General features: G+C 38.0%; 3 protein-coding genes across 3 annotated transcripts; all 3 read right to left on the minus strand.

Annotated features, from left to right (window-relative positions):
- Positions 1-426: 426 nt before the first annotated feature.
- On the minus strand, positions 427-19,289 carry LOC113065995 (glutamate decarboxylase 2-like). Its single transcript, XM_026237543.1, has 16 exons — positions 18,409-19,289; positions 18,080-18,142; positions 17,611-17,754; positions 16,981-17,214; positions 16,140-16,230; positions 15,330-15,442; positions 14,764-14,879; positions 14,152-14,231; positions 13,994-14,048; positions 13,755-13,871; positions 12,448-12,512; positions 11,777-11,858; positions 10,353-10,502; positions 9,811-9,918; positions 8,315-8,404; positions 427-4,277 (listed from the first exon to the last, which is right to left on the minus strand). Exons 1-16 carry the CDS (start codon positions 18,479-18,481, stop codon positions 4,104-4,106), a joined length of 1,755 nt encoding a protein of 584 aa, XP_026093328.1. The 5' UTR covers positions 18,482-19,289; the 3' UTR covers positions 427-4,103.
- A 1,916-nt stretch (positions 19,290-21,205) lies between these two features.
- LOC113065996 (myosin-IIIa-like) lies at positions 21,206-82,530 on the minus strand. The gene is made up of 37 exons (XM_026237544.1): positions 82,447-82,530; positions 77,988-78,171; positions 77,011-77,145; positions 59,634-59,738; positions 59,431-59,530; positions 54,054-54,130; positions 52,575-52,720; positions 50,064-50,129; positions 49,715-49,870; positions 48,378-48,416; positions 47,079-47,178; positions 46,290-46,406; positions 43,981-44,085; positions 43,733-43,816; positions 43,413-43,615; positions 42,697-42,795; positions 42,482-42,596; positions 40,021-40,147; positions 39,273-39,483; positions 38,872-39,019; positions 37,849-38,002; positions 37,211-37,299; positions 36,519-36,648; positions 35,262-35,347; positions 32,605-32,646; positions 30,940-31,011; positions 30,682-30,762; positions 30,383-30,588; positions 29,832-29,943; positions 29,576-29,738; positions 29,239-29,362; positions 27,455-28,511; positions 27,183-27,327; positions 25,074-25,165; positions 24,942-24,982; positions 21,899-22,066; positions 21,206-21,675 (listed from the first exon to the last, which is right to left on the minus strand). Coding segments are annotated over exons 1-37 (5,205 nt in total). The 5' UTR covers positions 82,449-82,530; the 3' UTR covers positions 21,206-21,551.
- Positions 82,531-134,331: 51,801 nt separating this feature from the next.
- LOC113065997 (annexin A13-like) lies at positions 134,332-144,129 on the minus strand. The gene is made up of 11 exons (XM_026237545.1): positions 144,020-144,129; positions 141,614-141,689; positions 141,362-141,456; positions 141,099-141,269; positions 140,957-140,990; positions 137,153-137,232; positions 136,825-136,893; positions 136,088-136,189; positions 135,523-135,598; positions 134,950-135,062; positions 134,332-134,633 (listed from the first exon to the last, which is right to left on the minus strand). Exons 1-11 carry the CDS (start codon positions 144,032-144,034, stop codon positions 134,514-134,516), a joined length of 951 nt encoding a protein of 316 aa, XP_026093330.1. The 5' UTR covers positions 144,035-144,129; the 3' UTR covers positions 134,332-134,513.
- Between the last annotated feature and the right edge of the window lie 50 nt (positions 144,130-144,179).

Genomic DNA, 144,179 nt, shown 5'->3' on the forward strand with positions numbered 1-144,179 from the left:
TGGTCCTCTGATCCACCCTGGTGGGCTTCTGTCTCATCTGCTCAGCTGTGCTGGTCCTCTGCTCCACCCTAGTGGTCTTCTATCCCATCTACTGAGCTGAGGGGGCTCCTTGCTCCACCCTGGTGGGCCCCAGCTCTTCCTGTTCCCCATGTTAGGCCCAGGAAGGGCTCCTGTTCCCCCATGTTAGGCCCAGGAAGGGCTCTTGTAACAGTTTTAAAATATAAATCTAAACAATAATATGCAATTGAGTATTTGAAAATGTACTCTTAAGTACAATATATTTTAATAAATATTAAAACAATCATAAATTATGTATTATGTTACAATAAAAGAGAACAAATAAGGGCATTGTTAGATGGTTTCTATGCCATTCTGGGAGGACCCTTAGTCAGAAGAGCCAAACAAACAAATTGACAAACTTGTTCGGTAGTAACTTTTATTGGGTGTTTCCCAAGAAAGTAAAACACAATGAATTTGTTTTATTTGCCACTCTTTATATCATTTCAACACACTAATTGTTTGTATCTCATCTGAACGTCATTTGCTCAGACAATCACTGTACTTTCAAACAATGTTGGGTGAGAAAAAAAACAAAAAAAGAATTCACTGAGTTCATGACAACACACGAGTTCCTCATACGACAAACTGATGGACATGATGGGTAGCCATGAAACAGCAGGGAAAACACTGCTCTTAAAGGTCAGAGAGCTGCTACATGGCAAAGCAAGGGAAAGAGAGAAACATGAAGAAGAGAGTGCGATAGATAGACATAAAGACTTTATAGATACATGCCAAGGAACTATACATGCTAATATTAAAGCGGCGGAAATCAACCAAAGCGAAAGACAGAGCGAAAGATCGAGATTCGGTCACAAAAGCATACAACTTCTAGCCACACTGAACATGCTTTCTTAGCAGATAAATATGTCAGATAATGCTAACAAGGAGTGAGCAAGCTAGCGACAGTGTATTATATATTTGAAGCTAATCTATCCATATTGCCACTAAAACTATCACCAGTTTGCATTAAACATACATACACACACACACACACACACACACACACACACTGTATCTGGGATTTTGTTTCACAAGTTCAGAAGGCAAGGCGTTCATGCACGTGCAAAGAGAGCAGGTTTGTAGCAGCAGGGGAAAGACGGCACAGTTGGCGTTCCAAGACTACCATAGTGAGGATGTTGTCATGATTACATGAGCTTAAGATGTACCAGCTATGTGACACAGCTTGCTGATTCTAAAAAAAAAAGGGACAGAAAGAACACTCATATCGCGAAAATGATGAAACTTCGTATTCCTTATATGCTGAAAAAAAAAACAGCTTTATCATTATGAAAATTAACCATGGCTTTACATGCAGATAAAAAAACAACAACAACAAAAAAACAAAACACAAAAAACAATGGTAGTTAAATCATGGTTACCACAAATTAACCATGGTTTTGCTACACCAACCATGGTAACTGCAGTAAAACTGTGGTTATACAATTGGTAATCAATCTACCAAAAAACATGGTCACTACACTTTCACTATAATAAAACCATGGTTAATTATCTTAAGTGGATCTTCCTGTCTGACCAGGGGTGTTTCTCGTACAATGACATAACTCATTGCTTAACCACCTTTGGATGATGCAATCATTGTAGAAACTAGTCATGACCTTTTCCCAAAAACTTAAGACAAGTCTTTCTAACCACAAAGTAACTGTCATAAATAATGTCAGGTAGGTGGTGGAGTGATAATTTCTGGCAGTTAATCAGATTGAGATCAAATTAATTTCATTAATCCTGTAAATAATGCACATAGCATCTGAGGACTGCTCCATTGTTTTCTGTTCTGTTATTTCGCAGTTTCTCTTCATGGTACAAGAGCAGGTATGCACATTCTTCAAAAATGGTGCTCTATTTCTCTAAACAAACATTTCATATTGAATGAAATTTGTATAAGTTTGGAATGAAAGATATAGATTGTAGCATTTGTTAGCTTGCAGATTTTTCTCAATTACATGATCCAAGTCCTTGTGTCAAACTAACGAGAAACTATGCTTCTAACCACAGGTCGAGAGCTGTAGTTCCACCACACAATTTTGTGATGCCGTTTGTGAATGTTTGCTTGAACTATAGATTTGGGAAACACTAAAATGTTGATACCGACAAACTATGTTCTAACTAAGATGCTTTTGGGAAACACATCCCAGGCTGGGAGACCAACTAAGACAAGAAACAGCTGGGACTATTACGTTCTGTAAGGATACAGGTAGTAATGTGGCATTATCAAGTCTACAAAGGATTTCAGCTTTAAAGCAACTCTCATCTCAAATGCATGTCCAAGCTGGGACAAATTCAGACAACTCTCTGTTTCTTAAAACATCACACTTAGAGCATCCATTGGACAGATCATCATACATATAAGCTAAAGTGCACAGGCTTCTCTTTAGGAGAACTAGACAATACTGCCAATTAATACTAAGTCAATACAGATACAAACACACTAAAATACAAGCTGGCACAAGTTTATCACTTGGGCACAAATACAACCAGCATTGGTTCATAAATGACTCCAACAACCACCAAACATTTGCGCAATAATAATCATTTGGAGTTAAAATGCAGTGGCTTCAAGTAGATTTAAAGCCTAGTCTTTCATCTTTGCAGTTACATAAGTCATCACATTCAACACAATCTGACACACGCACGCACAAGCAAAATGTATCTACCATTTAAAATTAAATATTTGTTGAATAGAGAAAATAATATTATTTACCACACAAATAGACTCTGCCTTATTTACAATACAGTTATGTATTCACATAGACATGTACTTGGTCAAGAACATCTAAAAAGACTATTTACATACTATCATAGGGCAGAACCCTAATTATGCTTATGTTTTCTTCTTTTTGGAATCTATATATAACATTAAATCTAGCTCTTTAATACCCTGAAATACCTATACTTTTACACGAATGGGTCAGTAAATTAAGAAATATATTGCTATTATGTAATAACTGTTTTACTACAAAGCCTATATAGGGTACATTTGTCATACAAATACAGTAGGTAATATAATACATATATGTAAGTGCTATTGTTTGTTTGCAGGGGACATTGTTGAAAGGAGGAATATTTATTTTTATTTTTCTTGCTTAAATGGGAACATCTACCAAAAGTTTCCAAAATCAACTGCCATTCAATTGCTCGATTGCACTTTTCCAAATATTAAGTTCCCAGTAAAGAAATAAAGAATATTGCACATTATTAGAGGGAAGGAAATTTCCCTTTTTACAGAGCTTTTTATTCTGCGAACAAGATTAGCCAAGAATATTTTCATTTTATCCTAAGATTATTTTTCATTTAATTTTGTTTGTATTTATTATTATAATTAAAATGTTGTCAAATTTTAGAACTAGAGTAGCATATAATATGCTACTGTATAGACATGTTTATATAACATTATTGTTCATTATAAATGCTGGCAGCCTCCTTTTAATATCATTTAAAAGTGCACCATAATATTTGTGCTTGTTGTTGCACATAATGTTAATTAGTTCCAACTACAAACTTCATGTCCACACTCAATACAGCGGGTCAAAACTGTTTTAAAAACTCACCTATGGTTCTGTATCTTGTTTAATCGATAAAAGTCACACATTCGCTGTGAATGCAAAGCTTTAGGTCTGATTAAGTGGTTTTGTCTCTACTAATATAGTCTGTAATCTGGCACTTTAAATAACGGTCCAAATAGAAACTTAAATCCTGCACTGAATAGAAGCAAATAACTCCTTATATTCTCCATAAAAAAAAAAACTAAAAAACAAACAAAGTCATGTCAAAAATCGCTAAGATAGACAGTAAAAGCAGACATTAACACTTTTACAGGGCTTTAGAGCATGAAGCTCACAACAATGCTACAATATTAAAGTCTAGATATTTTCAAATTGTCTTTTTTAAATTATTATTTTTTTTTCATATCATACTACCTTTATATGACTTTGGAAAAGAGGAATCAAAGTTTTACCGTTACATTCACAACAAATATCCGTTCCATCCAAGGACACAAGAATAAGAGGTTTTGGCATGTAAAGTTTTTAAAGGTCCTGTCCCAGTCGCTCAATCTCTTCAAGGAGGAAGTCAATGTCTGCAAAGGTAGCAGCTGGGTTGGAGATGACCATACGAAAGAAGTTGACCTTGTCTCCCTGGGGCTGATAGCTCACCATGGTCGTTCCATACTCCATCATTCTGGCTTTAATTACAGGGGCAACCTGTAAGAGAAAATGATATAATGATAGTCAAAAGGGTCTCAAAACAACACCAGAATGTGTTTTGCTTTCATTGTATAGACAAAATCGTATCTTGGGTTACAAAAAAGAAAGAGAATCAAGTTTGGAACAACATAAGCATGAGCAAACTTTTTAATTGTGAAATATTTTAATAATACAAAGCACTTGATAATTTTGCGTTTATTTGGATTGTACATTTAATAATAAAAGTTATATTAATAGAAGAGTTTAATATTGTATAAAGACTCAAATTATCTTCATAACAAAGCAGAGTCTGTACATTAATAAGCTCCAGCTGAATTCATTGCAGCACTTTAGTCCTTTAGACTAAAGTCTAATCAGAATGTCAACCAGTAATATATTACTCCAGTGCTTCCTTATAAGCATACTTCCTATGGAGCCAGAAGAGTCTCAATAAAGATAAATGCACACACTACATTCACATATGCACACACAGGATTCATACATGCACACACATAATTCATAAATACACACACAAGATGCACAAATGCGCACAAAATTCACAAATGCACACACAAAATTTAAAAAGCACAGAAGATTCACAAATGCATACAAAATTCAGAAATGCACACAAAAATCAGAAATACACACACAATTCAGAAATGCAAACAACATTTACAAATGCACTCAAGATTCACAAATGCACAGGACAAGATTCACAAATGTATTTCTGATGCACACACACATATATCTTGATTCACAAACTGCTTGCGGTCTGTGAACTTCACTGCATTTGTGTGTGAATTTTGAGACTCCCCTGACTTGGCTCGACACACAAATGCTTTTTTTTAAACAGGGAATGATCAGCAACCAATCAGATATCTCCCTTCTTTTAGCCAATCACAAGAATGCACCCCATGTGGGGGGATTGTTTACTTATAAGCCAATCACATGAACGTGTTCACACAGCAATTGTATTAAATTGTATGAAAATACAGATGTTTAGATTACAATTCAGGTTTAATTTTTATTATTTTTTACAAAATATAAATTTAAAAATGTCTCAATACATATAGCCCAGTGACTGCAGAAAATAAGTTAACCATGGATTCATAAATTTGCAATAGGCAATTATTTAATTTTATTGAAATATTATAATGAAAGTAAAATAAAAATTTTTTTAAACCTTTTTGAATATTTAAATATATCTAAATATTATTTTGGATGCAATATAGAAGTCACTTTTATTATAATATTCAGTCCCTACATGAAGAGAGAGTCAGTGGTCCGCTGCGTGTCAGGGTCTGGGGACAGGAGGAACTCAAGTGCAGACAGGGATTCTCAACACAAAGGGTTTATTACAAAAAGGGGAAAACAAAACCCACGAGGGGGAAAACAACAGCTAGGGCAGAAACTAAACAACTTAACAGGACAGGATTGATATGACAAACAAACTCTTAAACACTAACTACAAACAAACACTCACGTTAATACAAAGACTTCTCAAAGGGGGTTACAAGGGTAAACTTCTCACAAGACTGACCAGAAGGAATACAAATGTGAAACACATAAGTAGTACAATGAACCGACGCAAGACAGAGCACACTAGGAGATCTAAATAGGGGAACTAATCAAGACACGGCAGGTGTTACAGATAGGACAATCACGACACGACTAGGATGACAAGGGGGGCGGGGCAAGGGAACAAGACAACACAAGCACATGGCCCAAAGACAAGGCCATGCGCTTGTACACAAAACAAGGGTCTGTCATGATCCTGCCTCAAGACTAGGAAAAATCAAGGACACAAGGGCAGAATCATGACACTGCGAGAGGAAAGTGGCTGAGTCAGTGGTCCGCTGCAAGAGGAAAGTGAGTCGTTCGCTGCGTGACTCGTGAGGAAAGTGAATCGTTCGCTGAGGAAAGTGAGTCGCTCGCTGGGTGAGCTAAGTGAGTCGTTCGCTGCGTGACTCGTGAGGAAAGTGAGTCGTTCGCTGCGTGACTCGTGAGGAAAGTGAATCGTTCGCTGAGGAAAGTGAGTCGCTCGCTGGGTGAGCTAAGTGAGTCGTTCGCTGCGTGACTCGTGAGGAAAGTGAGTCGTTCGCTGCGCAAAGTGGGTCGCTGGCTGTGTGAGGTAAGTGAGTCGTTCGCTGAGGAAAGTGAGTCGTTCGCTGCGTGAGGAAAGTGAGTCGTTCGCTGATTGGCTTATAAGAAAACAATCCCCCACGTGGGGTGCATTCTTGTGATTGGCTAATACAAGGGAGATATCTGATTGGTTGCAGATCATTCCCTGTTTAAAAAAAGGCATTTGTGTGTTGAGCCAAGTCAAGGGAGTCTCAAAATTCACACACAAATGCAGTGAAGTTCACAGACCGCAAGCAGTTTGTAAATCAAGATGTATGTGTGTGTGCATCAGTAATACATTTCTGAATTTTGTTCTGTGCATTTGTGAATCATGAGTGCATTTGTAAATGTTGTTTGCATTTCTAAATTGTGTGTGTATTTCTGAATTTTGTGTGCATTTCTGAATTTTGTATGCATTTGTGAATCTTCTGTGCTTTTTAAATTTTGTGTGTGCATATGTGAATTTTGTGTGCATTTGTGTATCCTGTGTGTGTATTTATGAATTATGTGTGTGCATGTATGAATCCTATGTGTGCATATGTGAATGTAGTGTGTGCATTTATCTTTATTGAGACTCTTCTGGCTCCATATACTTCCTGGTGTTCTGTTCTTGACTTAGCTTGAGCAGAACAAGCTTGATTAGATCAGTAGCTTTGTACAGTATGTGGGACTGTAATCTGAATAAACGCACACAACTGCTCATCGCCACATAATTACACTCACCTCCTCATAAAACCTTTCCAGGTGCCCAGCTACTGTATTATCAACAGCAGGACTTATAATCCTTTCCATCTCTATGAAACAAGCCATGATATACTGGAACCTGTCCGGTGTCTTTACTTATATGTCTTTAAATAAATAAATAATAAAATACTGCATTGTAGCGTTCCTACACCATAAAATCACTCACTTATGTGACTATCATGCTACTCAAGAGTTTCATGTAAAAGTCAAAGCATAAGCATTCTAGTTTCAGGTAGATGAGGAGGGGTTTGTGGGTAGGGTTTGATAGAGACCCTCTTTGAATTACTAGCATGAACACCATCTGTTCAGCCTAATAGCTGATTAGAGCTTTGTTGGCATGGGAGTGACTGAAGAGCAGCCAGCCAATAAAAGGACACCTGATGAGCAGCCCCTCCCCCTCCAATGACATCACTGCAGGGATGTCATCTTAGTTTTTTTTTTCTGGTTCAAAATTGATAGAACCAAAGACTTAAACTACTCCAGTCTGTGTGCATTGAATTTATTTAATACACAAGTTGAGTTGAATTACTGAAATAAACTTTTCGACGACAGTCTAATTTATTGAGATGCACACACACACACACACACACACACACACACACACACACACACACACACATATACATATATATATATATATATATATATATATATATATATATATATATATATATATATATATATATATATATGATTTACTTTGAAACTGATTTCTCTCAGTGAAACTACATTTGAAATAATGCAAATTATACAAATAATTACAAAGTAAGAACAATTGACTCGTGTAAAATTTTAAAGTAGAAAGAATGATTTGACATTTTCTTATAAAACTTTGTCCATTAATCTTCAAAAAGATGATTAAAACATAATTATTAAAAATTTACTTTGAATGAACATTTCAATTAACAAGCACACTACAAGTGCGCATTTAACACGTTTTTATCATAACGGACACTAATCTGGCCTAAACAAAATCAACACATATAATAGAAGAATAAAATGGATAAATGTAACACTTGTATCACAGCACACTTATGTACCTATTTAGAGTTTCTTTAGAAATTTATAATATTTCAAGTTTATTTTCTTTTGTTACTCTTTCATTGTACCCCTGCTGCAAACGCAATATGCGATCCTCTGAAATGTCAAAGCTCAGTTCGCATCAACTGATCGAATCCAATTTTTCTCACCTTGTGCAGACGCTTCATTTTCTCCACTTTGTCCTCCAGGTAGCGTACGCCCGGTGGAAGGTACCAGAAACACACATTGGTATGCTGAGGCTGCAAGGACATGAGAACACCAGATAGCATCAGCTTACATTCACACAATACACACACCTATCACTCGATTTCACATACAACACACGCTTGCATAAATAGAGCACTCTGGGGAGTCCATTAAAGATCCGTGACAGAATATGTGATTTCAGCCTGTCTGGGGCCATAATGGGAATTTTTGTTGCCATCAGTTTGGAAGCAGCCATGTAATCTGTTCAATCAAAAGGCTTTGCTGTGAGGACGTTTAGCGGTTGAGCAGGTAGCTCATAGACAGACACTACAGTCCATTAGAGGCCCTCATCCTCATTGTGAGGCTCCAGGGGCCACAGTAGAGAAGAATGCCTCTATGCACCAGTGAAAAGGACTCATTTGCAATTCAGATGGTGGGACGCGGAGACAAAACACAGATTGAGCCATACCTCAGCTTGCTGAAACCAAAAAGAGCTTGCTAAACATGAAATTGAAAGCTGAACTGTTTTGTTAAATGCCATTCGATCATACTGCAACACTGCAACCCTCCTCGCCCTGCACTGCCCTGACTTCAGCAAGGAGCCTCCAGCCAAATCATTTTGTTATACCAGGCACAATTTACATTGAAATGAGTCCCGAACGACTGCTCAGTCATTTTAAGGGTGAAACATCTCATGATAGATGAATTAGTGCACACAATCAGTTCCGCATTTGACAAAATTATTAGAAATACAGGACCTGCATTTAAAATCAGTGGGGATCTTTGTTTAATATAATAATTTATGAATAAATGGAATTGATGAAATGAACTGCTTTAATTTGAATAGTTTTTTAACATTCCGAATACATTTAAATAATTCTGAAATAAACCACATTAAATTTTACGTATAAAAAAAAAAAAAAAATTCCAGAACACATACACTACTGTTCAGTTTTGGGTAAGATTTGATTGATTTATTGTTTGATTTTCATTTTTAGTTCAACCCATTCACTTTTGACCATCAGCATGAAGTCTAATCAACATTGCAGCATATTTAAACAAGAGCCCACTTTAATATATGCCATACAGGGGTGGGTTATATTATATTGAGATAATATCGCAGTACCTCACTGTTAAAAACAAAACAAAACAGAAAATGTCAGAATTTCGGTCTGTCCATTATTATGGCTATATTGTGACATCATTATTGCCATTATTATGGGTAATATGCTGAGGGTACTCAATGCACAGACTATAACACTAGGTACATTTATGTGCCCTCTTTATGTGCCCTTCTGTTCGCTCAAACTAAACAACAGCAGAAAAGGCCTGTTTACTTCTTTAAATATTCACCAAATTTCCTTTACTTTCTAATCTCTCAGTCTCTACCACATAAAAAGTACTGATGACAAGATGCAGCACAATGCCAAAAGAATTAAATATATCTAATAAGACTTACTTTTCCATCAAACACCATCTCGTATCCTTCCCTGTCCTTGATCTTGTTGTAGAGATACTCTGAAAGCTCCAGACATTTGTCAATCTGAGCCTCAAAACCAATAGTGCCCTTCAGAAGAGGAGAAAAAGGATGACCATTCTGATAACACAATAAACCTCAATAGCAATCAAACAATAAGGATGAACTTCTGTCCCAAATGCCTTATAGCAGTTGTTTAAGGCAGGCTAGCAGCCCAGTAAATGTGCTGATAGTAAATGTTCACTTTTTATGAGGATAGGATATTGGTTTACTACTTTAATTCGGGAAATGACATCCAGTTATCTTGGTTATTTTATTCCTGTGCACAGTGCACATGCTGAAGCAGCAATAATAAAAATAATATTCATATTAGCATACTGCTTAATACAGCAGCACAATATCATATTACACAAAATTAAAATTGCTAACTCTGAATACTACTAGAAACTTTATAATAATTATTAATAACTTGCCCATGTTATATTTTGCAGCTGTAAAACACAAAACATGAATCTCTACAATACCTTAGCTCTCCACATTAGCCATAGTTTGAAGATGTCCACATGGCGGCCGCACTGTAGGGCCTTGTCACCTGTGTCGTAGGACAGATCATAGTGCTTGTCCTGCTGGAACAGATAACAGGCCTGCATCTGATTGCAGCCCTGCATCAGACCCTGGAACACATAACATGAAAAGGTCAGAAAAAAAAAAAAAAATGAAATGGCTTAACCTTAGTCATTTAAAAGTCATTAAAAAGGTTGTTTAGGAAAGTGACTTTAAGTCCCCCAGCAGCATTTGCTGGCAGATGTCACTTGTTCAGTGTTTAGAAATCAGCGCAGCGCAGTACGTGTCAAACTATGGTATGTTGACAATATTGTGGTTCAACAATGATATTATGTTATGGACATTTTAAGACTCATAATAAATTATGTTTGCAATGGATACAGGCCTATTTATGAAGTTGACTTTGTGTGGTATCAGAACTAATATGGTGGTAATTAGCCTAGGCTTTTTCGTAATGTAATTGAAGCGAATTGGCAATCACTTTTGATAATTAAAATTCAAATTGGCTCTAAATGGCTAAGATCTATAATTGGGTAAGCATGGTGGTGTCCAGTTCCAACGTGTCCTTGTATTGAATCAAAGACGGAGCCGGATGCGGAGCCATTAAGTCCATGTCAATTTTTTTATTCTGCAAAACTTAAGCCCTTTTGACATTTTGCCTGACGTGGCTATATTAAAAAATATATATATATAGCCATGCCGGGGATTACATCCTGGTGATGGCACACACTCTCATCCCTATCGCCAATCCATCAGTGATTGATCAGGCGTACATATCGCGAAAGGGATACGCGGCCATGCGGGAGTGATCACCGACCTGGTGGCAAGGTCCAGCAAAACTTCAAGTTCCTCTGACGAGAAGCTTGGAGCCCTTTTTTATATTGCTTCCCCACCATATTCTGTATCTAACTCTCTCTCTCTGTTCATTGTAGATAGGTTGCTTTATTTAAAACATTAACCAATGGCAATCAATACCGCATTAAATAGAAGTAACTGCAGCTGCTTGCCAATCAATTCTGATTGTAAAGTACCTTACCATTAATATAAAAGTGTATTACATAATTTTTAGAAGGCGTTAAACCCATGTCAAGATGCGGTACAAGTGGCACAATGGGATTAGGAGGGTGGATGATTAGCAAGGGATACCCGGTTAGTCTAACCGTCACAACATATCGTGTGAACATATTACTGACCATTTGATAATTTAATTTATAGTCTATATTCTACTGATAATTTAAACTATGTTAAAATAAATGTTACTGTAATAATTTGAGGAATGTTTCATTTGCATAGAACGTGTTGTCTTTTTTAACGCTGTATTGCACCTTCGCGTGAAGTGGAAAATCGATTACTGAGCAATCGATGCCAACTAACCTAACTCAGCACCTTCACTTTGGACAGCGCTCTTGTAATGTCGGACGTAAGAGGCAATCATTTTATGAGGGTTCCAGGTCATAGAATTAGCCCTAAAATTGTCAGGTTCGGTTTAGACAGGAAATAATTAAAATACCAAGACATTGTCCTTGAAATAAATGAATAGCTATATAATCACTTATTTTGATTCAGCTAAGATCTCTCCCTGAGACACTGTGCTGTGCAGTGAAACAAGTCAAAAGAAACCCACTGGTGGACTAATATTTCAGCCATGAATACATACATTTCACAAGCATTTATTGATAAGAATTGAGGTGTGTTTGGTCTTGACTGACTAGATATGCTACATTGCTGAGCAAGTACAAATGCTTGCTCTGTTGAACCTGCTTAGACATAAAGATATCAGGAATTATTTTGCGGCAAACTTTAAAGTAAAAAAACAAAAACAAAAAACATAGCAGCTCTAGACAGGTGGTGCTGGGGAGGAGGAGGGCTAAAAAGGAGGATTCCTAGAGACCGTGTATGGCTAGTTAAATAAGAATACTGAAGAGTTATGTAGATGAAGAAGTGCAGATGATAGGCTGCTGCAACAGTCCAGAGAGAACCAATCAGTGCATGGATAGTGTTTCATGACTGAGCAAGACATTTATTTAATCCATATAAACTGCAGAATGTACTGACCTCTCGACTCCATTCAGCTTCCACCGATGTTTCCGGGACATTAGCAAACTTCCGCCCCATGCTCCCTGTATAAACACAGAGACATTGTTCAATTTTTTTATTAAACAGAAACATGTAGGTATTTCTCATGGTTAAAAAGGTTTAATCTTGAGATACTATATACAGATATATGAGGTCTGACCCAAAGTATAATACTGATCTTTATTATATTTCCAAAAGTAGATATTACTGTACATTCGTTTTCAGTACATTCAGCTATATATATATATATGTGTGTGTGTGTGTGTGTGTGTGTGTGTGTGTTTGTACATTATATTCTCAGCCCATTTGAGACTGTAGAGCTGCAGCCTTTAGGTCAGATTAATGATGCTGAGTGGAGTCAAAAGCAATGCATGTGTTTGAGCTTCAACATGCCGCCATAATATGCCAGAGGTGACAGCATCACCAGAGAATGAATAATAATGAGGAATAGGATAACGCTATTAATCTTGTCAGCCCCATTAGAATGAATACACACATGTACAGACTCACACAGACTAATTGAATGTAATTCCTCTAATAGGAAATAGTTAGATGATGCTACACATCTAAAGGAGGCCATTTAATACATGCTTGCTAAATTCACCTGCCATGCCACCTTTCATTATTTTTGTGCAAAATATGCTGCAACCAAAAATTATGGGTGGTGGGAGGGCATTGCAAAGTGTTTCCTTGCTAACTGAGGTGTTCTGGGTATGTTACTAGGACATATCTATACAGCTTATATGCTGTTCAGATTGGTTGTTAGGAAACTCGAGTTTTTAAGATGTTCAAGCTGATTTTTAGGATTCAATTTACTTTTTCAAAGTCCATTCTAAAAGAAGATATTTTCTTTAACAGAAAACACTTTTCAAGAATTAAAACAAATGGCTTTCTCGGACTACAGTGTGTTCTTGTGAAGTCGTAATGTTACTAATTTAAATAATTCCTGCTAATGGAATACACAAAAAGGGATAAGAGGTCTGGAGTCCATATACTCTTTAAAAAAACTGTGAAATGTCATGTTAAATTCATGTTTGCAAAGGTTCAAGAGTGAAAACCTATTCTAGTACCAAAAACCAAATCAAGACTTTGTAAAAGGGCATAATAGAACCCCTTTAAGAGCTCTAATGGAGTAAAGTTGAGAAGGTCCTCAGTTCTGTCCCAATAGAACAATAATTAGGCTGTGCCAAAACTGAGATCACTCTTGGATCCCTGTCCACTGTCTGTATTTCACAGGTGAAGTATTCAGGAAGTTCATGTAAGTTCAGGGAAGCAGATCTACTCACATCCACATGCATCCAGATATCATGCTTCTTACAGATGTCCGCTATAGCAATCAGGGGATCAAAGGCACCATAAACCGTGGTGCCAGCTGTGGCGCTGACAAAGAACGGCACGAATCCCTGTGAGAAAGAAATCAGTGCATTATTCAAGGGTCCATTTTGCCAAAGGACCACGAAGATTATTTAAACTGACCCAAAAGAGACACATGAGGGGGTCATGGAGACACTCTCATTTAAATTACCTTCTGCTTGGCTTCAATAACTCTCCTCTCAAGATCGGAAGGAATCATTTTACCCCTAGAAGAAATGAGAGAAGTAAAGAAGTCATATGGTTTAGCGATTATGATGTTAAGACTTGCATTTCTCAATTGTGCATCAAGTAGTGGTAATTCAGATTAACCTTTCATCAGCTTTAATACAGATGACACTTTCTGTACCAATTCCAAGTGCGGCTGCTCCTTTCTTGATTGAGAAATGGCTCTGAAAGGCATAATTCAATCATCAATGCACTAAACTGCACATAAACATAAATCTCTGTCACGATATATATATATACACTCACACACACATACACACACACACGTTTGTTTTTGTGAAAAGTGGGGACATCCCATAGGCGTAATGGTTTTTATACCATACAAACTGTATATTCTATCGCCCTTCACCAACCCTAACCCTAACCCTAACCCTCACAGGAAACCCTCACGTTTTTACTTTCTCAAAAAAAAAATAAAAAAAATAATAATAATTCTGTATGATTTATAAGCGTTTTGAAAAATGGGGACATGGGTTATGTCCTCAGAAGTCACCCTCTTCTTGTAAACCCTGTGTCATACTCATGTCATTATACAGAATTGTGTCCTGATATGTCACAAAAACAATAGCGCACACACACACACACACACACACACAGTATAATGGGCAAATGACATCCCATGCAATTTTGCTGTCTTTAAAGAAAAAATATATATACTAGTATAAAATGATAAAAAAAAAAATAAGACGGACATACATGTTCAGATGTGAAGGCCACCAGTCTTGGTACGGATGACATTCCTTTATCCTTGACCTCAGGGAACATTTTATAGCGAGCCAGCAGCATGGCATACATGTTGGAAATGGCGCCACCTAGAGGACAATAAAGTAAACTTCTCATTCCATCACAGGTAAAGCTTGACCTCAGTCAGTTTTTACTCAGGCCCTGATTTACTCTGGTGTAACTGCCCACACTATATATATATATATATATATATATATATATATATATATATATATATATATATATATATATATATATATATATATATATATATATATATATATATATTTTTTTTTTATATATTTTTATATTTTTATTTTTATTTTTTTACTGGTGTGGCTGGAATCATATTCACTGTTGAATAATAATTTTACAACCCAAAAACACAAATAATTGATATTGCCTTTCTTTTTTTTTTAAGATCATCAAAGATTAATGGAGACATTTTCTTCTAATAACTTCACACCTTTAGTCAATTCCTGTGCTTGCACTCACAGAGCGCATATTAAGGCAGGTCATGCAGATTGACAGCTGCTTACCTGGGGAGAATATTCCATCACCGCGGCCATCCTGCCAGCCAATGATCTCCCTCATCTTCTTTAGCGTGACGTATTCCAGCAGCACAAAGACTGGAGCCACCTCATAGGTAAACCTTTTTGCACAGAGATCACGTGACCCAGTTACACAAGCCAGAAAAAAATGTCAGGATGAGCAAACATCACAACAACCTGTTTTGCCTCTGATGTTTGAGGGGATTCTGCAACAGTCTGCAGGTTATACAGCAGGGTGTCACTGTCAGCTTAAAACAATGGTGGAAATTTAACTATTTCTGAAGTGAATTAAAAAAAAAAGAAAAAAAAAATATATATATAGATAGATAGATAGATAGATAGATAGATAGATAGATAGATAGATAGATAGATAGATAGATAGATAGATAGATAGATAGACAGATAGATACTTTTCCTCCCATAAAATGATATACTGTATATAACATTTGATTTTTAATATTCCCAATTTAACAAAGCTGAATCAAACCCCCACAAAAGCTGTTACATTGTTATTACAATGTTATCACATTTTTTTAAGCATCTGCTAAATCTAACATTTAATTCCTTAGATTAAATCTAATCTCATTTTCTTTCTATGAATGGCACAAGATGACAAAAGTGGAGTTTATATTTGCTGGTCTTAATTCATTAGCCAAAATAATGCGAATGGAAATTTTATCCACTACAATGCACAGGCAGGGTCTATTTTTTAACCATTTTTTTCAGTATACAGACACAATCAATAAATATGTAAAAATATTGCTCTTTGTATTTTAATGGATGGAGACACACACTCACATATTGGTGTTGGCAGTGGAGGTTAGCCAATCTGCAGCCAACCCAACCATGTCCAACCCAGTGGAGAGCTGATTGAAATATCTGGGGTGTGCTGAAGGTATAGATAACATAGTGAAAAAATGTAAAATTAATACATTTTACATAGAAGAATATTCATGCATTCATGCAATCTATAATCTATTTATGGCTCACTATTAATAGTCACTTGTGGCTTGATGTGAACCACTTCAGAAGGAGCTCAAATGAATCTCTGACCGGCGCAGACAGCAAGGAAATCAACCAGTCTTTCTGAGCATTCATAGTTATTCCCAAAAAGACTTTTCAAAATAATGCCCCCCAGTCATAATGCCATCAGAGACAAATAAAATCGACCCTAGACGCATACATTTAATATCACGTCATGTTCTGGTCTGATTCGTTTCGCCTTCAGGCACAGACATATATATATATATATATATATATATATATATATATATATATATATATACAAATAGCCTATATATTTTGCGAGACAATAGAGAAGCAGAATTTATGTAATGTATGTTTGCTTATACCTAAAGATATGTAATGAAGATGAATAATGCAATACACAATAACATATATCCTAGTATTAAAACCATTTCTACGCTGGGGTGATATGGTAACATCTGTATTAATTGGTTTGAATTTCAGTTAAAAATATAGCTTAACATCTCTGAAATAACATAAATACATTGATTTGTACCAGCACAACGCATTTTACAGGTTTGATACAATATAAATAACTATTTTAAGGTAACATTCGCAGGATGCCACTTTTTACGATGTATATTGCTTACAAATCACAGATGACATTTTTTACCAGTTTTTATTGCGTATTTTAGCGTGGCTCGACAGCTGATCAGAATCTCATCTAGAGTCTCGGGATCGTCCGAAAGCTCCCAATTATTCCTTTGGAGCAATTCGTTTGGATAGTGAAAATCGATCACTTTCGTTGACCTGTCAAAAGATTCCGCTATATAAGCCAGCATTATATCCACAACCTCCTGCAGGAAATTCATAGTCTTCGCGTCCCCATTCAGTGCAGGTAAAAGATCTGTAAACAACAACGCAGTTGTATTAGAATAACTGAATCAAGTGTAAAACAGCTTCATTTAACATTGAAAAAGAAACCAAGGACAACATTTCCGAAATGCATCGTTAGTTTACATTTTTACATTATAACAATGTTATCCACTACAATGCACAGGCAGGGTCTATAAAAAAAAATAAAAAAAAATAAAAAGACGACGTGCACAATCAATAGATATGTAAAAATGTTGGCTTATATATTACAATGCTTTTAAACGAATAATAAAGTCTGACATACTACAAAACAAAAATAACTAGAAATATAATAATAAATAAGTGGAAAAACATAACCAATATAACCAACCACGAAACCAAAATTTGGCCCGTTTTTCAGTTGTGATAGCGACGTGATATAGTTTACCTGTTGAATAGAGATCAGAGAAACACACGGTGTCTTTGGAGCAGTTACAGGGTTTATTACAGCCGCAGCTCTCGGATGTTGACCCATCCTCTGGTTTAACTGGAGCCTGAGCTGTTTTTTCAGCCTCCCCGACATTTAACAGAGCTACAGAATAAACGATTACTCTATTAATTAAAAAAAGTCACACTTTTTTTCTTTTCTTTCTTTCCTTCTTTCTTTCTTTCTCTCTCTCTTTTTTTAACTGCACCTAATTTGTTTCGGGCCTTTCAGAGTCTAGATTTTTAAATAAAGAAATAAATAACAAATATGAAAAAAAAAAAAAAAAAACAAGCTTTAAATGTTCACTTTAGAACCATGAAAACATGAAATGTTCCAATCTCGGGCTGTTTACAACCATATCACCTTTTGGGAAAGTAGGTCAGATACAAATACATATTTTACATTTGGACCACGTTAAAAATAAACCTACCACATAATTTGGAGCCGATGCCTCCGGAGAATTTCTGGGCCGCCGCCTGACACCATGCTCTGGCTGAAACGATCAAGCGCGTGTGATTTGAACACCATATCCCTCGTAAAACTTCCATTAAGAACACCAGTAATCCATGGCGTGGAACTGGCCTTAAAATACCAAGCTAAATTCTGTTGTTCATTATCATACGGCAAAACTGACATTTCAAGGTTTTAAATTAACATTGACAAAACAATGTCGCATTTCTTTGTCTCACAGCCACTAATACATGAAACACAATCATGCTGCACATGTTCAAGCTTCTGTTTGAACGTCATGTCACTTACGAGTGTTCGGGCTTTGACTGCCGTTTCCAGACGCGTTTTCAGCACCCATCAACCAAAACCCGTGAGATGCCATCGCGAACAGAGTGGATCAGAGCAACGACAGAGAAACCCGGGCAGCAGCCATCCAGACGTGTGTCACGGGGGAACGGGAGCTGTCCGCAGCCGTGGTGCTGAATCCTGCCCAACGCGTCGGAAATCCAGTTGCGTGCACGATGTATTTACACTCACACCTGTCCAAATGCGTCAAATAATGTGCTTTAATTGCTAAGTAGCTCTTAAAAGATATCCAAATCCCTCAGACGGAAAACAGCCGAAACAGAGCCTCTTTATTCAGGTGGTGTGCCGTGCGCAGTGATTTTGAGCAGCCAGAGTCCGTCACTGGACGCTCGGAGAAACGCTTGCACTGATGGAGATACAGGCATCCAATTGTTCTCATTCTCTTTCACATACCTCAGGTGCAAATGCAAGTTGAAGGTACACAAAACACTTCTTGCAAAACCTTGCGCGTGCTCTCCAACATGCAAACTTGCAACTTTAGTGGTATTACAAGCTTCTTGTGGCATAAAGATAATCCGCTTCACGTCACCAGTGAAATTCCGAGGCGATTTAGGTCATGACGAAATATTTTGCGTAGTAAATCGTGACCACACACACTAGTCTATGCCTCTCCTGGCGCACCACCCGCATCTGTGCTGAAAGCACAACAGTTTTTTTTTTTTTACTCCAGCCAGACTTCATCAGAAGCAGGATGAGCAGCCGGGCTGCTCAATGGACCATGACATTCAGATCTGCGATCCACATGCCATGACCGTTTTTTTTTAATTTTTATAATCAAACCATTTATAATTAAAAAGGAAACTGGAGATCCATTTTCAGACCTGAACCGGAAAACCTATGATTAATAAATACCGTGAATGTATTTACTCTCAATACCATTCTCAATTGTGTGTGGCGATGGTTCAAATCATCTATTTCGTTTGCATATAATAAAATAAAACCCTAAATAAAGCATTAATAAATTAATAAAAGTGCGGGTTGCATGGACCTCACTGCTGAGAGACACTCATCCTCATAGCCAGGCTACAGGATACACGTCCCACTGCCACATCAACACGATTACCAATATTTGCTTTTAAAGACATTTAGTAAGTGTCTTCATTGTTATGTATTTTCAAGCTGATGGCTCCAGGGGGTTAATGTTTAAGCTCTTGTATGTTCAATTAATTTGGGAGCAAGAACCCCCATAAGGAACCATACCGCCAAAGATAAATTGTTTTTAATACACTCAAATAACTTGCCAAAGTGGTCCTGTCTGAAATTATATTATAGGATGTAGAAAATAACAGGTAATAATATTAAAAATAGAAAATAATAGTTTTTTTCCCACTTATGTTATATCACGAAGAGCAGGTCAAGAAAGTTGCACCGAAAAAATAAAATAAAATGCGTTGCTCAGTGGCAATCAATAGACACTCTAGTCTATAAAATCAGCATCACACTAAAATAGACACAAACATAAATTGATTCAGTCGACCAGTCATAAAATTAAATTCAGAATTTATGTTAGGAAGCTGCTTTTAATATAACAATCTACATCCCGAAACCATATTTTCATTTCATCATTGTTACCTAAACATGAACATTTTAATATCATATAATGTATTTTACATCAAAAAGGGCACATAAATGGAATGAGCTGAGAAGGGCTTAAGAAAATGAAACTGGTCTACTAATAATCACATTTTATTGTAACTTTAATCTGAACTGGGTTTAACATCATCATTATGTACAATTTAAGAATTTTATCATTTAATTATACTAATTACATAATTAAATATTTAGAAAAACATATTTACATATGTGACATTTCAGGAATACACATCCATACATATACATATTAAATAAAAAGTATATATTAAGATACAATTTAGATGTGCAGATACAAGTGCAGATACAAGAAAATATTATGATGCATCTGTTATTGTTTATGCAGAAATTATGCAGCTAGTCTGACTCACTAAAGAATCCTGAACAGACATTAATTCCAATATAACCTAACTGGCATATCTTTGAAGACAAATCTTCAGAAAGACTTGCACAGAATGCATCAACATCCAGAAAACATCAACTGCTAAACCAGAGTTAAAAATCAAGCAAGGGCAGCACACAAGTCCTGTCACCATCAGCTCTTCAGCTCCATCCGTTATTTATGTAACTATATAAACTAAAGACAGCGCTTTCTGAAATAGTGCTGAGATTCTTTGGGAAACCAAACCAAAATGGACTGAAAACATAATGTATAACTTAAAGTAACAGGACATCCCTCCAGTAAGCTGTACCGGATCACAGAGTTGAACCAGATCAGTCCGATTTGTGAACAATCTTCTCAACTGATTCAGATCTGACTCAAACGAACGATTCTTTGAGGAATCAAATATTACTTTGTGCTCTTTTTGAAGATTGAGAGCCTAGGATTATCCAACCTGTCCTCCAACCAATACGCTCGTATAGATCATTTGTCAAAATCCCTGAAATACGACCCATCAGAGCGTATACTACAATTGGGCTCCTATCGGCAAAAGGTCGTTATCATATTAATGTTTTGTACTCTTTTATGTGCACTCTGATTTGCGTTTCATGTAGGCCAATTGGTAGATCATTGCATTATACCTCGATATTTAATCATGCTAACATGGGTTCGAACCCAGAGAACGGATGTGCACGTAAAATGTATATGCTCAATAAATCATAATTTAGCATGATTTCTGTGAGGGTTAGGTTTAGGGGTGGGGTTAGGTTAGGTGTGGTCATTCGAACGAATAAGCCACCTAGTAAAATATGTACATATTACTGTGAGATCGGTGTAAAAAGTCCACACATTGCATTTAAATAAACGTGCGTTTTGATTGGTAATGACATTATACGTCATTTCGACGCAATGCGATACTGTCATTATTTTTACGACCACTAGAGGCTTCTTAACTTTAAAACGTAAATATAGGTCATAATAAGATGCTTGCACAAACTACCTATATGGTCGTTTTTTGTTGGAGGACAGGCTCTAATGGCGAGACAAATTATGCCAGGAAATGCAGTTTTTGGGTGAACCCGTCCTTTAAGGAAAAAGTTTTTCGCTGACCTCCTCAGTCACTGACAGGCTGTGTTATAAGCCTTCGTCTCTGGGAGGTTTTCCTCAGTATCTTTCTGTAGTCATAAGGGTTGTCCTCACTTTGACTCTCTGTAGAGGGCATTCTAGAGAACGAGTGCCTGTGGACAGAAAAGGGCAGATAAAGCATGACTTCACAAGGAAATAAAGACACAAGTGAGAAAGGGAAAGAAAGCGCGGAGGTTTTTACATTTTGATATCTGTATCTTCTGCTCAAACACATTTATCATATCTACTCTATTGTGTACTGCACTGAGGTCAAAGGTTTGAAGATGCTATTTGTTAAACTCACAGAATGATGCAAATGTGTAATGTTTTTTTCACCTCTTCTCCGTCGGGTCCATAGGGAGATCAGATTTAGGGACATCAGACAGTGGTCTCTCGGAAGAGGATCTGCGTTTGCTCAAGCGCCGTCTGTCACTGGGCAGGCTTGTGGACTTAGTGCTGGACAAGCCCTGGTAGTACTGGTCATCATTGTCCAGCCTCTTGGGGCTGGTGGGTAAAGAGAAAAAGATGATTTTATAACTTTAAACTTCTTGTGAGGAACCACACACACACACACACTCTCTCTCTCCTTTTACCTTGCCAAAGTTTACTGCTATTGAACATAAATAAAACCTATTGCTCATAGCAGGTATTAAAGCGTGGCCATTATGCCGTATTGACTGTATTTCATGGCTGTTCTGCAGTATGTAAGAGAAGGCCTTCAGACAGGCTCTGATTCATCACTGGCATTTCGGCAGTGATGGACTCAAATGGAAATGTTCTTTCAGTGGACTTTACTCACTGTCTCAGGGCTTATCAGAAACATTTTGTAATGATAACAGCCATCTATGAAACCAGTGAAGATAAGAGCCTAGGGCCTGCCACCCAGAACGCTGATGCAATTATATCAGTCAGCCCCACTGGTCTAGTGATGCACTTCCAAACAAACAGTGACGAATACATACATACATAAATAAATAAATACATTTTATTAATGCCAAAATGAAACAATCCTTATTTTCTCCGGTCAGAATACAATTTATTTTTACTTTATTTAGATTTTGAGGTAAAATGTGACTTGGGCATTGTTCTGAGGAGATTCCTTCAAGTGGCAAATTCACAGTCCTGGGATCTGTTTGCTCTATCTCTCTAGTTCGGCACATTTGTACTGCAGTACACCTTCATTAACATGTGCTCAGCTTGCCCCTTTTTTTTCTCCCAGGATACCTTATTGGTAGCCCATCTTTCTCTGCTTTCTCTCTTTCTGCAGCCAATCTCTTCCTCTATTTCTCTCAGACAGAACATCAGCTATCAGACAGCACTAGAGATTTGTCTGTGCAACTGACCATCCCACTCTTAAACTCAACATGAAATTGTCAAGCATCATTTGGCATATAGTATTTACAGGGGAAACAGGATATTCGGTGATAAAAAAAAAATATATATACATGTTCTGATCTATCATTCACATCAAGACTAGAAGAATTTACATCATGAAAGTGTATTTCATGAATACTGAAATGATGTAAGCTGCTGCTCATCTCTGACTTGCAACACTACTGCTGGACCTTAATGATAAGTGTCTCTTCTATCTGTCTGTCAGAGCTGCTGTCACTCAGCTGGTCTGTCAAATCTCCTGTTAGCGGCGCTCATGGAGGTTCAGATTCATGTTCACACACACAATATTTCACGCATTCTGTGACACTGTGGATATGTCCCGCTAACTGACAGTCAAATGCTTCAAAAACAAGTAAAAAAATGCAAATTATTAGCATCAACACAATTAATATGGTTTTCTATATTTACATTTTTATTGATTTTATGCAAAAATACTTGCTTTACCTACGTTACATATGACATAAGACAAATATAACTACATTATGCATGAGTTATACAGACTAGATTCCAGAGTGTATTTTAACAGCAATTAAGATATGAACCTATTAAAAGCTGGACTGGAGACAACACTTATAAAAAATAATAATTCATATGTGTGTTAGATCTGTTAAAGTATTTTCAGGCTGCATTAATTAGGTAAACCAGAACCGGAAACACTTCCCACAACACCTGATGTACTTGCTACATCATTAGAAGAATGGCATCTACGCTAATATTAGTCTGTTTCTCTCTTGTTCCGAGGTCACCATATCCACCAGATCCAGTCTGTATCCAGATCAAAGGGTCACTGCAGTCACCCAGATCCAGTACGTATCCAGCCCAGATGGTGGAACAGCACTTAGAAACCCAAATACAGATCCCCTATAAAGACCTTGTCTAAGACGGCCACCAGGACAAGACCACAGGAAACAGATGATTCTTCTGCACAATCTGACTTTGCTGCAGCCTGGAATTGAACTACTGGTTTTCGTCTGGTCAGAGTAGAACTGGCCCCCCAACTGAGCCTGGTTTCTCCCAAGGTTTTTTTCTCCATTCTATCACCGATGGAGTTTCGATTCCTTGACGCAGTTGCCTCTGGCTTGCTTAGTTGGGGTCACTTCATATACAGCGATATCGTTGACTTGATTGCAAATCATTGCACAGATACTATTTAAAGTGCATTGTGTTAGCAATCACAAGGCTGTGGGTTTGTTAAATGCATTTATGCATCTGTTAAATGCATAAATGTAAATTAAATTAAATTAAATTTAAATTAGGAAAAGCATTCTATAATACCACCTGCATTATTTCTTAAGTTTTAATATTGTGCAAGTATGTTCATACGCAATGAAGACATGTTACAGTTGCATTTCTACTTTGTGCACAACATATAATCGATTTTCACACTATACATGGTTTGATAAGACCTGTGCATGATTAAACTGATGATCAGTTTACACTTGTCAGTTTACACCTTGCTAAATAAGTATATATATATATATATATATATATATATATATATATATATATATATATATATATATATATATATATATATATATATATATATATTAAGCTGAACAACTGTTACTATAAAAAAATGTTTCTTGAGTATATAAAAATAATCATGTGACACTGAAGACTGGATTAATGATGATGAAAATTAAACTTTGCCATCAAAAGAATACATTACTTTTTTAAATATATTACAATAGAAAACAGTTATTTTAAGTTTTATTAATATTTTGGAATGCAGCCTTAGCAAGCATATGAAAATTCAAATGTAAGTTTGAACAATTATATTTTTGAGACAACAAAAACCTGTCTAATAAATAGAGTAAGATTTCATCGCAAACCACATACTGTTTTCAAATACTAGTGTGTCATATGCAGTATGTGGGACATTAGCAGTCCATTCCAAACAGTTTTTGTCATTCTGTCTGCAAAGCTGCTACGAGAGAGGGCACATTGTTGTTAAGTATAACATTTTTGCTAATTGATTTACCTTTGTTTTCTTGACCTCCTTTTATTGTCCTGGACAGACCTCTGGAAAAGACCCGGCATTAGAAAGATCATTAAAGCTGAAGCCCAGATAATCCTTAGATAAAGTGAGTGTCATTGTGTGTTGCTGACTCACATGAATGAGTGTGTAGTATGTGGAGTCCTCTGGTGTGTTCAGGGTCTTTGGTTGTTGTGTGCGGCGAGATGTTCGTGACTGCATTGTGTCGGCTGTGGATCAGAAAAATAAAATGTGAAAAACAACAGGAAAATCCAATCAACACATGCATTTTTTGCATTGTGATATTGTACATTGTGATATTTGACCTTGAGTCCAATACTTTTAAACCCATTCAGGATTGTTCTTACGCAAAGAGAATATAAAAAATAGAAGAATAGAAGAAAGCCCCATTGAAGAATAGGATCAGCACACAACATACAACTGACCTTTGACCCCTTTGCTTTTATCAAACAAACCATATGGCATGGTTTAACCCTTGGGCCTTGCTATTTGTAATTATCCACTAACAATCAATCAGAAATGCCCTACTAGTCAAAGCGTGTTCCTATACTGACAGAGACATGAAAACGTAAGAATGAGAATGAAGTTCTAAACCCTAGCAGGGGCGCCACTATGGTTTCTGGGCCCCCAAAACAGCAAATCCCCTCAGTAAAAATTGAGTTCCGGGTCCATGGAATAATCCTAACCTCCCCAACACTGAACCTCATACATTCCTGAATTGAAATGCTCAATGTGGGCCTAACTTGAACTGCATAGGAAATACATTTATAATTTATCTCATTCCTCTTCCTTTGTCTACCATCCACTCAAAAAAAAAAAAAAAAAAAGATTTTAAGTTGTATGTAGTTGCATATAAAATTTCCATCCATATGGATTACAGTTTCAAAATAAACAAACTAATAAACTTGATGAGATGCATATTTTTCAGTCATATGTGGTAAAATGTATGTTGTTTTATTAACCCTTTGCATCTATTTGATTTGAATTAAATCATAATTCATAAATAATATTTTCAGAATGCATTAAATCAAATTACTTTTTTGATGAGGTTAAAATATGGATAAGCGAATCCTTAAAATACATAAAATTTAGGCAGAAATATATTTAAATATGGCACGAAATACAGCAACAAATAGCACAATTTTAATCCTGGGTCATGTGCACGTACTTATTATAGTAATTACAATAACTGGGTAATATTAAGTAGGAACTAACCCTGAATCTAACACTAAAACTAACCTTAACCTGAAGTTACCTTATGTTACCAGTATTTTCTTAGTAAGTACACTTTAAATACAAGCATTTCTTTTAAGTGCAACCTCAAAAAAGTATAAACGCTCAAAAAAAAGAATGTTACACTGGAATGCCTTTGTTACAGAATACTTCCTCATAAAATAGGTTTTTTCTTAGTGATCAACACCAAAAGGTACACAAATGACCTTTGGTTTATTTGAATAATATCTTCTAACTCAAGCACTGTTTATCATGTAGAAATTTCCAGTGTAAAGAAAATTAATCAATGTCCACCAGGACCAGTGCGTATGGCTGGAGAGTGTGTTATATTTATTGAAAGTGTCCTTTGAAAGGTCATCAGCAATTCTTGATTGCTCAGAGGTATAAAGCCAATTTGCAGCTCTTATATTAATGCTTTCTGTAATTGCTGGGGCACTTTTGCATACAATGTGATTAGCATTTAAAGACCTTTCATGTACATGGAAATGTGACTGAAATTCAAAGGCCACTTCTATGTGGAAACAATAATAATTGTTTCCACACAGAAAAACTTTATTTATTATGACTGTGGAGCTTCCAAATACATTTTACAATGACAATAAATCATTAATAAACATGTGAAAGATGGCCATAGTATTTACGAAGCAAATATAATCCCTTTAGCAAGATTTTTGTAGAAGTTCACAGCTTTCACAGATGAGATTAAGACTATTTGACAGAAGAAAACAGCTCAGGAGGTCATTTCTGTCAACCCTGAATCCATAATCACTTCTGACAGAATAATCTGGTTTCATTTAGACACAAGGTGCAGATCAGGAATAATCGAATCTGCAAAAATTATCACCCCAAAGGTTATAAGAAATATAAATTTGCTCAGATGGGGGAAATTCTATGATGAACATCTTGTTTAGCCCAATTTGCATTAAGATCAGTCACTGTCGGAGAAAAGGAAATTTCAGATATGAATGGAAATAATTCATGAAGGACATTTACCTGGTGGCTGGTAACAGCCCATGTAGCCATTCATAGGTTTTCCTTTCACAAACATTCCATTTTCACTGGGGTTGAGCTGATGGGCAAGGATGATTTCATTTAACTTCTTCTGCAGTGATAAGTAATCTTCAGAGGCACTGGTTACCTGAGCAAGTTACAAAGAATCTCATCAACTGAATATAAAATTTAATCCAGTTGATTAAATGATGACAGATTTGTAATTTGTGGATAAACCTACATAAACACACACACAACAAAACCTGTTAAATAACCTGTTTGAAGAGTGACTCAGCTTCCTCATCCTGTTTATGTGATGTAGCTTTCAGGTTCTTTCTGTCTTTGTAACCTCTAAAATTGCTCTGGATTTTAATGGCTGCCTGCTCCTCATCATATTGGCCGTCCTCTGCCTGAGTGTTCTCCTCTTCTTCTACCCCCCTCCGTTCCAGCTGAACATCTGTGATGTCCAGAACTTCGTCATTCACCTGCTCCTCCACCTCTAGTGCCATTTCTTGTTCAGTCCGACTGAAATCTAGCTCTTGGTCTTGCTCAAATTCTAATGGAGGTGGTGGAAGTTCTTCAAGAGAAATGTCTAGTTCTGAAGTGTCTGGGTTAGCCATTTCTACATTTGTCTTTTTCTTGGGGATTTTGCCTTCCTCTTGGAGTCTTTTACGCTCTTTGTGGCCACGGAAGTTGCTCTGAAGAACCACAGCGGCTTTGGCTTCTTCATCTTCTCCTGGTGGCTGAGCTGGAGTCTCATCTTCCTGTTCCATGTCCTCAGTGAATTCCAGCAGTTCTTCTGGGGGTGGTGGATCTGGAATAGGAAACTCCTCATCAACTGGAGGGCTCTCTGTCTCCTTCTTCCCTCTAACTGGCATCTTCCCCTCCTCTTGGAGTCTTTTACGTTCTTTATGACCTCTGAAGTTGCTCTGGATAACAGTGGCTGCCTTGGCTTCTTGTTCATTGTTCTCATCTTCTCCACTTGCAGCCTCTTCCTCAGCCTCCCTCCCTTCCTTCTCCATATTCTCCTGTAGTACCTCTTGAATAGAATCCAAATCTTCTCCCGAAGTGACTTCTTCATGGGTAGATGAAGAAATGGCCAGCTCATCCCCGGTCAAGGTCTTATTCCGTTCCTGATGCTCCTTGTATTTCTTCCTTTCTCTGTAACCTCGGTAGTTGCTCTGGAGTACCACAGCGGCCTTTTCATCAGCATTATCCGTTACTGCCTCATCTCCTTCCCGTGGAGGTTCCTCGGAGACTGGACCATCTGCTTCTGATGGGGCCTCCTCCACTTCTTCGGTCTTCTCAGCTTTTTCCTTCTGCATGGCTTCCCTGTGTAAAATAAATCAGTTTATACAACCATAGCACTATTGAATTCTTGATTCTACCTTGCTCTGAACGGTCATTCGCAGCATTAAGCAGTCTAAGATTCCAGTATATTCATCCATCTTCCAAACCACTTGTCAAATAAAGGGTTGCTGGGATGCTAGAGCCCATCCCAGGGAAACACCATGGATGGGAGGCTAGTCCACTACAAGCAGACAGATAGACCTTCACATCTATGGACAAATTAGTGTCACCAATTCACCTATCCCGAACATATTGCATGTATTCTCAGGGAAACCAGAGCATTCTTAGGATGCAGGGCAGAAAGTGAAAGCTACACTAACTAAACCAGGACTTAAACCAATGACCTTCATGACCCTTCAAAGTTGTTCATGTCAATATACCAGTGTCCTGTTGCCTCTTGTATCACTTCACACCTTCTCCCTTTTCAGACCAACACAAGTTGGAATAGCTGTTGCAAGTGACACTATCTTGCAAATTTGGTAAAATTGCTTCGCAGGACTTCAGTATTAATGCTATGGTTAGAATTTTGTCAGATAGCTAGATTTAAGCTAATAAAATGAAGACAACACTTGGAAGAAGGAATCAGTAGGACAAAGCTTGATAAGAGGTAATTTAACTGATGGACCTTTGATTGAAAATGATGTAGATTAGCTTAGAAATAAAATCCAACTAAGAGGATAAAATCATCTAGAAGAAGAACCGGGCTTACTTTTTCCTCTTGAAGCTTTTCCTCTCTTTGTGTCCTCTGTAATGGGCCTGGATTTTTGCAGCAGCTTTGTTCTTCTCCTCTTGTAACTCCTTGTATTTCTGCCTTGCTAGATATCCTCTGCACACTGTATGAAGAGATCATGATTTAGTATAAGTCTTTGCCTTCAAAACTCACTTATTCCAGTGTCCTCAATACTTGTATTTTTTTTTTTTTTTGTCTTACTTGCTTGTAATTGTGTGATAACAGCTTCTAAATTTGCTTTGCTTTTCAGAAGATTTTAGAGCTGGTTAAGCAGAATATCCAGCTTTTTAACATCTAGTCAACAACATGAGCTTACCTGACTGCAAAAGCACAGCACTTTGTTTTCTCTTTTCAAGCATCAAACGGTATCGTCTGAAAGCCAGCCAGCCTCGTACATGTGCTTGGACTAGAACAATCCGGTCTGTGGTCTGTCTCACCATCAGATTTAGTTGCTCTGCATGATAGTACTTAAGAAAGACCTGGACACATAACCATCAGACTTATGAAGTTTGCTAAACAACAACAGCAGCTGAACATTAACAGCTGAACATTAACACCTTTCATTCACAAACCTTTGTTTTGCCCAGAACCCAGTTCTCTAGTTTGACCTTTTCCAAAATAGCAACACATGTCTCTGGATTCATTGGTGGCTCCTCATTGGCTCTAAATGCTAATATCGAGTACCTGAAATAGACCAATGGTTAGTAAAAGGCAACACTGAACATAACAACTGAGAAATTATAGAGTAAGGAGGCATTCTTTTCCACCAGCAATGTGCTAGTGCTGGTATCTGAAGTGGTGGTCCATTCTATGCATTTCCACAGACAAACATGTGGTTTTTGCCAGTTTTTGCAAAAACTACATTGGATGTTAAAATAAGTTTTCAAAACTAAGACCAAAGATCTTGATGAGGTATAATGAGTTCCATGATGGCTTTGTTTGTAGGTGGGGTTATGTAGACAAATAATATCATTGTTCATTTCTCAAATAATTTGAAAAAACAGGCCAGTTATGAGAGAGGGCCCTTGGTAGAGTATTGGCTCCAGCACTAACATAGAAATCATTTAGGTGGAAAAGGGGTTCATGCACATGGATTTATAGTAATACGTAGTATCTGTTCAACCTCTCAATGAAGTTATCGAAGAGAATGCGATGAGAGTAGCCCTGTCTGCGTATCTTAGCTGTCTCTAGAATACCAGTGTAGCGTAGTTGAATCAAAACCTTCTCCCTGTCGAACTTGTGGGCTTGACGATCATTGTTGGGTTTTATGCAACGTACAAAGTGAGGCTGGCCTGCCACCATCTTTGATAACAGATCCATTAGAGAATACTGCAAAGTATAGTTAAAAAAAAGCAAGACTGTGAACACGAATGTGATGGTTTATATTCGTTCTTTTCATTATTAGGTCTTCAAAAGACTTACTCTGAAGTAAGAGGCTACAGTCTGAGTCTTCATGTTGGTGGTCTCTCTGGGGTGATGTATGGTGTCTCCCGTGCTCTCCGCCTTTGCAAACACAAAATATTCAGCATGCTGAAAACTTGTAGTCATGAAAATTTACAGGAGGGATATTGGGGTATTTTTTATAAACATAAAATTGTCTGTTATAATAAATCCATGCATGTTGCTTCTTGGTGAAAAGTTTTACGGCAGAGCCAAAGGTCAGGGTAAACACACAATCACCATTTGTACAGTGTCAACTGGCAAGGGAAGCATTGTTTTGTCATTGGTGGGAGTTAATTTCCGGGAGGAAGACTGAAAAAGAAATACATACAGATTGTGATAAGACAGTAAGATTTGATTAATACTATTTATTTTTAATTTGTAAAGGAATAATATAGATACAATTAACTGCAGGATTCATTAGCAAAGCAATCTAAAAAAGCATTTATTTATGTGGAACTTTTGCCAGTCAATAATGGGGCCAAAATCCTTCTTTAAAAGTTATGAATATTTGACCAGGTTATATTATCAAGGTGTTTCAACATTGAACACAAAGCAGAATCCAACACTGACACAGGTGCTTTTGTTTTATGTGGGCCAAAATGGATGGAATATTTCATGTTAAATGTTCTAAAGACAGTATGCTTAGATATGCAAAAAAAAAAAAGTAATGTATGCAGGTCTTCATCAAAGACGTATTTTTAATATGTTGAAAAACCCCATTCATTTCGGAGTGCAAACTGAATGTGAGCTTTAAGTCGCGTATGTGTTCCCTTAATAATTCCATAATAAGGATAATAAACTAACTACACAAAAAAAAAAAACAGGGACACACAATTCTAACATGTACTATATTAACTAATCAAGCTGTAAATCAATCAGTCTACACATTAATTAGCCATTAGACATCTGGTAGGGTCACATGAGAAGATCTGGTCTTTTATTCTCACAGACATGGGTCATTTTCAGGAAATGGTGCCAAGCGTGTCTGTCCATGATTACTGATGCAATTAACAAACCTTAGTTGCATTATTTAATAGATCTAACTGACTGAACTAAACAAAATTTTACTTGATAATTGTCTGATTTTCATGAAATAAGTCTTTAGCATGTTACCACTTTTTTATCAGTACATTTGAAGATAGAAAGCAGAATAGTCGAATTGTTGAATAGTTTGATAGTTAGGTAGATTAGTATATTAACATTATATCACTTATAATATAGTGAAATAATTAACATTATATCCCTATATTAGATCACAATATATGTTTAAAACTTGTATTATATATAGGTACATATATGCCATCCTATAAGAAACATAGTAACCACATTATTTCCCATGAATTTCTGGCAACCATAGCTGACATTTTTGACCATATTGGGATAAATAATGTAATATTTGGAGAGGGGAAAATGTAGACTACCAATATGAATATCGAAAGTATAGATCCGCCAATGTTGATCAGCCAAAATCTAAGTAGTCTGGTCCTTATACTTTGGGCTTGAGGTTTTTTTTTTTCTTGAAAGTTCAGAGGTAACTTTTTCACAAAAAATAAATAAAAAAATAAACACCTTTTTCTAAGAAAGACCCACATATAGACAAACAAACACTTAAAATGTGAGCACAGTGTTGACTTGCAAAAGCTGCCTATACTCTATGTCAGGGATAGACACCTCCGGTCCTGGAGGGCCACTATCCTGCAGAGTTTGGCTCCAACCCTAATTAAACACACCTGAACAAGGCAATCAGTGTTTTCGGGATTACTAGACAGATACATGCAGGTGAGTTTTTATGAGGGCTGAAGCTAAACTCTGCAGGATAGTGGCCCTCCAGGACCGGAGTTGCCTATCCCTGCTCTATGTGCACATCTCTAATGTACAATACAAATACTACAGGATCATTACCTCACTGAATGATACAGTACTGAACAACATAAGACCTTCCAACTTTAGACAGAAGACATTATAGGAAGGAGGAATGGATAAGTCATTGAGGGGTATGGAGTGTGGAGAGATGGAGAGATAAAACAGAGGTGGAAAGAAAATTAGTTCATTCAAAAAAGTGAAACTACTGACACACCTATCAAAGAAAAAAATCATTAACTTAAGAATGCCTACATTTATACATCAACACCAAGCAACTTCAGCAACTTCTTGTTGCTCATTTTATATACAGTGAGGTAAGCCAATCATAACAGAAGTAATTTACATTTGGAAGTCTTAAATGTAAAGTAACATTAACAGAAAAATTCATAGTCGCTAAGAGGACATGGTGATGAAAAAAAAAAGAGTTGGGAGGAAAAACTGTATTTCAATGCATTGCATTCTCTTGTCAAAGTATTGTGTTTCCCTGAGAAATTGTTTGCTCCAAGACATTTGCATTCTCTAAAGGTAGACAGTGAAGACTAGCTGGCAGCCACACAAATATCACTAGTAGAAACTCTGCTGGATCAAGCCCAGGAGGAGGCCATTACCCTAGTGGAAGGGGATGGGTCATGATGTGACACACACCAGTCAGAAAAGACTGACAATTTAAGGGCATAGAGGCATCTTGTAGATGGGACTCTAGCCTCCAGAATGGGTTTAGTTACCCTCAATGCAAGCTGTAAAGACTCCTATTAAGGGGGCAAATGTGAAGGCTGCCAATAGTATCTGGATCATCTCGGGGAAGCACGTCTAATTCCTCCAGAGTGTGGCCACCAGGAGGGCCGAGCCCCTGACTTCCCTGACCTGTCTGATTACCCGAGGGAGCAATCGAAAGGAAGGCATACAAGTAAGAGTTGAACCATTCGTGGGTCAGAGCATTCGACTCCCTCAAGAAATATGTTGGGCAGTGAAAGTTGTCTTCTGATGCAAATAGGTCTACCTCTGCCTGCCTAAAGGCAGACCAAATAGTTTGAACCACTTGGGGATGTAGTCTCCATTCTCCTGGAGCCTCATTGTCCAAGGAAAGCATGTCCACTCCATGGTTCAGTCTGCCCGGCACGTGAACTTTCCTCAATGAGAGTGCATTGCGCTGTGCCCATAGGATCTCTAGGCAGTTGTCGTATAGGTATTGCAAGCATTCTTGTTTACCGTGGTAACATGCAAACACTGCTATGTATGGAAGTATAAGTGGTGTCTGCAGAATAGCATAGGTTTCATTGACAATTGGTAAAAATTTGGGAGGCACACTTGACATGTTGAAAAGAAATGGTCTTAATCCTTACAGGGGCAATTACACTTTTCTTTCTAGAAATATGGCACATAGTCTTAGAGTTGGTACTTGACTAGCTGGGCTCAAGGCCAGAAAGCAGACAGACTGGCTAAGCCGACCGTCTGCTAACTGCCTCATGTCACAGAAGACACAGTTAATGCTCAGAGACTCCTTCACCTAGATATCATACTAAATACACTGTATCTGTTCCTCGAAAAAAAAATGCTTTTATGACAAAAAGAAGAATAAGGTAAACATTCTGACATCATGGTATAACAAGCACACTCATTACCTAAAGAGAGCAGTCTGGAAAATGGAGGGCAGCTGGAAAAAAGGTATATTGTATTGCATGGAAGGAAAGTACTTCCTCATGCTAGATCTGCTTACTTTTCGTCTCTTTTAGCAGAAAACAAATATAACCCCCGGTATTCAGTACAGATGCTAACTTAAGGAAATATAAAGCATCAGCAGCACAGCAGTAATTACTTTTTTGAACTTTACTTCCAAGATCTATACTATTAGAGATAAAAATATAACTTTGCAGCTATCGCATCAGATGAAGTATCAACTATATGCACAATAATATAGGTCATATTAGGAAGAATTCCACTAATTCTCTGCTATAGAAGAGGAAGAATGTATAAAGTTGTTAAATCTTCTAACCGACAGCATCTATTTTACTGTAGACCCAATACCATTTAAGCTGCTAAAAGAGTTGCTTCCAGAAATCATAGACCCTCTTCTGAATTATTCATTTGTCACTGCCATTGGGATATGCCCCCGAAACCTTAAAACTGGCTTCTATTAAGGTCTCTCATTATAAAAAAAAATATCTCGATCCTAGACAATTAGTTGATTACAGACAGATCTGAAAAATCCCTTTTCTGTCAAAGATACTAGAAAAGGCAGTATCCTTACAACTTTGTTCAGATACCCCAAAAAATGGTATCTTTGAGGATTTCCAGTCAGGTTTTAAACCATATCATGGTGCTGAGACTGCATTGCATTGCAACTGTTGCATTTCCCTGAAAAACTTTTTCTCATAAAACATTTACATTTTCTTGCAAAACTATTGGTTTACCAGATAGATGTCGCGTGCGTTCTCTTGCAAAATAATTGCATTGCCTGAGGAACTTTGCATTCACTCACAAAACTGAATATTGTGAATTTTTATTTCATTTTTCCTTACACCTCATAGTATTTCCATATGACGTTTATCAGGAGAATGCAATGGTTTGTGAACAAAGATAAAAGTTTTACAAGCAAATGCAAAAACATTGAAATATGTTCTTCTCTCATTTTTTATCACCATGTCACCCTTAGGAGCTCTGTAGTACAGAGAGAAGAAGTGGGCAAAACAACATACCTTGGCAAAGTTAATGGTGGGCTGTGATTGTTGTGTGGACATACGAGCAGAGCTAGCAGCCTTGCCCTTAGTGTGAGCCAGGTTACCTGCACAAAGAGAGAGATCAGGGGAAATATCTGCTCTCAATGCGATAACCACACACATTAGAAATCTGTTTTTGATACTTCATTAGTTTAGATGTTCTTCAAAGATAATCTACCATTTACTGCAAGGTTAACCATTTCAAGGGCACTGAGAATTTAAACATTTATTTAGAGGTCAGTGCTGACAGATAAACAAGCTTCACAACGGTCAAGTAGATAACAAAAGACTAACAAATGAAGCCTAGGTTTGAAATCCCAGCAGACTTCCTGGAAACAATTCCCAGTGAATCTCACTGGACATAATGGACTGTGTCAGTCAGACGACCTACATTCATCACATCAAATCACATGGGAGTGAGCACGTTTTCTTTTCTAGAGAGAGTGCTACATACATTTGCTCTGACAAATAAATAAAAATTCATTTTTAACATTTAAGACAGGAAGGTCATTTCCATTCTGTGAGATTGAGGTATGGGATATAATGCAGTCTAATCGAATAGAATATGACTTTACTGATCATTTGGCTGCTCATGAAATTTATGCTTAGTCAGACAACAGTAATATTGCTTTCACTAGTGGGTCACGTAGAGGAGCACCAGCTAGAAGAATATTTAGGTTTAAATACAACTTAAGATCTATCAACAGCATATGTGTCATACTGTTAGGAACCTTCGTCACCTGCCCCTTAGTCTAAAGGATGAATGTTTGTGTTTGTAATGATAGTCTATGGCGCATGCTGACTAGAGGGTTTAAAAGCAGCAATGTACAATTTGTAATTTTGTTTGTTTTTATTTGTTTGTTTTATCAACATTGTGGATTTATTTTTTCAAATAAATATTCATGGATGTATTGCCTATCCTAATCTAGGGGTCATGTGTTTCAGGCTTCAGTTAGTTTCTTGCTTTGCCAATGAAAAGTAACTGGTGGATGTACTCAAAGCAACAAAATGTTCTTCAAAAGGTTTGGACAAAAATGAGTAATTGATTGGGGTAATTACACAATGATTGGGTTGACTGACCCATTGTTAGAGGTCACCGTTAAGAAATTCGGACTGATAAAGAGAGGGCTAATGAGATATACACGCCTAAAGCTTTATAAGTGCATGTCTGGATAAATGGCGTGGATTTTTAAATTCCTTAGCAACATAAATATTTGTACAGAGTAAAAAGCAAACCTGTTTTGGTGAGTGGGTGAGTAACCAGTTTACGGACCAGTTCATTCTCTGAAGACCTCAACAAGAGAACAATATCAGCGGGCAGAGCATCTCTGTTCTTAGCCAGAAAACCACTGGCATTATAGATCACCTAACCACATGAGAAACAAGACTCATTTACATTCAATAGGCTATTATCCTTACAGATGAACTTGACTTAAAGGTTTAGGTCAACCAAAAATAAAAATTATATCATCATTCAATCCACTTACATAAAAGAATGGATATTTTAAGAAACATGTTTCTTTTTCTATACAATGAACAAAAAAACTGTTTGGTTACTAACATCTGAGAAGAAAGAAGAAAATCATACAGTAAACATTCACAGAACCTTTCCATGGCAGAAAAAAAAAAAGTTATTTATAGTGGAAAAACGTTCTTCAAATTATTAAACATTTTCTTTACACTAATAAAAATAATAATAATAATAATAAAATCATTCTTGTGAGAACTGTTCAATAGAATGTTCTTTGGGGGACCCAAAATTGTTGTTTAATGGCATTGCTGTGAAAACTCTGTTTGGGTCCTTTATTTGTGTGAATGATGTCAGAAAAATCCTTTTTTTGGGTAAACAATTCCTTTAATTCTCTTTCATATCTTTGTTTTTGTAATGTGTTTGATGCATTAATAAATATTGAAAAAAATATTTCTACCTTGCCTGCGTAGTGATGTATTCCAAAGCCAAGATCAACCCTCTTTGGTCTCCAGAAGTTTTTGGATTTTAAGTTGTCCTCAAATTTCTCTGAATGAACAAAAGACAACTGATTGTTAATTGCAATGAATTTCATTAAAGTTCATTATTCCAATAATTAATCTGCTCATTTTACTTAGTTTTTACATTTAATCATTCATCATTTACGTCAGTTCATTCATTCATTTGCTCATTTGTTCATAAATTTGTTAATTTGCTGACCCAACCCTTATTAATGAATTTAGCCATTCTTGGTAACATGAGATACACCTGAATTAATTCATCAACCCATTTCATTCAGTATAAAGCAATAAGGGTAAGTCATGGAAAAACAGCTAGGTGTCTAGTCTTGGCATGTTGAATTATTCAGCTGTCAGCCGAAAGACTTAATTGAGAGCATCCTCTGGAGAAAGCAGATGAAAACTTAGAATGCCAGTAAATGTTTGATGATAGCTTCCCCCTTGTTCTTGTGGGTCTGAGTGTACGTCTGTGTGCATTATTGTGAGAGACAGTGTAAGTATCCCGGGTCAGGTGAACAATACTGAAGCTAAAAGCTCTATGATGTTTCAGGAAGAAGGTCAGATGTTGAGAGGAACTTGCCGACGAGGGTCTGGTCAGTAGCCTGAGGGAAGCGACTCTCCTCATCCAGTAGTGCTAACATGCCCATGGGCTTCTGGAGGAAGAGGTCCAGCAGCGGCCGGTTGTCTTCATATTCAATCACTCGAGCGTCCACATCTTCGTTCAGATACTCATCCTGCAGAGAAACCAAATGGTTTGATGAACTTTCATGAGGTTATTGGGATCAAATCTCTGAATGATTTATACACTACCATTCAAAAGTTTGGGCTTACTTTTTTATTTTTATTTTTTTAAAGAATTGAAACAGAAGTGGCTGAGGACTGAGGAGAATGAAGAAATTCACAAGATCCAAATAAAAATAAAGTCTCTTAAAGGAGCTTGGAGAGGAAATGGGAAAGGGAGGCTAGGTGGGACCAGAGAATCAGACAGAATAATAGATTTAGGCAGGTTTAGGAGAAGCAAAGTCTCTTTGGGAATTTATGAGAATCATCACTTAGAAAAAAATAAAAATAAATAAATAAATAACTTAATTAAATTAATAATAATAATAATAATAATAATAACTGGATAAACATGTACACAAAGTGTGAGTTATGATTACCATTGCAAAGCACTATACTTTAATTATTAGTAAAATTATTATATCAATGCCTAGCAGCCACATAGCAATGCCCTTGCACCCTCATAGAACACCCTAGGAACTGCATAGCAAACTGACATAACCCTTGTTTCAGATGATTTATGAAGACACTAATGTGGGTTTGTCACAAACGTTTAGAGGCACCAAATCACTTCCCCCCTCAAGGCTACAGTTAGCCTCATCAATCTGGGGAATTGCCATGCTTGTCTGCATAAAATGAAAACTGCATATTCAAAACCATTTTTGACAACACTGTAATACAATAAATGATGAAGTGTTACCACCATTAAGATGGAAATAAGGTTGTGCTGAGGAAGAAAAATAAAAATGCTCCCAAAAGGCATAGAACAGCTCCCAAACCATTGCAGATTAGATACAATGACTTTATCAGAGTCATGATGTACCTGTTCCCAGGCGAAGATGTGCTGGTTGAAGTAGAACTGGATCTGCTCATTGGCGATGTTGATGCACAGCTGCTCAAAAGAGTTCCTCTTAAAGTTTTCAAAGCCAAAGATGTCCAGAATACCAATGTTCAGACCTTTGTCTTCCTCCCTGGAGAGAAATTCAAGTATAAAATTAAGAAACAAAAATACAAATAATTTTGGTTTTGTTACACATTAATACACTGGATGGAACTATTTCCTTCAAGTTTCTGGTCAATTAGGATATGTTCTAAAGTTTTATCTCTCTTGGATGGTGGTCTTGAAATAATTTGATGCATAATGTTCACATTGAGACATTTGATTGCAACTTTGAAATATTGTCAAATCTAAACACAGTTTGAGAAGACTCTCTTCTCGCTTACCCTGACAGGCTATCTAGTTTCAGGAGAGAGTTGATGCGGTTGACGATCCAGCTGAACAGGCGTCCGTAGAGGGCTTTGCCCATGGCGTCCCGAACCTCAATGGCCTTCTCCACTGTGTTTGACCTGACGATGGTTTCGCCCCGTGTGACCACACAGTGAGAAGTCAGCGCTTCCTGGAGCTCATCGGCACGGATACACAGCAGCGATGCAGCTGAACATACAAACACATAGAAACTTAACAATGTGCTTCTTTAGGTATACAGGAATGCATGCCACTTCTACTGAATACATACAGTATGTGCTGCACTGCTCATTTAAAAAGTACACTTTTAGTACATGTAACAAATCAGAATTCTATATAGCACATGCCTGGGGCTGCATACCAATTTTCATATGTGCACTTATCAGTAATTGTGCATGTCACTAGTACATTTAAAATCTCCTGCCGCACAATATTTTTTATATCCTGCAACAGAAATGTCTATGGTGAAAGTATTGCAACCTCCGCTCCCCAAGGGGTTGTTAGCTATATTAGCCAAGACACTTTATGAAATCATCACAGTATAATTTAATATGCACTAAAACCCTAAAAAGGCATACTATTTAAAATCAACCAGTACCATGCTAACTGTGTAAAAAGAATCAACATAAACACAACACTCATGATTGATTATACAACTGTGCTCAGGCTCAGATCAAAAAGATTGAAATGTCAGCCTCGAAAACGTATACAGTATAAAATACTTACCACTCTCTAGTACTGCCATGTTGGAAATATTGCTTTTGTCCGTCTGATGTTCCGAAGCCACTGATGTGAACTCGACATCACCTGCATTTAGGATCCCGGCTAAGGTACTGTAAACGCTTCCAAGCTCCTAATGAATTTATGACATAAAAATGTCATATCAATGGATAAAAAAAAAATGCATTCAAATGAACAACCCACAGAAGAGCTTCCAGGCATAAATATAATAATTTATTACATCACAACTAATAACATCTATGTTTAAGCATCCCCCCTTCATATTTCTGCAAATGTAGCAAAGCGGCTAATATCTAGTGACACACTGCCACATCTGTCTATTCCATTAGATTAATTCCCTAAAGAGTAAAGTGTTCCATAATGTCAAAGTCATGTCACTCACATTAGTCCTGTCTCCCTCGAGAAATCGGAAACTAAACTGACATGAGTAAGTTCTCTAAAAAGATTTAGATGTTGGCCTGGTGGTAGTTTAGTGGTATAATTCAGAACAATGAGTGACCACTTCTTGAGTGGTTTCTCAGTACATCTTAGCATTCATCAAGGAATATTTATGAGGAAAAGAATATAGTTTTAAATGTAACATAAAAATAGTGATGAAAGTGTACTCACTTTAAAAACACTTGAGTGGCTTTTTATTTCATTCATTTTATATAGTCGACAAGTACAGGCTTTTGTAAGATTGAAAGATGAAAATTTGCTAAAAACTTGGCCATTCAAGATATAGATGAGTTTGTTTCTTCATTGGAACAGATTTGGAGAAATGTAGCATTCCATCACTTGCTCACCAAAAGATCCTCTGTAGTGAATGGGTGCCGTCAGAATGAGTGTAAACAGCTGATAAAGCATCACAATAATCCACAAGCTTCTGGCTAAAATACAAGCCTTCTATCCGTTATTTAGCTTTCTTCAGTGAAAAAGCTGTCTGAATCAATAGAGAGTTTGACACAGATGAAGCACTATTTACACACAGGTGAAAACAGTCCAAAACCTAAGTTGAAACAGATATGAAACAGATAACAGATATAAACAAATATGTTGGCATATTTTGATGTGAGAGGACAATAGGATCGACTCTTTGTGAAGGAGAAAGCCGTATTATGAATTATAGACTCTTGTTTTGCCTTAATGATGCATTTGTTTTTCAGAAACACACATCTTTTCACCTTACAAGATATTAGTTGATGGAATTGGAGTTGTGTGGATTACTTGTGGATTATTGTGATGTTTTTAGCAGCTGTTTGTACTCTCATTCTGACAGAACCCATTCACTGCAGATATATATATATATATATATATATATATATATATATATATATATATATATATATATATATATATATATATATATATATATATATATATATATATTTACACATTTGAAAATTTATGGTAGTGGACAATTACGGCTGTGCTTTTGCAGTGAATTCTGTTTTCATGCCAACAGCAACTTCTCAGATTGGTTGATCTCTCGCCAAAATTATTGACTGTTAAACTTAATTTCTTATTTGTAGCTTCTACAGATTATGTTTTTAACTTAAACACATTATTCATGGTGCATCTACACTAAAGGGTTAAACATCACTTTCTCTATAAGAGCTCTAAAACATCTTTTTAGCTGTGCTTTTATTGAATGAGCAATGACTGTGCAATGTCCGAACTGATTGCACTATATTTTCACTGTTTTATTTTATTTATTTTTTTTAATGTAAAATCATTTTCTGTTTTTAAATGTTTTAATCATTTTAAAAGTTTTAAAATTGCTTGTTTTATTTTTGTTATTATTTTTCTTCATGATTATTTTACTTTCTTTTATGTAAAGCACTTTGAATTACCATTGGGTACGAAATGTGCTATATAAATTAACTTGCCTTGCCTTGCCTTATAAAGACAATTAATTAAGTTACTTCCAGAACCAGACGTTGCGCTCAGAATCTAGGTATATCTAATATATTATTTTACTGATAAGCTTTGATGCGGCCATCCAGACAAAATGGGCACTGGTAATGTATTCTAACAAGCATCATTGATTCGCCTGATGCTAATTGTAAAGACTGATGGCATTAGAGCACTGGTTCACAGCTTCTACACCACCCTTCACACAGGCCATCAGCAGCATTCAGAGCACTGGATCTGAATGCACAGGCAGGCTATTCTCACGGTCACTGCACCACAGCATGCTTCTTGTCTAGTGCACTTAATTATATAGAAATTAAAAGGCATTTTAGCCCCTTATCCAAAAGAAACAACATTTGCATTTTAGTATAATGACAGTCTATAACCAATCTCCAATTAAAAAACTCTAATTATGTCAAATTAAAGTAACATACCAAATGTCACTAATTATTAAAAAGGTAATTCTACTTTGAAGTGAGTACAAAGTAAAAGTTATTTGCAGATGAAAAATATATTTTAATGACTGTAAGAACTATTGTAATGTTTTGTGTACCTCTAGTGTGAAGCCAATGACTTTGAAGCACTGCTCCACTGTCTCAAACTGCTCCTTATAGAAGGCATTGCCCACAATGTCAGGCACTAATTTAACATTCTCATTGTGGAGATACCTGGAAGTGAGAAAAACAAAGAGTACGAAATAGAAATAAGCCCGTTTGATGTGGATCCAGATAAAAACAGCAGGCTGTTATCAGGAGCTCAAGAACTTACTTCGGTGTTTTGCTGTCTGACAGCTTATAGTGGCCAAGTTTCTTCCTCTCTGCCAGACCGGCATAGATGTAATAGAAGATGTGGAAATTACGTTCCCCTCTGAAAAAAAGAAAGATGTTTGTTATAAAAGGGATTTTGGTATCTAAGCAATTCAGAAAAAGTGCTAGTGAAAAATAATGGCAAGTAAACACAATTAAAAGAAAAGCTTATACTTCTATACAACAATACAATTTGCCATAAAAGTAGCACTGTAAAAAAAAAAAAAAAAAAAAAAAAAAACTATATATATATATATATATATATATATATATATATATATAAAGTTATAAGTAAAACACATTATTTCAGTATGATTTGCCAAAAAAACTGCTTCAATCTTTTTTACAGCATCTAATTTTTACTACAATGCGTAATCTGCCATTTATTTATAGATAATTTTGACATTGATTTGCAATTTCTGAAAATTATAACAATTGTACAATTTTTCGCAATGTTTCTTTTCCATTATGCTTGGTCTATTGTTTTTTTTTTTTTTTTTCAGCAAATTATTTGTACCCTACTGGGCTAATTGATAAAACAGGATAACTATCAAACATAAAAATGTGTTTGGTCATTTCAGTCACTCCTAATCATTTGATGTTCAATTCAGTATGGGTTCAGCTGGATTTAGCTGCAGCTTCATGGTCAATGCCATTGGTAGAGAGATGGTCTCTTACACGGCCCGGTGTATGACCCGGGATTTCTCCAGGAGGTATTCAGAGATCTGAGCTCCCACAACTGTGCCTCCACATGTGAACTTCATCTCCAGATACTTCCCAAAGCGACTGGAGTTATCATTGATCACAGTACAGGCATTTCCAAAGGCCTCCACCAGACTGTTGACCAGCAAAATCTTCTCTTGGAGGGTCTGATTGTTTGCCTGAAGAGAGAGAGAGAGAGAGAAATAATTGTATTATGTGAGAAGAATAAAGCATTAGGGTGATATGACAAAAACATATCTTAACGTAAGATTGAGAACATAAAGCTGCCTCCGAACCTTTCCGAGGACGGTCAGCTGTTGGACTAATAGGTGGGCGCTTTCTGTTTTCCCAGCACCACTCTCTCCACTGATGACAATACACTGCTCACAGAAACAAACGCAGTTCAGAACATGATTGATATACTCAGACATTAGAAAAAAAGTAACACTTTAGTATACGGTAGAAATATCTCTTTAAAGGAACAGTTGCAGTTTAGCACTTTTCCAGTATACAGTTCAGAAGTTCATAGAGGAACATACTCTACCTGATCAGTATTATAGGAGACCATGGACTGATATGCAATGTCTGCAACTGCATATATATGAGGAGGGTTGGATGTTCTTTTGGCTTCAACGTAAATCTTAGAATGCTGTCAGAGAGACAAGAGTACTGTGTTTGACTAATTCATCATTCATCATTTCCATTTTATGAAACAAAAGTGGTGCTTGTCCATACAAAACATGCAATCCCTATGATCCTAGAATAGGTGGTTAACAGGGAATTCCTATGTGGTTTCTAGGATGTCATAAATTGCATTTGTATGCAGTTTCTTAAAGGGATAGTTCTCCCAAAAATTACATTTCTGTCATCATTTAATCACCCTCGAGTTGTTCCAAACCTGTATGACTTGGTTTCTTCTGATGAACAGAAAAGAAGATATTTTGAAGAACTTACTGAAGGTAACCAAACAGTTGCTGGTCCCCATTGACTCCCATAGCATGGAGGAAAAATACTATGGAAGTCAATATTTGTACTGTATTCATCAGAAGAAAGAAACTCAAGTTTGAAACAACTTGAGGGTGAGTGAATGATGACAGAATTGTATGACGTCAGTGTACTACAGCGCGGTTGCTGGGGTGATCTGAGTGGTTTTTGGCACTTTGCTAAGCAGTTTCTAAGGTGTTTTAGCATGTTCCCATGTGGTTGCTTGGGTATTCTGGGTGCATCTGGCATTGCTATATGGCTGCTTAGATGTTTGAAATAGTTGATAGCTCCTTCATATTGATGTTGCGAAGATGTTCTGAATGGTTGCTGGGGTTATGCTAAGCATTAGCTAGGGTGTTCAACGAGGTTGCCAGGGCTTTGTGAGAGTGATTTCACCAAGTACAACATGTTCTTGGATCAACATCCTTATTGATCCTGGAACAACAATTCAATCAACCAATCAGGATTGAGATATAACTTTTCAGGAAATATCTGTTTTAGGCTTACAATCAGGGTTAGGTGCTTCTACGCCCTTGTTACTCAGCTATTAGGGCTGTGCAAAAAATCGAATGCGATTTTCATGCACATCTCATCAGTAAAGACGCTCCTGTGATTAGAAGTATTTATTCCAATTTTTTTGGAAGGGTTGCCCTGGTAAAATTCACATTTTAGGGGCTAAATATCACGTTATTGGTATTGGGGTTGCTTCTAACCGCAGACATGAAAAACAATTGCAGACTTCAGGTTCAGGTGGAGCGGCAGTTACTACACAGAGACGTAGTCTACCGACAACTAACACAAAATTGTTTCAAAATCGACAAAGAATCGCCTGCGATTTTAACATCGATTTTGTGTAGATTATCAGTGAATTACGGCTCGGTGTAGTAAATGCCAACAGGTGTTGCCAAGTCTGTGGTTGATTTTCATGTCCGCGGGTCAAAGCGACCCCAATACCAATAACGTGATATTTAGCCCCTAAAATGTGAATTTTACCAAGGCAACCCTGCAAAAAAAAAAGAAAAAAAAACATTTATTTTAACCCCGGGAATCAATTTTTTATCGGGGAACCTTCTGGAAGCATGATTGGACTAGTTTTGGACTAGTTTTGAGAAGCAACTGGGCAGGATTTGTTGTGAAAACCTGGCAACCCTGATCTGAACGCACGTGGTGGAGATATACTTCTAATCACAGGAGCGTCTTTACTGATGAGATGTGCATGAAAATCGCATTCGATTTTTTGCACAGCCCTATCAGCTATCAATTCCCACTGATTTTAGGAAAAATTATGGGTAGGGTTAGATTTAGGGATTGGGTTAAGTCTATATTTTTGGACAATAATTTTGATCAAGGACCATCAGAAGATGTTGATTCAGGAACATGTCTTATTTTGCAAAATCATGGTGAGTGTTCCGAGTGTTTGTCATTGCGTTTGTAATGGACATTAATTCAAGTTTATGCCAGTTTATTTTTGCTCTTCTGCAAAGTTACAATCATAAGCCTGCCTGCTTTGAAATCAAAAAGCAAACACCACTAATAAATAAAATAAGCTGGGAAACCCTTGTGAAAAAGAAGTGTGCTTAATTGTATTGAACACACACTTGTAATGCACTTACATTTTTAAAGAATAACATGTTTGGAAAAACATTATTTTCAAATTATAATTATGATTATAATTTTATCTGTAATGTGTTATTTGTATATTACATTTAACATTGATATATTTTAAATGTACAAAATTGAAATTGCATCATTGCAATTGTGTAATTACAAATATATTTAAATACAAAACATTCAGTTTTCAATAGAAATTACATGAAAGTGTTAATAGGCTATCATAAATGGTTGTAAGTAAATTTGTCACACACACACCTCCGGCGTGTACAGTTCCGTTTTCTGGAATGGATTAACCGCTATGAGGATGTCTCCAACGTAGGTGTAGATCTGCTCCTTTGCATAACGTCTTTGTAACTGTTCGGTGATTGTGTTCTTACAGAGAGACAATTAAACATCACACAACACAACAACATAGCCATCTAATACCATGCAAAAGTCTCAGATTTAATGCATGACCAAAACTAAACACGGTGAGATGATTCATTATCTAGGCTACTGCATTCATGGATCTTTACATTGTAATTATTGCACACTATGTACATTTTGTTGCCATATGTGGCTAATATGGCCATGCAAGACAGTTACACACATCACAGGTCTCCTTCTGGTGATATCAATCCAAGGACACAGGCATAATACAAGTCCTTTCTGTCAGCACTGCTACCATAATTGATGAAAAAATATATCTAGTGTCAGTGAGAGCCCTCCTCATTGATAAATCACCTTTAATGTGTTTCTATACAAATTCTGTTATTTTTCTCTAATCTTTCTATTTAATCAGTTGACAGTTAAAATATGAGACTGGTTGGATGAGTTATGGTCATTTGACAGTCTCTTTGAAAATGCTACTGGAAAATGTTAGTACAACAACAAATAATAATAATAATAATAATCCAGCTGGAATGAACGGGCTGTCTAGCAAAAGGATGGACAATTTCCTGAAGACTTTCCTGAGTCTGTGATGTTTAAAACAATTGTTTGTGTGTGTGTGTGTGTGTGTGTTCACTGTGGCCTTTCTCTTGTGGGGTCTGTATACATTCTTACTTCATCTAGAACCTCTAGGGTTGCCAGATCCTCCACGTCATCACAAGTTTGACTTTGAGACTTCATGTGGCTGCCTTTTTTGGTGTGGATACGCTCATGCCTGCAACACAAGATTACATTCTTTTGAAAAGCAACCCTGAAAGTTAAAATTACAGAAATTACTCACAAATTACCTTGTTGAATCTTTTGATAAAGACATTAAAGGGAATGATGAAATAAAAATCAATAGTTAGTTATTGCACAATTTAAAAAGCCCTTTTTAATTCCCCAAAATAAATGAATACTTTTGCATTAAAATACAAAATGTTATAAAAAAAAATAAAAATGACAGCAAAGATTTTTACGTTGTTCCAAAAAAATAAATTAAAAATAAATAAAAAAAATAGATTAATAAATAAATTTAAATGTTTCTATCACAGTTTCCATTAAAATATTAAGTAGCACAACTGTTTTAATGATGACCAGAGTTGTGGTCGCTGAAAATACACAATTACCATCTGAAGAATAAGTAACATTGTAAAATACATTCAAATATAATTTTTTTTTAATTTTACTTCATAATAATATATCTAGTTTTTTTTTTTTTTACCTTATTTTAACCGTAAGAGACTTCTCAAATATGACTGACAAAGAAATGCAGACTAACCAACATTTTTAAATACTAAAAAGTATTATTAAAAATAGTTCAAACTAGTTTTACCCATGAATAACCTAGATGAAATAATTTACTCAGTATCTGTGTTATGCATTTTTATGCTTGCTAAGACCTTTCATACTAAATATGAATGTTGTTAGCTTAGCAACATGCTAATGGAAAGCCCTCACATGCCTCTTGTGATTAACACATGCTGTATTAAAAGGAAGCTACAAATGTATGTAGACAGTTGACTGCAAACATGAACAGAGCTTATGGTTGTGATGTTATTGAACAAATGTTAGGTAAAGTAAGAAAGCCCAGCACATTGGTCCAAACCATGTAATTACACATTTGAAAGAGCAACTCCTGAATAAACCCTACATCCTAAGCACTCTTAAGATCGGAAATTACAGAGCCAAGAAAAGCACAAGATACAAGGAAATGTTCTCAGTGATACTGGTATTGTACATTAACTAGCTGCTTCACAAGACATTTTGCGAAACACAAGAACACACCAATGGGTACACAATAAAGCTTTTGGGAAAGTTGCAAGGGAAGTTGCCACAACATAATGTTCAGAGACAGGAAGCTGCTACTGCTACATCCACAGGAAGTACATCCACTCGATCTAACCCATGTGACTGACCATAAATATATCATACCTGGCATCACTGTCTCTCCTTTCAGTTATTCCAAGATGGCTTAAATAATAAAAATGATGTTAATATCTTAGAGGCATAGCAGTGGTTGTTGTGAGGTGTCTCTGGTACAGCTATAATGGCTAGTACTGCAGTCAGCAGAGATCCTTCATTTCTCAAATGGACTACTGACACTTATAATTGAGATTGTGGATAGTGTCAATGGTCCATTTGAGAGATAGGTGGCGATAATGCACTTATAAGTCTTTGATCTGCCATAAAGCAAGAAGAAGAAGAAGACGATCCACATGCTGACTGAAGAAAGAGACGCGAACACGCTATGTATGAACAGTATGAATACGACTTTGTTTCTTGCACAGACCGATCGTTTCCTGTCTTAACACATCAATGTAGCAGCATCACGAGCAGCAGGGTCTAATTTGGTTTTATTTGTGTATGTTTTGTTGACTCTCAAAGCCGTGATTCCCATTCACTTTCATTACTGACAGACTGCAAGCGTTTGAGTTAAACATAATTGTTTGTGTTCTACTGAAGGAACAAAGTCACCTTGGATGCCCTGGGGGTAAGCAGATAAACATCAAAATTTCATTTTTGGGTGAACTATCCCTTTAAGTAGGACATACCATACAGGTAAGTACTATAATCTTTGCATGTGATTTCATAATTACTTCTATTGTACTTAAAATATACTGCTGAATGCACTGACAGCCATAAAATACTGTAAATTAATTTCTAATAAAACGTGTATGTCATGTATTAAAAAAATATTTATTTACACATTATTATGAAGTTGTGATTTATTACAATTAAAATACATTATCTTTAAATGTAGTATTGCTTGCACTACAGTTAAAATGATAATCAAGCACATCACATGTGCTTTAGAATGTTCGATAAGTGTACTTATTTCAAATGAAAGTTCAAATGAATTTTAAAGGATAACTTTTCATTTGACATTTAAGTCCCAAAATGCACTTTCTGCCAGTCAGCAGTAAGGGGTGTGTCTTGTAATCATAGGTCGAAGAGCGTGCTCAGCGAGTACACAGGATTGATATTAGCAGATCGACTATAGACAGTCAAAAAAAAAAAAAAATTTGGAGGAACACTAAATTAGTCATTTCATTAATATACCTCACGTTTTGAGTAGTATACTTTTACAACACTTTAATACAATTAAGTGCACTTAATTGCACAAAATGTAGAATGATACTTGTTCTAGGTCACATGGCTCGAGGCTTCATCTCATTCTTATTTGTGGAAATTTTTATTAAAACTTTTGGCATTTTAAACACATTGTATGACTCTCAGAAAGTACTAGAGCTATTTTTTTGTCTAACTACCTGGTTTTCTCAATAATGCCCATTTGTTGGTTGAGGTCGATTAGCTCCATCAGCTGCTTCTGCAGCGTCTTCTCTCGGCCCACAATCTGTTTGATGAAGACATGCTGAAGAAGGTCAAACACATTGGGCCTGAGCTCAAAATCCTTTATCAGACACCTGAAGGGGACACAGTCAAAAAATTGGAGATTTCAGTTACAAACATTGTACTGGTCAAACAGTAGGAGGAGTATGACGAGGCATTATGAGAAAGTTAAGTAATTATCTCACAAAATCAGCGTTGAAAAGAGAAACTTTGGATTTGCCACTGCTGTACATGTAAATCCAAATAAATTTAACCTGTGTTACTTACTTGCATATAAAATCATTAAAATCGTTTGACCAGAGCTCTGGTTGGTGTAGGGTAGGTGGAGGATTTCTGTTCAGAGAACAACAAATAGATAGACAAAGATAAGTGTGTGAAAGAAATGAGGAGACAACAGTTCACATCAAATTGATCCCATTAACTTTAAAGCGAAAAGACACTTCTCACTTGACAAGATTATTAGAATACTGCCTAAAATTGTCTGTTAGGTGAATTGATGAACCATTTCAATTGTCCTTATAAGTACAGACAATATTAAGTATACTCAAAGAAAAAAAATGAATATCTGCATGTGCTACGTATAAAAGAGACCATGGCAAGTTGTCACATATGAGGTGTAATGTAATGTAATAAAAACTGCAGACTACTACTACTGCTAATACTACTATTTAATGGTTTGTCTCCTTAAAAATAAATAAATAAATTATATATATATATATATATATATATATATATATATATATATATATATATATATATATATATATATATATATATATATATATATATATAATCAGTGAGGTAAAAATACTGCCATTTTTCTCTGGTGTCCGTGTTTTTTATTTTATTTGTTGTTTTATTATATTTGATGTCTTTTTTTTTTTTTTTTTTTTTAAGTAAGTGTGTGCTGATGTGAAAAAGCTTTGTCTATGAAGGCTGCCAGAAAGCTTTTCCCTGTACATGTAGATAAGTAAGTAGATAGACACTTAATGGTGCCACAGAGGACCTGACAAGCGTTCCCTGCTGTGTAACAATAGAGCTAATTAGCCATCATTTGGTGTCCTGGTGAAGGGGGCTTTTAGCAGAGGGAGAGTAGGGTTCTGGAGGTGTACTCCAGCCCAATGGCTAGCACGTCATGGGCACTCTGTGCCTCTGACAGTGATTAATTACCCTAATGGGGGGCATACATCTCTGCTTATCACACGCTGCACCCCACACAAACAGCGGATGTTAGACGCTTACATGGAATAGGCTGGAGAAACACTTAGACTATTAAAGTGCATCCTTATCTGAAATGCAGCAGCAAAAATAAAACATTACAGATGAAAAGAACAAGCCTTCTGCATTTTAAAGCACAATGTTAAGAGCACAGCATTCAAAACCCACGAGACAACAACAACAGGCATATTCAGGTTGTGTATCAGCTCTATCATGGGATGTGTTTATTTCTGGTTAATTTTTCTCCTGTCCGTAGGCTAAATGTGTGTATTCCTGTCTGTTGGTAGGAGGGGGATTGAAAACAGATATTTTGGGCCCAGGGCTCGAGGCTTTGTCTGGCCTAATCTAGGTCACACAAATGTAACACTTAATATCCCATCAGCATGTGCCCACCAGCTCTCAAAACCTACAGCACCAAAGTCATACCAGATCTCCTCTGATTCTACCCAAGACAGAATCATTCAACATAAGCACTGCAAGTTCAAACCTGGCTTATGTCATCCTGAAACATGAGAGTAATAAAAAAAAAAAAAATTCTAGATTTAGTAATAAAAAGTCAAAATTCTGCCAGATTTTGCAATAATAATGATAATAGTAATAATAATAATAATAATAATAATAATAATAATAAGAAGAAGAAGAAGAAGAAGAAGAAGAAGAAGAAATAGCCATACAACAAACAAACTAAATCACAGGAAGCCCCGCCTTCTGAATGAAAACCCAATCGCTAAAATGTTGTCTATCATAACATCTGCCAATAGTTTCAGAGATGTTAGTGTATTATTATTTCTTTATATAAATATTTATATTTTTAAAGTTGTTTTCAGTGGGAGCGCCATGTTTTTGAAATAGCAAAAGTTCGTTGAGGCGCTGAAGAATGTCCAACTTTGGTTAAACACAGTACTCATCATTATCGCTTTTTAGTCAGCCATCCAATCAGGGGCATCAGGCACTTAGTATTTTTAAGGGGGCGCCAGTGGGGGTGGGGATGGGTGGGTACCAGTGTATCTTCTGATCTACAGTAGCAACACATTTGACGCTTTTGTGTCCAATCACAGTAGAGGAGGGCCGGAACAAATTCCAGAGCTACCAAACTCCACATCCTGCTTCTACAGCAACAGACCACAAGAAGGACAACAACGGAACCAAAATCAACTGAAGAGACAGAGCAAGTACTTTATATTGTGTCAACATTTTTATCTGCAAAATCAGATACTAGTAACACTTCCACAGATACTCCATATCATAACAGGAAAAGGGTATAAACCCCTACCCCCCCCCCCCCCCCCAAAAAAAAAAAAAAAAAATGACATAGTTTAAAGCTGCTTTAACCCTACAAAAAAGATCTGACTGAAACCAGCCTGGCTTCTGAGCTCCAAGGCCCAAATAAGCAACAGTGCCATCCATCTGCATGCTAAAATCACAAACTATTCCATATGCCGAAACAAACCTGACCCATGATGTCTTTTTGAATATCATTTGAATATCGTGTACAGTAGACACGCAAATCAGCGTTTGTGTACAACAAGAGTCAAACATGCAAACATGAAGGCGGGTCACCTTGGAATTTTGAAGAGAGCTCTCATTGGATGAAGGTCAGCCAAGGGCGGGTCTCCATCACCCAGCTCTATGGCTGTGATACCAAGAGACCACACGTCACAGCGCTCGTCATAGGTGGAGTCGAGCTGCTGCTCACAGGCTATGACCTGGTCAAAGACACAAACACAGTCATTACTGAACTGCAAATGTTTATAACGGACACTGACTGCTGAACACTGTCACCAGAGCACAGAAATAACACATATTTTATCGTCTTATGTATTGGTCACAATCTGACAATAAATACACTTTTAAAAAAATGACTTCCACCTAAAGGTGGAGAGCATATTTCTTTTATTATTATTATTATTATTATTATTATTATTATTATTTAATATGTATATTTATGATCCTGATGATCAATTTGTTCTTCATGTGTAATAAAAAATACAATAAAACATTACGTTTTCAAGTGAGTGTGGATCCTTTTTTTTCCCATTTGGTGTAATTACAAGGATCTATTGACTCTAAGCATTGGTTGAGCACAGTGAATTCAATTTTTTTGTGTGTAATATGTATATTAAAATACATTTCCATCTTAAATCTAACTAGCTACCACAGAAGTCACACAAATTAAATGTTCAAATTAAATTTAAAACTGGGGATAGAAAATGTCAATAAAAGCCAGTTTTCAAATGTGCAGTGCTGGATAAAATTCAGAATTTAAGAGATGGCTACAGTTGGAATAATGGCTACAGTTGGAATAATTAATTGGAATTAGAATGATAGAAAAATGATTTTATTAAATTAAATTCAAAATGATTCTACACTGGTAAAGTCATTCTATGAAATAAATTGTTCTTCCACCATTTATTTTAGATTATGTATTGCACATTCAGTATGTTGTACTACACAAGCAACTGAAACTTGGACCTTATAGTGCAGAATAGAAATAGTTTAATAATACAGAAAATAAATAAGAATACTGCACACACTAAAAGCATGTTGATTTTATATTTTATGAGAGAGAGACTAATCAGGGACGAGATAAATATAAAAATATAAAGCAAAAAAGCAAGAAATGTGAGAAAAAACTAACTTATTCCTATATTATTGTACAGTAAACCTTATGCAGATAGAAAAACACGAAATTGAATACAGGTGGTCTTACCCCAGAAACTTAAACTGTCCAGTGTCTTTAGTATTTCATCCAATTAGTCCAGAAATGAAACCAGAAGGTTCACCGCAGATGTTTAGAAGTCTAAATGTGCACTAATAGTAAATCTCTGTGTTTTGATTGTATTGACACCTGGGACAATTGAGGCACGTAAGCCTCTACCCTTGAGTCATATGAAAATGTTGACTCTCAAAACAACTTCAGAGCTGTAGTCCTCATCCCCTATCTCATATGGAAATAGTATGGAAAAACGAAGTAAAGAAAAACATTTGCACTTACAAAGTCACCTCGATACTTTGCTAACTATTTGCCGACATTCCTACCTCAGGTGCCATCCAGAATGGTGTTCCGACTGAAGTGTTCCTCCTTAGCCGGGTGTTTGTAAGCTGGGCTGATACCCCTGATGAGAGGAAGAAACACTACTTTATGTACAGATTCAGTGGATGACTTATGGAACTAAGGAATGTCTTTGGTTTGTCTGTTTTGGCGTTTAGCTGAGAGGCAATGTAAACACAATTTGAATAGAGATCAAACAAGGTCACAAAGAAAGAATAATGTGTTGTCTTGGATGCAGGGATCATAGCAACCCAGCACTGACACTTAAGCCTTCGGAGACTGAAGTCATTATTTACCTAAAAACTTGACTTCAAAATCTTTTTCGAGAGCTGTGGTCACCATTCCCTATCACTGTAAGAGCAGAACGGACATTATGCTATAAGTCAAAAGGGTTTCAAAAGACATAATGGATCGTAAAGGAAGAGTTTTGAAAGAAGACAGAATTTTGTAAGGCTCTTATGTGCTTACTTTAAAATAAATCTCACCGACATCTGATTGGTCTCTTTTTATATCTGTTTGCATATTGAATTTAGGGGCAGTCGTGGCCTAATGGTTATGTCTTGTAACCCAAAAATCAATGGTTCGGGTCTCAGTAACAGCAGGAATTGTAGATGGGGGAAGTGAATGTATAGCGCTCTCTTCCACCATCAAAACCCAAGATTAAGGTGAGACCCTTGAGTAAGACACCGAACCCCCATCTCCCTGGGCACCGCAGCAAAAATGGCTGACCACTACTCTGGGTGTGTGTTCACAGTGTAGTTTCACGTGTTCCAAGCACATACATCAATATGTAAATATCTGTCCTGGGAACAAGATTATTAGAAAATTGGATTTCAAAAAATTTAAATTTAATTAAAACCTGTAAATCACACAGAATCTGAAATGTTTAGATTAGAGCTGAATTTTACTGTGAACACATGATTCATATTTGGTATGTTTTCAAAGTAATCTTCTTTCAATTTCTAAATGGATTATATTTTGAATCCCAAGCAAACAACCCATTCTTGGCAGTATCAAAAATAATTTGTTGCCCTCACAAGACTCACAAACACATTTAATCCCCACTATGCCAGAGACAAATACAGAAACATGGATTCACATATGCTCTGGACTGTAAATGGACAACAGAACAGAGAATAAGAGAAAGAGAGAGAGAGCGAGAGAGAGAGAGAGAGAGAGAGAGAGAGAGAGAGAGAGAGAGAGCACTAAAAAGTCTCCTGTGGCTGTTCCCTTTCTGCTACATTAGATCTGCACAGGGCCCCGGGGCCATTTTTAATCATCAGAGATAACACTGCCAATTAGAATATTCATGACAAAGCCACTAAAGTGCCCTCCTCCAGTTCTGCCTTCCTCTCGCTCTTTTTGTCTAATAATGCTGATTTTTTTTTCCCCCTCAGATGAGTCAGTGTGGGGGTTTTATCTGCTCAGCATAGCGTGGGTCCATTCACACAGATAACGCATCAGCCCAGCGTGACTCTGAGCGCTCTGAGACGTGGGCACAAGGAACTTTTGCATACAGCCGTGGTCCGACAGCCACCCGCCCACCATGGCTCCATTCCTGACAGTGGACAGATATCGCCCCCAGCATGTCTCCGGCCAGGCACTCAACAAATGCACTCTTTTCGGAAAAATTAGGTTGAAGGTAAAAAAAAGAGCAATGTTCAAGTTAGATTTGTGTGGTTTGATGCAGACAGAGAATAGAAAAGAATTAAGTCCCTGCTTTGTTGGCATCAATCAATAACTTCTCAAATTAAATAAATAAATATATATATTTTTTTACATTTAAGGTTATACAGATTAAACAGTCAATTATAAAATGGATAGTTGTGATCCTGAATGCGTATTGGTCAATATTGTTTTCCAAGCTGGAAAATTTAGTTCAGATGAATAAATAAATGAATAAGTAAATCATGAAGGATTTACTTTGACTTATTTTTCACTCAGAAATGGCTAGTAAATTGAACCAATAATTACAAAGGAACAGCGACTATCAACATTGAATGTGAAAATGAGGTAGAACGATTGAAATAGTATTTCCTTGTAAAACATACTCCATTGTGTCCAATATATTTCCTTTTTCATTTATATCGTATCCTCCACTTATACCCTGCCCCTTTTTTATAGTTGACTGCAAGCTCAAATCAGATCTGCCTCCATCCAATCAACAATCGATAAATTGTCCCTTGTCCTACTTATTTTTCATCCATAATTTCCCAATTCACTAGGATGTACTTCACACTTTGTTCTGTTGCTGCTTCAGTTTCATTGCGACTCCAAATAACTTTTTTTTAACATAAATAATCGAAAATCTGAGTTGCACTGAGGCCCTTTCCAATGGAAACAAAATGGGGAAGTCTGAACACACACACACTGTTTCAATAGCACACACGGAAAAAAACAACAGTGGTTTTAGTTTTTTTTTTTAAATCACTCACTAGCATTTTCTTGCCAATATTTATATATTATAATCGATGATTTGCTGTGTTGTGAATATAGTCATAGGGACCCACTTTATATTAAGTGGCTTAACTACTATGTACTTACATTTTAATTAATAATTTATTACAATGTACTTATCGTGTACATACATGTTTTTACATTGTACTTATATTTGAAAAAAACCTACATGTAATTACATCTTTATTTAATTTCTGTAATTTATAATTACACTGTTGACCCATACTTTACACCTTAACCCACCCTTAAACTTACCCATACCTCCAACCCTCTCCCTAACCTTACCCCTATCCCACCTCAATAGCAGCAAAAGTGTTTTACAATACAATACGAACACAGTAAGTACATTGTACTTATTTTTTTATGTAAGTACATAGTAGTTAAGGCCACCTAATTTAAAGTGGGACCAGTCATAGCTATATATAAATCTCTTTATTATTCTCTTAACACATTTGAGTACACTTTAACATCAATCTATAACTTTTACATTACATACAGTACATTTTATATCAGTTTCAATAATTTATTTTCAAAGTGCACTCATTTCGATGTGTTGACTACTATGCCAAACTACACAGAAGAACATGACTGTAATTTTTAACTGTAGTGTGTCTGATATTAGAATTTAGCAATTTTGCATACATTGCAACATAATATATATAACTATATCATTACAAATGTGTATTTAAAGTAAAGCTGCATAGTGACAAAGGGCTATACAAATAAAGGTGACTTGTCTTGATCAGGCCATAATGATGCTCTGTACACACTGAATATAAGCTGATGAAGTCCTATTGGTCACATTTCTGTGATGTCACTGAGGAGCTCAAGTCAATGTCCTTTACAAGCTCTTTCTGCTGACAGTAATTTTGCTATAGCAGTTTTGAGTTTCTGGCATGAGTCATCACTCTGTCACGCTCTCTCTTCTTTCGTTTTCTCTCTCTTTCTCTCTCCACAGAGCTTACTCCAACTCCTCTCTCTCTATATTTGCCCATCCCCCTACACCTCCCTAAAAAGAGGAGGAGGTCCCGTTATCTCCCTTGGATGCAGTTGAGTAATTATGGCCTTTATGTGCCCCTGCTCTGGGGCTAATACCCCTATGAGGGGGTCTTTGGAGGCATTGAGGTGTAACTATTGCCTCTCAGGAGCTAAATTAGAGAATAGAGAATTACCTAAAAAGAGATTACATTTAGAGTGGATTTTAGGCTGGGAAACTAATAGTGAAGGGGATGAAGGGAACACGTGGATCATAGCAAACATTAGTCAGTGCCACATCACAGAAGCATGTGATTGGCTGTTTATTCTCAGGAAAAGCATTTTCTGGCTTTCTAAAGGTTTATAAGCTCTCGGACGTTGTTCTGGAAGAGGCTCTTAAAAATGCTGCACTTACTGCCTCAATGAATTTCATTCATGAGTAATGAAAAGAGGCATTCAGGAATGGTCTGTTTCATTGTTATATTTATGCTTGGAAATCAAGAGATGGCTTTATTTCGAACCAGTGTCGTTTTTGAAAAAAGGACAGTTTAACTGATTTTTTTGATGAGGACAGATTCATTAAGTAATAAATAATGAGAGGCAGTGCTATATTGTGAATAGTATATTTGCAAAGTCTACACATACACTGTACACAAATACACTGAGATATTGAGAAAACTAGATAGATAGATAGATAGATAGATAGATAGATAGATAGATAGATAGATAGATAGATAGATAGATAGATAGATAGATAGATAGATAGATAGATAGATAGATTGATTGAATCTATATATATATAGATTCAATCAATATATATATATATATATATATATATATATATATATATATATATATATTTATATAAATAATATATATATATATATATATATATATATATATATATATATATATATATATATATATATATATATATAAATAAAATGGGTAATAACTTCAGACTACACTGAAAGCCACTGTAAAATATAAGATAAACATCAGGGTTATTTTAGTATCATTTTAGTATAACTTTATATTTATATTTTAGTTTTTAGTTCTTTCAAAAATATTTATTATTATTATTATTATTATTATTATTCGTAATTTTAGTACTTCAGCTTTAGCTTATTTTCATGTAGTGTGCAAATATTTCACATTTTTGTTTAAGCTTTTTAAGTTCACATTTTTGGCTCTATGCCTCTCTCAAACAAGTCATTTTCTACAAAGTCCCTCCTTCCGACAACTACAGTCTGCTCTGATTGGCCAGCTGACCCAGTGCATTGTGATTGGCAGAACACCGCAAATACTCGTAGGAAATGTAATGCCTAGAATCAAGTTTGAATGAGCTGTTTTAGGAGGGCATGGCAGAGTCTTAACTTAATAAAGAATATCTCTGTGGATTTAAGACTTTAGTCTTTGCAACTTTACAAATCTTCTTTATGCACCAAGAGCTTGTAATACTCCAAAGAGAAAGAAAAAAAAAATTAGTAAAAAAGGAAGCAGAATCATGAAGGCGAACTTGAATCTTTTAATGCTGTATGACTGCATCTCATCATGCAGCTCTGTTTTAACACACTCATTTGAGAGAGCTTCATTGGGTTAAGAAAAGCTAGAAGCAAATCATTAGTAACGAAAGCAGACAATATCCTCTGTCCCAATGACATGAGGACAGACAGGAGCTTTAATCCAAGCATGATAAACATCCATCATCATCATCACTATACATGTAAATTGACTGCTCTTGATGAGAAGAAATAAGTGCTATTCAATTAGCACTGAAATGCTGCATGCAATGGCTTTGACCCGTGAAAAATAAATACTGTTTTCAAGCTATCCGGGCTCTCACTCACACACAAGCCCACACAATCAATCATTCAGGCTTTCTCTTTCACAGCCAGCAGTCCCTTCCCAATAAAAGAACAACTTCCTCACCAAAGTCAACCATCTTGATTCCTCCTTCTGTGGTGAGCAGGATGTTGTTGCCCTTGATGTCTCGATGGATGGTCTTATTGATGTGTAAATGCTGGAGACCCTTCGGAGACAAGAGCACATGCTACTGACTCAGGCTCACTAAAACTATACACTTGTGTATACATTTTAAAATATAGAGGATCGAGACTGGTTTGGGATTTTACCATGAGTGCTTCGTGTAGGATGTAGGCAATGATGGGTTCATCCATGCGGTCTCCTCTTTTCAGCATACCTTTAGCCAGATCTGTGACAGACCCTCCATTGCACAACTGCAAACAATTGAATACATGAATTCATTAAAATAATAATTATATATATAGGGACAAAAAAAGAAAGAAAGAGAAAGGAAAACAGACATACAGAAAAAATACAGTTATGCAAGCAAAAGGCGCAATCAATCAATCAATCCTAAAAGGTGAAACACTCTACAGAGCGCTTGCTTTTAAAATGCCTCACATTTCAGATTTTTCATGACAAATTCAACACTACACTACACTACATTTTCCCCTTTCATCAAGAGAGCAAGCAGGTCAAGTAATGGGTTCCTCATGGAAGTTCTGAAATATACAGAGGGGAGTTTACAAAGATTGCAGCTGTTTGTAATGTAGAGAGATTTTTTCCTAAAGCAAGCCCCCTTAAAATGACATTAAACTGTCTAGCTTGTCGCCAAGGCAACAACAATACCCCTTTATTTAGAGCCATTTAAGTCTCCTATTCACAATATCCCAAAATCTATTCCCTATTTTGAAAGAGGCATTGATGTGCACCTTGAAATTGTAAGAAAAAAAAAAAAAAATTTACTAATGCAACCAATTACAAATCCTTTGAAAACAATCTGCTTGATCCATCCTCTCAGCAGAACACTGAACACTTCAAAGGGAACATCAATGACTCACATCACTTTATGTCCTGAGTGGTCATTTACATTTTCAAAAACATTTACTCCTATTTCCAAGACTCATCCCAAGGGGTTTGGATGGGTGGGTTGGTGGATAGACTTGATTTTTCTGACTATGCATAAAGCTCAAACATCTGCAGAACTGCAAATATCTAAAGCTGAAGCTGGTCATTTCTGTGTCAGAGTAACACCAAACAGAATTGTGGGCAAGGAGCTGCTATGGTGTTTTGAGTTGTTTTAGCACATTGCTATGTGATTGCCAGGGTGTTATGCATTCTTCATAGGTGGGATTCAAATATGATATATATGATATTCATTTTACGTTTTACATTATCTGCCAGGGGAAAACTGTATTCGATAAAATTTTTGCAAAAGCACTCTGAGCCAGTTTGAGGTATTATTTATGTCCGTAGCACAAACCTGTGTGGATCTCAAAATGTAGTATTACTTTGTACTTTACTTAAATTTTTGGTGTTCTAAAACACAAAGTGCAAGAAAGTGAAATAGAAATAGAAACAAACAGGTCTAGTGATGTGCTTTTTAAAAATCAACTTGAGCACCATGTTTTTAGAATGCTGGTAATAATCAAGTGCAAGAAGATGCAAGACAGAAGCGCAATGTTCAAACCTCCGTCTAGTGCATATTTACATAGAAAAACAATAGAAAAGCAGTACGTTGGAACACAAAATATGGTCTGTGTGAATGACCCCATATTACTTATTAAAAAAAAAAAAATCTACAGACTAATGGACTCCGGACTTCTCTCTCTCTCTCTCTCTCTCTCTTTCTTTTATAAAACCTCTCAAAAAGGGCAACGAAACATTCAATTTAATTTGTTCTGGAAATCCAAGTTTGGTAAGTGGTGGGCTGAAAGGGTTATTTATCATTGGGTTAAATAAGAAAGGTGAGATGTGGACACTTAAACAAAAAAGTATGTTGATTGGTATGAAATGTAATATTCCCACAGCTCTGAAGCCCATTTCGAGATCTCATTGCTACTGTGCCAAAGTGGCATTGTAGCCCACCTTCCTGTTTCAATACAGTTTACCTAAGTTAATTGAGTTAACTTCAGGGAGATGCCAATTTCATTTATAGCTACAGTAAATGCTTCAGAGTCAAGCACAGAGGTGGCAGCATACATGTTCTTAATTTGAGTTACTGATGAAGTATGATTAAATATTTTTTTTTTTTTTTCAATTGCAGAGAACCTTTAATGCAATAAAAAGTCCAATAAGTGCTAAAGACATAAATAAACACATTTATTTTTAAGAGTGTTAGTGCGATCCTGGTCTTATTTGTACTGCTTTTATCAGACAAAAAAAAAAAAAAAAACACATTCCCATTGTATCATAGAAACAAATGGTTCTCAATTAGAATGTCGAGGAAAAGTTAATTTATTTTAATAATTCAACTCAAATTGTGAAACTCATTTATTAAATAAATTAAATGCACACAGACTGAAGTAGTCTAAGAATTTGGTTCTTTTCATTGTGATGATTTTTGCTCACATTTAACAAAAACCCACCAATTAAAGATCTCAACAAATTAGAATATGATTACATGCCAGTCAGCTAATCAACTCAAAACACCTGCACAGGTTTACTGAGCCTTCAAAATGGTCTCTGACAATCATTGACACACTTCACAACGAGTGTAAGTCACAAAAAATAATTTCCAATAAGCTGGCTGTTCACAGAGTGCTGTATCCAAGCATGTTAACAGAAAGTTGAGTGGAAGGAAAAAAGTGTGGAAGAAAAAGATGCTAAACCAACCGAGAAAACCGCAGCTTTATGAGGATTGTCAAGCACACTGGATTCAAGAATTGTACAGAACTTCACAAGTCTGAGACTGAAGTCAAGGCATCAAGGGCCACCACACACAGATGTGTCAAGGAACTTGGCTACGGTTGTCGTATTCATCTTGTTAAGCCACTCCTGTACTACAGACGATGTTAAAGGCATCTTACCTGGGCTAAGGAGAAGAAAAAAATGTACTGTTGCCATTGGTCCAAAGTCATTTTTTCAGATGATAGCAAAATTTGTATTTCATGGAAGTCGTGGCCTAAAGGTTAGAGCATCGGACTCCCAATCGAAGGGTTGTGAGTTCTAGTCTCGGGCCGGACGGAATTGTGGGTGGGAGGAGTGCATGAACAGCTCTCTCTCCACCTTCAATACCACGACTTAGGTGCCCTTGAGCAAGGCATCGAACCCCCAACTGCTCCCCGGGCGCCGCAGCATAAATGGCTGCCCACTGCTCCGGATGTGTGCTCACAGTGTGTGTGTGTGTGTTCACTGCTCTGTGTGTGTGCATTTCGGATGGGTTAAATGCAGAGCACAAATTCTGAGTATGGGTCACCATACTTGGCTGAATGTCACTTTCATTTGGAAACAAATGTTCTAGAGTCTGGAGGAAGGGTGGAGAAGCACATAGCCCAAGTTGCTTGAAGTCTAATGTTAAGTTTCTACAGTCTGTGATGATTTGGGGTGCAATGTCACCTGCTGGTGTTGGTCCATTGTGTTTTTTGGAAACCAAATTCACTGCACCCGTTTACCAAGAAATCTTGGAGCACTTCATGATTTCTTCAACTGAACAGCTTTATGAACATGCTGATTTCATTTTCCAGCAGGATTTGGCACCTGCTCAAACTGCAAAATGCACCAAAAGTTGGTTAAATGATCTTGGTGTTGGTGTGCTCGACTCGCCAGCAAACTCACCAGACCAGAATCCCATAAAGAATCTATGGGTTATTGTCAAGAGGAAGATGAGAAACAAGAGACCAAACAATGCAGAGGAGCTAAAGGCCACTGTCAAAGAAACCTGGGCTTCCATACCACCTCAGCAATGCCACAAACTGATCACCTCCATGCCATTGAGGCATTTAAGAAAATGAACAGACATTTTTTTATGTTCTAATTTGTTTAGATAGTGAATTGGTGGGTTTTTTTGTTAAATGTGAGCCAAATCATCACAATGAATTTATTTAATACATGAGTTTCACAATTTGAGTTGATTTACTCTAATTTATTGAGAAGCACCTGTATAACACAGTCATTCAAAATATTCACAGTTAGAGAAAAAAATAAAATAATAATAATAATAATGCCAGCACTGAAATCACAGACATAAACCATTCAAAATTATTCTGAATCTCATTTCCTACTGTTAAACTTTACTGTTAAACTGTACAGTTCTTCAGAGTGTCATGAAGACTAAAAAGCAAAGCTGACATCATTATGTCATGGCCACATCAGCCAGAGATCACCTGCCATCATTAAATTTCACCCTGACACAGACAGAGAGAGAGAGAGTGAGACATTTATCTAACAGAGAGCAACTTGATTTTTTTTTATTAAACACTTCCTTCAGGACTGCAACATTAAAGGGATAGTTCCCCCAAAAATGACAATTTGATGTTTATCCTCTTACCCGAGGGCATCCAAGATCTAGGTGACTTTGTTTTAGTAAAACACAAACAAATATACAGTTTGGAAATCAGGGCAAATCAGAGTAAAAAAAAAAAAAAAAACATCAGCAAAAAAACGATACAAACACTATACAGTTTCTTGCACCTACTGATCATTTCATGTCTTTATACATCAATGTATCGTCATGAGCCACAGAGTTTAATTCGGTTTTGTTTCTGTATGTTTTTTTTTTTACTCTACAAAGCCATGATTCCCATTCACTTCCATTGCATGGCTGACAACCTGCAATGGCTTGAGTTAAAAATCTTCTTTTATGTTCTACTGAAGAAACAAAGTCACCTACATCTTGAATGCCCTGGGGGTAAGCAGATAAACATAAAATTTTTGGTGAACTATCCCTTTAATGACCAGGTTCAGGTCTATTCTAGATGTAATACTGTTACATGGAATTGATGTCGATTGTGTTGAAATTATGCAGCCAAGCGATGATATATCAGATCATAATTTAGTTTTGTACAAACTTCATATAGCTAAAACTTTAAATTCTACTTCTTGTAACAAGTATGGTAGAACCATTACTTCTTCCACAAAAAGACTGTTTTTAAAGTAATCTTCCTGATGTATCCTAATTCCTTAGCATATCTAAAACCTCAGAACAAATTGATGATTTAACAGAAACTATGGACTCTTTCTTTTCTAGCATTTTAAATACAGTTGCTCCTTTACAAGGAAGATTAAGGATTAAGGAAAACAAACATAACCCCAGGTATTTATTCAATACAGTGGCTAAATTAACGAAAAATAAGCCATCAACAAGTGTTGACATTTCCCAACATCACAGCAGTAATGACTTTATGAACTACTTTACTTCTAAGATCGATACTATTAAGCCCCTTTCACACTGCACATCGGAGCCGGCAAATTGCCTGGGTAAAAGCAACCACGTCCCGGGATTGATTCCGGCATTGCACCTGGGTCGGGGACCTAGTAACATTGCCGGGTTCAATCCCGGGACGAGCGCTGTGTGAACAAAAGCCAGATCTAATGTCATGCCGTAGTGATGACGTACGTTTATCGCGCGGAACTTTTACCGGCTGTTTTGAAGAAAGATCAACATTCGCAAAAAAAAAAAAAAAATATGTGCAAACTGTAATGAAGCAGAGATAAGTTAGTTCCTAACTTTCCATGATGACACCAGGATCGTTTGCTTGCTTCAATGAAAGTATAACGTGCCTAATGTTTTCAACTCGTACATTACATATCACGCCCTTACGGGATCTTTACGGGTTGTGTGTGAAACAGAGATGTATAGTAACGAAGTAGAACTACTTCACTACTGTACTTAAGTACTAAAAGGCGGTATCTGTACTTTACTGGAGTATTATTTTTTTCTCCTACTTCCACTTTTACTTCGGTACATATTTTCGCTGAGTTTAATACTTTTACTCCGATATTTTTTTTATGTGCTGCATCGTTACTCGTTACAATTATAATAATGTTACGAATCATTCCATTACAAACCACTGCCAGAACTGTAGATGGCAGATTTGATGAAGCTGGCACATCATTGAGCGAAACAAGCGATTAAGAAGACTGTGCGTGCTGACTGAACTGCTGTGAAGAGAGAAACGAACACCGAGCCGAGCAAGATAATGACTCGTTCACGAGTCAAGAACCGGTTGCATCGGTTCTCGGATAACCAGTAACGTTAGTTCTTTCTGACAGTTCGATTCAATAAACCAGTTGAAGAAAACAGTTCACCGATTCTTTTGCGCTCGATGCAATGGCGTCATTGGCGTTGACTGCACCTGCGCTCATAACATTAACAAAGAATCAGTTCAGAATCAATCACCAAAAGAATCAGTTCGGTTCAGACGCTCTGTGTGTCGGTATGCTTCACGCTAAATCACACATGCGCAGTATCATCAGCTCATCAGTTCACGAATCAGACGCGTCTGACAGAAACGGTTCTTGACTCGTGAACGAGTCATTATCTGGCTCGGCTCTGTGTTCATCTTCAGTTCTCTCTTCACAGCAGTTCAGTCAGTGTACTGTTTGAGTCAATGAATTACTCCGGGATATTGATTTGTTTTAACTCAGAGGGAGTGTCAGACACATTAAACAAGTTAACAGCTTAATTCATCTGTGGATTAATGCGTATTGGAGACGTGAACTGTTAAAAACGATTCAATTCGATTTGGTGGACTGTTTCAAAAAGATCCGGTTACATCGAATGATTCGTTCGCGAACCAGATATCACAAACTGCTTTGTTTTTAACTGTCTTACAACAGACACGGAAGAGAAGACAATGCTGAATAAAGTCGTAGTTTTTGCTATTTTTGGACCAAAATGTATTTTCGATGCTTCAAAAAATTCTAAATGACCCTCTGATGTCTTACGGGTTTGAAACAACATGAGGGTAAGTTATTAATGACATCATTTTGCAAATTGGGCTAACTAACCCTAGTAACCGTTTTTTTGTTTACAAGAAGTTACAGTCAAAGGAATTGTGATTGTCCTTTAGGTTAATCATTTGAAATAGTAAAAACAATATGTTCAAACTTTTGACTACTTTCTTTAATAGCTACATAACACAATACTTCTACTTTTACTTTCAGTACTTGAGTAGTAAATTTTTAAATAGACTACTTGCAATACTTAAGTACAAAAAATGTTGAATACTTTAGTACTTCTACTTAAGTGTGGTGCTTAAAGAACACTTCAACTTCTACTCAAGTCACTTTTTTGATAGAGCACTTGTACTTTTACTCAAGTATGGGTCTCTAGTACTTTATACATCTATGGTGTGAAAGCACGCACATATCCCGAGGAATCACTGGCAGTGTGAAAGTGCAAAATCTAGCGACCCGGGAACAATTGCCGGAACACTTTACCCGTGTATTTGCCGGAATCGCAGTGTGGAAGGGGCTTTAGAGATAAAATTGTACCCATGCAGCCGTCAGTTACAGTATCGCATCAGACAGTGCACTATAGATCCCCGGAACAGTTCCACTCATTCTCTACTATAGGAGAGGAAGAATTGTATAAACTTGTTAAATCATCTAAATCAACAACACATATCTCTTCTGACTAATATTAATTCCTCATTGTCATTAGGATGTATCCCCAAAACCTTCAAACTGGCTGTTACTAAGCCTCACATTAAAAAAAAAAAAAAAAAAAAAAAAACAGAAAAAAAACACCTTGATCCCAAAGAACTAGTCAATTAGAGACCAATCTTGAATCTCCCTTTTCTGTCCAACATACTAGAAAAGGTAGTATCCTCACAATTATACTCCTTCTTAGAGAAAAATAGTATCTGTGAGAATTTCCAGTCAGGATTTAGACCGTATCATAGTACTGAGACTGCTCTCCTTAGAGTTACAAATTACCTGCTCTTATCATCTGATCATGGTTGCATCTCTTTATTATTGCTGCTAGATTTTAGCACTGCATTCGACATTATTGACCACAGAATTATTTTGCATAGAGTAGAAAACTTTGTTGGCATTAATGGAAGTGCATTAGCATGGTTTAAATCGTACTTATATGACCAACATCAATTCGTAGCAGTGTATGAAGAGGTATCACGTCGATCACAAGTGCAGTATGGAGTACCTCAAGGCTCAGTACTAGGGCCGTTACTTTTCACGCTTTACATGTTACCCTTGGGAGATATCATCAGGAAACACAGTGTTAACTTTCACTGTTATGCTGATGACACTCAGCTCTATATTTCTTCGCTGCCCGGCGAAACATACATATTTGAAAAACTAACAGAATGCATAGTCGATGTATAAAAAACTGGATGACGAGTACTTTCTTACTGCTAAATTCTGAAAAAAAAAAACAGAGGTGTTAATCATAGGACCAAAAAACTATGCATGTAATAACCTAGAACGCTGTTTAAGACTTGATGGCTGCTCTGTCAATTCTTCATTTTTAGTTGGGAACCTAGGTGTGCTATTTGATAGCAATCTTTCCTTAGAAAGCCACATTACTAACATTTGTAAAACTGCATTTTTTCATCTCAAAAATATATCTAAATTATGACCTACAGTATGCTCTCAATGTCAAATGCAGAAATGGTAATGTTTTGAGTTTATGACCTCAAGGTTAGATTACTTTTTTTTTCTTTTCTTTTTTTTATGGTTGTTCTGCACGTTTAATAAACAAACTCCTGCTAGTCCAAAATGCAGCAGTTAGAGTTCTTACTAGAACCAGGAAGTATGAACGTTCCGTCAACACTGCACTGGCTCCCTATCTAACATCGTTTAGATTTTAAAATCTTGTTTATTACTTTTAAAGCCCTGAATAGTTTAGCACCTCAGTATTTGAACAAGCTCTTGTTAAATTATAGGTCTCCATTTCTGCTGCATTCTCAAAACTCTGGCAATATGATAATAACTAGAATATCAAAATCAACTGCGGGCGGCAGATCATTTTCTTATTTAGCGCCTAAACTCTGGAATAACCTACCTAACATTGTTCGGGAGGCAGACACACTCTTGCAGTTTAAATCTCAATTAAAGACCTATGTCTTTAACCTAGCTTTCACATAACACACTAATACATTTCTAATATCCAAATCTGTTAAATAAATTTTTTGGTCTCATTAGACCAGCCCAGATGGTGGATCAGCACCTAGAAAGGACCTCTACAGCCCTGAAAGACAGCGGAGACCAGGACAACTAGATGTGCCCAAGATATAGATTCCATGTAAAGACCTTGTCTCAGACGACCACCGGGACAAGACCACAGGAAACAGAGAATTATTCTGCACAATCTGACTTTGCTGCAGCCTGGAATTGAACTGCTGGTTTCATCTGGCCAGAGGAGAACTTGCCCCCAGACTAAGCCTGGTTTCTCCCAAGGTTTTTCTCCATTCTGTCACCAATGGAGTTTTGGTTCCTTGTCTCTGTCGCCTCTGGCTTGCTTAGTTGGGGACACTTAATTTACAGCGATATTGCTGACTTGATTGAAATGATTGCACAGATACTATTTAAACTAAACTGAGCTGAATGATGACATCACTGAATTCAATGATGAACTGCCTTTAACTGCCATTTAGCATTATTGCCACACTGTTTTCCTAATTAATGTTTTTTAGTAGCTTTGAAAAACTCTTTTTTTTTGTTTTTTTTTGTTTAAAGCACTATATAAATAAAGTTGACTTGATTTGACTATTTCATGAAATAAAATATGCTACAAATCGAAGACAATTGTTTATAAGAAAAAGTTCAGTTCATTCTGGTGCTAATCTAAATAGTTTTACATATTAAGTAAGTCTCTGTGAAGAGGTATCTATGGTGGGATAGTAATCCAAATTTTAATATCCAATATATTTCCATGAACCCTTGAAGTTTCTATGGGGCGATACATTATATATCAGCCAATTTCTCTGTGCCATTTCTATAATGGAGTGTCTATTTACATTAAGTGTAAATAGCCTGCCTTGTTGACATATAGGCTATTTACACTAATTCTGCCCTGACGATCCACCATTTGCCGGACTCACTCTACTCCCCTTTCCCCTTTCCAGATCAGAAAGACATGTACTTTCAAAGAAGAGAGTATTTGAAAAGTAGAAATAATGTGCATAACAAGTGTTAAATTATGAACAAGATAAGGGTTAAGGTCAGGGGTAGTGTAGGGATGGCTTTGTCCAAATAAGGCGGCATCCATTTCATAATTGTAATACATATAATAATTTACTTTCTACGTCATCCTGTTAATGTACTACAACACTGAGGTGGAAATAGTGTCTGCAGCTATTTATATTTATAAATAGTATCTATTTAGACTTACTGCAAAGAAAATACATAGTGTAAATATAATCTATCACTATTAACTTAGTGTAAACAGTATATCGCTAAATACGTGTAAACAGCATCTAAAATATACACTTAGAGCAAATAACCTCTGCCTGTCCAAGGTGCATACAACTAACATGCAAGCTTTATACTAATGGTAATGGACTAACAAACCCTAATTTTAAACAATTTACCATAACATACCATATCAATGCATTTTTTGTTGTTGTTGTTGCAGCTTTTACTGCACCAGGCTTTTAAAATGACAATTTTGCATAGCTATATAAATTACTCGGTGGTTAAGAAAAAAAAAAAAAAAAAAAAAAAAAAAAAAAAAAAAAAGGTACCACGGTAAAATGTCACAAAACTGTATCTCATTACCTCTGGTATAAAGTCCTTAGCTTTAATGCAGCCAAGGATATGAAAAGTTACCGTTGTGTTGTGCTAATAGCGGCTTGTTTCCATTGTGCTGTGGAGATTGCATCGCACACCCCTTATATGCAGAGTTGGGTCACCATAGTTATCTGAATGTTGCCATTCATAGAAAGACTGTACTCATAAACATTTTCTCTAACAGAATAAAATACAATAAATAAATAAGAGAGTAAAATTTAATCAATGGGACACACTTTTTTTGTGCTTTACCAAAGGAGGCAATGAGAGAATCAGTAGCTGCATGAAAAAAGAAGAGAAAAGGTTGTGAAGAGATAAATGCACACACAAAATGACAGTGGTGAGGAAACAGCAGTTAAGAAAGCATCTGATCACAGCAATTCGGCAGTCATGTCAATTCACATTTAATTTTATAGCACTTTATACAATAGACTAATTTAAAGCAAATCGCTTTACAATATTAAACATGGACAAAGTGTCAGTGTTACTTTTTAGTTACCATTACAACTTCAAATAGTACTATAAAGCAAAGAACGTTATTAATGTCATCAACTGATGTTTCATCAACATAATTCCTTATATACCGATGAGAAGACTCAATAATAATATCCCCTTAAGTCCTCCTAGTTATTTTGAGCCCCTTTCACTCTGCACGTCCGACCCGGCATATTGCCGGAACATTGCCAGGTCGCCTTCTGTGTGAAAGCAACCATGTCCCGGGATTGATTCCGGCATTGAACCCGGGTCGGGGACCTAGTAACATTGCTGGGCGCTGTGTTAACAAAAGCCAGATCTAATGACGTGTCGAAGTGATGACGCGCGTTATCACGCGACTCTTTTACCGGCTGTTTTGAAGGAAGATCAACATTTGCGACTAAAAAATATGTGCAAACTGTAATGTAATGTCGTTACGAGATCTTTACAGGTTGTGTGTGAAAGCACGCACATATCCCGGGTAATCACTGGCAGTGTGAAAGAGCAAAATCTAGCGACCCGTGTATTTGCCGGAATGGCAGTGTGAAAGGAGCTTTGGAGTAACATAACTGGACCTTTTGACTTTGAATATTTAATTTGAGCTGAATGTTTTGTTAAGTGCAGCAGACAATCAAATCACTAGCTCTCTTTAAGCTCTCTCTGTGTGGCCCTCACACCTTCATAGAAAAACACCTCTTTTGTTCGAGAAACCTTATCATTACAGTCAAATAATGAGCTAGGTGTCCGCTTTCCCTCAACGTTTAATGAAAAAGCTCTGACAAACAATGGCATTTTAAACCTCATTGTAAATTAATGATGGGCACAAGCTAGACACATCAGACATGGTTTGAAAAGGGCTTTGTTTCAAAGGGTGTGCCAAAGAACCCGCCATTCAATACAGGAAACAAGGCCAAAAAAAAAAAAAAAAAAAAAAAAACACTGCCACCACTTTTTGACCATATAAACAGCAGGGCAATGTGCCATTTGATCTGTTGCTTTAACCACAATGTGTTAGGTTGAATATAATTACATATATTACATTGGCAAAAACAGTTTGAAACAATGTGTTGCAATAAAACTGACCTATAGTAACCACATTGGAGTTGTTCCAAGGATCAATGATGATTGAACTTCAGATAATTCTTCTTCTTTATGTGAAGTACTTTATTAAATATATTGGAGGTACCCCAGCCATATTAATAATAGGGACTAGAACATGAAAGTAATTTTAAGCAAAAAAAAAAAAAAAAAAAACACAGCATAACAATACACTGGCAACTACTCACAACACCTTAGCACTGGGGAGTATAGGAAGTGTATGAATGTGAGTGTGTCTTGATGAGGCATACTAATAGATCTAGCATTTGGACCAATCAGACACACAACTATTTGTTATATTTAACAAATAATATCTAACATCCCCTCATCTAAACAAAGACCTCCTTTTCACTCTAAATTCACTTTGAAACAGACAAAAATACACTTGTACTATACAGCCCATCCTAATTATATCTCCCCCTAGATATAACCACTTGAGAAATGTAGGTACATTTACCTTAAGCTTGTTCCAGGCCTTCAGACTTAATTTTCCATTCATCAATGTCCTCTGATTCAAACTGGTCTCACCAACTCACTTCAGCAGAGACCAACTAGAGCCCCAAAGTGCATCAGGACTCTTTTTCAAACAAGCGTGCAAATATCAAACTTAGTCTTATGAATTGACACATTAAGTATCATATGCACCATTTACAAAGGTGTGTTTGAACTAAGGAACTGATGTTTCCTTCAGGCTGTAGATCTGCTGAATATCAAACTGTATGACAGCTTAATGTGTTTTATTTCTCTTCTCTTCACTGCTTAAGCTTTAACACTTTTTGCGTACTGTATGCGTGTGTATGTGTGTGTATGTTAGACTAAGTGTTTAGGTCGTCCCTAATCATGCAGATTTTAGCTACATGCTCTGAGTAGTATTGTACTGTGAGAAAGTTATTTTCCTTAACCAGCAAATTAACGTTCTAAGAATTGACAGACAGTTGATACTGAGAGGTCAACTAAATATTTACAGCAGATCTAAATATTTATAATTACACATAACTAGTTATGATTGATTATTCATATTTCCCATTTGAGCTAATTCGCTACATAGACACGCTGTTCTGACAAGCATCACTGAGATGCATTGTGCCTGTGACATAAAAAATACTTTATGAAAATGGGATGCAAAATAAGCTATTTTGACTTCACAAATTCATAAAATCAGGTTTAAAAACATGTAAAAGTGGGTTAAAAAAATGGATAAAAAAATAAAAATAACACTCATGTTCAGCAAAACTGTGTTTATTTTATTAAAAATACAGGAAAATATATTAAATTGTGAAATATAATTACAATTTAAAATAATTGTTTTCTGCAGTAATAAAAAGAAAAATAATTATATATATATATATATATATATATATATATATATATATATATATATATATATATATATATATATATATATATATTAATGCAACTTGTTCTTTTGATGGCAAAGCTGTCAAAAAAGCATTTTTTTTACATAAAATTGTTTCTCTCTCTTTCTCTCTCTCTTTCTCTCTCTCTCTCTCTCTCTCTCTCTCTCATAACAATGAAAAAGTCTTTGCTGTCAAAAGATTTTGCTGTCAAATATCTTGCTTACTCCAGACATTTCCAGAATCCAGTTAATAAATCCACAAGCAGGCTTTTAAAAACTACATACAGTATCTGCAAAAAGCCAGGCATTCTGAATGAACTGTATGAATAACAGTGGCACAGAGTCATTATGTTTCATTTGAAACCTCAGCAATGAACCGCTGTTGTCAGTCCTATCAGCCATTAACCACCAACTGAAGCCTATGAGTCAACTTGAACAAAACTGAATATAGACCATTTCTGATATCTTTGAAGTTTTAATATAACGGAGCGGAGTTGGCCCCTTATATGATGAGGAACAGAGTGAGTACAGATGAAAGTGGTTCCCTTTATATCCACAATTAGAACGCACAACACAAAAGAGAAGCAAAACAAGCACCAGGCCTGATGAGCAGCCAGCAAGTGGAGGATGCAATTTGTGCGAGTCCTCTCTGTAATCAGGGGTCACTCAGTGTGAAGGAACCTTCTTCTCGGATTCTACTAAAATACAGAAAATCACAGTTCTGAGGGGATGACTGTAACCATGGCAATTTACCCCCCTGCGTTCCCTCATCTCCTTGGTTGCTAACTTGCTGCTGACAGCTTCAGTGCTCAGCTGAGATTCCAGCCAGAGGATTAACTTACATATTTGGATTGCTGACAGCGGATTTTGCATGAAGGAGTTTGCATACAGAAATGCAAAGGTTTTTAGGGAAACACAAACAAGTAAAAATATATAAAATTCCTTCTCCTGCAGCCTAAGAAACTTGCCTAAAGCTTTGCAAAGGAAGAAAACAGCTTTTGTAATGTGTGGTAACTGTGGTAACTAAAAACAACAACAACAACAACAATGTGGTTTCTTCACAGGGGTGAGAGAAACGTGCTATACTTTTACATGTTAATCAAAAAGAGGTTTCAAATTCAGTTGAAATATGCAGTAGGGGTGGGCAATATGGCCTCAAAATTATATCACAATATTTCAAAAACATTTGCGATAATTATATATTTATGATATATAATATATACATATAAAATATACATATATAAAAAATATGGAAAAACGTTTTATTGGTGATTGCAGCTGGCAGGCAGCAGCATTTATAAGTGCTAACAAAATGAATGGCATTTTCCATCCTATCCCAGTGTGCTACTGTCTTCGATGAGAGACTACCTAATTTGAAGTCTAAATCTATTGTCATAAGGTGACAAAGCTGTTGTGTCTTTGACTTGAAGCTAGTCTTGCATAGCCAGACCCTCAGACTGAAGGTCTGGAATTCATGGCAGCTTTCATTGGCCATTTTATTGACATCAAACAACCAATTACAGTTTGTTTCATTCATCGTCAAATTTCGAGGCGTGGAAATCCTGTAGAATTCAACCAGTCCTATGATGACTTCAACACTCCTCAAGTGTTTCCACTTTTGTGTCCCATATGTATCAGATATTTAATCAACAATTTAATCAATGGTTGGTGTGATGTCTGAGGTTGAGACTAACTTGAAGCAGGCCGATCAGTGTATGACGTCAAAATACAAGCGAAAGTGATTGAAGAGTTTGTGGTCGAACATGCTCTAGAACAGCTCTCACGATACTTTGATGTCATACGCCGATCAGTCTGCACAGTGCTGCCTCAAGTCGAACACACCTATTGGGTTTTGGTGGTGGTGTTGAGCACTCTAGGGAACCTAAATGAGCTATATGTCTTTGCATCGCACACCCTTTATATGCAGAAATCTTTATAAGCAAATTATTTAATTATTTATTTTCTTTATGGGCTGGGCGTCTCCAGTGAATCCAGACAGTATTTGAACAAGGCACTCTAAATGGTATCGCTTTATATCAAATCTGGCTGGAGATGTGATTGATTGGATGAATTCTCAAACCAAGTGATATTTGTACACAAATAATTCTACAGCAATTCTCTGAGACATAACCTTTTATAGTATTTTTTTTTTTAAGTGTGTTAATCAAATATAAATTTTTCAAATTTGAAATAATAACAAGTTTATTATATTTATTTTATTTTAATTCCAGAATTCACGTTTTAATTAATTAATAAAATAAAACATGCATTTATGCATAAAAGGTGACATCACCTTTCAATGAATAAATGCATGTTTTAAATTAATGAATTAATCAAATCAATCTATCAAACAATCAATTAAAGGTATAATTTGTAAGATATTTGCAGTAAAATATCCCAAAACCACTAGGCTAGTGTTATATATTTTGTCCACCTGATTACTAACAATATCTCTAATGTTTTCAACTAAATCGTGAGAAAATTCAAATTTTAAACAGTGACACGGGCCAGTGCAGTCGCCTGTCAATGAAGTTAGTTACCCTTTGTTACAGGCTTTACTAACGTAGAAACCACATGACAACAGTGTCGTGGACAAATGCGGAAGTATTTTTGCATCAAACTTCAACTAGAAAGAGATGCCGATCTCGCCTATGTTTTACTCGACAGGTGAGTTGTTTTGATTTGTATCTTTACAGAAAATGTATGCTATTATAACGATCAACAAGATCAGTATTATGGGGCTTATACGCCAAACGCGGGGCATTGCGTCTCTAGACTTGCGCTAGGACGCGTCTGATCCATAGTCTGACCGCGTCTGTGCATTGACTTTGTATGTAATCTACTTGCGGAAATCGTTGAACTTGCGTTAAATCCATGATTTATCTTTCCGTCTGATTGATAGCCGTCAGCAGTTGGGTAGAAGACAACAAATCCCATCATTCCACGCTCCTTCTTAGCGTCATCAAACCACGCGATTGTTATTGTTTTGGTAGTGCCCTCTAGTGGCAGCTCCTACAACCTCTACCTTTAATCAACAAATCAACCAATCAACCAACCAACCAATCAATCAATCAATTAATAAACAATTCACAAAGAGTGACTCAGAAAGTCATGGTCTTCTGAGATAAAGTTACATGACAAAATGGGACATGTTAAATAACCCACCTCAAACCCTACATCTTGACACCAAGGCAAAGTTTCACACCAGGTAAACATGACTTAATCTCTTCAAACAGGTCTAATATACTAAACACAATCCAAGGTCCGATTCAGCTGCGCAAAAGCCTCTATGGGCTTGTCTGAACACATTCTTTGCTGGATAATTCCTGCGGAAAGACATAACTACTGGGGATTATCCATCAATACATAGTTACAGTTTATGTGAAAAGTGAGTGACTTCACTGTCAGAACTCATTACAGAGGCAGACCATCTATTTCCTGCTAAAGCTCTGTGTTTCAATACAGAATTGGTATTTGAACTTGCTCATTTTAGAAGGACACAGCTAATCCACATTAGTATTCACCCCTTTACCCCCCAACCCCATACCTATCTTTCCACAAAAACTCTGTCCAGACCTACTGCTGAAATAAAATCTCTTATATAACACTCATCTTATCCCATTTCCACAACGCACACTTTAGTTATCTGTTCTCAAGCAGTCAAACCACATAAAGGTCACAGTGCTTACTGTAGGCCATTTGTGATTTTAAAAGAGAGATTCACCCTGACATTTCACAGCTTTGAGAAATGTTCTGTCTGTATCTAACAAATTTAAATGTGCTCCTATAAAACACTCAGGTGGTGAAACTAATAACCTTTTATACATACCCATCAGCCCAGACTGTGATGGAAGCAATAAATCCATAATGTGATGAAATAGCATTTACTTCACTTTTTATTTTTTTATTTTTTTTTACTTTTACTTATTTACAAACACAACATATGCATGTGCGAAAATAATAACTGTGATTGATTATGGCATTTAAAAGTGTTTTGCCGATAATGTCACTAGCCCAATTTAACTGATTAATTAAATTGATATACTGTACAGCAAGGTTAAATTAATGTGCATGACATTCACCTCTAGCACTAGCCATAGCTGGTCTCCAATCTTGACATCCTTTTTGTAGAACATTCCAAAGAACTTGACAACATTGGGATGGTCTGAGAGAGCTTTCAGGATGTTATATTCCGCTTCAATTTCCTCATCAATGTCCTGAAAGAAAAACACAGGCAGTGGTTCAAACTTCCATTCTCATTTTGGAAGTCATTTTCTCTATTGAACTTAGCAAAACCAGAAAGGCCATGAAATGTCAGCATTAATAAAGTCCTAGAATACTACTAGAACCTAGGAGTGTAGAATATTAATGGATACGGTGCACAGGTCTTTTATGTGATGCCTCTTGGCTTCAAAAGTGCTCCATATTTCTATTACTAAACATGATTTCCTGTGCTTGGAAAGCAGTGAAAATAAATATTTGAAAATGTCTTCGGTACAATGACCATAACAGCTGCAGTCTATTAAATTAAGCCTAGATTTATTCAATCTAGATGAGTAATTGAAATATACTGGCGGCCAAAGGCCATTGAAATATTTCCAAGCCTCCTTTCTGGACCTTGAAAGGGTGACCTGGAGAGTCTCTGGTGAAGTAAATGAACACAAATTGCACATTGCAAATTGCAGTGTGTGGCTGGAGAAATGATGAGAAAGAGAGGCACATAGAGTCTTTTGACATTATCTGCAGGATATATATGTAGATGTTTTTAATATGGTAGTGCCAAGTAGTTGTTCTCAGTGTTCAGTAATTGCCTGCAAGGCCTCTCTTAAGGCATAAACACTCTCACGGGTACACATATATGTGCAAATACATACATATGCACACAAATGTGAAATGACTGCACCTGAAGGGCCTACCATGACTCTGCCCTTAACCTCAGTTCTGAAAAAAACTCAAAACAGGACTCATAGATGTGCACATTTTGAGAGTTGTGCATGTTGTCAGTCTTTGTGACCTAAAAACATATGTCACACAAAAGATCTAGTATGGTTTTACTCACATGGATTGGATCCAGTATTTTTACAGCGGCTTTGCTGCCATTGACCCTGTTAAGCACTTTATAAACTTTCCCATAAGTCCCTTTACCAATAGTCTCAATGATCTCCCAGGTGTCAGATGGATCTGGAAAGCTGTCAAAGACGATGGATTTCCCTGAGTGAGGAAACATCTTCTCGAGTGATCTCCTGAAGAAAAAGAGCACATTTATTGCGTCTTGAGTTATAGATGATTGCTTGCTCTTTCTTACATTTGACTTATTATGGTTAACTTGGAAGTTGTTTTTTATTCACTTGTGATACCTGCACACAAGAGATAACACTTTAACAACCATGTGATGAGTAAAAGAACCTCATGAAAATATGCACTAATATGTATAAATGGGTTTTAAAATTAGACTTGGCACAGTTAGGACTACTGTTGCATGATGGCATTGTTGCTCCAGGATTAACAAAATCCACATATACATTAGTAAAATGTTCTACTTGACAAGATCACCCTTTATCATGTCTGACAAAGCATATCCCTCAGAATTTTTGCAAAAGCTGCAGCCTTTTGCCTGTCACTGGGGATGGAAATCTTTGAACTAAAATGTTTAGGTTCAATTTACATCTCCAGGTTTTTCATATCAGAATTTATGAATCCCTCTTCAGAAAACAATGGCTGAGAAAAGCACAAATATATGATCAATGGTCTGAGGATCCAGTGAACCAATTAGCCAAAGGGTGAAAAGTTCTGTTCCTTCAAAGACAACATTATGTGCAGACTGCTCATCAAATAGCAGTATCTATGACTTAGTGAAAGAAAACATTACATTATAATGCAAAAACTTTTTTGACAGAAACATACTTCTTAAAAGAAACACAGTAGCAGAATTTCAAAAGTTCTGAATAAAGCTTGAATGGTGCTTGTCTGTGCAAAGCACAATATTCTGATGGTTGCCAGAACATTGCTTTTGAGAGGCTGATGTTTTCTGGGGTTTTGCTAGGTGGTTGCTCACTATCCTAAATAAAAGTAATTTATATCTTATAATTAATCTTTAAATAATTAATCTTCAAGTTTTTATGTAATTCTGGTCTCTTAATGTGACTTGGAGGTCCATTGTTCAATGCAAATGTTTTGCCAAAGTGGTATCCAGTTCTGCTCCTGGAGGGCTACCTTCCAGCTATTTTTGGTCATCAGAATCACTTGGATCTTCCAAGCAGGTGTTTTGTAGCTACAATCTACAGGAAAGTAACTGTGTCCCAATACAGAGGCTGTATTCAAAGACTGAATGCATCACAGCATTGCAACAAAGACGTTTCTTGGGCTATGAAGGACACAAAGATACAGCCTCTGAATTGGGACACAGCTAGGAATCTTTCAGTTGCAGGATTGTGCTCACATACATATAATTTTGATGCAGCTAAATTCTCAATAAAACAGTTTTCATTGATATATATTTAATGTTTCTGTTGTCAGACAAACGAGTGAATATAAAATAATGACTGAAACGCTGCCCATTAAGATTACATAACCAGGTCTCCCTTCCAAGATGATAATCTGCACAAAAATCCTGATTCAAAATAGAGCCATGCAAAAATCAAATAGGCTACACATAAGATAAAGACAAAAGCTGTGCTGAGATTTTGCCTATACTTGCATGCAAAATTAGAAAAACAACATAATATATGTTTTAATTGAAAGTGTAACTCCCCTCAGTCGCTCGCAGAACAGAGCAGATTCAGAGAGAAAGAGAGATGTGTGCGCAGCGGGAAAGAGAGACCTTGCCCTTGTGCAGGAAACTAAATAAGGCTTGGGGACACCCTAAAGATTGGTCGATAGGTGCTTTAAAAAAAAAGGGTTGCTAAAGGGGTCTGAAAAATCTGTCAGCATCTCCACTGTTGTGCGAAAATGTGCGCTGCATTAATTGCGCATTAATAAAATTAGTGCTGTTCAAATTTATTTGCATCAAAGCATTATTAATGTGTTAATTTTGACAGCCCTAGTTGACATTCAAAGATAAAACTGAAGTAAATAAGAGGATTGTTGTCAATGTTGCATCCCTTCCTTTCATTTAAATATTTCCCACAAAGCTCTTGCCCCCTGTGGGTTAAGTGTCTTATAAGATGATACGCTCTGTGATTTCAACCTGATGATTCAACGGTACCTGCTCTGATCTCAGACTGCCTGACTGGCCACCAGTCGTGGCTTGCATCAAGTTCAAGACATTGCTGTTTGCTTACAGAACTGCAACAGGTTCTGCACACTCCTACATCCGCTCTCTCCTATGCACCCCCCTCCACAAGCCTACAGTCAGTAAATGAGTGGTGGCTAGTGGTCACATCACACATGGAAGCACAAAATCACCCTTAAAAACATTTTCTTACACCACACCCTGTTGGTGGAATGACCTGCCTAACTCCATCCGCACAGCCAAATCCCTCACAATCTTCAAGAAACAACTCAAAATTTGTCTCTTCCATAAACATCTAACTGCCTTCAATACTACTACTACTACTACTCCTACTCCTACTCCTCCTCCTACTACTACTACTAATAATAATACATCTATGCATTCTATGCTCCCTTATTTTTCTCCTGTCTTAGCTTTTTACTATTTTGAGCAGTGACTGAAACCTATAACAGACATTTCTCATGTTTATTGCCATCTTATGATACATTGCTTGTTTTATTCCTCAATTGTAAGTGGCTTTAGATAAATTAATAAATTGAAATGTAAATGTAAATTAGAGTCTCATTTTGTTGTGATGGAGAATGCGGGCAGGCTTCTTGAATGTGAGTGAGTAACGAAGACCCTGATTCAAACTACTTTTATGACCTTGTTTTTGTTCTCTCTACAGTGTGAACCACTCTTTGTCAGAATCATGGACCTGTTTTGTTATGTTTTGCCCCTGTTTCTGTTCCTTTGTTCCCTTATTTGGTCATGTTCTTGTCCTCGTTTAGTTAATTAGTCATTAAGTGCACCTGTGTTTAAAAGTTCCTGTCTGTTCCTTAGTTCCTTCTCGGGAATGCTTGTTAAATGTCTTCCTTGTGCTCCCAGTTGGATTATTATGCTGCGTTTCCACTGAAATGACCCAGATCAAATGTACCAGGATTTTTTCCCCCCAGGAACTATCACCCTGCCGCCCCAGACCTGTTGCTTTCTGCTTTTCAACTGCGGCCTAAAGTACCATGAAGATTAGGCAAATAGTCTGGTGATGTAGATCTGAGCGCGTTTCTCAATACAAAGTATGCAAATTTCGGACTTGCATCCTCTGTAGTTCGGACTTTGCGAGTCCGACTTGGGAGTGTGATCTCCCGCAGACGGGATGACGCAAATCCAGTAATTCTGCAAACAGCAACGTGCTTGATAACATAAGTCAGCTCGTCTTGGCTACTGCTATTGTCCTTACTGTATATTTACAATAAGATGAATAGGATATCAAATATCAATGCCTCCTTTCGTTTTAAACAGAATAATAGCCGCAGAAATGTACTTCGTACTTCAACCACTAAAGAGACATCAAAGCCAACAGCAAATGTCAGAAGGGCTAGCTGAAGTGAGACTGCTCTCATCGGTAAACATGAGCACTGTGCTCCCACTGATCGCGTGGAGCTGGTCGTCTCCAAAATAGGCAAAACTGATTTTTAAATAGACACTGTCTTTATAAATAAACCACATATTTGAGTTTTAACTATATTCTCGCCCGAAATAGTTTTAAAACTGCATTTCATGACACAATAAACAGTAATATTAGTAAAATTATCCTAATATAAGGTGGTTGAAATCACAATTCTGCATGAACTCAACTAATCAGCATGTTTAACGGTCAAGTCCGGCCCCCGAAAGTTCCAGACCTTTGAAAAAGTACTATCTCGCAATTAGGGACTTTCTGAGGGGCAATATTTTACCCGGAACTTTATTTAGATCATGGTTCCTGCGGTGAAAACACACCGAGTAACAGCCAAAAGTCCCTAGTTCCTGGGATAAGTTCCAGTGTTGGAAATGTGGCTTTAAAGACTCTTGTTCTGTGAAATCTCCTCATCCCTCCCATTCCCTTGCACATTAAATATTACAACCTACTGTTAGAAAAATAAACTATATTACTTTACAGAATTGTGTGGAAAAGAAATGTAGAAACATTATTTGAATATTGTGCTCTAATAATTTTTTTTTCTTTTAAATAATGACATTATTTCAGCCCAACCCAACTCGTAGCCAAATTCATGCCAGCAAAATCAGTCATAAACACCAATATTTAAAAGTAACATGAAAATCACATTAATCCCAAACATTATTTAATCAAACTTGAAATTATGTAACTACTTTTAGTAATCACTGATCTTATTATACTGTCTCTCAACCGGACTCACCACTTGTAAACCCTACTGGGTAGAAGTTCAACCAGCTCTTTCTCTACTCTAATTGCAATTAAACCCACTTTCAAGATAGAAATTGCAAAATTCAACATGTCACTTACATTCCTTTCTAAAATGGTCGATGAACATTTTGTTGATTAAGTCCATATTGACCCTGCGGAAGCAGACGTGGTGTGTGAACACTTGTGAAGGAGTTAACCACAGCTAAAGCTAATCTCAGCGAGCCATGCCTTGCACCAGCAACAATGTTAAGCAGCAGAAGATATGTTGGGATTAAGAGGAATTAGTCGACTACGCCATGAGCCTTTCCTCATTTAGATTCTCATTGATTCAGGTGCCAAGCTAGTAAGAACAACTAAGAATACTATGCCAGGGGAACTACCTCTCTAACCCAAATAAAGTAACTAGACAGAGTAGCTTAGGAAGAATCTTTATCCTTTGTTTGGGGTTTTACACAAGATAACGTTCTTTCACGCTGTCTTCTAGTATTTTTAAAAATCAATGCGTTTTATTGAAATTGACATCTTTTCTATGAATATGGTAGAAATTGGTGTCCTATTACTTTTTTATTGCAAGATATTTTTTATTTTGGAAGATTTCTTAAACTTGAAATGCAAATGAAGTAACAGCATTTGGAGCATTCTTTGATTCATTTTATATGTGGTGGAAGGACAAGTAAATAGTTTCATTGCATTTTCTAAATTTTCAGACAAATTGTCTTTCTGGCTGAATTTGTCTAGCTCAAACATTGGTTATTGTGTTAAGATCTAAATCTGCAATCCTGTTTTCTGCCCCTGCAACATTTTTCTCCTGGCATTGGTTCCTTTCACCCTTTGTTGTAAAAAGAACAAAACTCCACCTTTACTTTCAAGCCACATTTTTGTACCCATTTCCAGAAAGGGGTAGTTAAGTTACTATCTTTCAGGATATACAATCCAAACGAGCATGTTGGCCTACCTGCTTTCTGGTAGAAACCTGCACAAGTTCTGTTATAAAATCTAATTTAAGCATGATAGGACATTATCATCATTACTTATGCCAAGTCATTAGCCTTCTAAACAGCGAGGCCACACAGCATGTAACTGAGGACAAGTACAGCTCAATGTAAAGTGCCCCAAGGATCTGCCACAGATGTTCAATAATGAATTGAGATTCTATATGTTACAAAACTCCATGACACAGAGACACAGGAGAAACTGAAAGATAAGACTAGCCCACCTCATCACTCACAAATTACAAGACATTGGGTGTGAGTGTGTAAGATGACATTCCCTACCTAAGGTACTTAGAGGTTATGAGATGCATTAGTGTATGCATTTTTAAGTGGGCCTTGCCAAGCAAGCATCACTGTTACTGCTCATACAGGTTTGAGGCATTAATGATAATGGACACTTTTCATTTGAGCTCGAAAGTAACCACCTAGCAACCACCCAGTCCACCTTAACATTTTGGCATAAAGTTTGCATTCGCAAGCAATACTTACTATTTTCCAAAAAATAAATAAATAATAATAATAATAAATAGATAAATAAATTGATATGTGTAAAGAACTAGGCCAAGAATTATAAATTAATGCTATTAACATATTAATACTAGAGAATTAATAGGTAACCTTAAGGTATAAAAGTATAACCTCTTATGGTACTATTAAGGGTACTTCCCAATTGCAAAACTATTGTAACTCAAAAAGTACAATTTGAAAGTTTATGCTTATATGCATTAATTTGTACATTATTTGATTAAACTATGCTGGCAAATAAGGATAGTTCCACCCCAAAATAAAAATATTGTCATTAATCATTTAGCTGCCCTGTCGTTCTAAAGCTTAGTTCGTCTTTGAAACACAATTTAAGATATTTTGCATGAAAACCGGGAGGCTTGTGACTATCCCATTAACTGCCAAGTAAATTACACAGTCAAGGTCCAGAAAAGTAAGAAAGACATATTCAGAATAGTCCATTTGCTATCAGTGTTTCAACGTAACGCTAGAAGCGACAAGAATACTTTTTATACGTGAAGGGGTGAAGCGGAGATACACAGAGGAGACAAATTTTTGAATAAAGTTAGTTTTGTTTTATTCGCGTACAACAAGTAGTCTCGTCGCTTCATAACTTGGTTGAACCACTGATGGCAGATAGACTATTCTGACGATGTCTTTCTGGATCTTGACAGTGTAACTTACTTAGCAGTCTATGGGACAGTCACAAGACTCCCGATTTTCATCCAAAATATCTTAAATTGTGTTCTGAAGATGAACAAAGCATTTACGGGTTTGGAACAACATGGGGGTAAGTGATTTTACTCACAAAATTTTTATTTTAGGGTTGAGTATCCATTTAACATTACGTAGCAAAATTCCATCGGTTGACAATATGTCCTTTTTTCCCCAGACATTTCCTGGCCAAGATTTCCAAATTGCCCAAAATGTCCAGATTGTGTCTTTGTTTATACAATTTGACATTCTCTCACTCAGTCCTCATTCATTATATGTAAGCATATTTGCATTGCTTTGACCATTCTTAGTAGATCCCACCTTCTTGCATTTTACAATTCATCGGTCCATTAACACTATTGGTCAAACTACTTTTCAGTCATTGCCTTCAACAAATATGAATACAATGCATACAATACATGCATACCTGTTTTGCCCAGATGTCATCTTTGCCTGCTCTGCATCCAGAGAGCAATGTTATGAAAGTGCCCAGCACTCTGAAACATTTCAAGTTAATACATTTTGCACTATGTTAAGTCGCCTTATTTCACCTTTTTAAAGAACAAAAGTTGAAGCAACTTGAGGAGAGTAAGGAAACAGGAGACAGGTCTGCCAGGGGAAGAAAGGAGACCTGAGCTAATTTACGAGGCTGTGAGTGGATTGAAGTTTCAGTTTAACCTTTGCAGGGCAAAGCATGCAGAGGAAAATAAGTTGAAAGACTCATTTTAAGACAGCGACAACAAATTATTCTTAAGCCAAAAAATAAATATCAAGATAAATTCAAATAGAAAATCCAACCATTCATTTATGAATATGCATATTAAAAGTCGACAATAGCACATGACACAAAACATTTTGGTAGTTTTTCATGTTACTCCAAATATAATATATTTAACATGTTATATTATTATTATTATTATTATTATTATTATTATTATTATTATTATTATTATTATTATATTAGGATCATTAACCATGCTACTGCCAAATAAAAACAACAACAATAACAAAAAAATAACAAGGTTAAATCAAATAAAATTGCTGATTCATGAACTGATGTTTACCTGAAACTTTACATGCAAATTATAACCACATCCTTATAAAGTCTCATTGTGGCTAAGACATGTCTTACACAAAGGCACATGCACGCACACATTCAAAGCACTGAATTACAGCCAACCCCACACCTTGAAGGTAAGCAAATCAGTCAAATTTGGTTATCTATCCCTGCCCTTACTAAGTTAATCTTAGGCATTAAAAAGAAATGCATTTAACATAACTAATACAACTCAAATGCAATAAAGCCAATTCCACAGATGCTTGAGGAATGCTTGCCTTTTGTAAAAAAGTTAAAACCATGTTTTTCTTTATATGCAAAGAATTACAACATGTTTAACTAATACAGCAGTGTCTATAATACTACAACAACCTAGAAACATCTGCTTTAAGATGCAAACGTTCAAACAAAAGGTAAAAGCCCACACCATGCAAATAAACAAACTTCAACTTACAGTTCGCCGCTGCTTCTACATGCTTAGGTATCAATCAGTCATAGTCTCCCATCACAGAGGCAAGAGACTGTGCTAGTTACTGCCTACAGTTAGGTTATCTCTCTGTATTATGTATTATTCATCAACAAAAAGTAACACAATATTGTACAATATCCCAACATGCTAGGCTTCTGACTCTTGCTTTAATGTCACCTCAGTGTTGCTGTTAGGCTGAGGTGACCTATGGACGAAGGCATGCAAAATCACTTGCAGATGACAGATTAAAACAGGCAACAGCTTGGACACCTATACTGTAATAGCTGTGATGGGGCATGACACCAAGCTATATAACAGTTTTTCTATCTAGAGTGCAGGCACTAGGTAAGAGCAGGGTAAGGACGGACAGGCTTGGTTTCTTTGAGGTTTACACTATTGTTCTGTTCTGACTCAAAACACAATGACTAACAGTGCAGCAGATGGCTCTGTGATTGCTACTACATATAAGCCTACACTGCTGATGATTTAATGCGACTTATCTGTCTTAGAGAGACATCTAGTGTCTCTGCTTCTGGCAATGACAACACCATTACCTAGCAGACAGGGCTATTTCAGTAACAGTATGGTAACTAGATATATAGTTAGATGCTGTATTTATTTGTATCATTTCATAGAACATTTTGGGCAAACAGTTTTTTTTTTTTTTTTTTTTTTTTTTTTATAAAAAAAAAATATTACTATTTATCTTATGTGGGATTGTAGGGATGAAGAAGCTTGTTCCAGTGTCTCGGTCTAAAAGCAGGAAAACACTGTGGAAGGATGAATGGCCAGCCCATCACATGGCTTACACACACAAACATACTGTATACATGTACTGCATGTTTTTGGATTATAGGGGAAACCAGATCACCTAGTCCAAAACAAGGAATACATGCAAACTCCAGTTACATTTCCTGGAACAATCCAGAAATTAATGGGTTGAAAGTCACATGTCTCATGAGTTTCTATTTCAAATCTGAAGAAGATAAATGGATAAAATGAGATTCCTGCAACCATTTTTCTGAGACTATGTCTAGTCCCCCACCCCCATGTAAATATCTACCAATGAAAACTAGTTTAGTCCTTAAACATACCACTGCATAGTTTGTCAATTTTAAAACAATAGACAATAGACAGAATCATATAAGTGATTATCTGACGACTAGAAAAATACAAAAATAATAATCTGAGTAATAATAATAAATAAATAAGAAAAATTAACTATGGGCCTGTGCCAATTACAGTACATCCTGAGATCGCTAGACATACAGCATTTACACTGTTAGACACTCAAACAGTCGGTAATCACATGCTGATTACCTTCCTAATAGATGGTAATCATACAGATGCGCCACATATTCAGTAATCACAGTCTATTCATATAGACTGCATTCACACTGCATAAAATCCAATTATTGGCCAGCATAGACAAGCATATTTTTTTCTTTGTCAATCAGTTTCAGCAGACTTTCACCCTTCATTGGTAACAACACTCACCAACAGGGGCTGCTGTCCATCCTATTTGTGACTGTTTATCTGTGTGGCCTGCAGAGATAGAGTGTTGTACTGTACCTGAAGAGCTGCAGAAAGCTGAAATATTCATGGCCGCTTCTCTGTTTCTCTGGTTTGTTATGAAACCCCTGTGGTGTTCAGTAGAGGAGACGGCAGATGCTATGCTGCTCACTTGCTGTGTGCACACCAGTAACACTCTGTCAGAAGATGCCGCTGCCTCTTCCTGTGCGCCTTCATCATCACTTTCTATCCTCTCTGTCGCTTTCCTTTCCTATCTTCTCTCTCTCTTTAGCACTTTCTCTCATATGACTAGCCAGCACTGATGTTTCAACTTCTAGGAAGATGACTATCAATCACAGAGCTGATGGGAGGAACAGAGGCAATCAATAACTCTGTATCAAGTCATTCATGTCTCTGCCCAAGAGGAGGCCCCTCGTCATGCATCACACCTCCCCACCCCGACTTCAGGTCTCTCTGGCCTCTGATTGCCTTTATTTCTTTATTTTTATAACTGCACTTGTTAAAATTACAAATGACCTGCTCCTTGCATCAGATCAAGGCTGCATCTCATTTCTAGTCTTACTTTATCTTAGTGCTGCGTTCGACACCATAGATCATGACATACTCATAGATAGATTACAAAACCATACAGGTATTCAAGGGCAGGCTCTAAGATGGTTTAGATCCTACCTGTACGATCGCTACCATTTTGTTTACTTAAATGGGGTGTCATCTCATTTATCATCAGTTAAATATGGAGTGCCACAAGGATCCGTCCTAGGTCCCCTTCTATTTTCAATATACATGTTGCCCCTTCGTAATATCATTAGAAAATACGGAATTAGCTTCCACTGTTATGCTGATGATACTCAGCTATATATGTCAACGAGACCAGATGAAACTTCTCAATTATCTAAGCTAACAGAGTGTGTTAAAAATGTAAAGAATTGAATGACAAATCATTTTCTCCAATTAAATTCGGATAAGACAGAGATATTAATTATTGGACCAAAAAACACTACACAGAATCTTGTAGATTACAATCTGCAACTAGACATATGCACGGTTACTTCTTCTACAGTCAGAAATCTGGGTGTTATATTAGACAGCAATTTGTCTTCTGAAAATCATATTTCCCATGTTACAAAAACTGCATTCTTACATCTTAGAAACATTGCCAAGCTACGAAACATGTTATCTGTTTCTGATGCAGAAAAGCTAGTTCATGCATTTATGACCTCTAGACTGTACTATTGTAATGCACTTCTAGGTGGTTTTCCTGCTTCGTCAATAAACAAGCTACAGGTAGTCCAAAATGCAGCAGCTATTGTCCTTACGAGGTCAGGAAAATATGATCATATTACCCCAATTTTACAGTCTCTGCACTGGCTACCTATTAAGTTCCGTATCAGTTACAAATTATCATCACTTACCTATAAGGCCCTAAATGGTTTAGCTCCTGCGTACCTAACTAGCCTTCTACCACGTTACAATCCATCACGCTCCCTAAGGTCACAAAACGCTGGACTTTTGGTAGTTCCTAGGATAGAAAAGTCCACTAAAGGAGGTAGAGCTTTTTCACATTTGGGTCCCAAACTCTGGAATAGCCTTCCTGATAATGTTCGGGGTTCAGACACACTCTCTCTGTTTAAATCTAGATTAAAAATGCATCTCTTTCACCAAGCATTCAAATAATGTATCTCTTAAATTGTGAGTGTAGTTGCATCTGATCAAATGTGCATTTTTATTCATTAGTTCAGGTTGAACAAATTTTAATTTGTTGGATCAGCAGCTATGCTAATGATGTCTCTTTTTTTGTTTCTATGTTTTGTAACTAGGATTTACACAAGCTCCAGTCGGGATCCAGAACACCTGAGAAGAGATGATGCTGACCCCTCAGAGGACCTCAGATGATGCTAACCCTGAATCAACAAACAGAACTAACAAATATTGCTACAAGTGTGACTGCATCATATAATAATTATTAATTAATAATATTAATAATGTTCATCGTCTGGCTGACTAAGTCTTGTATAAATTTTTTCTAAAAACCCTGTCAAACGTGCACAAACTGACAGTCACCACCATAAGCTACTACTAAATATTTAAGAAATATAAATTTCTGTAAAGTTGCTTTGTAACAATTTGTATTGTAAAAAGCGCTATACAAATAAACTTGAATTGAATTGAAGTGAATTTCCAAAGGGGTCCAATTTGATCAGCCTTCTTAATTAGTGCTCCCTCAACTGGATCTTCCAGACTTGAGTTACCACAGCTAAAGCACCCAATTTCCTGCTCTGTTGGGTTACAAATGGTGCAGTTCAACCCACAGGCGGAAACACAGCAGTGGCCGTAATGACCAAATGATTAGTGTGGGCATTGGGCCCACGACCTACTTGGACTGAATCTCTCTACAAAGGCCTTCCCCCATTTCAGACAATAAGCCCGACAGACACATTACCTGTTCTGGGCTCTTAATCAAAGCAGAGAAGTACAGTCTCTACGATTCTCTTTTGCATCATGAAAAGTGCTTTACAAATAAACTTACATTTAATTGAATTGAATTGATTCGCCAACCTGCAAAAAAAATATCTGTAGAAAATTTGAAATGCACTAGCCAGCACAAAAAAAAAAAAAAAAAAAAAAAAAAAACACTTTGCATTTAGTCATTTTGCAGAAACTTTTACTGGTGGTTGCCATTGTGTAACTAAAGTTGCTAAAGTGTTTTGAATGCTTTTTAGTGTGTAGCTATGTAGTTGTTTGGGTGATATAAGTTATGGTTGCTAGGGCATTATGCGCCAAGTCATTGCTACATACTCAAAAATAAATAAATAAATAAAATAACAAGGGTGGTACAAAAGCAGTATGCTAAATAGTGCGTCCAAATGCACAGTATTTATTCAGTAGAAACATTATGAAATGTACATCTGCTGGACACTTGACTGTTTTTCTACAAGGCCACAGGAGGGAATGACAATGGCAGGGAACTGTGATGTCAACATGGCGGATGTAATATGTCCCCAATGCACAAATGCAACACGCATGAATAGATTTAGAACATTATTTTTTTCCTACACCAAATCCAGTACACTCTGAATTTAGACTACTCTTGTGATCTTCTAGTTTATATGGCAGTTTAATACTTGGGGTTAGGGTTTTGATCTAATCAATAATACTTATTTTATGCAATAGTAATAGGGACACTTATCTTAGTGATACTACAAATAATAACAATTGAGACCTTGAAAAGGGTAGAAAAAACTGCATTTAGTTTCATGAGCTGGCCCATTAATCAGCTACTTAATGAAATGATTGGCTGTGACCGACTGTTGTTAGTGAGACAATAAAAGCAAAGGTAGTGCCTGAATACTAAATATCAACCAGCCTGCATTCATCCAGCCCAGCATGCAATCTGTCAATGATATTAATCTACTGGTGATCATTTGCCTTCTGTAACTAAAATCATGAGTGAAATTATCAGCAAGAACCTATCAATGCAAGTTATGAAGATGTGAAGATATGAATCTTTAATTAAACTATCCATTGAAATTATTATGTATTATATTATTTATTTAATATTGTACATATACAAGTGCTTCTTAATGAATTCAATTTTTTTTTAAATAAGTTCATTTATTTCAGTAATTCAACACAAATTATGAAACTTGTGTATTAAATAAATTCAATGCACACAGACTGAAGTAGTTTAAGTTTTTGGTTCATTTCATTGTGATGATTTAGGGTCACATTTAACAAAAACCTTCTGGAAAGTATGTTCATTTACTTTACATGTACTCAATACTTGGTTGGGGCTCCTTTTGCTTTAATTACTGCCTAAATTCGGCATGGCATGGATGTGATCAGTTTGTGGCACTGCTGAGGAGGTATGAAAGCCCAGGTTTCTTTGACAGTGGCCTTCAGCTAATCTGCATTGTTTTGTCTCTTGTTTCTAATTTTTCTCTTGACAATACCCCATAGATCAGGGCTATTCAAATCTTGCCCTGGAGGGCCAATGCAGTGCAGTGTTTGGCTCCAACCTTAGCCAAACATACTTGAGCATGCTAATCAGTGTTTTTGGGATCATTAAAAAATCACAGGCAGGTGACTTCAAATGTCTAGGGCCAAAGCACATCGCAAGATTCTGTAAGACTAAAAGGTGCTGTAATGTATGTGGAAGCCGACACCACAGTGCTGTATGTGAAAAAAGAGAGACCCGTACTTCTGACACTGATGATAACAAGGACAATGTAGTTTCTTCCTTTGCTTCCCATTCATTAAAGATACAGCCATACTATACTGTACTGCTGCAGACTGTAAGAGCGTGTGCAGGGGGACCTGCTGGATGTAGAAGCATACACTGCTTACTGGATGGAGGCAGTCAGAGAAGATTTATCAGTAAAAAACAGCTTTAAAGTTACCTGTGATCAAGCAAGAAACAGTCACTCTTCATACTGTTGGCTCTATAGCACCAGTTAGAGAAAAGCACTACACAGTCAAATTAACTCTGCAGAACATCTGTAAGAAGGGGCAGAAAATTGAAATAGATGCACTTGAGACACCCCAAGTGTGCACTGCTGTGATGAAGATCTCAGGTGAGCACATCCAAGCAGAGCTGCAACGAAAAGGCTTGCAGTTAGCAGATTATACAGACGACGGCACTTATGATACAGAGTTGTCAATGCTGATTGGTGCCGATTACTACTGGCGTATAGTGTCAGGCCGAGTAGAAAGAATTACAGATGCACTTGTAGCCATAGAGAGCATCATTGGATGGTCAGTGCAAGGCCCAGTCAAAATGTCCAGTGTTGCTGACGCAGCCTGCATGAAAGTACAAGTTACTGAAGACACAATGGTTTCAGAGTGTCTGAAAGCCTTCTGGGAAATAGAGTCTCTCTGTATCACCATGAAGCAGACAAACAGTCCTGAGGAAGAGCAGGCTCTTCACAAGTTTGAAAAAACAACTCCGTACAAAGATGGAAGATATAACGTTTAACTGCCGTGGCGACCGGACAAGCCAGAACTTCCAGATAACTACAGAATAGCAAGCAAAGATTCAAAGGCCTTAAGATAAAGTGGAAATCAGATGTAGTGCTGTGTCACCGATGTAATTAAGTTGTGAATGATTACCTTGAGCAGGGCATTGTCGAAGATGCGGTGGAGGAGGAGTCATCTCTGACCACTGTGAAATACTATATGCCTCATCGCAGTGATGGAGTACTCGAGTCCTGGACTCGGACTCGAGTCCGACTCGAGTCACTATTCTTTGGACTCGAGTCCGACTCGAGACTCCATTCTCTGGACTCGTGACTCGACTTGGACTCGTAAACTGATGACTCGTACTTGGACTCGGACTCGGATTTGAGCATTCATCACGTTGTTTTTGACAAAAAATATTATAAAAAATGTTTCGAGCCCAAGACCGGCCGGGATCAGACACTGCTACCGCTCGCTCTCTTTGCTTCACAACACACTCACTGACGTCACTCACTTTACTTTTTTTCCAAAGCGCTCGGGCACTTGCGGGAAAGGATGAAGCTGTTTGGTTAGTTCTTGTCACATGACCCGCGGTGCGCTTGTGGCATTCCGAAAAGTTGGGATGTTTTTAACTCGTTGGGCGTTGCGGACGTGCCTGGATGCTTCCATTATGAGCGAGCATACGCTTCCATTATGAGCGTGCATACCGCGCGCCTACATTGGAAATAACGAACATGAGCGTAACACACACACACACACACACACATTCACTTGAACACATACAAACGCACTCACGCTAAATCACTCGTCAATGAGCGTTAGAGAGCGTTTGTGTGTGAGTGATCACTCACACACAAACGCGCTCTCTCTTTCTCTCTCTCTCTCTCTCTCTCTCACACACACACACACACACACACACAAACACACACACAATCATTGTAATATGCACGTTTCTTTTTTTCGCCGAGTATATTTCTGTAATACAGTGTTAAAGAATTAGTTCACAAAAAAAATGAAAATTAATCATTTACTCCTCCCAATACCATCCAGGATATATATGGCGTTTTTTCTTAAATTAAATTTAAGGAAAACATTTAATGATGTTTTCTTCATATAATGGACTTCAATGCCTACCAACTCAGTTGGTTGCTATTGTTTCCTCAAAAAACTAAACAAAACAAAAATCCAATAAGGGACTTGAGACTCGACTCGGACTCGAACTCTGGTAATGGTGTCTCGACTTGGACTCGACTCGGACTCTTCTTTTGTGACTCGGACTTGGACTCGGACTCGAACACTGAGTCTCGAGACTCGACTTGGACTCGACAGTTGGTGACTCGACTACAACACTGCCTCATCATGCTGTTCTCTGCGAAGACAAGGTAACAACAAAACTCAAAGTAGTGTTTGATGCCTCATCACATGACACAGACATTCCATCACTTAATGACTGTCTGCTTACCAGAGGTGTGGACTCGAGTCATGTGACTTGGACTCGAGTCGGACTCGAGTCATGAATTTGATGACTTCAGACTCGACTCGACAAAATGTACAAAGACTTGCAACTCGACTTGGACTTTAACATCAATGACTCGTGACTTCACTTGGACTTGAGCCTTTTGACTCGAGAAGACTTGCTACTTGCTATGAAAACCTGGGGGGAAAAATGTTCACACGACCGTGCCGCTCTCAGTGTATCTGCATCTGTGAAAAAAATGTGCACCATCTGTATGCATGCAGAGACCACAATGATGATTGGCTGGGTGGGCGGTGCCCTGCTCACGCTGTCTCACTGCACGCTCTGACAACCACTAAACACAAGACAGCGATAATCGCGTTCTCGCACTGGAAGTGTCGGAAATGAAAGGCAAGAATGTTTCTGTAACATGCACAGTATGCCCAGGAAAAAAGACTTTATTCGCACGTGAAATTAACTTCACAACAGACGCGAATTCGCGTCATGGGGGCTTCTGCCAGTTGAGTTCACGCAGCATTTTCAACCACCATTTTTATTCAGACAATTTTCTAAATATTACTGTTATTGTGTCGTGAAATGTAGTTTTAAAAGTATTTCATGCGAGAATGTATAGTTAAACTCAAATATCTGATTTTTTGAGGTTGTCTATTCGCGTCTTTGCATTGACTTAACATTAAAATCACTCGCGCCGTACGCTCTATTTGCGTCTGGTGTGAACGCACCATAAGAGTTGGATAGTGTTCTGTTTATTGTGCAGTAACTTTAGGCCTAATATACAGTTACAGAGATTTGCACTAATGGCCAGGTTTCCCTTTGTTTCTTTTTACCCAAGCTTAAATTTGTTTGTCTTAATTTTGTACTTAAATTTTATTTTCAATATTTATTTTTTTATATGTTTTTATTTCTATGCATATCATGTGGAAGGCTGCAATCTATTGAGTTCAAATAAATACCACATTTTCTAAAATACTTATAGTGTTTGTATTCTTCAATCAGTTAATATTAATCTTATATATTAAAGATGTTATAGGATGGAATACTGACACTGATGAAGGCATATAGCCGCAACATGTACCTCTCACCAAAATAATTTTAAAGTTTAAAGCCAGTGATGCAATAAAGGCTTTTTAACTTTTCACTATACAATTCGAGTGCCTTGGAGTTCTAGTTCTCAATACCAAAGATAGTTTCGCTATAAAAATTACGAGGTAGTTTAAAAACGAGTTGCAATTTGCAAAACATGCGGGTTGAAGATTACAGACGGAGCTGCCACAACGTCCAACTTTGTTCAACACCTGAAGTTGCACAAAGAAAGGTAAGTCTTGAACGAATGCTAAGCACCTTATCGGATGTACCATACTTTATCAACGAGACCGTAAACGCACATCTCCCTTGCTGGTTCATGCTAACAAAAAAAGGGATTTTTTTAGGTACATGAGTGTAGCACACTCAGATGGAAAACCTCGCTAACATCATGTCAATGTCCGTTTTAAAGTACCATTTCTACCTTGCTGCTAGACGAATAAACACAAATGTATATCTCAGTCTCTCCAACACATGAGACAAAAACAGGCCATTGTTCTAGTGCAATATGCTTTTGAAATAAAAGCATTTTTTGTGAAAATTTAAGTTTTCAGTTTTTTACTTTATTTGATTAATGTCATTGTATAAAAAGAGGTTTAAATGAATACAAATCTTACAGACATACACGATTTGTATAAATTTTATTTCTGTGGTAAGAGGACTTGAAACGACTCGAAACTAAAATGGTAGGACTTTGGACTCGACTTGAAACCAGTTGGCTTTGACTTTTGACTCAACTCGGGACTTGCCTCATCTTTGACTCGACTTGACTCGGGACTCGAGGGCAAAGACTTGAGACTTACTTGTGACTTGCAAAACAATGACTTTGTCCCACCTCTGCTGCTTACTGGTCCTAACCCGAATCCATATCTGCTCAGTATATTAATCAAGTTCAGGTTGAATCTGATTGCATTTACAGCATATATCAAAAAGGCTTTCTTGCAGATTTCTCTTGCTGAGAAGGACAGAGATGCTGAGCGATTTCTCTGGCTCACTGCACTGCCTCATGAAGTCAAAGGTGAGAAGCTTGTATGCTACGTATGATGAGGGTGGTGTTTGGAGTATCACCCAGCCCATTTCTCCTCGCAGCTACAGTGAGAAAACATTTGAAGAAATATGAAGCCCAACTTCCTGAGGTAGTAAAGATAATAAAGGAATCACTTTATGTCAATGACTATCTCAAGTGAAAGTGATGTAGAGAATGCTTTCTCCATAACTGCTAATGCCAAACAGATTATGTCCACAGCTGGCATGGACCGTTGCAAATGGACAACAAACTGTCCAAATTTGAAGGAGAAATTGAAAATGATGATGAATAAACTTGCACTGGAGACAGAGACACCAGAAGCTGTTCTGAAGGTGCTAGGCTTGGTGTGGAGGACTGAAAAGGATGATTTTGTCTTTGAACTGACTTCATTGCTGGACGCTGTAGCAAAAAGAGAGAACACCAAAAGAAGCATTCTAAAGCTCTCTGCTCGTATATTCGACCCAAAAGTCTTTCTAACTCCTTTCACTGTGTGGGTGAAATGCCTTTTTCAAGAGATGTGGATACGAGGCCTTGGCTGGGATGAGGAGCTGCCTACAGATCTTGTACAAGAATAGCAAAGCTGGTGTTCAGAACTTCCACAGATCCACCACATAGTCATTGCCCTTTGGTATGGAATAAAATCTGAGCACAAGCACTATGCACAACAACTCCACGTGTTCTGTGACGCAAGTGAGAAAGCTTATAGTACAGTTGCATACTTGTTGCGAGAGGCGGATGATGGAACAAAGATAACATGCCTCATTGCTTCGAAGTCCAGGGTAGCCCTGCTGAAAAAGATGTCCCTGTCACGTCTTGAGTTGATGGGAGCAGTGTTTGGAGCAAGACTAGGAAACAACTTGCTAAAGCCTCTGAGTAAGAAGCTACAACAGGTTCACCTTTGGACAGATTAAATAATCGTACTACAGTGGATTCGCAGTCCAGCTTACAGATGGAAACAGTTTGTGTCGAACAGAGTACCTGAAATACCGTCTTTAACCAACCCGGCAATGTGGTCTCACTGCAAACGAAAGGCCAATCCAGCAGATCTCCCTACCAGAGGTCAGACTTGAGCTAATCTGAAGGAAAGCGGACTGTGGTGCAAAGGACCCCCATTTCTGATTACCCCAAATCTGTCTGAGGAAAGTGATGAAGATCAGAGTGTCGAAGATGTGACTAATGAGCTAAAACAAGTTCAGCAGATCAGTGTGCAACTCAGCAGCAGCAGTGACCAAAGTGAAACAGAACCTGTGCTAGACTTACAGAAGTACAGCAAACTGAAGAAGGTATTGCGGGTCACTGCTAGGATTAAGAGGTTTGTGCACAATGCAAGTTCAAACTCAAGGAGAAGAGATAAGTTGACTGCTGAAGAAATGTTTGAGGATGGGTAGTACTGGAACAAAGTGACACAAGTTTGCAATATTAGTCATGAGATAAGTTTGCTGAAAGCTGGAAAAACCCTGAATTCAGATTGCAAAATCAGAGACTTGAAACTTTCCTTGACGCTGATGAATTGCTCTGTGTTGGAAGCAGATTGCAACAGTCGGATTTCAGTTACAGAGAAAAATACCCATGGATTTTTCCATGGGCAATCCATGTGATCAGACAATGATCACACCACTGTAAGGATAGATAACAAGGAGGTGGAGATACAAAAAAAATACCAATATGTGTAATTGATGGAGGAAAGACTATCTGCTAGACTTTACATTTACACATTCTTGCAGCACAAAAAAACCCACTGTGCTGAAAACAGGTGACCTTGTTGGCAGAAATGGCAAAGTTAGATACTGTGCTGTTCACTCATCCACAGGAACTGTGAGGGGTGGGGGGTGTTGTAACATAAATGAGATTAATGAGAGTCATAAATTCTTAGTACAATGTTTAATTCATTGTTCAACAATAAGAAAATTAATCACTTACAGTATATAGTAATTAATTGGACTAATGCCCTTTAAGAAATCAATGCCCATTGTGGTTGTTGCCATACACACTTGAGTCTAGGCTGTTGTGAGACAGGTGCCGATTCAAATGGCTTTGCCTGAGGGTGACAAGCATGTCAAATTCATCAACACTGATGGGCCAACCAGGGTTAATTTACTCATCAAGTCTAGATTTGACTATTTAGTGGTTTTCTAAACAGTAAAATACTCTTTTTTTCTTTAATGAATTTAATTAACTGTGAAAATAATACCAAATATAAATAGTAATAGCAAGCCTTAGCAATCTAATAATTTGTCTTTACTTTAGAAAAGCAGTTCTAAACAAGCATTTGAGTTATGCACTAAATAACTAATTGTCTTTTGAGAAGAGCAATTCTGACTGAGACATATTTTTTTATAATGCATGTTCAGGAATGACGTAATTCAGTATATAAAATGGCATAAATGCACGAGGAACAGTGCATCCAATACACATTTACTGTAGCATGATTACTTTAATTGCTTATTGCTGTGAGTACAGCTGTATCAGAGTGTGGCTTCATGTATTTCACCCAAAAAAAAAAAAGAAAGATTTTTACAATTTACAAGAGCAGCGGGCAATGCACACAATGTCTCAAAGTGTGTTCAAATATGCCAAAATGCCAGAGTCAGCAGTGTCTATATATTTCTTTGGAGAACATACATTTTAAATAGTTAATAGAATACAAATATTTTGCAGCGATACAATTTAAAAACCACAGATTAGAGAAATTTCATAAAAGATGTTTGTCCTCAAAAATCTGTGCTCTGTTCATTTTATACCTCTAAACAATTTAAACTTACACTTCAGATAAATATTAGCAGAAACATCTAAGACAATGGTCAATTAATTAAACAACTTTTTCCATTCTATTAGCCAGCATATACCAACGTCAACGTATGTATATCAGCTATAAAAATATATTAATACCAACAGTGAAAATAAAGATGAATGTTTTGCAGTATATGAACACTGAATGAACTATGTTTGAGACTTGATGGATTCTTGGAAAGATATCAAATATAGTGGAGTTATGGTGGAAACAGAGTTTGGTCTTACCAGAGGTGAATGCAGCTGTCTCCAGACATGGTTGAACAGTTCTGCACTGTTTTTGTGATTTGGATATGTGAGGCTGCTTTTAAAACAATTATCTCATCCAAAGCAAAGTGGCTTCGGTGGGTGAAAGCATCAGCCCACACACTAGATTGAAGACCAAATAATCATCATAATAATGGTCATTCAGAACAGCTCCATCATAGAATGTCAGATTGGTGAGAATGTATAAGGAGTTTACACATTAGGATACAAGGAACGACAAATCTGAAATGGAAAATAAACATGCATTATGACACATTGCTAAAATGATATTTAATAGCATGAGATACATATCTTGGAGTCTATTTATGTTTCATTTAAGCTTCAAATTCATTTCATGATGTTTATTCTAAAATTCCTCACAAGAAAAAATAAACACAGACACAAATGAAACCATTCTTGACATACAGTAAGAGGTTAGAGATTTAAAATGAATTGAATGCATTGAGATCTCTGACAATGATTGCATACATATCTTGCCAAATCTGAACACAGTCTGTTGAGATCTCTTCTGAAACTCGATACTGAGAAGACTCATTTAAGATGATATAGGTTTTTACACATAAAAATGACCTTCCCAAAAACTCTCCTTTGAGAGTTAACTTAATCTATATCACAAAATGATTACAGTTTTTCTGCAGATGCATGAACTTTACAAGTTCAGTAAAGCAATAAATTACCTACATTTTAGACATAATATTGCTTGTTTTTGCTCAATTTTGCTAACATAAATAGTTCAAAACAGATCACAGCAATATTTTGTGTCTCTGAGCAATGGACAGTGTTTATTTATTGAATGAATCAGCTTTTTGAATGAATCAGTTGAATAATTGATTCAGTGATTCACTCTTTAACAGTCAAATGCTTTATTTCTGAATGAATCAGCCGTTTGAATGAATTGGTTGAATCATCATATTTTTTTCATGTTTTCAGTTATTTCAAATATCAGTACTAAGCATTTTATGTTAAAAACAAAACATGAGCCCTATTTATACATCTGTATCTGCCATTTAAATGCATCAGTGTCCCCTCTGCGATAAATAAATTGTGTAAATACATGTAGATTCCAGAAAGTTTTTTTCTTTTTTTTTTTCTTTTTTTTTTAATGTTGGAATGCAATTCCTAAGTACCAGAAGAAGTGCTTCATATTCTTACCCAAACATACAAAATGGAAGAAAGAGTTAACACAATCTTGCTACTCAAGTAGTACATTTAAGTTTTAAAAATACTTTTTGTACTTGAGTAAAAGTCTTAAAGCATTTGATATTTAATCTACTTTAGTAATATTCTAAACAGTGACTTCAACTTCTACCAAAGTCATTGTCTGGTAAGATATCTGTACTTTTACTTGATTATGACTTTCAGGTACTTTATACACCACTGGTCATTCATAAATAGGGCGCACATGCACACTCATTCACAATTACCAAATTCCCTGCTTATGAATTACAGCTATGCAAATTGTGTTATATAATAATGGTGTGGAATCCTGTGAACTAAATTTTCAGGTCTGGGAAGTTATATTGCTCAAATGCACAAGATACTAATAGGCTATATGAATAAATTAAGGTCTGTCCACTAGAGCATTTTTAGTCAACTGACTGCTGTTCTTCTGAAAACGACCAGCTTTGGGGGCACTGCATTTTTCTGGAGAGATGCGTTGTTTGCTATGATTTGGAATATTCACGGCCGTAACATTACGATATAGCCTACTGTATCTTATTTTGAATAATATTACTGAATATAAAAATGCAGTAACCAGCGATATTAAAAGGATCATATGATTTTGATAAAAAAAAAAATAAAAAAAAACAAAAAAAAAAAAACATTATTTTGTGTATTGGGTATAATGAAATGTGTAGTAGTTTCGCTTTTAAAACGTAAAACATAAGCGTCTTCAAAACATGGTGGCTGTGGTGGCGGAAACAATAAATTAAGCCTTCTTTCTTTGCGTGAACATATGGGCGGCATTATGCAAATCTTCCCATAATGTGACGTAGACTTGTGGGGGTGTGTATAAACGAGGTGTTTTAGGAGGGTGTGGACGAGTCTTAACTTTTACAAAGAATACTCTTTAACTCTTGGGTTTGAGACTCAAGTCTTTGAAACTTTAGGGATCTTATGTATTCACGAACAGCTAGTTACACTCCAAAGAGAAAGGAAAACTTGAAATCGCAATAAATGACCCCTTTAAATACTCCATTGTTGTGTTGTACAAGTATGATGTTTGGTCAATGTAGTTTTTGTTCTGCCCATCCTCTACTGTGATTGGATGGCTGTGTAAAAAGGGATAGTGACAACCTTTGCGTTTTACCCAAAGTTAAAAAAAATAACAGGGCAAATGATCTTGTTAAATGTCATTATAATACACAGTGCATAAAACGTTTCAGTTTATCTAACATAATACATAATGTTTCAATGTTTTATGCACCATTTACACAAGGTAGAAAGCAGGTGTTAATTATTTCATACCAACTAACACTTTCAAAATAAGAACATTTTCATGAATCCAAAAATTTACGTCAGAACCACTTTCCGAAGGATTTACACAAAAATTTGTTCTACTCGTTTATCATGAATTAGGCCCGTGGTGTGCACGCATAGCTAAACAATGTCTTTTCCCCTTACTTTTATGTAAATGTCTGGCTTACTTCTTTCTCCAAAATATTTTGTATTACATTGACTTTTTTTTTTTTCTTTTTTTTTTTTAGGCGAAATGCATTTGCCTAGTGAGACATTTTTCAATTCTGCACATAAATATTTTTTTTTTCCATCAACATTTTCAAAACATATTTTAGGTCTATTTTACATGTATACACAGTTATCTTTGGATCAAACATTTTTTTAGATAAAAACACTACGCAATACTTAATGCGTAATTTATTTATTTTAATTAATGCAAACAATTTTCTGCTTATAGACACCAGACAGATAATGATTTAAGCAACAGATGCATTTTCACAAAACAGATGAATATTCATAAGAACACACAGGGAAATGCAAACTGATCTTTTAATAAATGCAAACATGCCATAGTTAAATTATATTTAAATTGTACACACAATACACACACGAGTCCATAATGAAGAAATCTCTCAGCTTCTCTGCATTGTAGAGGTACGCAATAATGTAAGGAGGTTGTTTTCTCTTGCCTTTGATATATCACTACCCACTATTTAATTTGAAAACATTAATTATATCTATGTAGCCAAGTTTCATATGAAACTTTCCCCTTACAGTAAATGCGAATGTCGTAAAGACCGAAAGTAAGCATGTCCACACTCACGCCACCGAAACTCACTGACCCCATCTTGTGCACTTAGCCAATAGTAACCAATACAGTGAGACATTGTGAAGTCGATGCGTTCATTCATGGAACCAATCAAGTGATGAACCTTCATTTACCATGCAGTTCATAAACAGAAATCATCCACCTGAAAATCAATTACAATTTCTAAATTCTAAAATGTTTCAGATAAATTATTACTCCTATAACAAAGAAAGAGACAGCATGTCTGAAAAAGATTTGTGAAAAGCTATAGATTCTCTTGGCAGGTTTGATGGGCTCTGAGGGTTGCAGGCACGCGTCAATTGACCGATGCAGCCAATGATGAGGCCATTGTCGTGCAGGGGGACATGAGCAGAATGTGTTCCTGCTAAAGTGCTGCTAAATCTGCTCACCATTGTGAGGGGCTACTGGAGCATGACTCCCCCCAGCTGCTGCTGGAGATAGCAGATGTACTGCTTTACAACATCCTTATTCACACAAGTAGCTAAATCCGACCACCACCATCATATCACATTACTTTCAGTTTTCTGTCTCTTTACTTTCTCTTAGATGATAGCATTTTCTCACTAATGAAATATAATTTGAAAATGTTTCATAATTAAAAGTAGGCATAACTGCTTCTTATTAGAGTACTGGTGTGAATTATTCTAATATGTGCATAAGGAAACCTTCATTACAGACTACATCTGATTCTAGGTCTGATCAAAGATGATGATGATGATGATGATGATGATGATGATGATGAGTCAGCCTACAGGGATGAGGTGCAGCACCACCAACAGGCTGTGTGGTGTGCCACCAACAATCTGGAACTAAACATCTAGAAGACAGAAGAGATCATTGTGGACTTAAGGCGGAATAGGAGTCATGCGCACACCCCCATCTACATCAATGGAGCTGTAGTGGAGCATGTTTCGAGTTTCAAGTCCCTTGGCAAAAAGGCACAGCAGGGCCTTTACTTCTTATGGAGCCTTAAGAAAGTTCACCTGAGTCCCAGGATCCTTGTGGAATTCTACTGATGTACCATTGAGACCATACTCACAAACTGCATCTCAGTATAATACAGCAATTGCTCCGCATCTGACCACAAAGCACTCCAGCGGTTAGTGAAAACTGCTCAACGGATCACCAGCACCCAGTTAATACCATTAAGAACATTTATCACAAGTGCTGCCTGGGCAGGGCAAGGAACATCATCAAGGATGCCTCTCACCCTAACCATGGACTTTTTACCCTCCTTCCATCCAGCAGGCATTACAGGATCAGGCACTAGTAGGCTCAGGAAGAGCTTCTTCCCCCAGGCCATGACCCCTTGTGAACTCCACACCACCAATCTAACCTGCACCTGCTTTCTTACTGCACTGGTCCCAGTACTTTACAAACATGCCTGGCTCAGCTGACACTTTTGGGACGTAAATTTGCATAAAATAGAAAATCATCACCCTATCTATTTGTTATTGATATTATTGTGAATGATTCATCCATGCATGTTTAAATAGTTTATATTTTTAAAATATTAAAACCTAATAATTTTTCAGCTAAATACGTCTTCCAGTGAAATGACTTCTCGTACTAATATAATTTTGTCTGCTTTTACAGATTTCTTAAGCCCCTTTCACACTGCCATTCCGGCAAATACAGGGGTAAAGTGTTCCTGTAATTGTTCCCTGGTCGCTAGATTTGGAACTTTCACACTGCCAGTGATGACCCGGTATATGTGCGTGCTTTCACACACAACCCTTAAAGATCCCGCAAAGACACGTGACATCAGCGCGTGATGTGTAATGTACGAGTCGACAACGCTTGGCACGTTATACTTTAACTGAAGCAAGCAAACGATCTCGACGTCAGCACGGAAAGTGAGGAACTAACTGATCTCTGCTTCATTACAGTTTGCACATATGTTTTCGTTGCGAATGTTGATCTTCCTTCAAAACAGCCGATAAAAGAGTCGCGCGATAACGCGCGTCATCACGTTGATACGGAATTAGATCTGGCTTTTGTTCACACAGCGCTCGTTCCGGATCGATTACCGCAATGTTACTAGGTCCCCGACCCGGGTTCAATTCGGTAATCAATTCTGGGACGTGGTTGCTTTCACACAGAAGGCGACCAGGCAATGTTATGGTAATATTGCGGGTCCGACGTGCAGTGTGAAAGGGGCTTTACAGTTGACCTTAAGCTCACATTCAAATATTTTTTTATCCAAACATCAATTATTTTTTTTCAATAATACAATATAATTGACAGTGGCCTTCAGCTCATCTGCAGTTTTTGGTCTCTTGTTCTCATTTTCCTCTTAAAAATACCCCATAGATTATCTATGGGGTTCAGGTCTGGTGAGTTTGCTGGCCAGTCAAGCATACCAACACCATGGTCATTTAACCAACTTTTGGTGCTTTTGGCAGTGTGGGCAGGTGCAAAATCCTGCTGGAAAATAAAATCAGCATCTTTAAAAAGCTGTTCAGCAGAAGGAAGCATGAAGTCCCCCAAAATGTATTGGTACACAGATGCAGTGACTTTGGTTTTCAAAAAAAAAACACAATGGACCAACACCAGCAGATGACATTGCAGCCGAAATCATTGCAGACTGTGGAAACTTAACACTGGACTTCAAGCAACTTGGGCTATGAGTTTCTCCACCCCTCCTCTAGACTCTAGGACCTTGGTTTCAAAAAGAAATACAATAATTGCTCTAATCTGAAAAGAGGACTTTGGACCACCGGGCAACAGTCCAGTTCTTCTCCTCTTCAGCCCAGGTAAGACTCCTCATGAGTGGCTTAACAAGAGGAATATGACAACCATAGCCAAATTCCTTGAAACATCTGTGTGTGGTGGCTCTTGATGCCTTGACCCCAGCCTATGTCCATTCCTTCTGAAGTTCACTCAAATTCTTGAATCGATTTTGATCATCTTTTTCTTCCACACTTTTTCCTTCCACTCAACCTTCTGTTAACATGCTTGGATACAGCACTCTGTGAACAGCCAGCTTCTCTGGCAATGAAAGTTTGTGGCCTACCCTCCTTGTGAAGGGTGTCAATGATTGTCTTCTGGACAACTGTCAGATCAGCAGTACTCCCTATAATTGTGTAGCTTAATGAACCAAACTGAGAGACAATTTTGACCATTTTGAGTTGATTTGCTTATTGGCATGTCAAAATAATCTAATTTGTTGAGACAATTGTTGAATTGTTGTGGTTTGTTAAATGAGAGCTAAAATCATCACAATTAAAAGAACCAAAGACTTAAAGTACTTCAGTCTGTTTACATTGAATTTAATATACAAATTTCACAAATTGAGTTGAATTACTGAAATAAATTAACGTTTCCATAACATTTTAATTTACTGAAAAGCACCTGTATAATAGGCTACTTTAAGTAGAATTCATCCTAAAAGTGTACGTACGCACGAAAGCTAGATTATGCATACACACTAAAGTTTTTAGATTTATAATACCATTTGTATACCGGAACCTTTGCAAAAATCCTTTTATAAATACTAGCCAGAGAAAGATTGTGTGAACATGCATTTCCACCCCGTCTCCTCCCCGAAATCACCATATAAGGAGTTTACTATAGGCCTAGTTTTACTATGATTAACATCATCTGCATATTATTTAAGTGCATATTCCCATCAATGTGAGACATTATTTAACTCAATCAAAAGTAAAATAAATTAAGGACATACAGTCTATAAATGCCAAATCTTCCATACAATTTACATTGATAAAATCATCAAGAGTTCGCTGGTGCCGATGCAGGATGGCTGCCTCTGTGACGTGCTCTGCAGTTGTTTTTGTTTGTTTGTCCTGTCTTCAGTTATATTCCTGCAATCAGTTTCACCAGGGACGAATTACTGGACTTTCGTCACCACAATCCTCCCTACTGGTTTTCGACTGTTCTGATGTTTTGCTGGACATTTTCGTCAGCAGAGCAGTTGCGTTGATCACGCGCTTCAGGACGCGACGACGGGGAAAGAGAGCGGGGGCACTGGGGAAACTCAGAAAACGCAAATTTCGAATGCCATAGCCTAGCATCCATCTGGCAAATATTCGCTACCCAACAAAACAGATGAACTCCTTCTGCTATCCCGGACTAATAAGGATTGCTCATACTCTGCTGCTGTGTTTCACAGAAACTTGGCTTAGTGATGCCATTCCAGAAAGCGCACTCCATCTGCTGGACTTTCAGCTGTTCAGAGCGGAGCAGGACGCAGAATCAATGGGGAAATCTTGCGGCGGCGGTACATGCTTTTACGTCAATGAAAGGTGGGGTACAGGTGTAACCGTGTTAAAGAAAATGTGCTGTTCAGATCTAGAAACACTCTTCATTAACTGTATATATACATATATCTACAGTACATAATCATGAAGGTCTCTACAATCATCTAAACAAATCAAATCTTCCAGGAGATCTATAGTTTTTTGTATACTCAGTCAAATATCCAAGCGGCAACTATAGTTGTGGTGGGCAAATAACTTGTAAGTACATATCATGGGGAAATGGGGTATACTGTGTTAACAGGTTAATAAATCAAGGTTATTGGTCTCGTTTTCTGCCTTTTGCTTTCATAATATCCCACCTAAAACATAACTTAACCCTTACTACTGCTACTGCTTCTCTTCTGTTTCTGCTTATGCCATGCAGGGTTGAGATTTCCAGTTTTCAAGTGACAGCAGCAGTTTACTGTCACGGAAACCACACAAGTTCAGGGGGCCAGGGCGGATCAAAAAGTTCAGGGGGCCAGGGCAGTGCCGACAGAGCAGGAATCCAGGGTTGAACAGGTGGAACTGGAGCACACGGTGGCGGCGCAGGCGAAACTGGAGCCCACCACAGCCGACCAGATGGGACTGAAGCCCACCAGTTTGGAGCAGAGGACCACCACAGCTGAGCAGACGAGACAGAAGTCTACCAGGTTGGAGCGGAGGACCCCCACAGCCGAGCAGACGAGTATCCCATTGACTATGATGGTGTAAGTATCTGGTGAAACCCCAAAAGTCCAGGATTTCAAGCCCCTTCAGCTCCCATTGAGGCAAAGGTTTATCAAGGCAGTTGATAAACAAGTCCTTTAATGTCTCCTCGTTATACACCAGCCCAACTGCCATGGTCCAAAACACTTGAGCCGGTCTGAAACACCTCACTCCCCCTTTGACGAAGGTAAAATTTTGGAGTCTTCCTCTCCGCTCTTCCATGGTGGCTGGGGAATGGATTAGAAATCCCACACTGCTGGATCTAGGCATGATGGAGTCCTTCTGTCACGGAACGCACACAAACATGTAAATCCAAATGCAGTTTTTATTAGGGTATCCAAAATCAATAATCCAGTCAAGCAAAGGTCGAAATCCAGGTAAGCAGTCCAAAAAACAAGAAACATGTACAACGTGTGTATGACATTATGTCTCGTAAGGGGCAACATATTGAGGCCCCTTTTTCAGTTGCATGCATTTCATTCTAATTGGTAAAGGACCTTAATTCATTTTATGACTAGTAGTTTATGATTCCATTATAATGGTGAAGTAATGATTTACATTTACGTTATTATGTAAAATGAAATCACCTACTACAGTCAGCAAATTAATACTATGGGCCTAAAAAAAATGCTTAATTTTCTTTCATGTGTACATACCTTTTAATTATATAGATGTAATATTTTCTTCGTTCTATTGATTTTTATTTATTTATTTTCATTTAACTAACATACTTCTAAGAATGAAAATAACGCATGTTCAGTAATAAGTAAATAAACAAAATTACCAAGAATTAATGCATAAATTAATGTGTTAATTATGCATTAATTCATGCATTAATATCTCATGAATTATCAGGAACTAACATGAGCTCATAATTTCCTGAGAAAAATGACACCCTGCACTTGAAGATAATACATTGTGTTATAATTTTATATTCCAAAAAAAAAAAAAGTCTATTTTAAAAAACTGAATATTTTAGCTTTAGGTTCTAAAGGGTTAAAGTTCATGGTATATATACTGAATTCCTTCTCAGCTCTTCCCAGGCATTGCTGTTGATTTAACTGGGTTATACTGTTTAAGAATAAAGCAGAACATTTTGTCAAAGTCCCTTTGTGTCCACAGTACATGTTCATATTCATGTCATTTCACAGTTATGCCATCATTAATAACACACTGTTTATCAGTATTACAAAGGACCAAGTCACTAATTTAGAGGGGCCACGAACATGATGAAGTCACAGAAAGTGAATGCTTAGTTAATGATGGCTACTGTATTTGGATGTTAACAGTATTCATGTGATATGTGCTGTGATTGGCCAATGTTATCTATTTACCTACTATGAAGAAGAAATGAACATACTTGATAACGTATATCATATTTAGAGACATCATGATCATGTGTAATAAATCATAAATCACGATTATGTACTCACCTTACTTAATGTCTCAATAAAGGTGTTGTTCATCCATGAAGTCATGGATGAAAGATTATTATGAGCTCATGTTAGTTCCTGATAATTCATGAGATATTAATGCATGAAGTAATGCATAATTCACACATTACTTTATGCTTTAATTCATGGTAATTTGTGTATCCTTACCATAAAATCTTATATATATATGTGTGTGTATATATATATATATACACACATATATATGTATACATATGTGTATATATATATATATATATATATATATATATATATATATATATATATATATATATATATATATATATATATATATATATATATGGAATTTGCCTCCTCAATTCAGAACATGTCTGTAACTCCAACATTACAGGAAAAGATACACATCAAGGTTCACTACTCTAGGTTAGTAAGCTAAATAACCATCTAACTATGTCTAACTATGAGCAAAAGGACAATGATGCTTGTCTGTGCAAACACCATTAATTAGGAATGATTCAAATGATATCCAATCAAAATGCCTTTATTGGGGTGTCTTATTTTGCTGGGCCTTTTACCTAAATCATAACAAAACATTATGAATGCGTGGGGGTCGAGCGGCTGGTTGGTTCACACATCCCCAGGCCTGAGGGAGGATTTTCCAGCCGTCTCATCTAGCTCTCGTCCCAGTCTGATAAGTCTCTGAGCTGTCTGCGTCACCTCGCCTGAGCATGACCAACTGCCAGTCAGTCAGATTCATGTTAACATTTTACTACATCCATGTACAGATCACACAACTATTTTCCATTATTTTTCTTTGTAAACACGCTAAAAGGATGTCTTTGATCATCATTTTGTTTGTCTTTTGTTGTGTTGCACATGACATTCTGAAAGTGTTGCACTCAAGACCTTGCTTTTTTTTTTTGCCCATTCCACTGCTTGTGACTAGTTTTTTTTAAATGCAAAGCATGTTCTGTGAATGGCCCTCTAAGATTCTGGACCCCTTTCTCCTGGTGGATAATAAAACTAATCAAAAAGAAAAGGAAAAACAGAATAAAACTAAAGAAGGAGGGACCTGAACCAATTCTAGTAGCTAACGTATCATGGAGACTCGATAATGCATGGGCTCTTTTCTCACCTAGCAAACGCACAGCAACATCCTTCTCCAGAAAATATAATATGGATGTTTTCTTTTCAGGTTCACAGAGCAGGTAACACTCACACATTCTCTAAAACCCAAAGCGATTACTAAAGCAAAATATTTGTGGCTAAACAGTGAGCCAATCGCAGCATCATAAACGTCTCTAGGTTACGTATGTAACCCTAGTTCCTCGAGGGAACGAGACGCTGCGTCAAAAGCGCTTTGGGGAACGCGCCCAGCGTGCGCGACTCTGAATATCGTGTGAAATCAGACCAATGGAAGAGCGTGACGTCACCGGCGGAGTGACGTAAGCGACCAGGAAGCTATAAAAGCACGTGCCACGCAGCTGGCGTCAGCTTCGAGTACCAGCAAGCGCCGGCAGGGGTGCCGGGGGGTATGGCTCCGAGACGCAGCGTCTCGTTCCCTCGAGGAACTAGGGTTACATACGTAACCTAGAGACGTTCCTCTTCAGGAACTCGAGCTGCGTCAAAAGCGCTTTGGGGAACGAGTACCAACGCCGCCAGACTACCAAACCCCTGCCTAGTGTGTATCCGAAGAGCACAGCTTAGGTCAGGAGGACTGAAGCGCCTGGAGTGACTGGCATGTCTAGGCCATAGAATCTGACAAACGTGGAGGGCGTGGACCATCCCGCAGCGTTGCAGATGTCCAGCATGGATACACCTGCTAAGAAGGCCTTGGAGGCCGCCATACCCCGGGTAGAGTGAGCCTTGGCTCCCGACAGCGGGGGACGACCAGAGGACTCATAGGAAGCGTTGATAGCCTCGACTATCCAACGACTAATAGTCTGCTTAGAAGCAGGAAAACCCCTCTTGGGGGGACCGTAGCATACAAGCAATTGATCGGTCTTCCTCCACAGGGCAGCTCTGTGGACGTATGCGTCCAGCGCTCTAACTGGACACATACAATTTAGCTTCGCCTGGTCGGGCTCCCGAAAGGGAGGAGGACAGAAGGCCTGCAGTACGACAGGTTGTGGTGTAACAGAGGGAACCTTAGGAACATATCCCGCTCGAGGGTATATGAACGCTTTAGTCATGCCTGGTGCAAATTCAAGATAAGTAGGGGCCACAGAGAGGGCCTGAAGGTCTCCTACTCTCCACAGAGAGGTGATAGCCAACAGAAAGGAGGTTTTAAGTGTAAGGTGTCTGTCTGAGATATCTTGAATAGGTTCAAATGGGGGTCTGCACATTGCCTCTAACACCACCACCAGGTCCCACGGGGGAATACGGGACCGTACTGGAGGTTTCAGCCTCAGCGCACCGCGGAGGAAACGTGTAACTAAGGGGTGTCTTCCCAAAGACTGGCCATCGAGAAGGGCGTGGTAGGCCGCAATAGCCGCCACGTAAACCTTCAGCGTGGAGTGGGTCAACCCTGCAGAGAGCCTAGCCTGTAGAAACTCCAGAACTGTACCAATCGGGCAGTTTGCTGGGTCTAGCTGGCGGTCTCTGCACCATGAGGTGAAGAGTTTCCACCTCAGGGCGTACAGTTTCCTCGTTGAGGGAGCTCTGGATTGGAGAAGGGTCTCAACAACCTCGGTTGAGAGACCGGCTGCTAAAAGTTGTGCCCCCTCAGGGGCCACACCCACAGCTTCCACAACTCCGGGCGAGGGTGAATTATCGTACCCTGCGCCTGCGAGAGGAGGTCTGTCCTGATCGGTATCTCCCACGGAGAGCCGTCGAGGAGCGAGACTAGATCTGAGAACCATACTCGGCCCGGCCAGAACGGGGCTACTAACAACAGACGGACCCCGTCCCGGCGCACTCTCGCCAGAACTCCCGGGAGCAGAGCAATAGGGGGAAATGCGTACAGACGAAGCCTCAGCCAGGACTGTACCATAGCGTCCAGTCCCAGAGGAGCTGGATGAACTAGAGAGAACCAAAGGGGGCATTGAGACGTCTCTTGAGATGCAAATAGGTCTACTTGAGCCCTGCCAAATATTCTCCATATCTGCTTCACTACTTGTGGGTGAAGTTTCCACTCCCCGGGCCTCGGCCCCTGCCTCGACAGTATGTCTGCTCCCACATTTTGTTTCCCAGGAATATATACTGCTCTTAGTGAGAGGAGTTTGCTCTGGGACCACACCAGGATCTGGTGCGCCAGCTTGTACAAAGGGCGCGAACGCAGACCTCCCTGGTGGTTGATATAGGAGACCACCGATGTGTTGTCGGTGCGCACCAACACATGGTGACCCCTTAGGTCTGGGAGGAAGTGCTTCAGTGCACGAAAAACTGCTAGCATTTCTAGACAATTGATATGCCATGTTCGATGGCGATCACTCCACAGACCACGGGCAGGGTGGCCACTCATGACTGCACCCCAACCAGTGAGGGATGCATCTGTCGCTAGCGTTACACGGCGACAAAGAGCTCCCAGCACCGGGCCCTGTTTCAAGAACCAAGGTTTCTTCCATACATCTAAGGCACGTAGGCAGCGCCGCGTGACCTTGATAGTGCGAAGTAGATTGCCCCTCGGGGAAAATCCCTTGGTCTTGAGCCACCACTGCAGGGGCCTCATGTACAGCAGGCCAAGGTATCACGTTGGACGCAGCTGCCATCAGGCCCAACAATCTCTGAAATTGTTTGACAGTGAGTGACTGGCCTTGTTTGACTCTCTCGACTGAGATGAGGATCGACTCGATACGAGCGGGGAACAAGCTTGCCTGCATCGTGGTCGAATCCCATACTACGCCTAGATAGGTGGTTCTCTGAACCGGAGAAAGTACACTCTTCTTGGCGTTCAGTCTCAAACCCAGCTCCCCCATATGTGCGAGGACGACATCTCGATGCCGAACCGCAGCCTGCTCTGACTGAGCTAAGATCAACCAATCGTCGATATAGTTGAGAATGCGGATGCCCTGCATGCGCAGGGGGACCAGAGCCGCGTCTACACATTTTGTGAACGTGCGGGGTGAGAGTGCAAGGCCGAAGGGAAGTACTCGATATTGGTAAGCTTCGCCCCCGAAAGCGAACCTCAGAAACTTCCTGTGATGTGGAAGGATGGATATATGAAAATATGCGTCTTTGAGATCTATCGTGACAAACCAGTCCTGGGACCTGATCTGCGCTACAACTTGCTTGATTGTGAGCATTCTGAATTTTAGTCTCATAACTGAACGATTTAAGACCCTCAAGTCTATAATCGGACGCAGCCCCCCATCCTTCTTGGGAACTATGAAATACCGGCTGTAAAATCCAGACTCCCTGTCTTGAGGAGGGACCACCTCGATGGCCTCCTTCTCTAATAGGGTTTTCACCTCCTGTTCCATAACCAGACCCTGCCTGAGGCCGACTACTGTCTGAACGACCCCGTTGAATACTGGCGGCACGGAGCCGAACTGAATGCGGTAGCCTTTTTCTACTGTGTGCAGGACCCATCGAGATACATTTGGCAGTAGTTTCCACGCTGCTAAATAATCTACTAAGGGAATCAGTCTCTCGAGACTGATCTCTGGTGTAAGAGGCCCCCGCAGGGGCGGCGAGCGTCTCAGCCCCGCTACGCGCACGGGCGGAAGATACTGAGAGCGATGCTCGCTGGGACCTGCTGCGCCCTGGATCACTGGCAGGGTTAGCAGACCGGCCCCCAGAGGGCGCTGAGGGGAGACGGGCACCGTGTACTGCGGTGTGTACCGCTCTACCCCAGCGGAGGCTGCCCTCTGAAACCCTGGGTTGTTGGCGTCAGGGTTTCTTGGCCGAGGACTTCTTAGCTTCAATAACCGCCCTGAGATCTTGTTTGGGCTGGGAAGTCCTCGGCCGAGAGCGTCGTCGAGACTCTCGTTCCCGACGCGGAGGAGCACGAGAGGCGACGCTCTGCTTCTGAGCCTCGCGGTACGAGGAGCTAGGGAGCGGCTGGGGCATCTCCCGCCCAGATGCCCCGAGGGAGCGACGAGGGAGGAACTTATGGAACGCCGCCGCTTGCTTGCGGGCCTCCTGAAACCTGTCGACGACAGAATTGACTGCGTCGCCGAACAGGCCAGTCGGCTGGATCGGGGCGTCCATGAGGCAGACCCTGTCCCGCTCTTTCATATCGGACAGGGTCAACCATAAGTGCCTCTCCGCGGCCACCATAGCTGCCATGGACCGCCCAATCGCTCGAGCGGTCTCCTTGGTGGCGCGGAGGGAGAGATCAGCGGTCCTTCTTAGCTCTGAGATATCATGGGACTTGATCTCCTCTCCCTCATCTAGCTCCTTGAGCAGATCGGCTTGGTACGCCTGTAACACCGCCATGGTGTGCAGAGACGCACCAGCCTGACCTGCTGCCGCATACCCTTTGCCCACCAAAGCCGAAGTTGTTCTTAGTGGCTTTGAGGGCAATGCCGGGGCCTTTAGAGACGACGCCGCACCGGGGGACAGATAGCTCGCGAGCGTCTGTTCCACCCGGGGCATCGCTCTATAACCGCGCTCTCCCATCCCCACTACGTTCCCATAGTAGTCTGACGAGGGGATGTAGAGGCGGGCCGAGAATGGGCGTTTCCACGACCTGGAGATCTCATCGTGCAGGTCGGGAAAGAATGGCAGGCCCCGGCTGGGAGGTGGCTGACTCGCGCGCAGGAAGCGTTCATCAAGCTTGCTTCTCTGCGGTTCAGCTGCTTTCTCGGTGGGCCAATCGATATTTAACTTGGCCACCGCGCGAGTAACCACCTCCAAGAGCTCCTCATACTGCGGCGAGTGGGGTGGCGAATCCCTGTCGAGCGACTCCACATCAACTTCCTCCTCGGAGGAAGAGAGGCGAAGCGTCGACCCCTCTCCCTGAGTGGAAGGAACCGCTGAGCGTGCTTCCGACTCTAGGGATAGGGTGCCGGATCTGGCAGAAGTGGAAGGAGATAGGGACTGGCCCGTCTCCATTCCCTCCACCAGATCCACTTGCGAACCCCACGAGTGCAGCCGCCGTTCTGCCTCAGCAGAAGCGGGACCAGCACCGCGGGGAACGCTGGCGAAGGCCCCCTCCTCGAAGAGGGCCCTCCGGGAACGAAGCATACGCACCGACATCCGCACACAGTGCGGGCAGTCGGCCCCCTCGAGAGCCGACTCAGCGTGCTTCGAACCCAGGCAAACCACGCAAAGGTTGTGTGTATCCCCACCCGTTATATATCTCGGGCTGGGAGGAACACACAGCCTAAAACGCGATTTGGAATCGCCAGAATGCTTAACTTTCACCTTGCTTTTGGGCATTGTCAGGAGCTCTTAAACTGGACAGACAACAGTAAATAAGACTCACAGACAAACAGTTTGACAATCACACACAGAGCGCTTGCTGAGAGACGCGAAGCTGACGCCAGCTGCGTGGCACGTGCTTTTATAGCTTCCTGGTCGCTTACGTCATTCCGCCGGTGACGTCACGCTCTTCCATTGGTCTGATTTCACAAGATATTCAGAGTCGCGCACGCTGGGCGCGTTCCCCAAAGCGCTTTTGACGCAGCTCGAGTTCCTGAAGAGGAACCAGGCTTATCGAAAGGGTCAAACAGAGAGAGAAAATAAAGAAAGTGGCATCTGCTTATCCCTTCTCCTCGCAAAGGGTGCGGTAATGCCTTCCGAAGACCATTAACAGGATCATGGAGTGCCTAAATAGCAAATCATTGCCATGACCCGCTGAAATCTCATCATTCCTCAATGCAAGGCATTGTGTTTTAAGGCATCACCAGTACAATAGCACAAACCAATGTGTTTCCTTTGGTTACCACTCTGCACCCCATCTATCTGAATTGGCTGATATGACAGCTGTGATTGGCTGATAATGACCGGCAGTTTGCATAATTCCAGTTCTTTTCTAATTTTCCCTGTCATTAACTCCTCAAAGAGAGAACACAACACGGGCACGGGTTTTTTTTAACATAGCGTCACATGTACACTACAAAAGGAAAAAGTTGTAAAAAAAAAAAAATGAAAGGAAAGAACAAGAAAAAGAAACTAAATCTCCTGGTGTGTCTAAACTAGATGCAGGGGTGGGGAGGGGGATCAAATCTCTCTACGTAGAAATCTCTCTACATAATCGTTCCTTGCTGATGTCTGTTCTTTCTTTCGTCATGGCGCTTGAAGCCAGCTGGGTGAAGGAGCTGGAAAGGGGCATTTGAGTCTTTTTGTGTAATGCATTACATACCATCAGCCTTCTTTGTCCTGCTGATTGTACGCAATACTATACCTTTCATTTTTTGTCTTTTTATACTACAGTAAAAAACAGGAATTTGCTACTAATTATTCAGGAAAGTCAGGAAAGTTATTGAGACTTTTTATTTTAGGAAAATTACATTTTGTACATTCAATACTTTTATACACCCCCTCCTACCTCCCTCTATGTAATATCTATACAATCGGCATCCCATCATGCACCTTGCAAAGTTGAAACCTGGGACATAAACTGTAGCTCATGACCCATAAAATAGAGGTTATGCCTTTATTACATATCCCACAAGCCTCTGAGCATGATGGGAAGTCTGCAAACACGGTTACCCCACCCAGAAGATGCATCCACCACAAATACAAATGCAGATTGCATATTAATGCATGGAAAAACGGGAGCGTGAAAAGGTATTTTTCCATTCAATCTCTGCCTGCCACAATTTTCAAATTGCACTGACAATTTGTGGCTCCCCCTCTGTCCCTGAATGCAGCCATTTTGTCTCTTTCCTCTCTGAAATGGGGCTGCAGCATGAATCATCAGTCTCAGAGAGATGCTCGTCTTTGACAACCGCACGCTTCACAGCTGACTGTGCAGGGCAGGAGATGCAGGCTGCCGGCAGGGCCATCTCAGCCAGAATACATTACATCCCAGCTTTTTAAATCGGGGAAGACTATTACCCAGAAGGCCTTTGGAAGTTCTTATCAGTGCCAACCAGATGGAGAACATGTGAGCAATCTCAGTACCTGCAGACTTGTTAATAAAACAACACAGCCAGAAATCTGAAATTGAAAAGAAATTGTGCAGTTCACTAGTTTAATTTAGTTGGTAGTGAAATCTAATTAATATGTAATGTTTAGTTGTTTAATATGCACGAGGTATTGAAACCTCTGGATTGTAGAGCTCTATTATTGGTTTATGCTAGATGCAATGAGTGAACGTAATATTTGTTTTCCAATGTAGCCATATATGTCATTTTGTGTTCAGAGAAGACAAATCAACACTGAATTTTCTGGATGTTTTTTATATGATTACAGGACACGACAAAGCCACATATTTTCACTGTTTGTCTTTAGTTCAAGAACAACATGCATCCAATCCACTCATATCCAAAAATACACCCCCCAAAACCACAATAATCTTTCATGTCTGCAAAAACCAGAAAGACATTTAACAATTCACGTTTACAGCAGAATGCATGTCTGCCCCCTTGTGTCTGAGAATAGTAAAGGAACCTGTGAAAAATAGCCAGGACCACTGATCTATAATATAGTTATATATATAGATCAGTGGACAGGACATATTTCACTATATACATATATATATATATATATATATATATATATATATATAATGTAGTAAATCATAAAAAACGTATAGAATATATATATATATATATATATATATATATATATATATATATATATATATATATATATATATATATATATATATTCTATACGTTTTTTATGATTTACTGCAGTATTACATTTTATTTGTATAATAATTAAGCACATTTACACAATTCAATTCTCTTTAAAGTCTAGATGAGTATCTTTTTAGTCTTTACAGTGTTTATGCAAAAAAAAAATATCAGTGTATATTACTTATTATACATTGCATATGCAATATAGTATTTAATAATAACTTTCCTTTAAATTACAATTAAAATCTTTGTGTGAATGCAGGGCTGTCAAATGAATTAATTACTTAAAATAAGAGTTTGTGTTGTACTGTGTAATATATAATCACAAACTTTTATTCTGGATGCCATAATACATTGGGATGGACGAACGGATGGACAGATGGAAGGATGGTAGGATGGATGGATGGAGGGATGGACAGACAGACAATTCTCTGAGTGTAATGACATTTACATCACAAATACATGCAGCACAACTGTGTTGAACATTGATGATAAAGAAATTGATTGGCAATCAGAAATGTTTCTTGTGCAGCAAATCAGTATATCATGAATGATTTCTGAAGGATCATATGATACCGAAGACTGGAGTAATGATCCTGCATATTCAGCTGTTCCATCACAGGAATAAATTCTATATTAAAATAAACTTCAATAGAAAACAGTTATTTTTAAGCTATAATATTACCATTTTACCATATTTTTGATCAAATAAATGCAGCATTTGTATGCATAAGACTTCTGAACAATAGTGTATTTAGACATACATATTCAAAACAGGCTTCAATTTCTGTATTTACTTTTCTTTAATTTTGGCATGCATTGGACATGTTTTATGATATTCATCCTGATATAGTATTATACTATATACACACACATTTAAACTGCTGTATGCAAATGCATTTAACTTGAGATTGGTTGAAACAGAATTAACTCTACAAATGTTTGATTATCAGTCATCAAATTAATGGTAAATGGATTGCATTTATATAGTGCTTTCAACAGACCACATGGCCATCCAAAGCGCTTTACAATTTTGCCTCACATTCACCCATTCAAACACTCATTCAGACACCGACTGTGGTGTCAGCCATTCAAGACGCCATCCAGCTCGTCGGGAGCAGCTGGGGTTAGGTGTCTTGCTCAAGGACACCTCGACACTTGGTCAGGTGGAGCCGGGGATCGAACCACCAACCTTCCGGTTTGTAGACAACCTACATGAACCACTGAATAAAATGGTTACTATGGCTAAGGCAATGAAAACAGATCAGCATCTATAGCTGTCCACAGTTTAATTCTGTCATAATGAAAGTGTCAGTGATACACTGACCCGAATCAAACAGACACTGTATCATCCTTCAGATTTGCTTGAAGGGAAAACTGACCAGGATATAGTTCAGTATTCCCATTGGTGCATGTGTGGGCCTTTGGCATGTACTTCCTGCCCTGACCCACTTAGAATGGTGTGTTGGTTATTGTAAGACATGACTCACTCACCTTGTGCCAGAAACACGCAGCATGAGCAGTGTTTTAGAGGATGGAGAGCTGGCATGTGATATCCAGTACAATGGCTGAAATGACAGGGAGACATTTTGTCCTTGACAAAAACAGCATTCCAAACTGCAGAGGTGGTTTGGTCAAAGACTGCACTGTTTGTTTTTCGATGGCGTACTTGACCTCTGCAGATCTGTTCAGAAACAATCAATATAATAATGTGGGTGGTGTCTTCTGAGAATCAAGTGTGTTTGTGGTTCTCTGTTAAAAACAGATCTGCCAAGTGGTCTGTGGGCCTCAATACCGCCACCAAGGATGGAATTTCAACCTCCTGCCAAATCTGTTCGCATTTGTGCAGAAAGAAATATGCACCGCATATGCACTGCAGACAGAGTATGTGTAGTGAAACAGGCGCTACTGCCTATGAAGTAGTGTGCATGGTCCTTTGGATGGCAAATTATTAACAGTTGTAATAAAGAATTACATGGGTGTTGAAGATCTCGATAAATGTGTTTTTTTTTTTTTTTTTGCAGCATTGCAGTGACAAATGTACTGTAGTAACTTGGGTTCAATGGAGTCGGAATGAACCCTGAACATACTAAGCTCAAACCTTTTACACAATTACAGCATACTACACTTAATGTAAATAAAGTTGCTCCTGTCTTAACAGCTGTGGTCTGTATAGCCCCTTTCACACTGCACGTCGGACCCGCAATATTTCCAGAACATTGCCGGGTCGCCTTCTGTGTGAAAGCAACCACGTCCCGGAATTGATTACCAAATTGAACCCGGGTCGGGGACCTAGTAACATTGGGGGGTTCGACCCAGGACGAGCACTGTGTGAACAAAAGCCAGATCTAATTCCGTGTCGAAGTGATGATGCGCATTATCGCGCGACTTTTTTACCGGCTGTTTTGAAGGAAGATCAACGTTCGCGCCGAAAACACATGTGCAAACTGTAATGAAGCAGAGATTAGTTAGTTCCTCACTTTCCGCGCTGACGCCGAGATCGTTTGCTTGCTTCAGTTAAAGTATAACGTGCCAAGTGTTACTTGTACATTATACGTCACGCGCTGATGTCACGTGTCGTTACGGGATCTTCAAGGGTTGTGTGTGAAAGCACGCACATATACCGGGTCATCACTGGCAGTGTGAAAGTGCCAAATCTAGCGACCATGGACCAATTGCAGGAACACTTTACCCCTGTATTTGCCGGAATGGCAGTGTGAAAGGGGCTTATGTTAATGAAGTCCTGACACCCCATTGTCTGAGATGGTTCTCAGTAAGGCTTCACAATTAGTCACATTTCTTATTGTGAATTTAACAATTATAAATGCCACAATTATGTAATCGTTGAAAGGCAGAATAAAAAAGGGCACATTATCCTGTGTGCTTAAGATGTATAGATTTTTTTTCTTTCTACGTTACATTAAGAGTTTTTTTTTTTTCATTTTAATACCATGTATCAAAAAAAAGAAAAGCTTTTGAAGCTTAATTCTTTGATGAGTTAACATTTAAATATAATAAACTGAGTAAATCGGAGACAGTGAGGTGGATGTTTGAGTTGAAGCTACAGTAGATGTGAGCTTAGAGCATCTGAGAAAACTGAAGAAAGCCAGGATGAACTTGTGGAAGCATAATGCGTGAGGGTGGTGTGAATGGAATGGTAACATCTGCAGAGGGTGGTAATGCATGTAGTTCATATTTTTAAGGTTATGGGTTGCCGTATAAGATTTTAATGGATTTGTAGGTTTTTGTTGAGGTTGAGGTGAGAGATGAACAAGGTGATGGTGAGCAAGAAAAAGTAGGGGAACAACAAGTTGTAAGCAGAGTGAAATGCTTTAAAGCATTTCCATGCTGTTAGGTAAGATTGGAGGGTACTGGGGGAGATAGAATAGAGTTCAGGGAAGATTTGGGGAGAGTTCTCAGTGGATGGTTTATGGGAATATCAGTTCAATAGATTGGGAGCGGATCCGCCTCTGGTACCAAGATCCTGCATTTCTGGAAGTTAAAGCGAGAGAAACAGAGAGTCAGCTATTTGGTTTTTGGACCCAGGAAGGTGTTTTGCAGTTACGATGAATTGGTCGCAAGCCGAGATCCAAATCAACAAAGGCATTAGGGTGGGTGAATGGGAATGGCCTCTACTGATGCTTTGCTTATTTTAAAACATGTATAAGACTGCTTCTGCAGCTGAAAGTAAGGCGGGCAGAAAAGTAACATTCATTATGCCAACTGATGCATAATAAAGGCCAAAAATCTGGATGAAAAGGCATGATTAAATTATATATTGGACAATAAAATTGCCATTATTGCATATATGTTGCGGTGTGATTTTTCAATGTAAACAAACACAAGAGTTGTATTTATTATATGTATTATTTACACATTTGTGAGCAGGTAACCCAACCCCTGCCCCTAAACCTGCCATTTGTCAATAAGACACAACATATGACAGGCAGATACAACTACTATCATGATTTATAAAAAAAAAAAAAAAAAAAAAAAAAAAAATTATAATAATAATATTCCAAGTCTTTTGAGGCAAAAAGATTGATTTGTGAGGGGAATTGCAGTCTCAGTCTGCTATGAATCTCTTCCTGTGTGCCATCTCTGTGCGCAGATTAAAAAAATGCCACCAGAAGAAGCCTTATGTCAGCCTTCACCTCTTGTGTGCTTCGCTACCGATTGCGTCATGCTGTTGTGAAATGCTATTGGCTCTTGTGTGTCTCTCTACCGATTGCGTCATGCTACGGGAGTATCTTTTTAAATTAGACTTTAAATGAGTGGGGACATTTTAAGTGATTAAAACCTTATGTTTTACTCACTTCTTCAGGCTTCAGAAGATTTGGAATGCAACACAACATGTAGTTTCATTACAAGGTTTGGGAGGAGCACGTCAGATACTTAGCCTAATTAGCACAGGTGGAACCACTTGAGATAATCAACCTTAGGGTATAAATACAGCTGAATTAGCCTATCTGTCTCCATTGACGGTTTGCCAGCATCCCCCCTCCACCACTAGAGTTCATTTTACACTTTTACATAATTGGGTTCGGGCCATTCCCAAGCTCGGAGCCCCTTCCCCGGACAGCACACCAAATATGCATTATAATACTTCAGCTAATTATATGTAACTGTGAACTCGTGAAATGTTTGTAATGCTTTTATACTGCTTGTTTATGTTAGTTTTTTTTTTTTTTTTTTGCAATAAATGTGACTATACTTTTATTTATCCTGATACATGTTTTGTATTTTTCAGAAGTGGGTAGGTTTAGGGTAGGGATGGGGTTACGTGCTCCAATGAAAGTATAAATTTATATACAATTATTTAGATTTAAAACAAATGCATGAAAATCATTAAGTTAAGACAAACGACAAAAACAATGGAGGGAACCTGTGGTTTGAAAAATGACGCTAAAGGGGTACCTTGAGTGCAAAACGTGACGAAAATGTGTCCTGAACAAGCATCAATACATGACGAGATGGATGGAAAAGAAGCTGATCATGAAGTTTGCATCTGTTTCTTTATTAATTAGGAGATCGACTGTTCCGTGTTCAGTGAGAATGGACTGGAGACTGGGGCAGATGAGGCTTTGGGAGGGGAGATTTCCGACACCGGGTTGAAAGCCATGTGAGAGACCCGATAGTAGATAATCCATAGCAGTGTTTCCACCACTGGAACTTTTCCCCAGGAACCAGGGACTTTTGGCTGGTACTGTGTGTTTCCGCCGCAGGAGCCAGTATCTAAATAAAGTTCAGGGTAAAAGAATGTCCCTCAGAAAGTCCCTGCTTACGAGGCATTACTTTTTCAAAGGTCTGGAACTTTCTGGGGTGGGACTTGGGCACAGAGCATGCTGATTGGTTGAGTTCATGCAGCATTGTGACTTCAACCACCATTTATTCGGATCTTTTTCTAAATATTACAGTTATTGCATCATGAAATGTAATTTTAAAAGTATTTCAGTTGAGAATGTAGTTATTTAAAACTCAAATCTGCGGTTTATTTATAAAGACAGCATGTCATATGTCGGGTTTGAGGTTCTCTCTTCCTCTCTCTCTCATTGTCATTACTGACACTTTAGTTCAGCTGCTCACATTGATCATCTACACTGTTCCTTCTCTACTCTAATTCTCGCTGCTATTTCCCTCTGTCGTTCCCTCTGCTTTCTGCCAGATTATTGTATACGCTAATGTGTTACTTGGCGTCTAATTCCAAGCTATGCCCATCATACGTTTTGTTAGTTTCTGTCTCAAGTCTTAGTCCTGTTTGTGCTGTATAGTCCGTGCTCATCTTACCTGTTCTCTGTCCAGTCCTCTTGATTCCAGGGCTTGCCTGGTTACCTGCCATATGCAGTGCTGAGTGTGCTGGTGTGGATCTGTGCAACCTGCTCACCGCAATTCCTCTAACAAGCCATGGACTCGTTCTCCCCTTTGTGGACCATTTCTGTTCTGCCAGCTGCGTTCAACCTCAAAAGCCGGTGCTCGGCAGTCTGCCTTTGTTCTCTAAGTTTTCTACTGTTCTAATAAACGGTTTGTTTTCAGGGAATTCGCCTCTGGGTCCTCTGTCCCTACTTGACACAGCGCCTACTTAAAAATGTGTTTTGCCGATTTCGGACACGGCCAGCTCCACGCGATCAGCGGGAGCTCAGTGATCATGTATTCACCTAGAGCAGTCTCAACACGGCTAGTCCTTCTGACATTTGCCCCTGCCTCCGCTGTCTCTTAAGTGGTTAAACATAAAATATAACTTGTTTTGGGCAAATCTAACAGGTAATCTTTGGTCTGTATTTAATTTATCTATATGTTAAAATTAAAATAAAAAGAGGCAACTGATATATTTTGTTTCATTGAAATGGCTGTTTATATACACATTTCCCTTAACTACATTTCTGCGGCTATTATTATTTTAAATGAAAACGAAAGGAGGCAGTGGTATTTGATATCCTATTTGTTTTATTTTAAATATACAGTGTGGAAAATTGCATTTGATGTTATCAAGTACGCTGCTGTTTGCATAATTACCAGGTTTGCGTCGCTGTGGACATCACACTCCCGAGTCGAAAGCGCAAAGTTCGAACTACCAAGGATGCAAGTCCAAAATTTGTGTACTTTGTATAGAGAAACAGGTGCAGACCTCCATCACCAGACTATTTGCATAATCTTCACTGTATTTTAAAGCGCTGTGGAAACAAAGAAAGCAACAGGGGTGGGGGTAAAATAGTTCCTGGGTACTTTAAAATAGTTCCTGGTTGTTCCGGGTACTTTCGGGCAAAACGCAGCACATGAAATCGGAGTCAAGTCAATGAAGCAATTCTGAATACAAACAATAAACAATAAAAAATGTTTAGCATTTTTATGTGCAGATATTTGCACTGGGTATATCAAGTGAACGTGGGCTGCAAAAATTGCAAACATGCATGAATCAGCAGCACTGCCATAAGCATCTGCTGGTATTAAAGCTGATGAAGAACTGGAATTAGGCCGGTGACACACTGGATGCGTGGCGCAAGCGTCTCAGCCGCGTGGCATGTCGGTTTTTAATTTGGCTCCCATGTTAACAGGTTAGAGCTTACAGACCGCCTGCGTGAGACGCGCGTCTGAGGCGCGGCTCGAGCCGCGCGGCAAACGCTTGCTTGCTAGAAATAGAACCGACGCCTATTTTTACCGCGACACGCTAAATATAGGCTAAATATAATATAAGGCTAAATATAATAGGAAAATGTGTTTAAATGTCATTTTGTACACAAATACATATGATTTCCTGATATTTTGATATTTGAAAGTCCATAGGTTGACATAAATTCAGATATAAATGTAATAAAAAAAGAAAAAATAATAATTATCGATTTTCAAATATTGCACCTGTCAAACATAATCTATTTCGTCCTTTATCAGTAGGCGTAGGTGTAGGTCTGTAGAAAAAAGTATATATTGTTGTAATGAAGACATGAGCCTGGTCTGTCAACGGTCTCCCTCTACAGCAGCAGCGCGCCAGCGCCGCGACAGGCACGCTTCTGGTGTGTAAAGACACAGAATCCGCCACGCTGCTGGGACGCTTCTGGGACGCTTCAGACACGCGGCGCTCACGCCACGCAGCCAGTGTGTCACCGGCCTTAGGAGGAAGCCAAGTGGATTTGGGCTAAGATTGCTCGAGGGGAGGGGGGGGGGTGTTGTAGATGGGTTGATGAAAGGGTATGCAATGGTGGAGTGGGCAATGGAGTCCAAAGCCCCCCTGTAAGGACATTGGTTCCATTGGGCCACTTGGATGGTGCAATTACCTGCAAATAATTTGTGGTATGTATAGAAAATGAGAGCCTCTATATGATAATGCGAGTTCGGGAATGGCAGACGTCAGGGTCTGCGTTATTAGCAGAGGCATGCTCGTGCTTGGGACAGCTCAGGGAGCGAAAGAAAGGGGGGAAAGGTGGGTGTCAGGGCCTGCACCATTAGCGGAGGCATGTTTGTGTTTGGGGTGGCTCCAATAGTGGAAGAAAAATGGGGGAAAAGGGAAGGAATGGCGAGCATCTGGGCCTGCACCATTAGTGGAGGTATGCTCACGCTGGAGTTGGATGGTGGGGCAGCAGGCCATGGGTAGGGAGTAGGGTAAGAAAAGGGCTGTTGAATTATGCGCCGCTAGCTGAGGTGTGCTCCCACTGAGGTGGTGGCTTGTGGAGATGGAGGCTGGCGAGCGAGATGGAGTTGCGAGCTGACACTCGGTGGATCAAAGAGTGGGTCAGAGGCTAGTTGCCCATGCTTGCCAAAAGCCTTCAGCTGTGGCTTGATGACCGGAGGCCCGTCCTTGAAGGAGTGATGGATAAAATATGAATCAATAGACGATGTAATTACTGATGATGGATTGGCAGTTTTAATTGTCTGGGCGCGCTCCTCATGAAATCTGTTAATAAAACATCACTTCACTAGCAAGGACCATGCCACAAACAAGCTATGAAATTCTTAATTGAACAGAGCGTTGGGGAAGAGTAGAAAGAGGATGAAGGGGTCAAGGGAATGGGATGATGGTCAGGTTGATCAGGTCATCTAGAATTGATGGCTCAGAGAGACTCAAGGTGGGGGAACCATATCTAGCATATATTTAGACCAGACAATGAGGACCCCCCGATACAACCTATTAGAAATATAATGTGGGGTCGGGTTGGCTGAATGGATGAGAAAGGGAGGGAAGTGTGGGTTCGAGAGAATGAGACTAGCAGTACGGTATGAGGTGGTCCGAAATATATGGAGGTTTTTTAGAAGTCAGGTGATTGTTTGGGGAGTGCCCCTGCTACTGAACATCTGTTAACCAATCTGTTAAACTCCATATAGAAAAGCAATAAAAGTTTTTTCAAGTGTTTTCAACTTGTTTATTTCATATAAAATTATTGCATGAAGTTGCTTCAAGCAATTGTATAAAGATATTCAAAACATAATTCAATGTAAATTGTGATAATCGTAATTAAAAATCACAATTACAATTCCAAGAGAATAATTGACAATTTGGATTTTGGTCAAATTTGTGCAGCCCTAGTTCTTATATCCCATACCCATTCTACAATTAGTCACAAATTGCTCAGGATGGGATCATCCCAAATGTGGCAGAAACAAAATTTCTTCTTTCTTTTTCGCTATAATAATTATCCTAAGCCATTTTGGGGAAAGAGCATCAAAGATCAAAGATCTTTTGTAGAGTGGAATCTGGGTCAGGGCAGACAGTAATTTCTTACACAGTGGAGAAGCGAGTTTTTTTACCTCTCAAAATGATGGATATCTTAAAAAATATGGAGATTAGCAGAAATAACTTAATGCCACCTCTTATTTACATGAGGTGAACACAAAGCTGCTTGGTTAACATTTTTATGTATGTAATGTCCTAATGCACAAATCCAATCTGTTGTCAATATCTGATTTTTTGGCCTGTCTGTTTACATTCACTTAAGACATGACTGGTATCCGATATCTGTGTTTACATTAATTCCCACCCAAAAGCGATCACTTTATTATGCACATTGTAGACCTTTGGGTTTTAAATGACTGTGCTATTAAATTTATTTATACAATTTATGTAGAATGGCCATTATTAAGAACGAATGCACCCACGTGTGAGGGAGCGAGTAATTCTGAAGCATTGCGAGAGCTGTTGTATTTTCAAAATTCACGGGGCAGGGGTTGAAAACCAGATCCTGAATGTGCAATTTCTTACCTATAAAAAGTTTCCATCTCAATTGAAACACCATTAAAAATATTTATGAGAAAACTCGTCACCCACACATTGGGAGTTGTGAAGAGAAGCGGATATATGTGTTTAGACATAGGTCGGATGTAACATATTGGATGTGTATCTGCTTAAATTCCATATTTGGAAGTGGCTCAAACGTGAAAAAATCGGATCTCATGTGGGTTTGTGTATACACATGTGCAACAATTCTGATCTGTGTCAGATGTAAGCAAAAAAATCTGCTGTAAATGAAGCCTAAGTGTCTGATGACTAGCACTTAAAAATCTGTTCAGTTTTTCAAAGTTGAGTAGTGTATTTTTGCCTTAAAATGTAAAGTTGGCTGACTAATTTCTGTCATATCCTATATTTAATTGTAGCAAATTAAACTTGGGTATAGCAGACATGTGTCCCGATCAGGCCCGAACAGATTTGTTAGCAATCTGGTGCAGTACAGTCATGAGGGCCATGTTGGGGATGTTGTCAGGGAAGGTTCAACCAGAAGCACTCTAATAGGCAATAAGAAGCAGGGCCCAAATGAGGTCCTTTACGGTAAAGCCTACTATCCTCCTGGGCATATGGAGGCTTGTTCATCAGAAAACTCTCCCAGGCCCTGTTAGTGACACCCTTGGGGGACACCCTTGGGGGGAAAGTCCTACTCATGCTCTTCTTCTTGATGATTGATGTTCACAATGGGGAACACACCATGTTGGGAAGAGATTGAAATCAAAGTCAGTCTGATGTCAAATTAAACTTATTTAGATATTTAGATTTTAAATAATATTTTTTTTAAAAGTATGCTAAAGTATACTTTTTACAAGCATTCTTCTCAAGTCAAGGCACTATGAACAATAAACAATTTAACTGTTGATGTAAAAATGCTATTTATCGTGTACCTCTTGTCATGATTCTGCCCTCGTGTCCTTGATTTTTCCTAGTCTTGAGGCAGGATCATGGCAGACCCGTGTTTTGTGTTCAAGCACATGGCCTTGTCTTTGGGCCATGTGCTTGTGTTGTCTTGTTCCCTTGCCCCGCCCCCCTTGTTATCCTAGTCTTGTCCTGATTGTCCTATCTGTGTCACCTGTCGTGTCTTAATTGTTCCCCCTATTTAGATCTCCTAGTATGCTCTGTCTTGCGTCGGTTCATTGTGATTGTTTCCCTGTCTGAGATTGTTCCACATTTGTGATTGTTCCTGAAGAAGTGTTTGTATTACTGTGAGTGTTTGTTTATAGTTAGTGTTCCCGTGCTTTGAGTCTTTGTTTATCTCGTTAACTCAGTCCTGTTCAGTTATTTTGTATTTTCCCTAGTCAGTGTTTTCCCCCTCGTGGGTTTTTGTTTTTCCCCTTTTTGTGTTAATAAACCCTGTGTTTGTTACATCCTGTCTGCATTTGAGTTCCTCCTTGCCAAACCCTGACAGAATGAACCGACCAAAAAGGAACTCAGCAGGCAGGAGGTCCCCCGAGCTCCAACACCTGTTGGAGTTCCGTCGTCAATGTTGGATGTCGTCCCCCACCGACAGGAAGGGGGTCACCCTCCCATACTCACCTGAGGGGGAATGGATCCTCCAAAATTATGCCCGGCTGTGGGAGAGCATCTCCCAGGAGGAGCCACAGAGGTCCCCTCCACCTACCCAGCTGCCAACGATCCCAGAGGGTCGTGTCCTGGCCGTGGCAACCCTGGGGGATCAGGCAAGTCCCTCCCAAAATCCTGAGGCACCTCCCACTACCTTCAGTCTTCCCAACAAGCGAGGGAGACGGTCTTCATGGGAGTCAGCCTCAGAGTCTTCGGCGTCCGAGTCTGCCCTGCCCGAGACCAAACTCCCCCAACCCGCCTCTGACCCAGCTGTGGCCTCTGCACCGCGCCCAAGGAGGAAGAGGAAGAAGAAGGGGCCTGCCGGTCCTGTGACCCTGTCTCCTCCCGTGCCAGCAGCGGTGAGCGCTGGCGTGCCCGTGCCAGCAGCGGTGAGCGCTGGCGTGCCCGTGCCAGCAGCGGTGAGCGCTGGCGTGCCCGTGCCAGCAGCGGTGAGCGTGCCCGAGCCAGCAGCGGTGAGCGCTGGCATGCCCGAGCCGGCAAAGAAGAGAGCTGTATGCAAGTCTGCAGTCGTGAGAGCGGAGGAGAGAGCCGCGGCCGACTCTGCAGCAAAGACTCTAGTACAGTCTGTCTCATCTCGTAAGGAGATGCCAGTTATCCTAGCTGCTAAAGCCTTCTCAGATTATTTGTCTCGTCTTGTCCAGATCCTAGAAGTCCCCGTCAGTCCTGTCTTGTCCCCTGACCCAGTCCCCAGAAATCCCGAGTGTCCAGCCGTTGTCTCCTCGTGTCCCGTAGATGTCGTCTCCCCGCGTCCCGTGAGTGTTGCCCCGCGTCCCGTGAGTGTTGCCCCGCGTCCCGTGTCTGCTCCTGTCATGTCCTCTGTCAGTTTTCCCGAGACCCCTCGCCACCCAGACCTGCCCGTACCCCCCGTCGTCAGCCTTCGTCCTGTTCTCCTAAGATCCCTACCCCTCCCACCCACCCTGGTCTGTCCCCCATGAACTTTGTGCTCCCGCCTCCTCCCCTTCCCTGTTTGTTTTTTTTGATTTGCCACTCTAACCCTGCCATTGTGTATTCATGTTTGCCGTTGTTATTATTTGTCATGTCTTGTTGGTTTGTGTCTGTGTCCCAGTCTGTCATGTCATGTGTTTGATGTTCCCTTGAGGAGCGTCTAGAAGCCGCTTCTTAAGGGAGGGGTTCTGTCATGATTCTGCCCTCGTGTCCTTGATTTTTCCTAGTCTTGAGGCAGGATCATGGCAGACCCTTGTTTTGTGTTCAAGCACATGGCCTTGTCTTTGGGCCATGTGCTTGTGTTGTCTTGTTCCCTTGCCCCGCCCCCCTTGTTATCCTAGTCTTGTCGTGATTGTCCTATCTGTGTCACCTGTCGTGTCTTAATTGTTCCCCCTATTTAGATCTCCTAGTGTGCTCTGTCTTGCGTCGGTTCATTGATTGTTTCCTTGTCTGAGATTGTTCCACATTTGTGATTGTTCCTGAAGAAGTGTTTGTATTACTGTGCGTGTTTGTTTATAGTTAGTGTTCCCGTGCTTTGAGTCTTTGTTTATCTCGTTAACTCAGTCCTGTTCAGTTATTTTGTATTTTCCCTAGTCAGTGTTTTCCCCCTCGTGGGTTTTTGTTTTTCCCCTTTTTGTGTTAATAAACCCTGTGTTTGTTACATCCTGTCTGCATTTGAGTTCCTCCTTGCCAAACTTGTTTTCTTCTTGTGGCATCTCTTTTTTTTTCTGATTCTGCTGGACTCTTCAGATGAAGATTCATCAGTGATGCTATCATCATTGACATATGAGCTGGATGAGCTCTTACGCCGCCTCCTCCGTGACCTGGACTCAGACCACTCTGATGTGCTAACTGCAGCAACCGAGAAAAGTAGTAAACAAGAGCAAATGAGCAAAGCACCAGTGTAGCAGGAATTAGAACATAAACTGCAAAATTACATAATTCATAAACATAAATTGAAAATAGTGATCCCAATATTAGCAGAGCTTCACTTTAGAAAACCTAATATGCATTATAACATAATCAATATACTGTCCATATACCAATAAACCTTGTCTTTGTCAGTGCATTCACTGCTCACTGCTAATAAAGTGTGCATAGTTTAAGTGTGTTATACGGTCCAAGGAGGGAACATGGTCGGTTCACTTAGTTTTTTTTCATGGCCATGACATAACTTGGGAACGTGATAATATGTTGTGGCCACAAGATATTTATTTTGGGAATGCCATATTAACTCATGGGAACATGATGTTATGTCATAGCCACACCGCCTTATGTTGAGGGAACAACATTTTTATTGTGGCCACGAGTTTAATGTGTAAACAAACCTGCATGACCATAGCAACCTGGGATTATCAGAGATGGATTCATTAATATTTTATTTTGAATTAAGAAATTATATTAACCATAGGGCTTTGCTACCAGACTGTATTATATGCGATAGTCAGCATTCAAATGAAGTTTATCATGAATAAATGTTACACAAAGTACATAATATAAAATAGGCCTAAAAGAAAACATTTTCATCCATTCTACAGTCTTGTAAGTCCATTAACTGATCGTCTTTTTCCAATAATAATTATTATTATTGGTTATATTTTTATATTCGTGTGTATTTTCCCTTCATTTTGATCTCTTTACTTAACGTTCTGAATATTTTGTAAATATTAGACTACTGTTAAATGCTTGACATGCCAATAAAGCTTTGCTTATGCTGTAGGGTCCAGGCACTCGGCCCAAGGAAGGTAGCTGGTGCTGGATGAAGGTTTCCTGCGTGTTCGGTCTTTTAGCACGTAGAGTTATAATATACTGTAATTATAAATACTATAGTTTCTTTGAGGAATTAATCATTCACATAGTTTTATTTGTAAATGAAAACACAACATGCTCATTTATCATCACACATGGGCAGACATACAATCATACAGTAAAAACTTTTTTGGCATAATTATCAGGCATTTATTTCCAAAATATATGGTAGGCTAGAAAATACTAGCATAATTATACAAAAGTTAAGTAGGTAAAGTGATTGATTGAAATGGGAAATAAGCATATAAATACATATAAAAATATAGCTCTAATAAGTTAATGTAATAATAACACATTACAAATATTAAGTTAAATGTTTAATGTTAATAAAAATGTTTTATCCATCGCTGATAACCCAGGGTTGCTATGGTCAAGCAGATTTGTTTACGCATTAAACTCATGGTCACGAGAAAAATATATTGTTCTCTCGACATAAGACATAAGGATGTCATTACCTCAACAAAATCATTTTGTGGCCTTGACATAATCATATTCCCACGAGATAATATGACATTTCCACAAATTAATATCTCATGGCCATGACATATCACGTTCCCATGAGTTAACGGAACAAGCCACCTCCTGGGCACCATAGTTTTCCAAACATAAATAAAATTTATATTATATTGCGGCCTGGTTGTATTTTGGTTCAATAAACAAAATTATTTTTTACTACACTTCGGCAACACTTCTCTTAAATGTAAAGATTATACATTAAACCCTAAATAAAATACTCCACAAACGCTGCAATTTGATCTGGTTTTGTTTTCATAATGAAAACATTATATCAACATTTTGAATACTTAAAATACCTGCATATCATGAAATGTGAAAACAGTTTGTGCTAACACAATATAATAATAAAAAAAAGATATATACAAAAGGTAATTCTAAAATTCAATATAATACAGATTGGAAGGTGTTTAAGGTTTTTAAACTCTATGTTCGTTTTTTTCACCTTCAGGCACTGAAACCAAGCGAGCCCCGGCGATGAGGAACTTGTGATTCTCCTGTAGGTCCTGCACCTGTCTGCAGAGCTTTAATCCTCTTCTGTTTGCTCTCCAGTAGGCTGTGAAGCTTGGTGATGGTCAGCATAACACTGCTGGGTAAACCCTACATCAAAGGTAAGACTGCTGAGAAAAAAATAAATATTTCCCTCAATCTATGTCCAATCATTGAAATAGGAAGATCCTAATGATCTCACCCCATCCTTATGATTCTCAGGAAAAAAATTAATATCATACTTCGTGACAGCACTCTCCAGACTGTTGTCCCTCTCAGCATCAGTGGTGGCCTCAGAGTTAATATTTTCCTGGATGACTTCAGGCTGTGGTTTCTGTTTCACCCAACTTTCGCCGCTCATGAGACTCTCCTGCCTGGCTTTGTGTCATAGAGCTCCATCATCCTGGAAAATCCACGGACTATCACTAAATTGCTCATGGATCGTTGGAAGTAGTCCCTATTGCAGGACGTTTTGATACCATTCTTCATTTATGGCAGTGTTTTGGGGCAGAATTATGAGAGAGCACACTCTCTTGGTTGAAAAGCAACTGCACACATGGATGATCTCAGGATTTCATTTATGCTCCAGTGCCCTTGGAGCAGTTGGGGGTTCAAGCCTTGCTCAAGGGCACCTCAGTCATGGTATTGGAAATCTTTAACCATTAGGCTACGACTTCCCCCATTTGGTCCAGTAATATATTTGAAAAAAAATATGATATTTAGATTTTTTTTTTATATTATTTCTTTTTTTTTTTATGTGTGAATAAAGAGAACATTGCACAATAATAATGCTAGTCATCCAGTAACTTTGAGCTGCTTTAGTTTATTCAGTTAATTACTTCATAGAGTGAAATACAATTGTGTTAATACATAACATACTACTTCAGATTCCATTTCATGTCAAACTATGCTTCATTTAAATAGTGTCCTGCAATTCAGTTACACTGAATGACACATTGTCCTACACCGTATAGAGAATGTGGGAACGTTCTTCATATCAATCTGATAAAATATAATTGTTGGGAGATTCTTGTGTTAAAGATATATTAAAATATACTGTAAGTTATATTAAAATATTCTATGTAAATAATGTGTATATATATATATATATATATATATATATATATATATATATATATATACTTTTATGTTAGTTACAACAACATATTAATTGGGTGAGTAAAAACTTGCTTCAATAATCCAGATATTTTAACATAAGTGAACAAACTGGCTGCGGAAGTCTCTTAGATAAGCAATTGTTTTGCAGAGCGTAAATGTCACATTGTAATTTTAGCATTTCTCGACATGCTTCACAAAGTCATTAACATACATATTTAGAATTCACAGTGCCGTGCACATTTTGAAACAGGAACAATGTGAGGTTTTAGTGTGGCGAAACACTGTCGGCGTATCACGTCTGATACTGGACAGAACATAAAAATGCTGGCTTTATATTATTTGTGTTCTAACTTCTCAACTTCTAATCATCATAATGCACCAATGTTATCTTGTAATCCTGGAAACCACAAGACTCCACTTAAACAAATTCAACTGGCCAAGTTTGCCTCGAGAACAAGGAATGTCACAGAAACTGGACACAAATACATGTTTCTGTTTGTGAGGACAGCTGCTCATGAGATTTTTGAGTGCTGTTATACATCTTCATAATATAGGCCTATATGTAATACATAATTTCACAGTTTTAAAAAAAACATTAATATTAAACATATTGTATTTGAAGACTGTGTTACTTATTTTCCACTTTAAACTTAGTTTTATGAAAACATCTTTGTAGACAATAGGACAGAAAATAAGTCACGTTAGTTTGCATTGATTGTGACAATAGTGAAAGCCTCCGTAACCATGATGAGCACTTAGATTTTCTTTCTCTCAGTGAAGGATGGCCAACAGGAGGCGCTTGAAATCTCCGCTGCATTCCGATCTGATGGCATCTTTTAGAGACACGTCATATTTCTCCAGGTACATGTCTTTAATGGTGTCCAGATCAATCTATTCAAACAGAAGAGTGGCCATTACTGGTTTTTGTATAAGATGGTCTAATCTAATCTATGTGTAATAACAGAACAGTATACTTCATCATGGACTATACACCACATTTAATGTTAAATATCAATGTCTATGATATATGGAGGAACTGATACATTTGCATCATGTGTAATATCCCACAATGCAATACATTTGACCTTTAATTTCCAACTGAACTAAAAGTACACTACCATTCAAAAGTATTTGGTCAGTAAGATTTTTTTATTATTATTATTTTATTTTGTGAAAGATGATTTGATAAGATTAACTGGTATTATACCTCTGAGCGACACACGATGATGCGGATGAGAGTGTCTTCATCAGTCCCGGCTCCTTTCATAGCAGCATTCAGCTTCCGGGCAAAGTATAGCTGGGGGTTCTTAGCACACCTCACTATGGGTTAGATGGGAAGTGGGAATCAGTTAGCACTGTAGAATTTTATGAATGCTATATAAATCATCAAAACTGGAAACCCTAGTATTGTTGTATTTTACCATTCGAGATGTAGATGAGTTTCATTCTTCATCAACAGATGAAATAAATGTAGCATTACATCACCTGCTCACCAATGGATTGTGAATGAAACGAGTGCCATCAGAATGAGCCATTCACTGCAGAGGATCTATTGGTGAGCAAGTGATGTAAAGCTAAATTTCTCAATATCTGTTTCAAGTGAGAAAAAAAAAAAACCTACACTACATCTTGGATTGTCTGAGTTCGAACTAGTCATACATACAAAACAAGACGAAAGAATAGATTTTGTGTAATTTCTTTGCTGTCCATAATACAAAATGCAGTTGGATATGTAAAAGAAATTGCTGTTTTTTGGACAAAGCCTATGTTCAATACAAACCAAGAGTAATGTAGCAGTCCTTCAGAGTTCCAGAGGTTTCCTTATCGATTGCGTCTAAAATCTCTGTTCCAGAAAGCTGTGGGAGAACAAGGTGAAATAAAATATAAAAGTAATCCAGAGCTGTTACACGAAAATGAACACAACTTATTGTGAATATTGTACTAATTTACTGCCTTAAAGGGATAGTTCATCCAAAAAAAGAAAATTTGATCAGTTCGGACATTGCGTGAATCAGAGGTAAAAAATTATCTAAATACTGTTCAGTTTCTTGCACAGACCGATCGTTTTGTGTCTTTACACATCAATGTATCGTCACGAGCCGCAGGGTTTAATTTTCTTTTGTTTGTGTATGTTTTTTAGTTTTATTGTATGTTTTAGCCATGATTCAAATCCACATTATAAGACTGATAGACTGCAACGGTTTGTGTTAAAAATCTCAGTTTGTGTTCTACTGAAGAAACAAAGTCGCCTACATCTTGGATGGCCTGGGGGTAAGCAGATACACTTAAAATTTTCATTTTTGGGTGAACTATCCCTTTAAGCTCAAAGAACAGAACAAACTCACGGCTTCATAAGCTTTGAATGTGGCCTGCAGTTGTAAGTAGTTCCTGGTGGCCAGAATGAAGCTGAAAGTTGACTCATCTGTGCCAAAGCAGCCTTCTCCAGCCTTACAGAGAATTAAAATATATGTTAATAAACAGAAATGGAACTGGATGTGCGACTACAGGGTGATCTCATTCATTCAGGTATTTGTACATTCTAGCACACATATTTGTATGTCTAGATAGACCAGGTTTTAACAAACTGGAGTTCGCAAGGAAACTGCAGGGGGATTGTGAGCTGTTAAAAAAGCTAATGATCAATACAACTTTTGCTATTAAACTAAACACTTACAAATTGTTTTATATTTATTTGTTTACCCGAATGTCATGTGACCAACTGATACCAAATAACTGTGGACATGCAAATGTGTTGTTAATATTAACTTATTAAAGTATTAATAATAAATGATAATAAATATTATCTAATACCATGGTTAGCTTATGAGACTTCTTTCAAAAGCATTTCAAAAATTACCTACCAGAATCTTATGAACCATAAAATAAATCCATAAAAAAATCACCTTAAAATTCAATATTCTTTGAATCTCCAAGGATATGTCATCTCTATGTGTGTCTACAGGTGTATGTGTGTAAAAGAATCATATTTTAGATGTCATCCACATGCATGTTTCCAGACGTCTCCTAAAACCAAGCGACATGTATGAATATTAAAATGTGACTGTGTTGAATGTCCCCTTACTTCAAACAGTGAGACGGCATCTTGCTCTGCCAGTGCGTCGTCCACCTCGTAGCTCTCGTCTCTGTTACCCTATAAGAGAGAAAGTATTGACGTCTTTGACCGAGAGAGTGAAATCCAATCTGAGTCTCGTCATTGAATCCTGCTTACTTATCCAATGAAAGAGGATCTGACCCACTGCCAAGATCCAGTGCTCTATATAGGGACAGTAGGAAGAGGGAAGGGTACTAAACACAGACCAACAGTGAGCGCTTTACGCTGCTCAGGACTGGAGAGGGGTCATTTTGTAAGACCTAAGCAACCATTCTGATTTAAAATTAAGATGTTTTACCTGGAGAAGCAATGTTAGTAGTCTCCTAACATCCCCACTGGTGTCTCCTTCAATGTCTGCCTCCAAATCCCTGTCATGCACTGTAGGCAACAACATAGAGCTGATGCTTACTAAAAGTAGTTTGCTTAATTTGATAAAACAATAGCTAAACTGTTCAAACTGAGGAAAAGAATACTGTGATCACATAACTGTAATTGTGACTGAACATTAAGGTACTGATCTTGCACGTAGGGCTGGACGATGTGTCGTTTAAGCATCGATATCGCATGTACGAATCCACGATAGTCACAGTGCATGATGTGTGATGTAGGCTGTCGTAGTTGATTCTGTTATTCATTAACTGTACGTGCCAGCTGCTCCCCGGCCCTTGACAAATGTGATTTGCGGAGAGCGCGCGCGAGAGATAGAGAGAGCGAGCGAGCGAGCCCCGGCCGCACTCTCACCGTCTTCAAACAACAGGAGCGCTGTCTTGCTCTCTCTCCCTCATGCATATTAATCATTTGACACGATGGTGTGGATGTTTGAATCATTTCAAATGAGAATGTACAGTATTGTTCAAAATAATAGCAGTACAATGTGACTAACCAGAATAATCAAGGTTTTTAGTATATTTTTTATTGCTACGTGGCAAACAAGTTACCAGTAGGTTCAGTAGATTGTCAGAAAACAAACAAGACCCAGCATTCATGATATGCACGCTCTTAAGGCTGTGCAATTGGGCAATTAGTTGAAAGGGGTGTGTTCAAAAAAATAGCAGTCTCTACCTTTGACTGTACAAACTCAAAACTATTTTGTACAAACATTTTTTTTTTTCTGGGATTTAGCAATCCTGTGAATCACTAAACTAATATTTAGTTGTATGACCACAGTTTTTTAAAACTGCTTGACATCTGTGTGGCATGGAGTCAACCAACTTGTGGCACCTCTCAGCTGTTATTCCACTCCATGATTCTTTAACAACATTCCACAATTCATTCACATTTCTTGGTTTTGCTTCAGAAACAGCATTTTTGATATCACCCCACAAGTTCTCAATTGGATTAAGGTCTGGAGATTGGGCCGGCCACTCCATAACATTAATTTTGTTGGTTTGGAACCAAGACTTTGCCCGTTTACTAGTGTGTTTTGGGTCATTGTCTTGTTGAAACAACCATTTCAAGGGCATGTCCTCTTCAGCATAGGGCAACATGACCTCTTCAAGTATTTTAACATATGCAAACTGATCCATGATCCCTGGTATGCGATAAATAGGCCCAACACCATAGTAGGAGAAACATGCCCATATCATGATGCTTGCACCTCCATGCTTCCCTGTCTTCACTGTGTACTGTGGCTTGAATTCAGAGTTTGGGGGTCGTCTCACAAACTGCCTGTGGCCCTTGGACCCAAAAAGAACAATTTTACTCTCATCAGTCCACAAAATGTTCCTCCATTTCTCTTTAGGCCAGTTGATGTGTTCTTTGGCAAATTGTAACCTCTTCTGCACATGCCTTTTTTTTAACAGAGGGACTTTGCGGGGATTCTTGAAAATAGATTAGCTTCACACAGACGTCTTCTAACTGTCACAGTACTTACAGGTAACTCCAGACTGTCTTTGATCATCCTGGAGGTGATCATTGGCTGAGCCTTTGCCATTCTGGTTATTCTTCTATCCATTTTGATGGTTGTCTTCCGTTTTCTTCCACGTCTCTCTGGTTTTGCTCTCCATTTTAAGGCATTGGAGATCATTTTAGCTGAACAGCCTATCATTTTTTGCACCTCTTTATAGGTTTTCCCCTCTCTAATCAACTTTTTAATCAAAGTACGCTGTTCTTCTGAACAATGTCTTGAACGACCCATTTTCCTCAGCTTTCAAATGCATGTTCAACAAGTGTTGGCTTCATCCTTAAATAGGGGCCACCTGATTCACACCTGTTTCTTCACAAAATTGATGACCTCAGTGATTGAATGCCACACTGCTATTTTTTTGAACACACCCCTTTCAACTAATTCAACTAATTGCCCAATTGCACAGCCTTAAGAGCGTGCATATCATGAATGCTGGGTCTCATTTGTTTTCTGAGAATCTACTGAACCTACTGGTAACTTGTTTGCCACGTAGCAATAAAAAAATATACGAAAAACCTTGATTATTCTGGTTAGTCACATTGTACTGCTATTATTTTGAACAATACTGTAAGTGTGCTCATCCCATTTTTGTTTGTAAGAAAAAAATTGATTAGATTTCATATCGCAATTTATATCGCAGAAAAATAAAATAAAATATTTTTTCCCAATATCGTGCAGCCCTAGTTTTGAACAAATTTGACATTGTTCTTTTTCTGACCAATGCGATCAATCTTTTGTAAGCCTGCTGTAAAGTCATAGAAATGCCATAGTGATTTTTTTTTCTATTGGAGCCAATGAGAACATAACAATATGTATTTTAGTTTCCTTTCACCACTATAAACATTTACACAACTATGACGATTTTCACTTCTGAGTAACTCAGAAATGTGAAAAAAAAGTGTCTATATTTTGGTCCCCAGATGAGCCTACAATATTTTTTATTCCATTATAATATCTTATGACTCTTTGCCAAATTATATGAACCATAATCAATCTAAAATATGGTAAACTCTTAAGTTACATTCAGAGGATCAATAACAGTATTTAAAAAAGAAAAAAAAAAAGAAATGACCTTAATTGATTACGGAGATCTTGTCTCAAACTCGTCAGGGGTGACAAGTATGTTTTGCTTTTGGATTCATTACAAATGTACAATTTTAACAGATTTAAGTGATTTTATTGTACTGAAAAAATAAGGAAGCTTTGCAAGGGTAGGAAAAGTCACAAAATCTCATAACATTTAGATGAAGGAAGGAAGGAAGGAAGGAATAGAAAGCCCTGACCCCGACAGCCTAGAAGCTCGTTAACTACTTGAAAACACAAAACAACTTAAATATGTGAATTATTAAAGCTAATTATAATTAAATAACGCACTGAATATCTCTAAATATTTTAATATTTAAAATAAAAATCTAATACTTTTAAACACTGTTTAAAAAAAAAAAGAAAAACACTTGACAAAGTGCTTTCTTTTGCAAATTTTTCCTGCTGCACTTAAACTACAGGACTTGATGAACAGATCTATTCTGACATAGCCTTGTCAGATGTTTTGTCTTGTTCGTTGTCACTGTTATTACTGTTAATCACAGCAATTTCAGGAGGTGACTCACAGAACAACTTACCCAACGTATTCCAGTGATTACATGCATTTTCCTGAAACTCAGCAGTACACATGGTCCTCTTAGCAGCATGACAAAATAAACTTTTCTTCAAATTGAGAATGGATTATATAAAGAAAATGGGTAGCACTTTATTTTACAGTCCTGTTCCTCATGTACATACTACGTACTTATTATAGTAATTAAAATAACTAGGTAATAACTAGGTACTAACCCTGAACCTACCCCTAAACCTAACCCTACCCCATGTAGTTACCTTGTATTACCAGAACTTTCTTAGATAAATACACTGTAAGTACACTATAAGTACATGGAAGTACACGTACTGTAAAATAAAGTGCAACCAGAAAATTAATCATGACTTACTGTGTTCAATTATCAATTGAATCTAATTTCTAATAGCTTATTTATATCAAGTCTACACTTTGCTTGTTATAATGGGAGGATTTGAGATTGTGTAGAACTCCAGTAAGTATATTTGCATTAAACAGAATTTTAAAATCTAAATGCAGCATGTTGATTTTTTTTTTTCTTCAGTTTGGTAGTGTTCCAAGTATATGGGTTAAGTCATTCTTACCATGGGTGTAGGTTTCTCTGTAAGTGGCAATTTCCTGTTTAAAAACAAGAAGTAGTAAATGACTCATTCCATGGACTAACATTTGTCCCAGCTTTGGGAACTTGCAGATCCTTTCAATTCAATTCAAAAGAAAATAACATACAGCATTGGTAGCAGTGCACAGAATCTCCACCAGGACATCCTCGTCTGTGCCAGCGCCCTTCATGGCCTTCCTAAGCTCTTTAACAGCAAACACATGAGGAGGATCCAACATGGCAATAATGGCCTTCTCAAAGTTACCAGACAGCTCACTCTTCAAAACCTCCACCAATTCCTTCCGAGAAAACACAAAGCTTTGAGTGCATGCTCTTTATTCTTAAAAGGTGTCCAAATAATGAGAATGAATGACGTTTTCAGAGTACTCACATCATCATATTTCTCAAAGTATGCGTGTTTGATCTCCAGTCGCTGAGCTGCACTTCGATTGGCTAGGATGTCTATAATTGCTTGCTCATCAGTTCCTAGAAAATTTAATAGAAAGACCACAAAATTATCCTCTAATGATGAAATATTTCCAGTATATAGCAAACTAACTCTAACTGCATGTAGAACTGTAGCTGTATGCAGGATTCATTTGATAAACATACTGATTAAAAAAGACTGACTTAAGCACCTCACCTAAACCTTTGCAGGCTTTGCGGATGGCCTTTATGTCAGCAACTACATCAAAGTCTTCATAAGGAAAAACGGTTGGCTGTCAAATAAAAGGAAAGAGAATTATATCCAATGTTCATGTTTTCTCCTGTTCACAATAAATGCCGTAATTAAGTAATATATGCCCAGATCAATAAATTCATGTTTCAGCCTTTAACATTTGAGAATTTGTTTTTACCTTGATATGACAATATGTGCCAGATATAGGATATATAACACATCATTTAGTGTTCCTGTAGCTCAAGTGGTAGAGCAGTGTGTTAGCAGCGCAAGGTTGTGGGTTCAATTCCCAGGGAACACATGTTAGGTAAAAAACTGTTAGCCTGAATGCACTTTAAGTCACTAGAGTCTGCTAGATGCAGAAATGAATTAAATTAAATATCAAACTTAATGTAAGTCTTCATGTTACAACTACATTTTAACATGAAAAAATAAATCAAATGTTACAGTTTATTATTAATGAAAAATAAAACAGGGAAGCAATTGTTGCAGCTATCAAAAATAACACACACATACACACACACACACACACATATGCATACATACATACATATATATATATATATATATATATATATATATATATATATATATATATATATATATATATATATATATATATATATATATATATATATATATATATTAGGGGTGTAACGGTTCACAAAATTCACGGTTCGGTTCGATACGATACACTGATGTCACGGTTCGGTTCGGTTCGGTTCGATACGTTTTAGATACAGCAAAATGTAAAAACATCTCAACTTTTCAGAATGCCGCAAGCGCACCGCGGGTCATGTGACAAGAACTAACCAATCAGCTTCATCCTTTCCCGTAACAACGTTGAGAGCTCAGCCAAGATGAAGGAACAGCTGATCATAGTTGTATATGGATTGCAATTTTGAAATAAATTCAGTAGCAGAGCTACTGCAAGCGATTTTTAGAGCTGCAAATCCATTTATCCTTCGCTGAAATTTCCGCGTCTCATGGAGAGAGCACGTCATTGTTGCTTAGCAAAGACAGACGCCTCATGAGCGCTTCTGCCCGAGCGCTTTGGAAAGGAAACCACTCTCTTGCCATCACCATTATAGCTTAAAGGGAATTCAAAGTGCACCCAAACACCAGACCTGTTGGTTATTGGAGGATCTTCTCATTTCTAGTCTGTTAAACGCATTGGCTATTTTGCAACGAGCCTTCAGCGCGTACTGAGTGAGCGAGCGCCTGCTGAGTAGCCTAACATAAACATATAAGATGGTGTTTTTTTCTTCTTCGGGAGTGTCAGGGGCGTTGCCTGTTACGTTGTTTGGGTTATTGGGCTACCTTGTTGAACGCATATCATTATATTTCTCTCTCTCTCTCTTTTTTTTTTTTTTTTCAAATATAATTAAATACTCCAACGAACCGTTCGGTATACATAATGCGTACCGCGTACCGAACCGAAAGCGTCGTACCGAACGGTTCAATACGAATACGCGTATCGTTACACCCCTAATATATATATATATATATAAATATAATTGGTTGAAATATTTTAAATCCTGTTTATTAAAATGTACTGATTGGTAGATAAGTAGATAATTTTAATCTAGATACTTCCACATCTTATATATTTTAAAGATAGAACTTTCAACCTAGAGATAAAATAGATAAATAAATAAATGCAACATGCAAACATAAATAATAATAAAATAATAATAATACTTTATAAATACTTTTAAAAAGCTAAAAAAAAAAAAAAACTATGATATCTACTAAGCATGGCACTTTGTTTAACTGAGAATTATTGTACCACAGTCTCCCTCATATAAACAAAAGCTAAGGAATGTTGAGAGGAAGTGGCCTGTCGTGTTTAGTCTCTTTATCCCAGATGGAGGCCCCTTCTCAGACCAATATGAAACTGAGTTTGTCCAGTCAGCTCCTCCCACAGCGCTTCCGCTGAATCATTTCAGAATAACGGGATTTGATACATTCCTTCCCTTTACAGTTTCATATATAATCGAAATAATTATAAAACATATTCCAAAAGTTCAAACAATAAAATGTTTTTCATATTTATCAACAAAAGCAACCAAGGAAACCTCAGAAAAGAAACAGAGACGCATTTCGTTCAGAGTTCACGCGATACAAGGGCTGCGTTTACCAAAAGCATCCTGGCAGCGGAAAACAGCCCAGTGAGATATCCTAACTGTCTCTATTCTTTTTCTCTCTATATTATTTTTTATTTTATTTTTTAAGCCAATAAGAATTGATCGATAATGCGACGTGTACCATACAATCTATGCGCAGGACGTTGACGTTCAGCTCTCTCTACCTCTCTTGACGTATAAGGTGTGCATTAGGAGATAAATAAGAATGAACTGAAATACTCACTTGGCAGTTTCCCATGGCGAGAGCTTGAGGTATTTGATGATCAGATGAGATCAGATCTGGCCGCTGTCCGAACTCTGTCTGAACTGCAGTGCACAAGCGCAAGAGCGTCTGAAAGTGACGTCAGCACGCAGGGTAACGGGATGGACGCACTCATGAGAAA

This window comes from Carassius auratus, chromosome 49 (genome assembly GCF_003368295.1).
Source record: "Carassius auratus strain Wakin chromosome 49, ASM336829v1, whole genome shotgun sequence".
Lineage (NCBI taxonomy): Eukaryota > Metazoa > Chordata > Actinopteri > Cypriniformes > Cyprinidae > Carassius > Carassius auratus.

Coding starts and splice junctions, on each gene's coding strand:
- LOC113065995 (XM_026237543.1), bottom strand. CDS start 18,481: ATGGCATCTCACGGGTTTTGGTTGATGGGTGCTGAAAACGCGTCTGGA. Junction 18,143..18,408: donor CAGTCAAAGCCCGAACACTC/GTAAGTGACATG, acceptor TGATCGTTTCAG/CCAGAGCATGGTGTCAGGCG. Junction 17,215..17,610: donor CTCTGATCTCTATTCAACAG/GTAAACTATATC, acceptor TGTTGTTTACAG/ATCTTTTACCTGCACTGAAT.
- LOC113065996 (XM_026237544.1), bottom strand. Junction 47,179..48,377: donor AGGAGAGACAGTGATGCCAG/GTATGATATATT, acceptor CTTGTGTTGCAG/GCATGAGCGTATCCACACCA. Junction 38,003..38,871: donor ACATCTTCGCCTGGGAACAG/GTACATCATGAC, acceptor GTTTCTCTGCAG/GATGAGTATCTGAACGAAGA.
- LOC113065997 (XM_026237545.1), bottom strand. Junction 137,233..140,956: donor CAGAGAAACCTACACCCATG/GTAAGAATGACT, acceptor TGTTGCCTACAG/TGCATGACAGGGATTTGGAG. Junction 134,634..134,949: donor TCATCGTGTGTCGCTCAGAG/GTATAATACCAG, acceptor CTGTTTGAATAG/ATTGATCTGGACACCATTAA.